At 40.6% G+C, this 120,252-nt stretch overlaps 2 protein-coding genes and 1 long non-coding RNA gene across 4 annotated transcripts; 1 reads left to right on the top strand and 2 right to left on the bottom strand.

The window, feature by feature from the left end:
- Positions 1-2,180: 2,180 nt before the first annotated feature.
- On the bottom strand, positions 2,181-47,838 carry LOC140739304 (mothers against decapentaplegic homolog 5). The gene is made up of 7 exons (XM_073067471.1): positions 47,711-47,838; positions 20,126-20,761; positions 16,553-16,804; positions 14,370-14,498; positions 10,900-11,121; positions 10,013-10,269; positions 2,181-4,790 (listed from the first exon to the last, which is right to left on the bottom strand). The coding sequence occupies exons 2-7, from the start codon at positions 20,523-20,525 to the stop codon at positions 4,647-4,649; spliced, it is 1,404 nt and encodes a 467-aa protein (XP_072923572.1). The 5' UTR covers positions 20,526-20,761; positions 47,711-47,838; the 3' UTR covers positions 2,181-4,646.
- Positions 47,839-49,810: 1,972 nt separating this feature from the next.
- On the top strand, positions 49,811-89,926 carry LOC140739306 (uncharacterized). The gene is made up of 4 exons (XR_012101598.1): positions 49,811-49,933; positions 50,338-50,495; positions 51,454-51,533; positions 89,488-89,926. It is a non-coding gene; the product is annotated as an uncharacterized lncRNA (long non-coding RNA).
- A 43-nt stretch (positions 89,927-89,969) lies between these two features.
- On the bottom strand, positions 89,970-109,619 carry LOC140739305 (CCR4-NOT transcription complex subunit 7-like). Of its 2 annotated transcripts, XM_073067472.1 has the most exons (7): positions 109,480-109,619; positions 104,636-104,782; positions 103,180-103,373; positions 101,947-102,108; positions 100,355-100,499; positions 98,481-98,591; positions 89,970-91,456 (listed from the first exon to the last, which is right to left on the bottom strand). In XM_073067472.1, exons 2-7 carry the CDS (start codon positions 104,747-104,749, stop codon positions 91,325-91,327), a joined length of 858 nt encoding a protein of 285 aa, XP_072923573.1. In that variant the 5' UTR covers positions 104,750-104,782; positions 109,480-109,619; the 3' UTR covers positions 89,970-91,324. The 2 variants fall into 2 exon arrangements, with proteins under 2 accessions (XP_072923573.1, XP_072923574.1); XM_073067473.1 differs by lacking the exon at positions 98,481-98,591.
- Between the last annotated feature and the right edge of the window lie 10,633 nt (positions 109,620-120,252).

The following is a 120,252-nucleotide window of genomic DNA, read 5'->3' as shown; positions in this document are numbered from 1 at the left end:
CGAACTTTCCTCGTGGTCCATTAGGAGCTAGCTAGCCAACTCAGGCACTTCCTCCCTGGAACCATTTGTCTGCACAAGGAATTACTTACAATAGTGTCTGTCCTTCAGGCAGGGTTCCATAAGCATCTTCCATTGTACTCCTCTCTGCACTTCAATTCTCCAACTCCGGGAAAGGGAGCCCAACAACCAACATTGTCCTAGAAATTGGATGCTGCCAATCTTACGACTGTTCCATGGCATCCCACCAGATAGAATGTTATCAAGACAAACCCGATTGGCTGATACAACATTCCTAAGAGAACCTAATGACTATTTTAACAGAAAATAAAATACCCAACAGTAACAAGTAAAACAATAAAACATGTTCTTAACCAAGGTATTACATTACAAACTCGCTCTTCACTCCACATTGACAAATACAGTACTGTGCAAAAGTTTTAGGCACATATAGCTATGGTGCCTAAAACTTTTGTATGACTGTATATTGTTAAATAGTAATTAGCTACTGTAAATTATCAAAGTAAACACTTCAATGTAAGTAAGACTACCTGCAGACTTTCAGCTTGGACATCGTGGTTAACTATGTTCATACCAATTTTGTGGGCAGTCCAGTTGGCAATTAAAAGCTTATTTATAGAAAATAAAATTATGATGCTGTAAAATAAATTCCAATTTCCACATCATTAGCTAACCAATGGCATTTCCACAAGAGGGCAAAAATGGATTTCTTGTACACAAATTGAAGACTATAACCTTAACTTGAATGTACTCTAACAGTGAATACATACAGTAATTAATTTGCAATTTGTCAATGAGATTCCATCACCAGATACCTTCTCCACCCCCTTCAGGGCTCTAAAAGGGCCATTCCATTCAACTTCTCGATTTGCTCCTCTACATTGACCAACAACTTCTCTGTCAAACAACCACAAAAGATGCAACTTGGACCGCAACTTTTTTTGTTTCCCCCCTACTGAGGGACACAAAACAATCCTTTAAGTTTATTCTGCAATTCACTTGCACTTCTTCCAGTATTATGCACTGTAATCGCAAGCCCAAACCTTCTGTTAATTCAACTGAACTTCGACCTCATGTACTGTTATAAAGAATACTTTTTTTTATATACTGTCTGCAGTTGCATTGGAAAGTATCATAAAGACAGAAGAGCAGAACAGGGAATCTCAAAGGAACAGGCCCTTAAAAAAATGTAGGAATGAGAGGAGGTGGAATGGGTGATGTAATCTTGTTAGAGCTGGCAGAAATTGCAAAGGATAATCTGTTGAATGCAGAAGCTGGAGAAATGGAAGATGAGGAAAACAGCAGTCTTTATCACGAGTTTGCTCAAGAGGAGAGTTGCAGGAATTAACGGGAGTAGTAGAAAGAAGCCATTCTTCAAGAAGACATTTCACAGGCACCTATTGAGAAAATATTGAGGCATTATCAGCCAAGCTAGAAGGATGGTGTCTTACGGAAGGCAGAGGGAGAGGACACAGATTTCAAAGAGACAGAAACCACGTGAAGAGTGTTTGATCGAAGCGTATGAGATCATGAGATGATGTTTCCTCTTGTGGGGGGGATGTAGAACTAGGGTTAGTATGTAAAAGGGGTTGATCTTATTAGCTAGAAATGAGATGTCAAACGATTAAGGTTTTTAGCTCTTCTTCCAAAAGAATGATAAAAGCAGAGTTTTTGTATCTTACTAGGACAGGCAACCCTTGTTTAGTGAGTGAAAGGCTATCAGAAGTAGGTGGAAATAAACTCTGAATTGCATTATAAGCTCAATGTGACATACTCCTGTTTTTACTTTGTTTGGTGGTATGCCAGCAGATCAATGTGAACATTAAGTATATCGTAAGTGTAACAATAATAAGAATACATTTAATTGAAACTAGGTGTAATGGGATCCAAGGACAATTTCCCAACTGCATGCATATTGTTTTTCTTAAGTGCTGATACCAGTAACATGCACATAAAAGCTTAATTTTATAAATATTCAAATACATGATTTAAATGCATCCTATGTATACATAGTAACATAATGCAACCATTCAAATCTGAGCCTTAAATCGTGTGGTTCAATCCATTCTCTACTGGCTGATTTTTATATTCAAACTGTTAGGAAATTAAATTATCCAACTTTAAACTACCAAATAACCCGTATTTCACAAAATAAAACACCATTAACAGGCAAATGCATTATCTTTATTAAAGGAATTCTGACAGTACACATATTTCTACGCTGTATGGACTCAAACATCTTCAAATTTTCCCAAGTTATGCAAAATAAAGCCTTGTAACAGGTTTGCATATTTAAAATTGCAAATGTTTATGAGCATGAAAGCAATATGTACTGCCAATTGAAATCAGAAGCAAAGTAAAAAGTCAGTCAAAAGTATCAGAAGGCAATGGCCAAATTATAATTAGGATATGGTCAGTCTCATTTATCAACCTTTGAACAAGTCCCAACTTTAAGGAAGTTTTATTATAGGGGAAAATGGTGCTGAAGAGCACAAGGTGCATTAGGAAAATAGCAGGTAATTGGCCATGTTTTCCAATGTTTCTTTTCTCTTTAAACAAAGGCTAACTTTAGCAGAGTAGAATATCTCATCCAGTTTATCATTCACCACTTTTACATTAACGCTGTTATATCCTATTCAGCATTTGTTTCATACATGTGGATCCCCAAGAGAAAGGGAGATTAAGATGCAGAAACAATTTCTCTATTTTAAAAGTTACTAACTCCCTATTGAAACTAAACTTTATCCAGGAGTTGGTAGTTTACAGAAGAAACTTTATAAATTCTGATCATAAACTAAACAAAATAGCAACAAAAATACAATTTGGACACATACATTGAATTCATTAACTCATTATGTAAAGATTTACCAATTTATACTATTGAAAAGTTTCACTGCCAATAATCGTGAGTTCAAGCACATCAAGCTACAATTACAGCAAATATTAATCATACAAATTAGAAAGAGCTATATGTAGCTTTATAAAGACCCAGCACCTGAAGGAAACACATTTTATGCCGAGTTCCTGCCTGCAGCATTCATCTACTGTGGGAAATATTACTTCTGACGGGAATACCCAGACTCCAAACTATCACCAGTAAGGGAAGCAGACACAGAAAAAAAAACACCACCTGCAATCCACCACCATATAATGTCGGCCTTTCACCACTGAAATCTTGGCACTCACTACTCGATAATGCTGTGGGAGTTCCTTCACCAGAAGGACAGCAGCAGTTCAAGACAACAGCTCACCAATAATAGATGGGAATAAATGCTGGCCTGCCAATGAAACACAGATCAACCCCCCCCCCCCTCCAAAAAAATAAATAAAATTACTTTACCTGTAATATGAAGGTTTTCTCTTTTTTGTTTATGCTGCTCTTTAATGAAATGTCAAAGTTATGAGCAGATGAAGTGTAGATTCAGATGAAATTAACAGAAGCATTATTGATAACAATCGACTTTCCTAAACTACAATTTGTGTAAATAGCTTGACATCAGATAGGCACTGCTGAAAGATAAATTCTAGCATATGTGATACATAAATTCCAAATCAGACTGTTGCTCATTTGACTTAAGCTACAGAGAAGAATCTGACAAAATGAATTTCAATGCTCTCTTACATTACCTATCATTAGGAATCGACAGACGAGAATGAATTAAAATATGAAAGGTTTTAATGCATGCAAATGTGACAGTAGTCTCCACCTCTACAGCAACAGAAATGCTTGTACTTATGGACAGTCCTGCTGCTATGACTACACACTGGACTATAAACTGTATCCTTGTGATCACCAGTAGTTTCCCTAGTTTTAAGGATCAGTAATGCCTATAGTAGCCCAACAAAGACCATCTGCATTAACTACATATAAGCTCACTACAACGTCTGTTGGACCAGAAGGTTCTACATACTATGATTCAACTCCAAGCTCATGAATATACAATACAAAATTTAAGACTCGTCCCAACACTGGATGCAATATACATCTATAAGATGACAAATGGAAATGCTTTTCTACAGGCAGCTCAATGTTTCAAATACAATGCTCAGAACAGGCTTGCGTTTTCTGAAAAAAAACTACCATATTCATTTTGGCAAATGCAAGAAAAAGTGTGCCACATGGAGAAACTTCTCAGCTCACCAGAATCTCAACTGATAGTTAGCTTCCCTGGAGTAGTATAACCATGATCTATTTTTTTTTTAAAAAAAAATCATTTTCATAAGATGCTAACATAATTGAAACATCTTGTTAGCATTATCAGGCTACAACTTAAGATGTCATTTTTACTGCCCATAATTAATCACCTAAAATGTATATACAGCTCAATACAGTTGGACTTCACAGCAAAGCAATATGTTGAAGCATTCAGATTTAAAGCATCACAAAGGTTCTAAGTAACATTCATCAACAGTATTTTAACATTAACAGCTGCATTTAGCAGATGGCAAAAAAACTATAAATACCACTCAATGTATTTGTATGGCAAAACAATGATTGGTCATAAAATCTTAAAGATTGCCATTTAAGTTTTCTTATTGTTCTTCCAGTATATCTTTCACAGTGTCCAGTTTAAATAAAATTTCCTCCCTCTGGTGTTTTCCACAACCCTACTGATCATAATTCACTGTTAAGATACAGAGGAGATTGGATTATGAGGAGAGCCCATCTGGGTAAGAACTTTGTCCAGCCACTGAAGTGGACCATGAAGATGAATTTCTATCCAACATGGTGTGCTGGTTACATCTTGGCGGTGGTATTCTGCACCCCAACCCTGTAGAAATGAGGAATAGTAACATAAACATTACTAGACTAAAAAGGAAATATTGGTCCAAGAGGACAAATTAGTTATAAAATAGTTACACTCAAGTCCCTGCATAGCACTGATTTGTTACAATGCAGTTATTTATTGAAATTTTTTTTAAATGACAAAAATTCATTCTAGACATCTAAAACTTTTCAAAAGCAGCCACCACTACAATAAACATTCAATCAGGCAATAAGAGCACTTTACATGTGCTCTGAAACACTCGCAGCCAATCACATATTAGCTCACCATCCACCTCCACCTCATGTGTAAACATTTCTGCCAGCTCACTAATTTACTCCATTTTTTTCCAACCATTTTTTGGAAAATGGCTTGCAATTTCCAGTGAGGGAAGTACATCTGTCTAGGAAAAGCATTAGAATGGATGTAGAATGGATGCATTTGGAAGCTCGTGAACATCAGGTTGATGTTGGCACTTCTTTGAAATTGACTACATTGACAACTAGAACAAATATTTTAAAATGCAGACAAGGTAAAGGTTTCTGCAACAACCACCTCAAAAGTTATCAAAGGTGACTCGTTCAAGGAGCCATTTGCATGAAAAAAAAAGGAAAATAGTCTGAATGTATGGGCGGATGACCAAAGACAACATGCCCCTAAGCCAGCTGATAATAATGGAAACAGCAAGAAGCATCTTCAATCATATTCAAGAAGATGATACATTGGTAACATTCACAGCCAGCGTAGGTTGGTTTGATAGATTTAAACAGCTCTGTAACCTCCATAGTATACAGGCAGTCCCCGGGTTACAAACGAGTTCTGTTCCTGAGTCCATCTTTAAATCAGATTTGTATGCAAGTTGGAAACAGGTACATCCGGTATTATTTAGCATCAGCTAGTCAACCATTTGTTTTAGTATATATTTTACCTTTTTATGCATATAAAACACTTAAGAAACATATGTATTTCAATAATTAAACCATTGCATTGCTTAGTAATAATTGTAGTTTTCATTGGGGCAGGGCCTTTCACATTCTCCATTATGCTCACTTCATCCTTTAAAATAGAGGATAACGTAGATGGAGCTCATCAGCCTGGGAAGACTGTCCATCTAAGAGAGGGAAAACTCTGATTTCAAACCTCCACTGCCTTGCGGTCATACCAACTTATGGGAAAGGCTTCAGGAGTAAACCCGGAGGACAAATCCGGAGCTGAAGTCCCTAATGCAGTCCAACGTTGTCTTCAACCTCGCTCTGGCAACTCCTGCAACTTCACTGGTACTAAGCTATATCGGCCCTTGCCTTTCCCTTGGACAACATCGGTAGTGTGAAGAGGGGAGACTTGCTGCTTGGGCAACTGCCAGTCTTCCATAAAACCCTGCCCAGGCCTGCGCCCTGGAGAGGACACTCCAGCGTCACCTCACCGCGATGGCGCAAGACTTTCCACGCGCAGATCCGTGATCTCCTGAGACTAACGGATGCCATCCATCCTTTAAAACTGTTCCAATCATTGACCAATTGTAGCCGACGCTTTTCCAATGACAGATGGCGTTTCACCTCTTTCCGATTGCTTTATTATTTTCACTTTATTTTCAATCGTGATCGTTTTCCATCAACGGAACAAACACTGGATTCAGTAGCTGCCGTGGGGGGCGGGTGCTGAGCTCCCCCAGGTCCTAAAGTCCACCCACACTGAAACAGGTTAAATGAGACAAGTGGGGGCTGTGCTGACTGGAAAGGGGACAGGGGTGTAGGGTGAATCTTGCTAAGAAAAATTTAAGCCAAATACAAAGTTACACACTCACATCGTTAACGGCAACTTGATCCGACTTAAAATGGCAGACAGCGTTCTCCTTCTTCGAGCCGATGAATTTTTAATATAATAGACTTTATGGCAGGCCATTCGCAAGTCGGGGACTGCCTGTATGCATCGCTGGTGAAGCAGCTACTGCAGACAGGAAGGCAGCTAGGATTTTCCTGCAACACTCTGACGGTCAAATCAAAAAGGACGAATTCCTCCCGAGCTTGTCTTCAATGTGGATGGATACTTACCTATTTTGGAAAAAGAATGCCTTCTTGCACTTTCATCTCCCGAGAAGAGAAACATGCATTTTGGTTCAGGATTGCAAAGGACCAGTTAACTCTCTTGCTAGGAGGCTATGCTAAAGGTGACCAAGTTAAAGCCTATGATTGTGTAAGACTCTGAAATACCATTCTGAATGTCCACTTACATAATGTTTTAATGAGCCTGCATAGCACTGGTTTACAGCACTCCACCTCAGTGGAACGCATCCTCACCATTAAGTGGGGTCTGAATGCATAAACACAACATAATGAGAACAATTCGAACAAGGCAACGAGAAAAAAAAATGACAATTTACTTCCACATGATTTAAATCAAGAGCATATTATGCCTTACTATACACCATAAACAGGATCTCTATCTTTAGTGGTAAATACTTTAGTCAAGTGGAGGAAGATCTAAAAAAAAATGGAGCTTTGTCTATATGCATGTCATTGTAGTGTACTCCAGGATCAGATGCATAGTACCTCAAAAAAACATGGGCTTTGATTCCTTCTAGTAGAAAGTCCTGTGAGTCAGTGCTGTAATACAGGGGCGTAAAAGATCAAATATAAATATTAATGTTCTAGCAGGAAAAGTTGAGTAAGTAACAGTATTTTTTCCTATGTAGAGAAGCATGAAAGGCAATAGAAAGGCAACACACACACAAAGATAGGCACATGAAAGAAAGAAAACTAGAATTGTTATAAGCTATCTAGTAGTGCAGGGTTAAATTTATCAGAGTAGGTTTGTACAAGGTGGCTCCTTTGTAAATGATTTGGGCCATGACAACAACTTTTGGTGAGAAAACATAACCATTAAGTTAGTGGACCAATGTGACAAGATAGCTAAGTGGATCCTGTGCCAATTGAGTAGAAAATCATCCAATGCACTCTAAGAACGTATTATCACACAGTAGCATTCCCACTGAAGAGTTTTCAGAACTCAGCCAGAAAAAGCAATGAAGGGATTCAAGCCTTCATTTTCCCAAGGTGAGAAAATTCAAGGAATGTTATGTTAGAATGTCTCAAATGGTAGAAGCATAGTGAATTGAGCATCTATACAAAAATAAGGTGACCCAGTTTCCAATTGGTTTCTGCCGTGTTCTCCAACTTACTGTGTCACACCTAAAGGTTTTAAGGAAGAGCCAAATGAAATTTGATGGTATGGCAGAGGACGGAGAGGAGGAGAGGGAGAGGAGGAGAGGGAGAGGAGGAGAGGGAGAGGAGGAGAGGGAGAGGAGGAGAGGGAGAGGAGGAGAGGGAGAGGAGGAGAGGGAGAGGAGGAGAGGGAGAGGAGGAGAGGGAGAGGAGGAGAGGGAGAGGAGGAGAGGGAGAGGAGGAGAGGGAGAGGAGGAGAGGGAGAGGAGGAGAGGGAGAGGAGGAGAGGGAGAGGAGGAGAGGGAGAGGAGGAGAGGGAGAGGAGGAGAGGGGAGAGGAGGAGAGGGAGAGGAGGAGAGGGAGAGGAGGAGAGGGAGAGGAGGAGAGGGAGAGGAGGAGAGGGAGAGGAGGAGAGGGAGAGGAGGAGAGGGAGAGGAGGAGAGGGAGAGGAGGAGAGGGAGAGGAGGAGAGGGAGAGGAGGAGAGGGAGAGGAGGAGAGGGAGAGGAGGAGAGGGAGAGGAGGAGAGGGAGAGGAGGAGAGGGAGAGGAGGAGAGGGAGAGGAGGAGAGGGAGAGGAGGAGAGGGAGAGGAGGAGAGGGAGAGGAGGAGAGGGAGAGGAGGAGAGGGAGAGGAGGAGAGGGAGAGGAGGAGAGGGAGAGGAGGAGAGGGAGAGGAGGAGAGGGAGAGGAGGAGAGGGAGAGGAGGAGAGGGAGAGGAGGAGAGGGAGAGGAGGAGAGGGAGAGGAGGAGAGGGAGAGGAGGAGAGGGAGAGGAGGAGAGGGAGAGGAGGAGAGGGAGAGGAGGAGAGGGAGAGGAGGAGAGGGAGAGGAGGAGAGGGAGAGGAGGAGAGGGAGAGGAGGAGAGGGAGAGGAGGAGAGGGAGAGGAGGAGAGGGAGAGGAGGAGAGGGAGAGGAGGAGAGGGAGAGGAGGAGAGGGAGAGGAGGAGAGGGAGAGGAGGAGAGGGAGAGGAGGAGAGGGAGAGGAGGAGAGGGAGAGGAGGAGAGGGAGAGGAGGAGAGGGAGAGGAGGAGAGGGAGAGGAGGAGAGGGAGAGGAGGAGAGGGAGAGGAGGAGAGGGAGAGGAGGAGAGGGAGAGGAGGAGAGGGAGAGGAGGAGAGGGAGAGGAGGAGAGGGAGAGGAGGAGAGGGAGAGGAGGAGAGGGAGAGGAGGAGAGGGAGAGGAGGAGAGGGGATGAGAAAATGGAGGAAGGGACTAAATGGAATAAAGACATGGATGCTTAATAGCCTGTGTGGACTTGGTAGATCTGTTTCTGTGGTGTAAGCATTTTCTGTTTTGTGTAGCTTTATATGATTCAGATTAGGAGCAACTAATTATTATTGCTTGTCAAAGGCATCCAGTCCATTTAAAAACTAAGTTTAAGATGTACCAATCTTTCTGCAAAAAGTGTCAAGCATTCAAAGATAAACCTATTTAATCCTACCATCCAACAACCAATGACCTAACAATACCTCAATTACGCTGCCAAAACTTATTCAAATATTTCTCTTTCCTCATTATTTCATTCCAAGTACTCATGTCCCACAAAAATATTCATAGCTTCTGTATTGTCTCCAAACTAATGGTGGGTAAAAGAAAATAAACCACAGTTTTCATTCTCAAAACCGAGTGCAAGTAAAGATGACTTCCTGATGTTTGAGTGGATAGGCTTGGAGTTGATTATGAGATCATTAAAGGACTTCTGACAAAGTTACTCTTCAACAGGAGAAATGGTTGGGAACAAAAGTAGCAGACCAAAGTTGACCAGATGATGAAGACAACTATACAAAGAGCTGAGAAAATGGTGAAAAGTCGAGCAGTTGGGGTGGGAGACTTTCAACAAACTGTTTTGGTGAGACACTGAGTATCAACTAATTTTGTATTAACTATAGAGAGCTTGAGATCCTTTACACAGAGTGAGGTGATAATCAGCCTTAAATTTTACCATTTGACAAAGTGCTCAGTGATTTAAACTGTACTCAGTAAATTATACTGTGATGAGTTTTGCTAAAATATTTTAAACAGTTAATTTAAGCAAAAAGCTTTTAAATTATATTTCATTTCTTTCCTCACCTTAACAAAACTCATGCGAATGGTACACATCTTGGTCAGTTCATAAACTGCTTCAAAGCCGTGATTTACAGATTGAGCTAAGAGCTGAGCAAACTCTTGATTGTTGAATATCTTCAGGCTGCAACCACTTGGTATCTTACAAACTGTGGTAGGATGAAAGCCATGGTGGTAGTTGCAATTTCTGCTCTGTACAAAAATGCTGCTGTCACTGAGACATTCAGCGTAGACTTCACCTCCCACATAGTACAAGTGGACACCTATTGAAACAAATACACTGATTATTACAATTACAGAATTACATTATCAGTTACTGAACATAAGATTCACCTTTCCATGAGAATGAGCAGCTTGAAAGTTTAGCTAGGGGGATGCAGGGCAAAAAGGAAAACAGAAAAGGCAAAGATGCAAAAAGAGGATATTCTTCAAGGGGTTGGTTGACCATTTGTTCCAAAAGAAGCCGAAATTCATTCAATAGTCAGCTGACCAATGATTTTACAGTGAAAAAAGACTAATAATGAAATCTGTGCACAAGGGCAGGGATCATCCTAAACTTCTGAAATAAACAATGTCACTTTGCTAAAGCACCTCAATTGTTCTGCAATAAAAAAAACTTGCTCGTCAAGAAGCCGCATACAATTTTTATGCCAAAACTGCCACGTGAGGAAACAACTCAAAAAAAATACACAATAACATTTTAAACATTTCTATTCACAAGCTACCTGAACTTAAAAAATATTTGTCACGAAACATTAAAGCTTATAATAGGTGATACATGGAAACGATTGCCAATTTTCAGCTCAGCCAGGAACTAATTCCATCCAATGACAACACAATCTAATCTTGTACTGTTTGACATTTCTAGTTATAAGTTTGAAATTTAAGCATACCTTTACCAATATGCCGCCTGGTGTTCTCAATGGTGGAGTTGCGGTTTACATTGGAAAGAAGACCAAGACAGAAACGATTTTTGTTGTTAGATGGATCAGTAAATCCATCCACTAAAACACTGGTAGAGGAAGCATGGAAAGCCTCTCCAACTCGATTATTTAGCTCATAGTAAACAATGGAACACCAGTGCTTTGGCTCCTCATAAGCAACAGGCTGAACATCTGAAATAAATCAAGCAGCAGCAGATTAAAATGAAGGGCTTAAAATTTTATTTATAGATGTAACACAGCAACAGGCCCTTCTGGCCCAATAACCCACACCACCCAATTATACTCAACTTGACTAACCACAGACCTATGAAATATGGGAAGTAAACCAGAGAACCTGAAGAAAACCCGCACGGTCACAGGGAGAAAGTACTACTCCTTACAGAGAGACAGCAGAATTAAAACTGATTCACTGGCACTGTAATAGCGTTATTCTATCATGCTGCCCTTCATGTGATGCAAAATGTTTGCTTTGTTCTTTCTTCTACTATTTCTGCCACACAAATACAAAGTTATTACATTTGGGAAGGTGGAAAGCCATCTTCTTGAATTGATAGTCTCTCGAGTGAAAATATATTCATATTATGCACCGCAGCTTTCACCATCTCCAATGGGATCCTACCACAAACAGTTTCACAAACCAAACTTGCATTCCACTTTTTCCATGTTATGATGCTCTCAGTTTATTGTAATTGTTTCCGATTGTTCCATTGGTCATTTCTACTTTGGAGTGACTTATCTTTTGAGAACATTTTTCAACCTTGTTGCAACGACTATGCTCCCAAATTCTTTCCCGATGATGCAGCAGTGATGAAAGTAGTTGAGCTACTGCCACACAGTTCTAGTGATCAGAGTTTAATCCTCACTGCCAGTACTATCCATGTGAAACTTACATGTTATTGGTGACTGAACAGTTTCCTATAGGTGCTCTGATTTTCTCCCACATTCTATGTGCACGTGGGTGGTTTGATAATCAGCCTCCAAATTCTCCCCCAGGGATGGCTAGCCTATGGTGCATGTGCCAAAAGTGCCACATTGGATGGTTAGAAGTGGCTCATTGCACCCCAGTGATAATAATAAAAAAGTAAGCCTACTCATGCAAAAAGTATTAACCAAAAGCCGATTTGTCGAAAAAAAAATCTAACAGGAATTCAAGTAGTTTAGAGCTAGAAATGGGTTTTACTGAGAATAAATCTAAAACTAGGCAATTATTTTTAGCGATTTTATTATTTTGTGCACATCTTTTGGCAAATGTTATCTTTTTTCACATTAATCTGTTTTCAATTTTTAAAATGTTCAATGAGTCAAACTAGGAAAGGAGGACTTTTGTTCTGCAGTCATTCCATAACTGTTCAACACACATTTGAAACTTGTTTGACTCTGAGACGCCAGACGTCTGTACCAGTGGTGCGTTGCAGGTTTTTGCCAGTCAGTTTACAATTGACACTCGTGTACTATGGAGTTGTGCTTTATTCGTCCTTTGTGAACATTTGCAGTTTTGTACTTTTTCAAAAATTAAGCCTTGTTTTTACATTCAGTTACTCATCACAGTGCAAAAGAAAATGAGCAAAAGAAAAGCAGAAAGTGATAGTAAGCGTGAATTCAATGAACAGTGGGAAAATGAGTTCTTATTTATAGCGGGCCCGTCAGGAAAACCATTGTGCATTGTTTGTGAAAACACTTTCTCACATAATAGAAGACATGATCTTAACAGACACTATAAAACACAACATCAGACTGAAATTGAAGGAAAACTGAAGCTAGTACTTGGGTCTGAGTTACGGAAAGAATGTGTGATTAAGAAAAAGGAAGAAATCAAAATACAAAATATATTTGTTAAAAGCTCAATAAGGTAAGTAAAGTTTATCTTGTTTTATATTAAATCAATATATCATGTAAAAATGATAAATATGTCTATATTAACATATTTTTACAAGAATTGAATGGGGGTACAAGAGTTGTATAGTGCATCTGAACTCATGCGTGAAAAAAATTGATGCATGGAATGTAAAAAGTTGGCCACCCCTGCCCTAGAGTATTGTTCAAAGTATAAAATCCTGAAGCCTGCAGAGTCCCTGCAGTTCACCAGTGCCATCTTCTAATAACAAAAGCTAAGTGGTAGAAGCTAATTGAGTGGTAAAAGCTGGGGGAAATAAGAGGGAAAAAATAGAATTAGCGAAGGATTAGCGTAAATGTATTCTCGATGGTCAGTGTGTAGTCTGCGGATCAAAAAGACCCATTTCCATCTGTATAACTGATACTTGCTCCACTTGACTTGCCGTATTTTCAAACCAAGTCCAGGGTGAGAAAGGTAGAGGAGAAACACCTCTGGAACAATTCAAATCTCTCTGCCCCTCAAATCATTATTAATCCAATATAGACCAAGATTTAAATCCCCAATAATCAGTTTATTGGCTTGGAATAACATGTCCCACCAAAACTGCTCTTAGTGCCTTAGTGATCTCAAACCTTCTCTCCTCATGTTCCATTTCACAACCTTTCATCCAAATACTCACTAAGTCTTGGCACCAGGAGTGATCTGGGATTACTACTGGTCTACTTTCTTAAACTCTTATAATCTGCCTGCTAGACCTCAAAGCTTTTAATACCTTCAGAATACTGGTACAGATATGAACCACAACTTGAGTGTTCATATTCACATTTCAGAACGCTTTGATGCCACTCAGTGACATTCTTTTTCCTGATGTAAAAACAGAAAATGCTGGAAACAGTTCCATCAGTGACTGTGGGATGAGAGAAAGAGCAGCCATTTAAGGCTGGTGACATTTCTTCAGAAAAGTCTGAGGAACTGTCTACAGAGAACATATCATTGCTCTGAAATAATTTTTTTTTTTTTTTTTTTTTTTAAATAAACTTTATTTCATGATACAGTACAAAACAGACCCTTCCGGCTCAACTAACCGCGCTGCCCAGCAACCGACTTATTTAATCCTAGTCTACTCACAAGGCAATTTACAATGTCCAATTAACCTACTAACAGACTTTTGGATAGGTACATAGAGCTTAGAAAATTAGAGGGCTATAGGTAAGCCTAGTAATTTCTAAGGTAGGGACATGTTTGGTACAACTTTGTGGGCTGAAGGGCCTGTATTGTGCTGTAGATTTTCTAAGTTTAACTGGGAGGTCTATGAAATGTGGGAGGAAACCAGAGCACAGGAGGAAACCCACCCATTCAAGGGGAGAACATTCAAATTCCTTTCAGACGGTGTTGAAATTGAACTCTTGAAACCTGAGCTGCAATAGCACCACCCTAACTGTTACGCTACTGAAGTGCCCTTTCTCCACAGATGATGCCCAACCTATACAATATATACATTAAAAATCTGCTCTTCCAGTTTAACTTTGAATACTTGGAAAAATGGTAAAACAGTATTACAAGTTTCTTAATTTTGAAATCTTACCTCTGGTGGAGATAATAGGGAGATTGGGAATGTTAGAGGTCATCATGACATTCCCTGTATCCATAGGTTGTGTACTGTCTTGATTTATCTGCTCTTCTGGTGGCATGTAAGCAGGCGGAGGGGTGTCAGCTGTGTAAAGAACATTCAAGGCTTAGGATCATACTAGAGCTCAAATCAAGCTTTAAAACCACTCAGAGCAACCAGTGCTGATCAAATTGACTTGCATATGAAGTCCTTCTTGTGAAGATCTGTCACACTCTAGACATCAGCATCATTGATGAAAAAAAGTCAAAGAAGAAAATATTACATCCAAAGCCTCAGAAGATTTACTTATGAATTTTTTTTTAAAAATTAACAAAAATTAAAAGCAAAGAATGCAGGAAGCACATTTGAGTCCAGATAAAGACCGAAATATAGGAGAAAAGTCAGCTTCATTCTGGAAACTACAATAAGAGGATACGATCTTGCAATTTTTTTTTGGACTGCAATTAATTAACATTATCTATATCCCTGTGGATGCTACACTAGAATCACATATAATATGGGAAATAATCTACTGTAAACCTGCAAGAGCAGATGGTTTGACCCTGAAAAATTCCAAATGGTTCTGAATCTATATAGACTTTACACAGGACTTTAAAATTTACAGCCAACTTTGGAAGTGTCATACATTACAGTACAGCAATTAAATCATTGATTTCAATTTCAAGATTCCCAAATTAATTAAAACTCACCTACAGATGTTGTACAACTAAACAAACATTCATTGCTTCCAATATTCGAATTTCTTTACCACATGGTCTGCAATGCAGATTTAGAGTTCAATATTTTTTTTACTACACTTTAGCTACTCGTGACTAAATGGGACCAAGGATTAAACTGAAAGCTGAAGGCACTGTACATTAAACATCTCCAGTATATAGAAATACAACTGATACACAAGACAGATGGTCTGATTTTGAAAGTTAATAAACCAAGAATATTAATTTTCCAGAACTGCCTAGGGAGCACATTCTTTTATCAACTATTTTCAGTTGTCTCATTAACTACACCATCATTAAGATTAGAAACAAGGTTTTTTCACCAATCCTTCTGTTCCAATGAAGCAAACCTGTGGTAAAATGGACAAAATCCAAACATGAAAGACTAGGCTGATAAGCAGCAAATAATATTTGCATTACAAGTGCTGAACTTGATTTCCAGCAGAAAATGCACCCAAAAGTTAGTTAAATTACTATCTTCAAATCTACTATCAACACCCCAGGGAGTCACTGTTAAACAAATTCAGATGCCATGATTACTACTCCAATTCCAATGCAATCTTAAACCAGCAGCTCAGCTCAACTCCAGTTCAAACATTATTGATACAAGACAGAAAAAAGATTAAGTTATCATAGAATGTTCCTAAACCCCCGAAGTTGCATCATTTTTTATATTTTGTGCCATGGTACAATATTTTCAGTTTAAGTTAGGTCTCTTCTATTGCTGTCACTAATTCTTTAAGTCTTGGTATGGAAACCTATAACCAACTAGGGAAAAAGCTGATAAAAATCATTAATTATTAATTCCAAAAAACAGCAAACAAGCACATTTTTAAAATGTGACAGGGCTGAATTTGAAAGTCTGATGTTGATTAAACAGTGGCAATGACTAGGAGTGTAGAGCTTAAATCTTGCAGATGCAGGAAAACTAGTAATTTTTCCACAAACATTCAGGCTTCATAGGCTGCAGGAACAGGTAACAGCATGCGCCACACATCACACCTTAAAACATATTTTCAATTCAGAAGCGTGCTTAAACTTATATATTTTTTGCTTTAACAACACTTATCATGGGAATATATCAAAATATCTTAAAATAGACATTTTTATACAAGTTTCACTATTTTAAAATACCTTGATGCCTGATCAAATGGAATTGCAAGACTTTCCTCAAAATAGTTTCATTCTTCAAAAACATTACAAATTTAACACTTAATTTTTAGCAGTTGCATTTAATCAAAAACTTGTACGATACAAGGTTATATTGGATTTTGCACACACTTAAAGACACTCTACAAAACTCGTTATGCACTTCTATCACTTCTATTTTATATTTTTTTAAAAATCAATGCAAAGTTTAAAAAGAACTGCTATTAAGAAATAACACCCATTTTTAAAAAAAAAATCATACAATCATATTACCTGGCAGCTGGAAAGGACTGCTTGGCCCAGAACTGGCAGGAGAGCTAGGATAGGTGCTGCTGGCTGGTGATGGAGGGTACGGACTATTTGGCGAAATTGGAAATGGATTACTATTTGGCTGTTGGAAGGAATCCGGAAATGTGGCATTATGCGGCATATGAGGTTCGTTATGACTCAAGTTACGAAACTGAACAAGAAGGCTGTGTTGTGGGTTAAACTCACTGTGCCTTGGAACCAAGACTGGAGGCAAAACTAGAATTTAAAAACAAAAGGAAGGTAAAATTAAGCGTTGACTGCAGCAAAAATTTTGCTATTTTGAGAAACATGATTACCTGATTACTGATCCAACTTAAATTTTAAGTATCCAAGTGCAAAATATTTACAATATAGGACCTTCCTTAAATTCTTCAGTCACATTAATGACAATATAAACTGGTGCCACAACCATATCAGATGGATGATTCTATTTAAACTACAACTGTAGTTCCATTCTACACTTCAGTACAAACATTGACACTTTTTTGTTAGCTGCTGTACCTTTCCTTTTCTGTAACTTCCCCAAGACCTCAGGCCTAACTTTGAGTGTGCAACAGAATGTCAATTATATAGTAATTTATAATTACGTATATCACTCAGAAAAGGCCAAGTCTTCAAATAAAGCACAAAAAAAGTATCACACTTGCTCTAAATCTAAAAGAAATAATCTCATGCGGGTCAGAGAACATGATAGGTATACCTCCATCCAGAATTTACGCAAGTCAGTTCTAATGTAAAGCCATCAATCTGACACTTTCACTCTTAACGGATGTAGACCTCACAGCATTTGAAGTCTCTAATTCAAACAGTGTACATTATTGATAGTGATAATTAAAATCTCCCTCCACAATTAAAAAATAAGAAAAACCAGTCACTACAAATGCAAACAGACACAAAATGCAGGAGGAACTCAGTAGGCCAGGCAGCATCTATGAAAAATAGTAGTTGATGTTTCAGGCCAAAACCTTTCATTAGAACTAGAGGAAAAGACAGACTACAAATGTGAAAATGTTTGAATGAACGAATATGGTTAAGACTAGCAAAGAAACAGCAAACAACTGCATTACATTTACAATACATTACACTATCCTTGTCAGCAATGCTCATTTAAAATATTATTCAAATCAGTATCTTCAAATACACAAGCTACGTGTTATTTAAAAAGCACTTCCCCCTTCCCTGTCAAACAATTTTCAGTTGTATTTAGACAATACATTCTATTTCCTTCCAAGAATTAACAGAATATTATCAATTTTAAATAAGTCCTTGCAAGTATTGAAATAATGATAATACCCCAGAATGCTGAGTGAACACAAAGGAATAGCTTTAAAAGCCTTTGTTGAAATATTGCAATACTTTGTTTTACATCAGCATAAAATTTCATGTGGCTATGTGCATTTGAACTACATAACCCGTATAGATTAGTTGACCTTGCAGAAAAAGCAGGATCTAATTTACAATAAAAATGGTTGTCAATAGTAATTTACCTCCAATCTAATGGAAATTACTATATACTAAATATGAAGATTTTTTTAAACCAAAACCTTTGTTAAATCAGACTACCGGTACTTACTATGCCAGTACTGAAACTTGACAATTAAAAAGTCACTGTACTTGAACTTAAGTGTTTCCATTTGCTCATTCTAACAATGCTGTACAACATTAAATAGTATACTTTACACAGCAATTTACAGGGGATGAACTTCAATATTAAAAATGAAACAATTTTACTTTCTTAACCACTCAATTTCATAAAATACAGCACATTAAAAAAAACTTCCTAAGCTCAGTTACTGACAATATTAAAATGTCAAGATAAATTCTTGAACTCCAGATCTAGGACAGATACATGACTGAAGACTGAAACATAACAGATTTTGCAATACAGGTATTAGCTGCTGACCTGGCAGTCCATCTAGATGTGACTGCCTGCAGTAATGCTTCTATATGCCAGAAAGAAATTAAGTATTTGGCCACAAGTGAACCAGACAAATCACTTTTTAAAAAGGCACTTTGCTAAATCCTTTGGCAAGGAGAAAATGGCCTAGATTTTGCCCTTTTCAATTATTTGCTGCAATTAGTAACCAGAACAACAGAATTAATGTTCTATATATCTTTAGTAGATCATTTAGCCCATCAAGTCTGTAATATTTTCCATTCCAAGTTTTCCTGTATTTTCTCCTACATCATGCCTGCTCTACTATTCACTAAAATAATGGCTAATCTTTTATCTCTGTGGTATATGTCCACACAATCGCTATACTCCTTGATCCCTCAGCAACTAAATTTTAGTAACCCTCTTGCATAGAGAATTCCCAAGATTCCCTGTCCATTGGGTGGTGATATTCCTTGCCTTGGTCTTGAAAAGACACCCATTTGACAGTTCCATACCTTGGCAAGGCACCACACATTTACCCTGTCAAGTTCTCTAAGGTATTGTCCTTCATTATTCTAATCTAGTCTGTTTAATTACTTCTTACAGAATAATTTGTTGCCCTGAATTCATAAACTATTCTTACAAATATGGACAGCAGAGTGGCACAGAGGTCCTGCCTCAGTTCCACCTCCAGAGATGTGATCAATGCCTTAGTGACAGTTTAATTCTGATAAATATGAGGTGATGCATTTCGTGACTATCAACGGGGCTAAGACATGGTACAGTCATGGGAAGTATTGAGGAACAGAAGGATCAGGCTGTACAAGCCCAAAGGTCCTTGAAGTTGGCAATGCAGGTAGATAATGTGATTAAGGAGGCCTTTATTACTGGGTACATCAACTATAAGAGCAGAGGCTACATTGGACCTCAGCTAGAGTAGTTAGAACATGCAAGAGAATGGATATTCACCAGGATATTGCCTGGGCTAGTCTGTTATGAGGACAGACTGGAGAACCTGGGTCAATCTTTTTGGAGCATAAGAGCTTAGGAATGGACATGATTGAACTACATAAAAATTGTGGCATATAGATATGGCAGACTGCAGAAAATGATTTCTCATATCAAGAGTAGATAAAACCAAAAGACAGTTCCAGAGTAAGGAGTTGTAGAGATATAGAAAGAATCTGAAAGGAATCTTTCTCACCAAAGGTGTAGGCAATACCTGGAATACGCTGCCTGAAAGAGCAGTGTCAGCAGAGTCACTGACACAATGTAAGAAATGTCCACACAAGCACATGAATTATCTAGCTATAGCAAACTATGAGCTAATGATGAAAGACAGGATTACTACAGATGGGTCGGCATGGATGTGGTGACATGATTGTCCTGTTTCCTAGAATATGACCTAGGTTCAATCCTGACACTCACCCCCCCCCCCCCCTTCTGTTGCTGTGCAGTCTGCGCATCCTATGGGATTGCATGGGTTTCCTCTGACACCCCTAAATAATGCAACCGAAATTAATTGGCCACCAGTGTGAGTGGTAAATCTACCCAGCTCTAACATGGTCTTCCAGATTATGGCTTAATTCCACTGCAAGTTACAGATTAACAACTACACAATAACAAAATACATACAACTTGTCATGCTTTCGAGTACATACCTGGACTTTCCACTCGCTTATAATGATAAGGATTGATGCAGACCTCCTTCTGTTTTGATCCAAATGGAAATTCACATATATCTAACGGCTTCAACTCATGATGACTTTGAAGATCCGGCCAGCGCCATACACGGCAATAAATAACGTGCGGCAACCCTTTCCTGTGAGATACCTGAAGACGCCCATCTAAAGATCGTGGGATGGTGACACATTTGCTGGGCTGACCAGGACTGCTTAATGCCTTTTCCAAATCTTCCATGGCTCCCTTTTTCTTCTTCAACTTCTTTACCAGAGCATCAACTGCTTTCTCTGCCCACTTCTCCTCTTCATCCCCTTGCTTCCAGCCCAAAAGACGTTTTACAGCTGGGCTGGTAAATGAGAATAGACTTGCCATCGTCATTGTGAAGAGATTAAATGGTATCAAATCACACTAGCTTCTAGGGCAAAGTCAGCAGCTGCAAGCAGTAAAAAACCTATTAAAAATAGCCACCGTTTTAGCAGAGGAAATTTCAACCAATACAAAGTGAAGAAGCAAGTATTCCTTCTTCAGCCTCGATAATTGTCTTTTCACTATTTTTACAAAATTGAGATCTGGATGTCGGAGTCTTGGCTTCCTGCTTCCTCAGACAACGGCATCTGGGAGGGAAAAGAAAATATGTAAGGATCTATGAAATAAAGATGAACTCCACTTTGAAACCACAGAACACTTTTAGCCACCATTTGCAAAGAAATTCTGCAAAATTCTGGCAAACTAGTAAATGCAGTGTCAAACTAAGGGGACGATCAGTCAGGACTAAATTGAGAGGGAAATTTGGGTGAAATGAGACAAACATACAAGGAAAGCAATTCTACTCCTCACTTATAAAAATATTTTACTGCAAATTTCCTGATGAGACTATCTGGAATATTCTGTACAGTTCTGATAACCTTATACAGCAGTGGTCCCCAACCTCCGGGCCGCGGACTGATACCGATCCGCGGAGCATGCAGGGGTGCAGCGGTAGCCAGAACGCACCCAGCACATCTTTAAGAAAAAAGCCGAAATAAACAAGCTAATTAATTACTTGCCATTAGGTGCCATCCGGCAAGTAATTAATTACCGGGTAGCTTGTTTATTTCGGCTTTTTTCTTAAAGATGTGCTGGGTGCGTCCCGGCTACCGCTGAACCCCTGCACACTTCACGGATCAGTATCGGTCCGCAGTCCGGAGGTTGGGGACCACTGCTATACAAGGAATATTATAATGGAGAACATGCAAGACTAAATTGCTTGTATTGTGTTGTGGGGGGGGGGGGGGGCAGGGAAAAAATGCTGTTACATTTAATTAAACCATCTGGGCTGATATTCTCTAGCATTTAGAAGAATGCGAAGTGATTTCATTGGAATTTTTAAGTGCTTGACGGTAGATCTCAAATTAAGTGGTTGATCATTCTGGACCTAGATCTTAATCCAGAGAATTCACTACCCAAAGGGGACGTGCTGGCTCAATTACCAAAAATATTTCATACCACAACCAGATTTTGGGTAAGGATATCAAATGGATATTTGGAGCAATGGAGACAAGACATTAGATGCTAGAACCTGGAGAAACAAATAATATTGGAGAAATTCAGCAGATCAGGCAGCATCCGAGGGAAATGGATAGTCAATGCTTCCTGTGAAAGATCCTTCATCTGGGCTGAATGTGGTTAATACAGGAAAGTAGCACTGACAGACACAGTTAACAGTAACTTTAATAAATGGTGGAGGAAGCACAAGGAGTACTCACATTTCTCCTGTTACTTCAGAAAAGCAGATGGCCATGAGAAACATTGTATAACCTCATGTTCAAAATGCAAACTGGCTTTTAAATTTGAGTCTGTCCAAATTTAAACTGCAAAAACACAATACTTTCTCTTTTCAATCTCAAACTATGAACCTGCATAAACTACTCCAAGACAAAAAAAGCAAACATTCTCTATAGCAGATTTCCCAAAGGACTTTGAAATTCCAATCTTAGGTAAAAGCAAAAACAGTATCTGGACCATTACTAGAATTCAAAGCAAAGCCCTTATATTTTGTAGAGCAATTCAAGTGCCTGAAAGTCTTTGGCTGTTTTATAATGCATGCTATTGCAGTGCTGTAAGACTATAACTACCAAGATCAACTTCTAGCTTATGCTGTAAGCATGCACTTGTGACTTTCATTAAAGTAATTTACAATAAAAATAAACTTGATCAGTGCACGGATTATGTTTGGCAAGTTGTGGACTTGCTATACCTGAGGTATGGTGACACGTGCGCTGCCCAGCACACTCCTCACTAATTTGATTTCACACAAACACATTTCACTGTATGTTTCAATATACATGAGAAATAAAACTAATCTTATAACTTCATCACCTCAAAATTCCATAACGCTCACAAAAACATTTGATTTAGAGAGAGGGATGTGATTGAAACTCATTTCTCACAATCACTCTTTCAGTGCGACATTCATATTTATGTTCAAATACAATTAAACAGACTAATAGCAACTGAATGCTACAAAATGAATTTAAAATGGCCTGATTACGAGTTATTAATTTTTTTAAATGAAAGTAAGAAAACCAAGTTAATTGGAAAGCTCTAAAATTAAATGAAACCAATTTGTTATTTGCTTAGTAATAGGATCCAAAATACAAGTTAAGGAACTTTACAATGGATGTACTTTTACCAACAGATTGTTAAAAAAAAAACACACCAGAATACACCCAAGCACCAATATTTTAAGTTAAAGGAGTCTCTATAGTGATAATACAGATGCAATGTACAGTGCTACTGTGCTGATAAGCAATGGGGAGATCTGATCCAAATCCCTTATGAATGATTGCATAAGTAAGAACAATTAAAACTGGCAGAAGGTACACAAGAAACTTGGCAAGAGGATGTGTAATATAAAGATGTTTCCTATGTGTTGCAGCGTTGATAGGCATTGTTTCAATTCTACAAATTAGTCATGAATTTACATCCTTGTTTTTTCCCCCCAAAACAAGTGAACTTTAAAAACATGTGATAATATTCTCACATCAGTTGTGCAACCTAATCAAGTACAAGTTTATTGTCAATTTTCAGGATTTCACTACTGAAAATACAAAATGTTCAATATATAACAATGTTAAGAAACATGAGAATCCTACTTCAAAACAGATATTAGAAAGTCACTCAAAACTGAAAATATAATCAGGAACGGCCTTCAAATTTAAAAATGTCACACAGATCAACTCAAGATTGGTTTGAATACGTAACTGTGATTTTTAAAAAAAAAAGATCATTCATAATGTGGATTCTGGTTAATTGGTCCATTGGTTAATCAGAGCATCCACTCTATTTGGGCAACTTTAAGAACAAAAACTAATCGACAAAATAGCCAATATTCCCTACATTTAAATCCTTAAGAGCAATCAGTTTTTAAATAGCACCAGTTGCGTGTGCTTGTGTTCAAAAAGCAGTGACTTTTGTCACCGATAGATGACAAGAAATAAGCAGCAAGACAATTCAGAAACAAGAGAAAATCTGCAGAAGCTGGAAATCCAAGCAACACACACAAAATGCTGGAGGAACTCAGCAGGCCAGGCAGCATCTATGGAAAGGTACAGTCAACGTTACAGGCCGAAACCCTTCAAGCAGGACTGGAGAAAAAAAAAGCTGAATAGATTTGAAAGGTGGGGGGACAATTCAGAACTGTTTTGTTCACCTGCTTCAAGCATTCTGGCTTCAAGATGCCAGAAATGGTCAGAAGTAAAAATGAAACAATTTCACTACTACAATGTTAGGAACTACAAAAAAAAAAATTGAAGGTACTGAGGATCATCTTGAATGTTACATTTGGGCCCCACCAGACACTCAACTCTCACCTATTGCTCCAACTAGCTGTTTGCAAATGACGGTAGCTACATCCCAGCAAGCCACTGAAGGCTAAATCAGGGGAGGGTAGCCAGTGGATATCCTACCCCAATGAGACAGGGACACACCTTGCCGAGCATGCAAAGTCAGCTCCGGTGGACTGGGCAGATGATATCTATATGCAAGATCCAATGGTCAGGAAGGTGAATCTGTAATGCTATCTGGAGAGTGAAGGGCATGATGAGATAGAGAAGTCATGGTCATCCACTGTAAACAGGGAAGACCCCACTCATACCACTGGACCTGAACTTTCGAGGTCGAGAAAGTGAAAGTGCAGCTTTCCCACTTTAAAACTGGTCTGCATAGATTTCCCGTCATTGTTGGATACAATGGACAACCACTAGTAGTATTAGTAGTGTTCCAATTTGTTCTGCATTTCATTTAACTACATAATTTGTTACTCAGTTAAATCGTAGTTTGTATATTTTTTATATACCTTTTTAACTACGTATTTCCATGAAAGTTTTGCTAATTGGGGCAGTGCTTAATTGGGTCAAAAACTTATTGGTTAACTGCAATCCACTATATTTTGGATTCTCAAAAGTTTTAATAACATGGAGTAACTGCAAAACAATAAGGTTAAAGATGTTACCCAGGATGTCAAACAAAAGTGAAGTGATGATGTAAAGGGGTGGAACATGATAAACATGTACCAGAGTCCCAAAGTACTGCCAGTGCCCTCACCTTCACGCATTTTTCCAGATTCACAAAACCCACTGATCATCACTACACATCCCACCAAACTGGCTTTCCTGAAATTGGAACTTACTCTGACCAGTGAGTGTGTTGCTGGTGTCATATCCTGAGGCTGCAACACCAGAACTTCATAACAGCTTGCCAGCTACCAGAAACTTAAAACTTCTTTAATAGAGATTTAAGTCAAAGTCTAATTTAATTTTTAAGGGAGCAAAGCTGAAAACTGTACAGTAACATAGCAGCTAATACGACACTCGGGCTCGATGCTCAGGCGTTCTGGAGTTGGGTGCTCAATTCCAATGCCATTCTGTAAGGAGTCTCTGTATCATCCCCATGGAACGTGTAGGTTTTCTCTGGATCCTCAGTTTCCTCTTACAATCCAAAGATGTATCATGTAGATTCACTGGTCACTGTAAACTGCCTGAGATTAGGTTGGGGTTAATCAGGGGTTGCTGGAGCAACATGGTTTGAAGGACCAGAAGGGCCTACTTTGCACTATATCACTAAGTAAATAAAAAACTTAGCTGTACCCAACATTGTATTGATTGTTGTGCACATTTCAACTCACTCTAGCATAAAAAAGAATGTATGTGAATGCATTCAAACATTTTCATCAAGTTACTGATGAAAATGTTCTAGTCACTTCTAGATATCAAGTACAGTGATTGAAGAGCCACCTGCACCAATATCTGAGCAGCAGTCAAATGTGTTTGCGTTAAAGACACTAAGGCACAGTTACAGGCAACAGTTTCCTTCACTGCTATTATTTGTCAACATAATTAACTCATAGTCTTCTAATAATGTATCCAAATGGGATACTAAACCAGAAGGGTGGGCAGGAGGTTGGTGGACAAGGAGGAAGGAGAAGAGTGTATAATTGACACTAAACACAGTAGTTATTCAGCTCCTGAAGTTGATGAAAGGATACAAGGCTGACCAGAAAATTTGCCAACTGCTTCAAAAAGGTTCTGCTAAGGGAATAATACTATTGGAGCCAAGCCAAATCTGCACATGCAGAAAGAGTAGATCTATGTACTAAACAGCACATTTATATAAATTTAGCATCTGTTCCAGTTCTGCATTAATGTCAAACCTGCTACTGTAATCTAGCAGGATTTCAAATTAGTAATCTTGTACAACAGGATTTTGAACAGCCTTCAAAAATGAGTTGACAGAACAATGTTGCATGCCGAGAGATTTGGGATACTACAAATACTCACAACCCTAATGTTATAGATATGTTTAAGTAAATTCAGAATTTTTTTTAAACTACTATTTAGAAAGTGATCAATTCTGTGGACAAAAATGTATTATAAATTTAGCTTCCATTTACAATGGGATTAATTTGACAAAGCATACCCAAATCAGGAACAGGAAATGAAATTAAAAATGCAAGGAGGGAATAACAAAAAGGATTTTAAAGCAAACACAGATGCTTGAGAGTAGAAACAGATTGACAGAACAACCACAAATTTATAATATTCATTTTAGAAAGTTCTATCAAAAACCAGTCCACCTGAAACTGGATTTCTTGAGTTATTGGTAAAATATGCATGCTACAGCACTTTCCCAGCTGCTGGGGTTAGGCTGGCTGGCCTGTGGTTTCTTTTCTTTTGCCTTCCTCCCTTGGGGAGTGGATATCTGCAATCCTCCAGTCCTCCTCCGAGACTATGCCAGAATCAAGAGAAGATCATGACTGATGCATCCGTTGTCACTTCAGCAACCTCTTTCAGGACTCTGGGATGCAGTCCATCTGATCTAGGTGACTTGTCCACCTTTAAGACATTTGGGTTTGAGGGAGTACCTTATGAGGATAGGTTGAGTGAACTTGGCCTTTTCTCCTTGGAATGACGGAGGATGAGAGGTGACCTGATAGAGGTGTGCAAGATGATGAGAGGCATTGATCGTGTGGATAGCCAGAAGCTTTTCTTCCAGGGCTGAAATGGCTAACACGAGGGGACATAGTTTTAAGGTGCTTGGAAAGAGGTACCAAGGGTGCGTGAAATGCACTGCCGTCAGCAGTGGTGGAGGCAGATGCACTAAGGTCTTTTAAAAGACTCTTAGATAGGTACATGCAGGAATAAAGGGCTATGCGCTAGGGAAATTCTAGGCAGCTTCTAGAGTAGGTTACATGGTCGGCACAGCATTATGGGCCGAAGGGCCTGTAATGTGCTGTAGACTTCTATGTTCTAATGGTACATTCTATAAACCTATCAATTAGATCTCTTTGCTCAGGAGGGCCAAATATACAATAAAATCTTGTCAATCCATAACCCAAATATCGCTTTATTAAACTAAGATGACTAAAGAACCTTATTATGATAATAAACATTTTGCCACAAATTCCAATGAGGCTATATACATAACTTGAAAACAGTAGGGATTATTAGGCAATTTCACTTTTAATCAAACCAGGAGGGCTAAGATTGTATTGAAGCACCCTAGTATCTTTTCTCCGCTCAGTGCATTCCTCTGGCAAAAATTACCTTTTTATAATATCTGGAAGCAGCATTATTTTTCTCAATTTCTGTTTCCTCTGCACTTTAAACAGACTACGCAAATTGCCAGAACACTTAACAGCTCAGACAATACCAGTACAAATTTCAGGTAAAACCATTCCATCATATGTTGGCTGGCCTATTGAGCATTTCTGACATTTGGTTTTTATCTCAAGATTTTAAGCATCTACTTTGTTCTGAAGTTTTCATTTTGTTGGTAAATTTACTGTTTGCTAAGAACAGAAACAAAACTTGCCTTAACACACTGGCTAACAGCATTGATAAAGATGGATGGGGGGGGAAAAAGGGGGGATATAGGAAGTTTGTTAAAACAAAGGGAGATTTTGAACATTTATAATCACAGTTAAAAAGATAAAAGATAATGGATCTAGTTTCAATCACTGAAGAGGTTGCCTTCCGAATATCCCTACTGATCTTCATCTGAACACAAGCAATACTCAAGTTGCTTACTCTAGCTCAGTAGAACATTGAGATGGCTACAGATATGTGGATATAAAACTTTAAACCTTATGCATGACTTTATGTATTAACATTATAAAACACAAGGAAAAGTTCATCCCAATTTTATGAAAATCAAAAAGGCAGTAATCTTACCAGGACTAAATCAGCAAACTAAGATGTAGTGCATTTTCAATATGGAAATTAAGATCTGCTACCTCAAACAATATGGATTGCCTACAATATTATTGTTCTTTCATTTAACATCCATTCATTTGTTAATAAATATTTAAATAAAGTTAGATTGCTATTAATTAACACAAACATAAATATCAATACCATGATCAAACAGAAAATGAAGAGGCAAATATACCTGCCACATAATCCATGGGTGGGAAGGGAGCTGTTATTATATGATTTAAGACTATGTTTCACAGAATTATTCCTCCTCTTAGATTTCATGTAATTAGGAACCTGTTACATTCCTTGCACAAGATTCCTTAATTACACATAGTGCCAATAGCTAGATCACACTGTTCATATGTCCACGCCAGATTCCCAAAACAGGCACCACTCTAAACTGTCACATCAAGAGATTACTAGGTAGTCAACTATGTTCTTAAACAATGGTTCCCAACCTGAGGTCTATGGACCCCTTGCTTAATGGTATTGATCCATGGCATAAAAATGGTTGAGAATCTGTGTTCTCAAAGCTTCCTTTTCAAAGTGCAACTCCCCTGCCCACAAGCAGCATTACAGAGGAGCATTCAGGGTAGTATTGGGAGTTAGTTCACTCCAAGAGTACCGATCAGCCCAATTTGGAAGGCACAAATACATCATCTCTTAAAATGATTACCCCTTCAAACACAGTCTTCACCACTTGTGACACAATCTGCTAAACCCTTTATCATTTTACAGCCACCTCCAAAATAATGGACTAGGAAAGAAATCACTGTCTTTATGGATGATTGGAATTCACAGCCCTAAGAACAAACAAGTTATCTGTTCATACTACAAATAGAAAAATGTTCTTTATGAATTCAGTTTCAAATTTCATTCAATGCACTTGGACAACTTAAAATTTTGGCAGTAATTTGCCAAAAAGCATGTGCTATTTAAATTAACAGGCAAGTATTAAGTAAAAATACATTTTAACATATCAAATAATATGTCAAAATATTCTACCTGGAAGCAGCAAGATCACTGGCTTAAAGAAAATTTATTCAAGTCATGACATTGGCATTACATTTAAGCTACCATATTGTCTAGACCAGCTATTTTGAAGAGAACAGCTGAAGTCAATGTTCACGTATCAGTTTCATTCTGGTAAATTACTTCTGAATGCATCCAAGTGCAATAAATATTTGAAAAGATGCTCCAGCAGTAAAATGGCACAAGATATTTCTATGAAATTTGGCAGCAAATCCACTGGTAAGATACAAAGATTTTTTTATGCAATAGAGTACTTTAAAATGTGTTATTAGTTCCTTCCTGATTCACCCTTTTACAAAAACACAAGTAGAACAGCTCTGCCCCTCTGCCATGTCACATGAATTATTCAGTCATCTTATGACAATATGATCAGACTTCCTGAATCATACTAACGGGAAACAAAGTTTTATTTTCCAACAGTCAAGTCCCTTGCTACAAAATCAATACACAATTTCCATAGGTCAGAAAATGTCATATTTTTGCTTTTACTTGACCTCCAGGGAGATTATATTCAGAGAATGTGTGCATTATTTATAAAGGTTAACTTATGCCTCCATTTGGGCCTTTTAGTATGTGCTAAATGTGCATCTAAAGATCTCTACTTCACCATTTTTGTCATGGTCTACTGGAAGGAAAGACAAATTTATCAGCATTTGTTATTCTGTTTACTTATAGTTAAAATTAAGCTGGCACACAAAATAAAAATCAATGCAACAATTACCTTCAAAATTATGCTTAACTGTGCACTAGTTTGAATTACGTGATTCCTGCTTATGAAGAAGCTAATTTCTGCCGCCTCGTCATATATTTCACTAAACTACAGAGGATGAACTTCACTCCTGCTGAATGCATAAATGGTCTAACAGATTTAACAATGCCATTTCCCAGACCAAAGCATTGTATTATTGGCAATAAAAGAGTAAAGAGTAACATGCAAATACTGCAGTGCATAGCTGTTATGCCGAATCTAAATAATGCAAAACAAAGTTTAAAGACGTCAAAAAAAGGCACACATGGAAAAGAATATATGACAGGAAGGAGGTGAAAGTGTCATAAACCCACAATTTTCTTTCATGTTAAGAGTAACAGAAGGAGGAATCAAAGTAGATTTACCTATATCTGTTACTATAAAAGTTACTACTTTTGAACTGTGCTGTAAAACAGAAAACTCTAATCTAATACTGTGTAACCATCAGTTATCAAAAGAATCTGTACCAAATTCTACTGCAAAGTATGAATGTACCTTTAGGTACTTTGGGCTGAGTTTATCAAGTCATGTAAGTGGTGCTTTGGAGAAGAGAAATTCATTTTATTAGTGCACACAAAATTAAAGTTAATTTAAGTAAGAGGCCAAGATGTATGCTAGTGTTGAAAATTTAGCAGAAACACAGTGTTTTTCAGAAAACAAAATCATGAATAGTTGGATCATTACACTGCTAGAAATTGATATTTTGAGTATTTTAAAAACTTAAATTCAATAATGTATATATAAGGTACATAGAACCAACCCAATACAGGCAGTCCCCGAGTTAATAACGTCTGACTTACGAACAACTCGTACTTAAGAACCGAGGAAGGAGAACGCTGTCCGCCATTTTAAGTCGGATCGCGATGCTGTCGTTGACACTGTGTTGAGTGCATAATTTTGTATTTGCCTTAAATTTTTCTTAGCAAGATTCACCCTGACCCCACCCCCCCCCCCCCCCCCCCCCATTTCTGGTCAGCTGGTGGCGCAGTGAGATCAGCGCCGGGCTTGAGAACAGAGGTTCACGAGTTCGATCCAGTGACAGACCGCTTCCGAGCTCGCTCTCCATCTGTGCCAGGTTGATGTCGAGTGCGAACTCGACCTCCTCGTGAGAAAAACACTGCCACCTCCAGTTTAAATTCCCATGCGGAATATTGTGGAGGATCAAATACCCAAACCCAGCACAGCCCCCACTTGTCCCATTTAACCTGTCTCAGTGTGGTGGACTTTAGGACCCAGGAATTCAGTGTGGTGGTCCTTGGGACCCGGCAGAGCTCAGGACCCGCCGCCCACAGTGTTTCTGTTCCGTTGACGGGGAACAATCACGATAGAAAATAAAATGGAAATAAAATGAAGCGTTTGGAAAGAGGTGAAACATCATCAGTCATTGGAAAAGTGTTAGGCTACAGTCGGTCAACGATTCGAACAATTTTAAAGGATAAAGTGAGAATAATGGAGCATGTGAAATACCCTACCCCGATGAAAGCTACAATTATTACTAAGCAACGCAGTGATTTAATTATTGGAATACATACGTTTCTTAAGTTTTTTTATGTGCATAAAAAGATAAAATATATACTATATACTAAAACAAACGTTTGACTAACTGACGCTAAATAATACTGGATGTACTTGTTCCGACTTACATCCAAATCCGACTTAAAGACGGACTCAGGAATGGAACTCGTTCATAACACGGGGACTGCCTGTATCTAAACTATCAGGGAAATTCTATGAAATGTCTTCTATTTCCTAAACACTTGAAGGAGTAACAATTTAGAGGCTGAAAATCTGAAACTATCCCAAAACATGTTGGGAATGCTAAGCAGGTCACATGGCATCTTTGGAAAATGAGAATTAGCATTTCACCTTGATGACCTGAGTTTTTTTTTCAAATTAATTTAAATATACCAATATGCATTAATAAGTGCAGCTGAAATAAAAGATGCTTTAGCTCGGTGCAGACAATGGATGATGCCTGAATGATTGAACACATAACCCACAGATGAGCTTGCTCTGAAGAACTCCAATCCAGTTAGACTGAAGTTGACATTCATTTTAGTTCTTTTGGTTAGATTACTGTTGGGTGTCATTTCAGCAACTGAGTATTATCAAAGGAAGGCTCTAGGTTTGCTTACATTTTACTGTATGAAGATAACACTCAGGAAGACCTTGAAAGAGTAAAAGTGGAGGAAATGTACAATGCTAATTAGTAAGTCAAGACCAGATTAGGGATTTAAATTGCAAAAAAACAGCATGACAGGAAGAAAATGTGAATGTAACTGTACACGTGCAATTAACATGGTCAAATTAGAAAAAATACTTAAGTAATAATGAAAAAAGGCTTTTAACTAAATGAAAGGATTTTACCTAATGACACATTAAATGGCACAAGCAGAGGCCATAAGACACAAGAGTAGAATTAGGCCATTCAGCCCAACAAGTCTCTTCTGCCACTCAGTCATGGCTGATCCTGGATCTCATTCAACCCCATACACCTGCCTTCTTACCATATCCTTTGATGCCCTGACTGATCAGGAAAATATCAACTTCCACCTTAAATACACCCACGAACTTGGCCATTACCTCAATCTGTGAGGGAGCATTCCACGGATTCACTACTTTCTGACTATAAAAAAAAATTCCTCATCTGTTCTAAAAGGTCGAAATTTTGAGGCTGTGCCCTCTAGTTCTGGATATCCCCACCATAGGAAACATCCTCTCCACATCCACCTTATCTAGTCCTTTCAACATTTGGTAGGGTTCAATGAGATCCCCCTCACTAAATTCCAGTGAATATAGACCAAAGCTGCCAATCATTCCCTGTATCATTCTCGTAAACCACCTCTGGACTTTCTGCAATGACAACACATCCCAAGATATGGGGCCCAAATCTGTTGACAATACTTCAAATGCGGCCTGACTAATGTCTTATAAAGCCTCAGCATCATCTCCTTGCTTTTATATTCCATTTCCCTTGAAATAAATGCCAACATTGTATTTGCCTTCACAGACTCAACCTGAAAATTAACCTTCTGGGAGTCTTGCACAAGGACTCCCAAGTCCCATTGTACTTCTGATGGAACCTTCTCCCCATTTAGATAATAGTCCACACAATTTTTCCTTGTACCAAAATGCATCATCATACATTTCCCAACACTGTATTCTATCTGCCACTTTCAGCCCATTCTTCCAAGCTTCACTACAGGAAGGATGTGGAAACTATAGAAAGGGTGCAGAGGAGATTTACAAGGATGTTACCTGATTGATGAGTATGCCTTACAAAAATAAGTTGAGTGCACTTGGCCTTTTCTCCTTGGAGCGACGGAGGATGAGAAGTGACCTGACAGAGGTGTACAAGATGATGAGAGCCATTAATCATGTGGAAGTCAGAGGCTTTTTCCCAGGGCTGAAATGGCTAACACGAGAGGGCACAGTTTTAAGGTGCATGGAATGGGCTGCCAGCGACTGTGGTGCAGGCAAATATGATAAGGGTCTTTTAGCAGACGCCTGGATAGGTACGTGGAGCTTAGAAAAATAGAGGGCTATGGGTAACCCTAGGTAATTTCTAAAATAAGTACATATTCAGCACAGCATTGTGGGCCGAAGGGCCTGTATTGTGCTGTAAGTTTTCTATGTTTCTAGATCTAAGTTCTGCTGCAATTGCATTGCTTCCTCAGCACTACCTACCCTTGCACCTACCTTCGTATCATCCGCACACTCTGCCACAAAACCATCAATTCCATTATCCAATTCACTGACAATGTGAAAGGTCATGGCCCCAATACTGACCCCTGAGAATCACCACTAGCAGTCACTGGCAGCCAACCAGAAAAGGCCCCCTTTATTCCTACTCACTGCTTTCTGCTTGTCAGCCATTCCTCTATCCACACTGGGGTATCTTTCCTGTAATGGCATGGGATTTTAACTTGTTAAGCAGCCTCATGTGTGGCACCTTATGAAATGCTTTCTGAAATCCAAGTAAATGTTAGTAGGGAAGTGGTGTTAGGTAAATTGAATGGATTAAAGGCAGATAAATTCCCAGGGCCAGATGGTCTGCATCCCAGAGTGCTTAAGGAAGTAGCCCAAGAAATAGTGGATGCATTAGTGATAATTTTTCAAAACTCCTTAGATTCTGGATTAGTTCCTGAGGATTGGAGGGTGGCTAATGTAACCCCACTTTTTAAAAAAGGGAAAGAAAAACTGGGGAATTATAGACCAGTTAGTCTGACATCGATGGTGGGGAAAATGCTAGGGTTGGTTATCAAAGATGTGATAACAGCACATTTGGAAAGAGGTGAAATCATCGGACAAAGTCAGCATGGATTTGTGAAAGGAAAATCATGTCTGACGAATCTTATAGAGTTTTTTTTGAAGATGTAACTAGTAGAGTGGATAGGGGAGAGCCAGTGGATGTGGTATATTTAGATTTTCAAAAGGCTTTTGACAAGGTCCCACTCAGGAGATTAGTGTGCAAACTTAAAGCACACGGTATTGGGGGTATGGTATTGATGTGGATAGAGAATTGGTTGGCAGACAGGAAGCAAAGAGTGGGAGTAAACTGGACCTTTTCAGAATGGCAGGCAGTGATTAGTGGGGTACCGCAAGGCTCAGTGCTGGGACCCCAGTTGTTTACAATATATTAATGATTTAGACGAGGGAATTAAATGCAGCATCTCCAAGTTTGCGGATGACACGAAACTGGGCGGCGGTGTTAGCTGTGAGGAGGATGCTAAGAGGATGCAGGGTGACTTGGATAGGTTAGGTGAGTGGGCAAATTCATGGCAGATACAATTTAATGTGGATAAATGTGAGGTTATCCACTTTGGTTGAGAGAACAGGAAAACAGATTATTATCTGAATGGTGGCCGTTTAGGAAAAGGGGAGGTGCAACGAGACCTGGGTGTCATTGTACACCAGTCATTGAAGGTGGGCATGCAGGTACAGCAGGCGGTGTAAAAGGCAAATGGTATGTTGGCATTCATAGCAAAAGGATTTGAGTACAGGAGCAGGGAGGTTCTACTGCAGTTGTACAAGGCCTTAGTGAGACCGTACCTAGAGTATTGTGTGCAGTTTTGGTCCCCTAATCTGAGGAAAGACATTCTTGCCTTAGAGGGAGTACAAAGAAGATTCACCAGATTGATTCCTGGGATGGCAGGACTTTCATATGAAGAAAGACTGGATCGACTAGGCTTATACTCACTGGAATTTAGAAGATTGAGGGGGGATCTTATTGAAACGTATAAAGTTCTAAAGGGATTGGACAGGCTAGATGCAGGAAGATTGTTTCCGATGTTGGGGAAGTCCAGAACAAGGGGTCACAGTTAAAGGATAAAGGGGAAGCCTTTTAGGACCGAGATGAGGAAAAACTTCACACAGAGAGTGGTGAATCTGTGGAATTCTCTGCCACAGGAAACAGTTGAGGCCGGTTCATTGGCTATATTTAAGAGGAAGTTAGATATGGCCCTTGTGACTAAAGGGATCAGGGGGAATTGAGAGAAAGCAGGTACAGGGTTCTGAGTTGGATGATCAGCCATGATCATACTGAATGGCGGTGCAGGCTCGAAAGGCCTACTCCTGCACCCATTTTCTATGTTTCTATAAATGACATACACTGCCTCTCCTTTGTCTGCCCTGTTTGTTACTTCCTCAAAGAACTTAACAGATTTGAGGCAAGATTTCCTTTACATAAACCATACTGACTTACTTGGTTGAGACTTGCCACTCCAGAGACATTACTGCAGAACAAAATGCATAGCCATTTGATTCACCTCATGTTGCATGAATAGAAGGGCTGAGCAAACTGGATGCAGCAACATGCCTAACAACATGTGTTCAGAACTAACCATACCTCCAGACAAGCTTTAACACTGATATTTAGCAAACAATATAACAGCCTAAACAGATCCTACCCGAGGCCAAATCCATTGCAGCTATTTACTAGTCTACTCACAATCAACCAAACAACAGAGGTAATTGACAATGATATAAAATAGAATTCAAATACCATAAAACATAAAAGCAGAATTTGGCCATTGAGTTTCCTCAACCATTCAATCATGGCTGATTTATTTTCCCCCTCAATCCCATTAGTCTCCTTTCTTCCCATAACCTTTGATGCCCTTACTAATTTAAGTACCTATCAACCTTCGCTTTAAAACGACCCAATGACTTGGCTTCCATAGCCATCTTGGGCAACGTATTCCAAATTCACCACACACAATCAAATTCCTCATTTCTTCTAAAGGGACACTCATCTATTATTCTGCAGCTGTGCCCTCTAGTCCTAGAGTCTCCCAGTTTGAAACATCCATTGCATGTCCATTCTATCTAGCCTTTTCATCAATATCTGGTAGGGTTCAGTTAGATTCTCCCATCATTCTTCTTAACTCCAGCAAGTAATGTCCAGAGACAAACACTCCTCTCATACATTAACCCTTTCATTCTCATAAAACCTCCTCTGAAATCCCTTTAATCCCAGCATATCCTTTCTTTGATATGAGCCTTAAAACTCATAATACTCCAAATGCGGTCTGACTTATAAAGCCTTGACTTTATATTCTAGTCCTCTCAAAATAAATGCTAACATTGCATTTGCTTTCTTTACTACCAACTCAACCTGCAAGCTTACTTTTAGGGAATCCTGCACAAAGACTTCCTAGTCTCTTTGCACTTCCAGTTTCTGAATTCACTCTATTTAGGAAATTATCTACGCCTTTATACTTCTACTAAAGTGCATGACCATATACTTCCCTACACTGGATTTTATCTGCTACTTATTTGCCCATTCTCCTAATCTGTCCAAATCCTTATGCAAACTTCCTGGTTCCTCAATACCACCTGTCTTTCCATCTATCTTTACATCATTAGCAAGCTTGGCTACAAAGTCACCAATTCGGTCACCTAGGCCATTAATATATGACGAATAATAGAAAACTCAACACCAATCCCTACAGAGTATCACTAGTCACCAGCAGCCAATCAGAAAAGGACCACTTTTATTGCCACTCTTTGCCTACTGTAAGTTAGCCAATCTTCTACCCATGCCAATATCTTTCCTGTAATACAACCTCTTATCTTGGTCCACAACTTCACACACAGCACCTGGTCAAAGGCCCACCTATGCGCACATCGAGACAGATTTGTTGCAGGAAGGCATTATCCATCATTAGAAATCCCCACCACTCAGGTCATGCTCTCTTCTCACTGCTGCCATCAGGAAGGTGGTAGAGCAGCCCCAGGATTCACCCCACCAGGTTCAGGAACAGTTATAACCCCTCAACCATCAGGCTCTTGAAATAAAGGGGATAGCTTCACTTGACCCATCATTTAAATGTTCCCACAACCTATAAACTCATTTTCAAGGATTCATTCTCATGTTCTCAATATTTATTAATTATCATTTCTATCTTTTCATATTTCCAGTTTGTTGTCTTTTGCACATTGATTTTATGCCCAGTTGGTGCAGTCTTTTCATCGATTCTATTATGGTTATTGGATTTATTGAGTACGCCTGCAAGAAAATAAGTCTCCGGACTATATATGGTGACATATGTACTTTGATAATAAACTTATTTTGAAACTTTAAACATCCAAACAAGCAGCATCTGACCCTCTTTTGTCTAAACTGCCTGTTATGTACTCAAAGAATTCCAACAGATCTGTCAGGCAAGATTTCCTCTTTAGAAAAAACAAGCTTCACTCCCAGATAAGCACAGCACTTTTTACGCACGCTTTGAGAGGGAGATTAAAACTACACCGGTGCAAATCCATGCACCATCTAATGAGGCTATGATCTAGGTCTCAGAGGCTGATGTCAGAACATCTTTCAAAAGGGTGAACCTTTGCAAGGTGTTAGGGCCTGACTGTGTAACTGGTAGGGCACCAAAAACTTGTGCTAACCAACTGGCAGATGTTCAAGGATATTTTCAAGCTCTCATTGTGGCAACCAGAGGTTCCCATCTCCTTCAAAAGTACAACAATCTTATTAATGCTCAAGAACAGGGTGAGCCTCCTTGTGACCATCACCCAGTTGTACTCATATCTGTGAAGTGTTCTGAGTAGTTAATCATAGCCAGGATCAACTCCTGCCTTAGCAAGGACCTGGACCCGCTGCAATTTGCCGATCTCCACAATAAGTCTACAGTGGATGCAGTCTCACTGGCTCTGCACTCCACAGTGAACCACCCAGACAAGAGCAATACTCAAGTTTAGCTGCTGTTTGCTGATTACAGCTCAACGTTCAACATACTTTCATTACTAATCAGCAAGCCTGAAAACCAGCAGTTCGGTCTGCAACTGGATCCCACTTCCTCACCAACAGACCACAGTCAGTGCAGATGAGAACATCTCCTCACTGACAATCAAGACTGGATCATCTCAAGAATGCATGCATAGCCCACTGCTCTCCTCTCTCTACACCCATGATTGTTTGGCTAGGCACAGCTCAAAAGCCATCTATAAGTTTGCTGATGACACAACTATTGTTAGCAGAATCTCAAATCATGAGGATGCATACCGGAGCGTACATTAGTTCAACTGGTTGATTGATGTTGCAATAACAACCTTGCAATCAATACCAGTAACATGAAGGAACTGATTGTGAACTTCAGGAAGGGGTAGTCGAAAGAATACACAACAGTCCTCATCAAGGGATCAGCAGTGAAAAGGGTAAGCAGTCTCATATTCATGTGTCAACATCTCTGAAGATATCTAGCCTGAACACAGCACATTAATGTTTTTACAAAGAAGGTATGACAATGGCCATCTTTCTTTAGGAGTTTGAGGAGACTTGATATGTCACCAAAGACTCGCCCTAATTTCTACAGATTATTGTGGAGAGCATTTTAACTGTCTTCATCACCTCTGGTCTGGAGGGTCACTGCACAGGATCAGAAAAAGCAGAGGAAGTTGTAAAACAATGTCAGCTCCAACATGGCACTAGACTCACCAGCATCCAGGACAACTTCAAAAGGCGATGTCTCAAAAAGGTGGCATGCATCATTAAGGACCACCATCACCCTTTACATGCCCTCTTATTGCTATCATCGAGGTGGTGGTACAGGAGCTCAAAGACACATACTTAATGTTTCAGGAACAGCTTCTTCCCTTCCATGATCAGATTCCTGAATGGACAATGAACCCATATACACTACCTCACTTTTTTTTCTCTTTTGTGCTCTTTTTGCACTACTTATTTAATTTCATTTTTATATATACAGTGGATTCTGGTTCATTGGGCCAGCCGCTTATTTGGGATAACTCTTCTAGAACAAAAATTAATCCAGAAAATAGCCAGGATTCCTTTCATTTAATTGGCACACTGTGCTGCTTAATTAGTACAGGAGACTGTTGCCTAACAGTTTCCAACTAACAGTCACTTGCAATTGGGTGGCCATTGGACACTTCGCCATGCCTAAACAGTTTTTAAATAACATTAGTTGGTTCTGTTGGTGTTCAAACAGCAGTGGTTTTTGTTACTGATAATTGTCAAGAAATATGCAGGAAGACAATTTGGAACTGTTTTGCTCACTGCAGTTTCAAACATTCAGGCTTGGAGATGCCAGAAATGACCAGAAGTGAAAATTAAATGATTTCACTACTTCAACAAGTTAGGAACTATGAACTTTTAAAGTATCAATCATCTTGAATGTTACCATGAAAAAGAAGATTTGGAGGATACAATTATTAAAAGAATTGTATGAAGACAATCCATTATCTGTATTGAATGTCAGAACTGATTTTGTTCATTTACAGTCAAAAGAATAATAATTTCTTCCCTCAATAAATTATCAGCAACTAATATGGCCTCCTATATTATGCATTCCTAGTTAACTAAAAATTTACTGCACTTTTTCTTTAACCATCAGTAATTATAGATTTATATGCCATTTCATCTGCACTATCACAAAGCTATTGTGGCTTTGTCACACAACGAGTTTAACTTGTATGAAATAACTGGAACTAGGCAAAACCACTGCAACTTTCTCAACCCATGAAAACAACTAGAACATAAACAGAATATGTCATTCAGTGTCCCATGTTTACTCTGCCATTAGCCAAGACCATGGCTAATTCTACATTTCACATTAACTATAGAACCATAGAACACTACAGCACAGTACAGGCCCTTCAGCCCTCCATGTTGTGCTGACCCATGTAATCCTTAAAAGTACTAAACCCACACTACCCCATAATCCTCCATTTTTCTTTCATGCATGTGCCTGTCCAAGAGGCTCTTAAATACCCCTAATGTTTTAGCCTCTACCACCATCCCTGTCAAGTCATTCCAGGCACTCACAACCCTCTGTGTAAAAAACTTACCCCTGATGTCTCCCCTAAACTTCCCTCCCTTAATTTTGTACATATGCCCTCTGGTGTTTGCTATTGGTGCCCTGGGAAACAGGTACTGACTATCCACCCTATCTATGCCTCTCAATCTTCTAGACCTCTATCAAGTCCCCTCTCATTCTTCTATGCTCCAAAGAGAAAAGTCCCAACTCTGCTAACCTTGCTTCATATGACTTGTTCTCCAATCCAGGCAACATCCTGGTAAATCTCTTCTGCACCACATCCACATAGCTTCCACATCCTTCCTATATTGAGGTGACCAGAATTGAACACATTCTCCTACACTAAACCCATATCACACAACTACCTTGCCAATAGCAAATGTATTTGATCACCATCTTGAATATGGTTAGCCTCCAGTCTTTTTGCAGTGAATTCTGAAGGTATTTCTTCTCAAAAAGGAGTGCTACAGTAGCATAGCAGCTCAATGTCATTACAGCACAGGGCACCGGAATTCAGCAAATAAATTCCTGCTCCATCTGTAAGAGGATTGCACATCCTTCCCGTAGTGCATGGGTTTCCTCCAGTTACTCCCCTTTCCTCCCACATTCCGGTGTACCGGATAGTAATGTCCTGTGACTAGGATAGAGTTAAATAGGTGGGTCGCTGAGCAGTGTGGCTCATTGGTTGGAAGGGACTGTTCTGCATTTTATCTCTAAATATTTTTCTTTTAAAATCCTCACATTTGCATGGCATACCCTCACTTGAGACTGTGACCCTGATTACAGATCTCACAGGCAGGGGAAAACACCATTTCTCATCGGGATGGAGATCAATAAAATTGATGACATCAAGGTAGTCAAGTGCTATCGGCTTAACGTAGGATTAATCGTGAACTTGGTTAATGGCAGAGCAGGTATGAGACACTGAATAACATTCTGTTTATGTTCTCAAACACGAGGAAATCTACAGATGCTGGAAATTCAAGCAACACAGCAGACCAGGCAGCATCTATAAGAAGCACAGTCGACGTCTCGGCCCGAAACATCTTCCTATAGATGCTGCCTGGCCTGCTGCATTCCACCAGCATTTTGTGTGTGTTGCTGTTTATGTTCTCATTATTTTCATGGGTTGAGAAATGTTGTGGCTTTGCCTAGTTATAGTGATCTCATACAAGTTAAACTATAGTGGTAGTCCTTCGGATTCTAAGAAGACACGCTGTTGTGCAGTTCATCTGTGAACATGAATTGGCTCTGCAGTCCCAGTCTGGAAGCACAGAGTCTAGCACAACGGGGGCACTGGAAGTCCATTGTTGTAATAATTGCGGCTGCTGTCCTGTGACGCCGCTCACGGTTTTCCATCAGTTTTTGGCAGCGCCTGTCTTCAAAACTGGCTTCATTGCACAGGGCTCGCCAGTGGGTTCTGTCAGCAGCTGCAGCTTCTAGCTCCCTTGGCTGGATGTCACAGTAGTGCAGGTTTTCCTTCACAGCGTTTTTGTAGCGCTTGCATGGATGACCTGGAGGTCTCGTTCCGATCTCCAGTTTGCCATAGAGCAGCTGGTGAGGCATACGGTGGTCACCCATTCTGATGACGTGTCCCACCCACTGCACCTGGGCTCTGATGATCAGGGACTCAATGCTGGTGGACTCCATGAGAAGAGTCCAGGTCTCACATCCATACAGGAGAGAAGGGATGACCACAGCTCTGTAGACTTTCAGCTTTGTGGAGATGCGGACGTTGTGTTGACTGAGCACTCTGGTATACAGCCTCCCTCCCGGAGCCTGGCTGGCCTTGCTGATCCTGGAGTCAATTTCTTTATCCAAAGACCCATCACTCGAGATGATGTTTCCCAAGCATTTGAAGCTGGTTACATTTGTCAGCTGGGTGTCGTCAAGTGATTTTTGGTTCTATGGGGCTGGTGAAGTACTTAAGTCTTGTTCAGGCTCATTGTCAAGCCAAAGGGCGTAACAGTGTCTGAGAATTTGTTCAGCATCAACTGTAGATCACTGTCTTTGTGCGCCAGGAGTGCAGTCATCAGCAAAAAGAGTTTTTGAATGACTGTATGGAGGCATTTTGTATGCATGTTCAAGCGGCAACGGTCAAAGACAAAGCCAAAATTGCATGGTGTTAGTGCGCAAATGAAATAGCATATGATCTATAATTAGCAATGTTTAAAAGAAACATTTGGAAAACTTTTAGTTAACTGGGAATGCATAATGTAAATTGAGGTCACACAAGGATGGAGTGAATTCTGTTAACCCCTGTAAGAATTTTAGATTTTTGCTAGATCATTTTTCATTTCACTTAACTCTACTGCTTAATCCCAATATGAAGAATTAACTCATGAAACTTTGCTACATTACCTCTAATGCACACCCTTCCTCCAGGACACAAAACACCTGTACACAATATTCCAAATTCAACCTCATTAGGGCTTCACATAATGGGACAAGCAATCCCCACTTTTGTTCTCAAATTGTCTTGAAAACAGATTAGCATGCAATTTGCCTTCTTAACTGTATGCTGAAGATACACATTAATTTTCAGTGATGCACAAGAACATCCAGGTCTACCATCAATCTTTCACCACTTACCCAATTTACAATTTTGTCTTCCAAAAAGTGGATGAGCTCACACATTATATTCTATCTGCAAAAACCTTAACCATTCACTTAACTTGCCTGTATATCCCCAAGTTTATCTGCATCCTCTTCACAACCCATCATGCCACCTAGCAAACACAGATCTATTATACTTGAGAAAATCTGCAGATGCTGGATACCCAGAGCAACACACTCAAAATGCTGTAAGAACTCAGCAGGCCAGGCAGCATCTATGGAAAAGAGTAAACAGCTGACATTTTGGGTCAAAACCCTTCATCAGGACTTCCTCCTACCCCACCTTCCCTGAATACCCCAATCCTCCTCTCTCCTCAGACACTATCAACCCTCTTCCCCACCCCCATCTAACCCCAGCTCTCATCCATGCCAAGTCTTCACAGTTCCCTCAGGTTTTCTCCTTTCTGAAGCAGAACATTCCATCCTCAGTAAAGGCCTCACCTTTGCCCCCATGCCCACACTTAACTGAGTTTAGTCTTTGCCCAAACATCAACTGTTTACTCTTTTGCATAGATGCTACCTGGCCTATTGAATTCCTCTAGCATTTTGAGTATATTATACTTAATCCCATGAGCCAAATCAATGATAAACTGCTTTAGCAGAGGCCTATATCCATTAATGAAATCACTAATGTACCACAAACCTTCCTGCATTGCTCACTCGATCACACACAAATTTGCTAGATTAGAAAGTAAATCAGAATTTAAAATGCGCATCTGCTACTCTAAATTACTTCTTTGCAATTTACAAAATACAACAAAATTGCAAACCATGCTTGCTATTAAGTTACTTTATTAGGAGTTCTGCTGTGCTATCCCATCACTAGAGTCAGAATGGAAACAGGCCCTTCAGCCCAACTATTCCATTCTGACCAAGATGCCTCAAGCTAGTCCCATTTGCGTGTTTGGCCCATAACCTTCTAAACCTTTCCAATCCACATATATGTGCACCTGTCTTTGAAAAGTTGTTATAATACGCATCTGAACTACTACCCTCTGACAGCTTATTCCATATGCTTAGTCCTTTGTTTAATAGAGTTGCCCTTCAAGTTCCTCTTCAATCTTTGCCCTATCATCTTAAACCTATGCCCTCTAGTTCTTTCTGTTTCCAACTGTGGAAAAAAGACTGAGTGTCTATGCCCTTCCTAATCTACAAATTCACCTCTCAGTCTCTTACATTCTTAAAAGTTCTTACTCAAAATTGTATACCAGTTCCTTAAGTCCTGGCTACATTCTTTTAAATCTTTTCTGGACACTTTCCAGTTGAACAACATCTTTTGAATAGCTGGGTACAACTGCAACATAACCTCCCAACTTTTATACTCAATGTCCTTAATTATAGAAGGCCAACATCCCTCTTCACCACCTTGTCTACCTGTGATTCCACTTTCAGGCGACATGTACTTATACGCCAGGTCCCTCTGTTCTGCAACACTTTGTTCACTGTGAAAATCCTTCCTGGATTTGGCTTTCCAAAAATGCAACACCTCGCACTTACCCTCACAATTCCTCAGTCCACTTCATCACCTGATCAAAATCCCTCTAATTTTTGATAACTTTCTTCAACGTCCATTGCATCACCTAATTTAGTGTCATTTGCTAACTAACCACACCCTTATCCAAATCACTGAAATAGATGACAAACAACACTTTCTCCTAATGTCTCTCATGGATATCCAACCAAAGAAATTACCTTCTACCATTATCTTCTGCTTGATTCCATGCAATCTAACCCACCATGTGAAACCTTAAAGACCTCACTCGAATCATGTAAACCACATCTACCACCCTGCCCTCATCAACCTTCTTGGTCACCTATCAATTAATTCAATGAAGTTGTTAACACATCATCTACTGAGCACACAACAATTACTGACTTCCATTAATCAACCCCTTTTACTAGATGTAGATACATCTTATCCCTCAGGATCCTCTCCAGTAAATTCCTTCCCATAGATGTTAAGACTTACTGACTTAAAAGATCCCAGGTTTTAATTTGCCACCCTTAAGTTTTTTAACTTCTAGACCATTGGCACTTCAGCCATGGTTAATGATGATGCAAGTAATCTCAGCTGGCTTCTGCAAATTTCTTCCCTAGCGTCACACTTACACAAGTTGAAAATATTTATATTCTGCAAAATATTCAGTTGGCTCAAATTTTGTTCCAGCTCCAAAATCTGAGTGTTTTAACATATGCATCAAATCTCATGTCTACAGCCGTTTATCAAGACAAGCAGAATATGCAGACTCCAGTGATTAGGTACGGAGAAGCTGAGCAACCAGCATTTCTAAAACAAACTACAGCAGACATTTAGAATTAGAATTAGCAAAGTAGAATTAGCAAAAAAACACCACAGCTGATGTAGAGAAAATACATAGCTGGATCCACGAACTCTATTTAGAAAATACTGTTAACGATGTGGAAGAAGGTCTTGTGGTTGACATAGACTAACGCTGAACTTTTTGGCATCAACATTAAGTGGTACGTGTGGCAGAATACTGTGCATCAGCCAGGTAACACCATCATCATTTGCCATGTCGTATGATGTGGGTGATCGTGGCCTTTCCATGACCATGATTGTTCTTGGTGAATTTATCTACAGAAACAGTTTGCCATTGCCTTCTTCTGGACAGTGTCTTTTCAAGATGGGCAACCCCAGCCATAATCAATACTCTTCGGAGATTGAGTGACTGCCTGGCATCAGCGGTTGCATAAGCAGGGCTTGTGATAAGCATCATCTGCCAGCTGCTCATACAACTATCCACCATCTGCTCCCAGTGCTTCACCAGACCCTGATTGGTGTTTGGGGGGGGGGGGGGGGGGTGTAAGAGTTTTAAGCAGGTGCTACACCTTGCCCTTGGATGACCTGCAGGCTAGCAGAGGGATGGACCTTTCACCTCCTTTGGTAGAGATGCGTCTCCACCCCACCACCCAAAGATAACCCTATCCCTACTGTAAAGTATGGCGGAGCCAAGAAGCATCATGCTAAGGGGATATTTTTTTCAGCAGCAAGGAATGGAAATCTGGTCAGGATTAATTGGAAGATGAAGGCTGCTAAACACAGACAGATCCTACTAGTCTCTGCCAGAGAGCTCGAACTGGGGAGGAAGTTTGTCTTTCAGTAGGACAAGCAGAGCAACCACAGAGTGGCTTCAAATTAATAAAATTGATGCCCTTGAGCAGCCCAGTCACAGTCCTGACATTAATCTGATCGAACATCTCTGGCAAGATCTCAAAATTGCTGTCCACTGCTGCTCTCCCACTAACCTAGCACAGCTTGAGCAAGTTTGCGAGTAGGAATGGGCAAACCTTTATCCATCACATTGTGCAATGCTAATCGAGACTCATCCAAAAAGACTACTGGCTATTATAACTGCCGGAAGTTGTTTCTAAGTACTGAGCAAAGGGGGATGAATACTTCTAAACTGCTCACATTTCAGTTTTTGAATTTTTAATTTTTCATGCTTTACAATTTTCCCTGTACTTGAAAAAAAATGTGATACACAAATAAAAATTCTCAGTTCTTAAATGAATCAAAATCCCTAGTTGTAATACTTGCGTGAGCAAGGACTTAGGGAATGCTTTCACAAGGCACTGTTATAAATACATTTGCAGCATTAAGTTACTAATAAAATTATTTAAGGGAGGAAAAAACAGAAAGAATATAATTAGGGCTAAAATACAAAGATTCAATTAAGCCAAAACATTTAGGATTGTCAAATGTCAGGAAACCACCAGAAGTTTATCCTTTGAATGCACAGGACATTTTCAGACATCAGCACCTCAAGCACCAATCACTGCTGATTACTTTAAAGCTGTAATCCAAAATTCATTCAAACCCAAATAACAAAATTTGCCTTTATTTTTGCATTTGTGCATCATAAGCACCTTACTTATCTGAAATGCACAAAACTCTAGTGCAATTAACTAAAATTAACACTATATAATCTGATGCACGTTAAATTAAATCATAATCTCTTAATTCTATGCTCTTCAAAAGTAATGTTTTAAAAATATGGGTCTGTTGGATTCATGCTTGATTCTTATGGAAAAGTAGCTCCAATGGTATTTCTAGAAAAGTTATGATTCCTTTTCTACAGTAAACAATATACAGCCAAACCTTTTTAGCTTTATGTTTTAACCCAAGGATAGGAGTCTCTAAAGTAGAAAATAATCATGAATATAGTGTTATAATGTGTAAAATACTGTTCATTTTAAGCATAAATAGTATTACATATTTAAAAAATAAACGAATGCAACAGGGCTTCCAGTTATACCACATTATAAACCTGCTCAGCGTATTTTGCAAGGTTGATATGCTACCCGCTTTATTATACCCTAGAAATGAATCAAACCACCATTTGCACTAGTTACATTTTAAAACTGCATTAACATCTGTGAGGTGGCCTGCCTTCAGTACGGCATAATCGAGTATCGCTCAATCCAAAATCAGCTGTTATTCTCCCGTTAAACAGAATTTGACATTCATCAGGTTCTCCAACCACTAGACCCCACACCAATATTCCCGCCCCCATTCTTCCCCTCCCCCAAAACAAAATCATCTCATCGGATTTCAGAGTGGGGGGAAAAAAATCATTGACAGTGTCTTCCTGTTTTCTCTGTGATTACATGGTCCACTTTTTGCTGACAGTTTCAAGACTGCACAGACGAGGCTCTGAAAAGACTTACTTGTATCAAAAAAAAATTAACAATCAATCGTCAAAGTACGAAATGCCCGCAAGCTGCGGGCGGGACACCGCAAGCGGTGGAGTCCCACATCCGAGTTTGGCACCAGATTTACCCCCTCTCCAGCAACCTCCCCCGCAGCCCCGCCCAGACTCCATTCCGCAGCCCCCGCCCACCGGAGGGGATCCCAGAACAGTGAACTCCGGGGGCACGGCGGAGAGCAGTGCCGCTGACCGGTTACCCGAAGGCGGATCGGCCACCCAAACAGCTTCCTTCCCCCCGCAGAGAATCAGCGGCCGGGAGGTGGGTGGGGAGGGGGGGGGGCGTGCTACCGGCGGCTGGACGCTGACGCCATGTCAGACACTGAAAAAACTTCTGGATCCACAAAGCGCCCGAGCCACCGCCGCAAAAACCACCCGACGCCTTCCAAACATCCCCCCCTACACTTCTTCACGTTACCTGTCTTTGTTTCAACTTTTTCTCCTTTCTTTTCTATCCTCCCCACCTAACTTTAAAACTCGTCTCCGCTGAGGCACTGGCGACGCTCAGACTGGAGGCGGAGCACCGGTCCGTGTATCCTTCCGCGGCCGGGGGGGGGAGGGGGTAGCGGGAGGACCGGGAATAAATGGCCGATTATCATTGGCCCGCCTTGTCAGTGACGGAGGCAAATCCCTGCCGACCGGGCAGCAACAAGTTCCCAGCCGCACTGTGCAAGTTCAGTGAAGTCGAGCTTTCTCTTCATAACCCGCTTAAACACTCCCTCGAGGTTTGAAGGCTGTTTCTTTGTTCGTAAGAAAAAGTTGTCTAAAGGGCTCGACTCACTGTGCCCTTCAGCTCCCGCACTCTCTCAAACCCCGGCCGGCTTGCAGTCCCTCCTTCACCGGCCAAAGTGACTTGGGTGTCAATCAGTGGCTGCTCGTGGAATGTCCAGAAGGGTTTCTGACATCACAATTAATTGGTAGCATCCACCATTGTACTGCTAAGATTGCCTGCTCACATCAGAATTACCGCATTACTATTTAATAGCAAGGACGACTCCTGATAACGTTGTGTCCGCTTGACCTTCGGCAGTGATTGCCATTTCCTATGCAGCATCCTAGACTCGGATCAAAACAGATTTCCAGAAAGTATGCAGCAGCGTCTTTGGAGAGCGAAATAAAATTAATGATTCAAGTCAATGATTTCTCCCCCCCCCCCCCCATCGGACAGCGATAAACCTTTATTCAGTTTCTTCCTCCCCGTTTGCTACCGAACCCGCTGAGAATCTGCAGCCCTTTTCAGATCTCCGTAGTGTTTTCCCTTGTATCATGCGGGAGGAACTTACATTAAATACGAAGATTCTTTAATTGCCAGTACATTAAAAGGGTGATTATGCAAATTGAAAGAAAGTGTTGATAGAAAACCAAAGCTGATTGGGAAAGTATAGATGCAGAATGTGTACCTATTACAGAGGAAAAGGAAATGATGCTGGAAGTGTGTAATAAAAATGCCAGAAATGCTGAATATCTGAAATGAAATAAGTTAATATTGAATACGGTAAACCATAACTTACCTGGGGAAGATGAGGTGTTTCTTGAACTTGCACTAAGCTTTGCTAGAGTGGTGCATAAGGCTCACATTTGAGGTCAGAGTGGAAAAACGTGGCAGACAACTGAAATTTCACCAGAATGTACAAATTAGTCATCCGATGTGTTTTGGACCTTAGATTTAAAGAAGAAAGCATCATGAGCAGCAAATACTTTTGAGTTAGGAGTGAACGATTGTGGCCAAGGAAAACCTAAAGCAACATCTGGATGTACTGAAAGATCTATGGGTAGTGATGGAGTTGGAAGGTGTATGTAGTGGAGACTGAAGGAGTTGTGCAGATTGCAAAGGATGATCCATTGAATGTGACAGAAAATTAAGAGGAGTCTTTGAAGGGAGAAAATGAATCAATGGATGCTGGACTGGAGGTTATGTGAAAGAATAAGAAATACTTAAATGACCATGTTACTGTTTTTGTAGGGGTTGCTGCAAGACTACTGAAATAAAACATCATGTCCTTTTTACAAGCTTAATATATTCAAAGTGATTTATAGCCAGTGGGTTGTCAGTGTGTTTGTACTGCTGTACACAGTGATGTCAGTATTATAATACAGAAATATGCATTCATATTAATCTGCCCATTGCTCCAGAATAAACAAGTATTTATCAATTTGCTTCTTTTTTGCAACAACTGATTTTATTGACATTTATATGGACATATGCCCGTTGGATGTGTGTTCGGAACTGATAATTTTCTGCGCGTTTATTAGTCAATTCAATGCCACTGAATATCGAAATTTAACCAAACCATCTCGATCTATATATTCCTGATTTAGTAGATTTCGGCAATAAAGATCTCTGCAAAAAAAAAGCTACAGACCGTATAGCTACGTTGCAATTGCGGGTTAAAATAATGCAATAAGTTAATCGGACAAAGATTTCAAATTATAAGCACATCAATCATAAGCAATGTCACGAGCTGTAGTTGTACGGAACGCTATAAATTACTGTTTTTCTCTAGGCCGGATGAGCATTGATCTAAACAGCACATTCTGAGGTAACTCATACCGGATTCCAGCATCCCCTAAAAAAATCGTTTTTGCTCGTTTCCGGGTTTCACATTTTTACTCTTGGAATGCACACATGCAGTTATTGAGCGTAAGTAAATGTCTTTTTAACTCCACGTCTGATAGATTCTGCAATCAAAACTCCGCGACAGTCAATCTGTACATTAAAGAAGCTCAGGAGGAAGGCGAGAGAATACCGTTGATATTTTTAATTGAAATTTGGATATTCCAAACTAAAGATACATGATAAACCGTCAAAAAAGTAGTCGTGTTGCCGGTGTTAAGTGGCTCTTTGTGAAAAAAAAACCGTTTTCCACTGAAACGTGCAAGTCCAAATTGAATGTAATTCAAACTCATGGATTGCAAGTGAATGCTCATTTAGAAAATGGAACAGTTCTTGGGAATGTATTGTACAATGCGAACTTGATTTTCTTTCTTTGTCTCCCTATTTTCTGTGGCGGATGAAGTTTCTTCTCTGTATTGGGTTTCCTGCAGATTCCAGGTCTGTGAGCAGGCTCTTTGCTTTTGGCCCAGTGGCTACATGACGTTGAGGAGATTGGCGACGCGAAGTCTGCGATTCAAAACCAAGCGAACTTCTTTCCACATCATCGCAAAACAATACAAAATCTGGTGTTTGAACAGGAAATGTCAAGGTAGTTCGGTAGTAGTTAAAGTCGCTCCAAAAAGTTAGGTTAAAGTCTTCATTTTTTTATATTGTTGCATAGTTTAGATACCAGGATACCCTCCTCAATTTGCGGGCGCAGTTCTTAATGAGCAAACTACAATGTATCATATACATATGGATTTTCAGAAATGGGATTTACGTTGAAAATCAATTTAGTTGACGCTTTAAATTCTTAGCGAGTTCCTTAATCTCCATCCCGTTAGGATTTTGTAAACCACAACCGTACTCATTTTCCGGCACAGTATTTTTCTAATTCCAGTGCAAATATTTCAATATTTATTTTAAAGAACGTACTTTTTGTAAATGTTGTTCGTTTTATAAAACACGGATAGTTTTGAACAATCAATATTCAATATGCTTTGTTATTAGCAGTTTTGCGCAGGTAGAAAGTTGAATTTTGTCACGGTGAAGTTATCTCGAGTTGCAAATCTCGAACGTGTGGTTTGATTTTAGATCAGTGATCATGGCGGTGTATTTGCTCGGTATTTTTCAGTCACAGTTTCGTTACTGGCGTTAATTCTGATGCTGTGGTCCTATCTGGCAGTGTCATAACAAAGAGGTTCCGAGGTCTCAGGCGAAGACCTTTAGTTGCAGGGTAAATAATACCCGTCGTGACTCTCCCATAATAACGGTAAAATATTAATTTTCCATCAGAAATTAAATAGCAATGAAGATGTTGGGCTCTTCGGGAGTGGGGGTGTTACATTAATAAATATTTTTTTAGGTGAAAATAAATCTATTTTTGAAAGGTAGTCTGTGCTGCTCAAGATTTCCAGCATCCGAAGAACTTCGTGCTTAAAATTAAGAAAGAAATTAATATCTGTAGATAACGGGAATTGGTTAAAAAAAAACTGGAATAGATGCTGGGGAGATAATCTCTTGAGATTTTCTATTATTTCACGGAAAATATTTTTTCTCTTTTTCAGTAACCGTAAATTTAATACGGCTTATCTCAGTAAACTCTGTACCGTTCTGGGGGAAGGTGTGAAGCTGACATTTGTAACCGGTATGTTCAGTCCATTTCTATACACCCTTCTTCTGCATCGTATATTGCAGGTATTTCTGTAAAGCACGTGTACACATGTTGGGACAAGAATCGTTCAGCACAATATAAATACTTGTATTCCGTGAAAAAGACGGCTTCGTTGAGGCCAGTTTACCGCCTACCACCTGACACCACGGGCAGCTTGTTTAAATTATATTTTCTCAAAAAAAATTGTGAATGTCGTACTTTGGTTACCTTATCTTTCTTGCTGAACAAAGGCTTTGTTCAGAGAAGGTTGTGGGAAGATTCGATGGGGCTGTTTACAACTACAAAGAGTTTAGAGGAATGAAATGCGACTTGTGGCTGGAGAGAGACTCCGTGGCCAGAGGGCACAGATACAGGGTGAGCGGCGTGAAAACAAAGGAATAAATGACTCTGCACCACCTTAGGAATTGGGATTGGAATTTACTGTCAAGTAATGTGATGGAAAATTAATTCAAGAGGGATTGGATTACCAACCCATGCTTAAAATTTTATAGTCATCTTCATGGCTAGAAATATAAATTAAATTACTCTTTGCAAAACTATAAGTTATTACATCCACACTTTCAAAAATGTATATAAAAATTACATTTCAGCATTACTTTACCAGGAAAGTCAAATCAGACCAATTACTTTTCATGTAGGGTTTAATAAATTGTGGCAAGCAATATAAAATAGATGGTAATATATTGGATTTTGGTGTGTATATGAAATAATTTCATGCAGCTGTGTCTTAATAGAACACTTTACAGTGAATGCCTCACCTGGTAAGTGTGTGGCAAGGCATACATACAGTGACTTTTCCTTGTCATTGTTTAAGATGGTTTGCTTTAAAAAGTGTTCCAAATGAAGATCTCTTGTTTAGGTTTATCTAAACTGTTGAATAAAATTATTGAAATTCTGTATAAACCACATTAATAGGAAACAATTAGATGCAGAATCTGAATTAAAATAAGAATATATATACCGCAGGAAGAACTTAGCCAGACAGGCAGCATTTGTGGAAATAGAAACCAGTCAATCTCCCAGGTTGAGGACCCTGAAATAAGGAAAGCACTTCAGTCTAAACAGCAGCGGGGGAGGGCTTTCTTTCTGCAGACGTTGTTTCACTGGCTGAGTTATCCAATGTTCTGTACTTGACCCACATTAATTGCCACTACCATTAAAAATATAGGTAGAAGTTAATAAAGCAGAAAATTGGGTATGTAACTGATACATTAACGTAGATAAGCATGAGATTTTGGTCATGAAATTTCCGTGTCTTTTGAAGTGTAAGAATAAAACAGAATGACAGACAGCTTTGGGAATCACTGCCTCACCTTTTCAGTGACCTAGGCTACATCCACACTACGCCGGATAAATCCATAACCTAAGTTTTTTCTCTTCGTTTTTACCCTCCGTCCACAGTAAAACGGTATTTTCGTCCCCCGAAACCGGAGCTTTTCAGAAACGCTTTCCAGGGTGGGTATTTTTGAAAATGCCGCTCAGGCAGATCAGTGTGGACGGGGTAACCGGAGAAATCTGAAAACGCTGTCAGACAGCAGCGCGCTATTTCATTGTTTTCTTGAACGCAGTCTAACAATTTCAGAACAGACGGCAACGAGACTGAAGCCAGAAGAGTTAGAAATGTACTCACCAAATACTTTGACCCATAACTTACTGAATAAATAAGTATACTGTACTCACTTTGCCCTGTTTTCTGGCCTTGCTCGTATGAAGGTGGTTTACCTATTCATGCAAGCACTTTTCTGACAATAGATGTGTAACAGCCTAATGTAACATTGTATGGAAATACAAGATAATACTGATGCAGACATGTTTTACACATTTAACAAGATGCTTTATTAACGCAACAGAGTTAGTCAGTTTTTCAATGTTCATCGTCAGCCGGGTCATACAGTCTGTGAACTCCCTGTCGGTTGCCTCCATATGCTTCAGTATTTGTTTTTTTTTTACTTTTAAATCTTCCTGCATGAGAGCCAACAGCTGCCCATTGTTTAAGTTTTTGTAGTCTGTAACTGAACAAACACGCACCATCTTTCACAGCGAGATTCAACACCAAACATGTCGTTTGTTTTCGGTAGATGAGTCCTGCGCATCCGCAGTAGGAGGAGATTCGACGAAATCTCCGTTTCAATGTGGACAGAGATATTTTTTTAAACGCATAATGTGAACGCCTATCATTTTATGCGAAACTGGTGTTTTCAAAATTATCCGGTCCAGTGTGGATGTAGCCCCAGTTTGAATCCTAACCTCCGGAGCTATTGTGAGGAATTTGCATATTTTCTCTGTGACTGCATGGGTTTCCTCAGACACTGTGAAGAAATCCCACATCCCAAAGTCATGTGGATTGGTAGGTAAATTGGTCATTGTATGTGCTCAATGATTCATCTGATGAAGGTAAGCATTCCATACGCCTTCTACTGTCTACTTGTGTGCTACCTTCAGGGAGCAATATCAATATCAATGCTGATAAAACACTATATCCTTTCCCATTATATTAACCACCCAAATTGCAGCTCCTCATATTTCAAAGTTCAAAGTAAATTTATTATCAATTTATATACCATATATGTCACAATATACTACCTTGAGATACATTTTCTTGCAGGCATTCACAGTAGAACAAAGAAATAAATAGAAAAACTACACACAAAGACTGACAAACAACCGATGTGCATAAGAAGTCAAACTGTGCCAATAAATATATTATATTGAGAACATGACTTGTAGAGTCCTTGAAAGCGAGTCCATAGGTTATGGAATCAGTTCCGTGTTGAAGTGAGTGAAGTTATCCATGCTGATTCAGAGGCCTGATGATGAGGGCTTTGATGATAGATGCTACTTTCTTGTAGCAGTGCTCCTTGTAGATGTGATTAATGGTGGGGAGCACTTCATCAGTGATGGACTGGGCTGTGTCCACCATTTTTTAAATAGGCTTTTCCATTCTTGGGCTTTGATGTTTCCATACCAGGCTGTGATGTGTAAGTTTTAGACAACATACTGAATTTGCACAAACCTCTAAGAGGCACTGTCATGTCCTCCTTGTGGTGACACTTATGCTGGTGCCAGGACAGATCCTCTGATATAATAACACCACTGAATTTAAAGTTACCAGTGTTACGAACCCTGTAACTGGGTCACTTACCAGCAAAGATAGAGAGGTCTGCTGAAATCTGATGGTACTATTTTTAAACGTTTTTATTTATAAAGGGGCATAAAAGTAAGGTTAATACAAACATTCAGATAATATACGTCGTCAATACTCAATCTAAAGCGCAGGTATAGTAATAATCAACAATAAGAAGTAGCTCTATCGTTTGTCTAGGGGTAAAACTATTGTCCGATGGAAATACCAAAGTCTCGGAAGTTCATACAGGCTTTTAGCCTTTCAGGGACCGCTGGGGTCTCACGTGTTGGAGAGAGAAAATAAACTTGCCAGCCTTTTGGACTCAACTCATTGAATCGGGAACGTGGGTTCCCCGTTGTCATTTCGAAGTCTTTTTCAGGGTTATCAGCCACTCGTTCCCCAAGCTAGGGGAACCGAATCACACATGGTTCCCGAACAGCTTCCCGTCCTCACGGGAGCGATGAGCGATGGTCTCTCCTTCTGGTGCGTCGCTGGGGTACTGCCTCCTGCAGTCTCCTTTTTATCATGACTGGCAGATGTGTAAATGTCAATCAAGGTAGGGTGATACAATCCCCACCCCACATTGCCCGAGGGTGTCCATGTCCCTGATAGCTGGCACGTACTATAGAGCTGCAATTCACACAGGTGTCTCTAAGAACAATGGTCAAATCCGTTACATTGTCTCTCATTTCCTGGGTCCAAGACCCGAATTAATAGCGATCTTGCGATTCTCCGGAAGGAGGGGGCTGGTCCCGCACCCTTCGGCCCCTCAGAGCTGTGGTACATTCATAACACCCCCTTTCTTCAAAGCATTTTCACCAGTGGTGAAAACGAAGTAGTACAGAGTCTTACAGGATTTTAGAATCTAACACAATACACAAGCTTTTCTTTTCACTACAGAGCTATACAGTTATACATTTAATTCATCATCTAAACAGGTAACGAGTACAGTGGCACTTCCTTTAATATTTTTTTTTCTCTTGTACCTGATTAAAGGCTGGTAGCATCAGATTTCAACTTAACAGGCAGGTTCCAAGGGGGTTGTCTTTGTTATTCACATGCTTTGTCAAAATCCCGTACAGCCAGTTTTCCTATTTAAAAATGGCGCCCCCCCCATTAACCATCACCTTTTTTCCGGTGAGTTTCTACGGGAGGAACTCGAGTAGTTTGGCGGGGTAAACTCCCGTCCGCCTTATTCATAGGAGTTATCTTATCAACACCGGATCCCAGACCTATTTCATTTCTACCCAATTCTTTAGTTTTAAGCAAGTTGCTATTTTTCTCTTCAGGACCCGTCATGCTATTAGTTTCCAATTTAAGATCTGCAAGCGATCCCGCTTTGTTCAGACAGCATGTCAAGTGCTGCCTGTTCACCCCACACCCTTGAATAACAATAGCGTGTGGGGCCCCGGCAGCTCCCGACTTACTCTGTAAGCGAGCTGCAGGGTTTAAAATTTTTTCATTCGATCTGGGAACTACAAACTTTCCATTCCCTTCAATAATAATATTTATCCCCCCATGGTCGAGTTCCACTTTAAGGTTCACCACCCCTTCGTGTACAAACACCTGGGAACCCTCACTTCCCCCAATTACCAGGGTTAACCCTGTCTTCACTGAACCCAGTCTATCTGACCCAAAAGGACGGCCGTCTCGTTCAGCTGAATCAGATACCTCAGAACTTTTCTGAGCTCCGTGACTAGGTTCGGAACCATGTGCATCCCCGTCTTGGACACTCTCAAACGGGACATTGACCTCTTCCAGGCTTTCAATACCCGTACCTTTTTCAAATTCCAAATTCCCTTGCTCCTCCCAGCTACTCTCTGGGCAACTCCCTTCCGGAGTAAACTCAACCCCGCGGGCTGAAACAACCTCATCTGCCAACCCAGCAGACCTCTCCAAGGTAGTGGCATCCTTTTCATCTAGGACTGCCCTCATCTCATTATCGGGAACACCTTTATAACTCTCAACTTCTTCAAACAGGGCTGCCACCCCAGACAGATCATCCATGTCCAACTCTGGACCTTTTAACAGCTTTATCTGTTTCTCATCTTTATTTCCTACCTCTAGGACCTTTCTCTTCGCTAAGGGCAGAGCTATCTCCTCTCCCTTACTCCCTTTCACTTTACTATTCCTCGTTTTACCACCCTCTAAACCCTCATGGCACAGGGTCGGTAAAGACGTCTCGGCCAAATCAAAACTGGCCAATTTTAAACTGCTCCCATTCTCAGCTGCCGATCTCGACAGGCTGCGAGTGACCGCGCATGCGGTATAGCTCGGGGACGCTATGGGCGGGGCCTCAACACGCACCGGTCGGCGGGTCATAGTCATGGCTGACCAAACCTTACTCCCTGCTAAATCGTTCCCAAGAAGGACGTCCACGTCGGTTCTCGGGAATTCTGATGGCACCCCTATTTCAACTGATCCATACACCAGCTCACAATCCAAAATGACCTTAAGTAAGGACACCATTTCTGTCCATTTTCCTATTCCTCTCAGGGCTACCTCTCCCGTCTGAGGTCTGAATTTTAACACGTTACCGCTAATTAATGATAGCTCCGCCCCCATGTCTCTCCAAATCCTTACGGGAATTGGTGGGTCCCCCTCCCTCACAGACACGGTTCCATGTGACAGATAAATCTCAGACCCCTCGCGCTCTCTGCTTACCCGGGACCCTCTTGCCGATTATCTGATTACCACGGCACACCCGATAGGGACCGCTGCTTTCCCTTTTTCCGGCTCCTTTCTCGGAGCAAAGCACCTAGAGGCAATATGTCCTCCCTTTCCACAATTAAAACAGGTCAAGCCCGGAAATCTCGGGCCGCCTGGCCTTTCCCCCTCAACCTTACCACTAGCTCCCGGCGGGACCTCTGCCTCAGCCGGCGGACTTTCTCGATCGTTCCCACGGTCTCTCGGGGTACTTTTATTCGAGGGAAACTTTGTCTTGTGGGTTAGGGCATATTCATCTGCGAACCTAGCAATTTCTGAGATGGACTTATTCGGCTTCTCATTCAAATACATCCGGATCTCCTCCGGAACACACCCTTTTAATTCCTCAATCAAAAATAACTCCCTGATACGCCCATAATCCTCGTCCACCTGTTCTGCGGTGCACCAACGGTCCAAGAGCACACCCTTCTCATGGGCTAGCTCGGTATACGTTTGATTCCACCCTTTCCGTAAATTTCTGAACCTTTGTCTATAGGCTTCAGGTACTAGCTCGTAACTCTGGAGAATGGCCTCCTTTACTTTGGCATAATTCTCCGCTTCCCCCTCCTCCATGGACAATGCCGCATATGCTCATTGTGCCTTCCCTTTTAACACACTTTGTAACAACGCCACCCACTGCTCTTTTGGCCATTCTGATTCACTGCCACCTTTTCAAAAAGCAAGAAATAACTAGCAACATCCGACTCTTCGAATGGAGGTACTACCCTTAACTCCCAACTAACATTAAACCTCTCCTCTCGGTCTAACCCTTGATCTCTTCGCTCTTTCCTTAATTTCTCCATCTCCAAGTCATGTTTCCTCTGTTTTTCTGCCTCCTCATACTCTCTCTCCTTCTCAGCTCTTTCTTTCTCTTTCTCAGCTCTTTCTTTCCCTTTCTCAGCTCTTTCTTTCTCTTTCTCAGCTCTTTCTTTCTCTTTCTCAGCTCTTTCTTTCTCTTTCTCAGCTCTTTCTTTCTCTTTTTCAGCTGCTTCCAGCCCCTTTAGCTGGAGCTCATAATCCTGTTTCACCTCTGATTCCTTTAGTTGGAACGCCTGCTCCCTTTCTTTCTCTTTCTCACTCTCAGCTGCTTCCAGCTGCTTTACTTTAAATTCATGTTCCAACCTTAATTTCTCCAACTCTAACTGATTCGTCCCATTCGCTAGTACCTTTTCAGGGATATTTTCCAAATCCTCAGCTGCAAACACCTTCCTCCCAATGTAATACTGAGTTAGACCCTTCGCACTTCCCGCTTTTTCATTGATGACCTCACCTCTGTGAGGCTTAACCCCTTCGCCAGATTTACCAAGTCTAATTTGGTAGCCGCCTCTAGCGCCCCCAGAGTCGGGTTTCCCATAAATTCATCTACGTCCATCTTTGCTGGTTTCCCATCTGGCTACCCGTGTACCAGATCCAAATTTTTGACTTACAAACCCAATTCACTGGCCTCCCAATTTGGTGTCAAATCCCGAGACGAGTACCCCAATGTTGTCACGAACCCCGTAACTGGGTCACTTACCAGCAAAGATAGAGAGGTCCGTTGAAGTCTGATGGTACTATTTTTAAAAGTTTTTATTTATAAAGGGGCACAAAAGTAAGGTTAATACAAACATTCAGATAATATACGTCGGCAATACTCAATCTAAAGCGTGGGTATAGTAATAATTATCAATAAGAAGTAGCTCTATTGTTTGTCTAGGGGATAAATATTGTCCGATGGAAATATAAAAGTCTCTCAAGTTCATGCAGGTTTTAGCCTTTGGGGACCGCTGGGTTTTCACTTGTTGGAGAGAGAGAGATTTGTGAGAAGAGAAACTTGCCCGGGTCTTTTGATGAGGCCGATCCGATGTGTCGGGGGAGTTGGTTCCCCGTTGTTAGTTCAAGAAAGTCGTTTCTGTGGTATCAGCCACCGGCTCCCAGGCAACGGGAACCGAACGCATGTTTCAAATGGCTGCCCGCCATTACGGGATCGCTAGCGTCTCTTCTGGTGCATCTGAGGGGCCGTCTCTACAGCCCCTCTTTTTATCTGGACTCACGGGGTCTCAGATGTCAATCAGGTTGGGATGATGCAATCTCTCTTCGTCGCCCAGCCCACGTTGCCCTGAGGGCTGGCACGTAGTATAGGATCGCAATCCACAAAGGTGTCTCCAAGAAACAATGGCCAAATCCGTGGCTTTGTCTTGCTGAGGGGCCAGGACACATTCCAAAACCTTGAGGATTCTTTCTCATTTCCTGGGTCCAAGACCCGAATTAATAGCGATCTTGCGATTCTCAAGAAGGAGGGGGCTGCGATCATAACACCTCCCCTCTTAAAAGCGTTTTTCACCAGCGGTTAAAAACAGAGTGGTACAGAGTCTTACAGGATTTTAGAATCTAACACAATACAAAAGCTTTTCTTTTCACTACAGAGCAATAGTTATACATTTAATTCAGCATCGAAACAGTTAACGATTACAGTGTCACTTCCTTTACTAGCATAACATCTTGTACCTTACTAAAGTCTTATAGCATCAGACTTCAACTTATAACCACCTATTTTTTTTCAGCAAACAAAACTAACAAGTTGTGATCCCGACGGAGAGCCAGGCAGGCTTCCAAGGGGTTTGTCTTTATTATTCACATGCTTTGCCGAAATCCCGGACAACTGGCTGGGCTATTTAAAAATGGCGCCCCTCATTAACCGTCGTCTCTTTTCCAGTGAGTTCCTACGGGAGGAACTCGGGTAGTTTGGCAAGGTAAACTCCCGCCCGCCTCGTTCATAGGGGTTATTTTATCACCACCGTGTCCCAAACTTAGACCATTTCCACCCAATACTTTAATTTTACACAGGTGGCTATCCCTCTCGTCAGGACCCTTCAGGCTATGGGTTTTGAATTCGAACTCTTTGTTCAAGCAGCATTTCAGATTCTGCCTCGTCACACCCCATTCTGGAATAACAATAGGGTGGGGGGCCCCGGCATCTCCCGGCTTAATCTGTAAGCGATCTGCAGGGTTTAAAATTTCTTCATTCGATTTGGGAACTACAAATTTTCTGTTTCCTTCAATAGTAATATTTATCTCCCCATTTTCGAGTTCCGCTTTAAGTTTCACCACACCTTCGAGCACAAACCCCGGGGAACTCTCACTTCCCCCTATTACCAAGGTTAACCTTTCCTTCACTGAACCCAGTCTATCTGACCCAAAAGGACGGCTGTCTCGTTCAGCTGAATCAGATACCTCAGACTTTTTCTGAGCTCCGTGACTAGGTTCAGGACCACGTGCATCCCCATCTTGGACACACTCAAACGGGACATTGACCTCTTCCAGGCTTTCTATACCCGTACCTTGTTCAAATTCTAAATTCCCCTGATCCTCCCAGGTACTCTCTGGGCGACTCCCTTCCGGAGTAAAATCAACCCCACGGGCTGAAGCAACCTCATCTGCCAACTCAGCAGACTTCTTCAAGGCAAGGGCACCTTTTTCATTGTCGGGAACACCTTTAGAATTTTCAACTTCGTCAAACAGTTCTGCCAAACCAGACAGATCATCCGTGTCCAACCCTGGACCTTTTAACAGCTTTATCTGTTTCTCATCTTTATTTCCTACCTCTAGGACCTTTCTCCTCGCTAAGGGCGGATCTACCTCCTCTCCCTTACCCCCTTTCACTTTACTACTCTTCATTTTACCACCCTCTAAACCCTCGTGGCACAGGGTCGGTAAAGACGTCTCGGCCAAATCAAAACTGGCCAGATTTAAACTGCTCTCGGTCTCAGCTGCCGCTCTCGACAGGCTGCGAGTGACCGTGCATGCGGGATAGCTCTTTGGAGCTATGGGCGGAGCCTCAACACGCACCGGTCGGCTGGTCATCGTCATGGCTGACCAAACCTTACCCCCAGCTAAATCGTTCCCAAGAAGGACGTCCACGTCAGTTCTCGGGAATTCTGATGGCACCCCTATTTCAACTGGTCCATACACCAGCTCACAACCCATAATGACCTTATGTAATGGCACCATTTCTATCCGTTTACTTATTCTCTGCACCGCTACCATGCCCGTTTTTCGACTACCCTCGAGTACCTTACGGCGGATCAACGACAGCTCAGCCCCCGTGTCTCTCCAGATCCGTACGGGAATTGGTGGGTCCCCCTTCCTCAAAGACACGGTCCCGTATGACAGACAAGTCTCAGACCCTTCTCGTACTCTGTCTACCCGGGGCTCTCTTGTCGATTTACTGATTACCACTGCACATCCGATAGGGACTGCTGCTTTCCCTTTTCCCGTCTCCCTCCTCGGAGCAAAGCATCGAGACGCAACATGCCCGCTCTTCCCACAATTAAAACAGGTAAACCCCGGAAATCTCTGGCCGCCTGGCCTTTCCCCCTCAACCTTACCACTAGCTCCCGGCGGGACCTCTGCCTCAGCCGGCGGACTTTCTCAATCGTTCCCACGGTCTCTCGGGGTACTTTTATTCGAGGAAAACTTTGTCTTGTGGGTTAGGGCATATTCATCTGCGAACCTAGCAAATTCTGAGATGGACTTATTCGGCTTCTCATTCAAATACATCCGGATCTCCTCCGGAACACAACCTTTAAATTCCTCAATCAAAAATAACTCCCTGAGACGCCCATGATCCTCGCCCACTGTTTCTGCGGTGCACCAACGGTCCAAGAGCACCCCCTTCTCATGGGCTAGCTCGGTATACGTCTGATTCCACCCTTTCCGTAAATTTCTAAACCTTTGTCTATATGCCTCAGGTACTAGCTCGTAACCCCGGAGAATGGCCGCCTTTACTTGGTCATAATTCTCTTCCCCTTCCTCCTCCATGGACAACGCCGCATATGCCCGCTGTACCTTCCCTCTTAACACACTTTGTAACAACACCATCCACTGTGCCCTGGGCCACTTCTGATTCACTGCCACCTTTTCAAAAAGCAAGAAATAACTATCAACATCCGTCTCCTCGAACGGGGGTACCAGCCTCAACGCCTGACTAACATCAAACCGCTCCTCTTTGTCCGACCCCTGACTTTGTGGCTCTTGCTTTAACTTCTCCATCTCCAAGGCATGTTTCCTCTGGCTCTCTGCCTCCCTCACCTCTAACTCCTTTAGCTGGCGCGCATGCTCCCTTTCTTTCTCTCTCTCGGCTGCTTCCAGCTGCTTTGACTTACTTTCATGTTCCCACCTTAATTTCTCCAACTCTAACTGAGCCGTCCCACTAGCTGGTACCTTTTCAGGGATATTTTCCAATACCTCAGCTGCAAACACCTTCTTCCCAATGTAATACTGAGTTATGGCCCTTCGCACCTCCCACTTTTTCATTGACGACCTCACCTCTGTAAGGCTTAACCCCTTCGCCAAATTTACCAAGTCTGATTTGGTGGCCGCCTCTAGCGCCCCCAGAGTCGGGTTTTCCATAAATTCCTCCACATCCATCTTTGCTGGTTTCCCGTCTGGCTACCCGCATACCAGGTCCAAGTTTGGACTTACAATCCCGATTCACTGGCCCTCCAATTTGGTTTAAAATCCCGGAGACGAGATCCCCAAGTTGTTACGTACCCCGTAACTGGGTCACTTACCAGCAAAGATAGAGAGGTCCGTTGAAGTCTGATGGTACTATTTTTAAAAGTTTTTATTTATAAAGGGGCACAAAAGTAAGGTCAATACAAACATTCAGATAATATACGTCAGCAATACTCAATCTAAAGCGCGGGTATAGTAATAATCATCAATAAGAAGTAGCTCTATCGTTTGTCTAGGGGATAAATATTGTCCGATGGAAATATAAAAGTCTCAAGTTCATGCAGGCTTTAGCCTTTGGGGACCGCTGGGTTTTCACTTGTTGGAGAGAGAGAGATTTGTGAGAAGAGAAATTTGCCCGGGTCTTTTGATGAGGCCGATCCGATGTGTCGGGGGAGTTGGTTCCCCGTTGTTAGTTCAAGAAAGTCATTTCTGTGGTATCAGCCACCGGCTCCCAGGCAACGGGAACCGAACGCACGTGGCTTTCTTCAAATGGCTGCCCGCTATTACGGGATCGCTAGCGTCTCTTCTGGTGCGTCTGAGGGGCCGTCTCTACAGCCCCTCTTTTTATCTGGACTCACGGGGTCTCAGATGTCAATCAGGTTGGGATGATGCAATCTCTCCCCGTCGCCCAGCCCACGTTGCCCTGAGGGCTGGCACGTAGTATAGGATCGCAATCCACAAAGGTGTCTCCAAGAAACAATGGCCAAATCTGTGGCTTTGTCTTGCTGAGGGGCCAGGACACTTGAGGATTCTCTCTCTCTCATTTCCTGGGTCCAAGACCCGAATTAATAGCGATCTTGCGATTCTCAAGAAGGAGGGGGCTGCGATCATAACAGAGTTCATTAAGGTTCCTCCATGTTCTGTTGGTCAAAGAAAGCATCTGGCAGTGATGTTGCTTGGTTTTGCTTCATAGGGGATGATGGCATTCAAGCCCTGCCATAGCTTTCAAGCATCTTTCTGTGATTCAAATTTGGTCCACAATTGCCACTTCATGTGAGATTTACGGAGGTCATACCTGGACGACTTGTACTTTTTTGGATCACCAGTGCCGAATGCTACTGATCTAGACCTCTTGGTTCATCCAGGGATTCTGGTTGGGGAAGGGTGACACACTCATCAAGTCCATGACAACTGTGGTGTGTTTCTTCAGGTCGCCTGATGAGCCCAGTCCACTTGTAGCTGTTCCTCTGCCTCTTGTAGCCTATATCAGATTAAACTCCATCCACGTCTGCAGCTGATCTACATCCTGCTTTGACACCCACTTCATTATTTTCATTTACATCCAAGTCATTTGTGTATTTTATTCATTCTTCAAAACCTACAGATTCCAGAGGGAGTGTCTCACAGTGCAGTTTTGCAAACAATAGGCTAGTCTGTGCAGAAATCTTGAAGCGTTCCTAACTTTCTGTAAACTTCTACAAATTTAACCAGCTTTAGAAAATATCAAACACTTGCAGAGTAAACTATCAGAAGAAATCAGTGACTAACCTGCATGTCACAATTAATCTATTTAAAGAGCATATGGGTGGCTCTTTCCTGTTGCTGAATGCTGTTCTTAGTCAAACGTTTTTAAGAGAAGATGAGTAATTTGAGTAATCTGCTGGTATTGAATCAATTTGCAAGCAATTACAATCCACTTATCCTGCAGGTATTAGCTGTACATTCACAAATGATGGGTACAATCAACTGGAATTTCACACTGCTTTCTTAAAACTAAAAATGCTGTAGAAATTCTGGAGAAGGTACAAAAGATATTTATTAGAATGGCCTATCAGAACAATGATTTACCAGGAAAGATTAAACATTTCCAAAGGAGTGAGACAAGAATTGATAAAGGATTAGATGTTTCAATTTGTGTTTAGAGAAGAGATGGGGTTTATGTTAGGAGTCAATAATACAACATAGTCATTAAAACCAACAGAAAGTTCAAGAGAATGTGAATGTTGCTACCTCAGGTAAAAGCTGTGACACATATAATAGCTGTATACATATACATATATATATATATATTTAGGAAAATGTTTTATATTTATTATTCATGCTTAATTGCTATTGAATATTAGAATATTGTTAAGAGTCAGATATATAGAGAGGACTGGGTAATAAGTAAGAAATGCAAACACAAATATGGAGATGGGTATCCATGAAGAACAGTTGGAAAAAGCACACGAGACTGGAACTTCTGGGCTGTGTGAGTACTAAGTAATGCTGTAACAATGATGGTAGGCAGAAAAAATGTATCTGACTAGACAGACCTAATATCAGATCAAATAGTAAGAGCCATGCCACAGTAATTACACTAAGTGGCACAGCATTCAGTTTCTTATTTACAGCCTTACTGATGCTCTTCATTTAATCAGCAGTGACGAACTTGAGTAGGCACGTGAATTCAAGTCCGAGGTCTGTCAGAGACACAGGACCTGAAAGATATCATTTTGAAATGCAAAAATGAATATTAAATTTTTATTATGAATGCTGTGACTTTGAATGAGTCACACAGAGACGGTGGATGTAAACACTGACAAGTAGGAATTCTGGACGGTTCTCTCTGACTCATACGATGAGGATTTATGGAGACACAAGGCACTGCGAATACAGGAATTTTGAGCATAAGATAAATACTAACAATGCGGCCAAGACCAAGTCCAGACTAAGCTTGTGTTTTATGGAGCAATCTGTCCACAGCAGCCATCTTGAGCTTCTGGTTACATGTTATTTCTCATCCCCATTCCCAAAATGACCTGTCTATCTTCAGTCTTCTCCACTGCCATGGCAAAGCCAAACGCAAACTAGAACAACAACAACTGTGTGGGTAGTTTACAGTTTAATGGTATAAACTGATCCTTTTCAGTTTCAGTTAGCCCACTCAGTCCTAAATCTACTTCCCTGAATCTTGAGGTTATGTCCTCTAGTTCTAGTCTCACCTACCAGTGGAAACAACTTTTTTGCCTCTATCTTATCTCTCCCTTTCATAATTTTGTATGTTTCTATAAAATCTCTCATTCTTATGAATTCCGGGGAGTACAGTCCCAGATGACTCAATCTCTCCTCATAGTCTAACCCCCTCATCTCTGGAATCAACCTGGTGAACCTCCTGTACTGCCTCTATCCTTCTCCACTCCATTCTCCCACTTTATTCTATTTGCCCATCAATCCTACCTCCAATTTCCTTCCAGACTCTGTCTCACCCATTCCTCACACTTCTATATATTGGCGATGAGAGGGCTTACAGGAGTGAAGTATATCGGTTGGTTGAGTGGTATCATAACAATACCGTCATACTCGGTGTCAACTTCAGGAAGGGGAAGTTGGGAGAAGGTGTACCAGTCCTCATTGAGAGGCCAGTACAGACCAGGTGAGCAGCTTCTACTTACTGAGCATCAGCCTCTTGGAGGATCTATCGTGAGCCCAGTGTATTGAAGCAAGCATGAAACGGGCACGCCAGCAGCTCCATTTCGTTAGGAGTTTGAGGAGATTTGGTATGTCATCGCAGACTCTTTTGGGGAGAATGTTCTGACTGGTTGCTTCACAGCCTAACACGCAGCCTCCAATGCACAGGATCACAAAAGGCTGTACAGGGTTGTGGACTCGGGCAGTTCCACCACAGACACAAGCCTCCCCACCATCAGACACCAGCAAAGGACTTTGCCTCAAGAAGGCAGTGTCCATCATTAAGGATCCTCATCATCTGGGATATGCCCTCTTCTCACTACTACCATCAGGAAGGAGGTACAGGAGCCTGGAGACCTACTTTCAACGATTCAGTAACTTGTTCCCCTTTGATACCAGGTTTCTGAACTTTACATGAGCACTATCTGGTTTATTTTTTGTACTATTTATTATTACTAATAAATTGTTATGTATTATAGATTTTTATGTCTTTGTACTGTACTACTGCCGTAAATGAGAAATTTCACATCATACGTCAGTGAGAAATCTGCTTCGGATACATTTTGGTGCTCAGAATCACAATCAGACCCGAAACTTTAACCATCCCTTTTCCTCCACAGATAATGCTCAACTCGATGTTCCTTCTGCAGATGAAGTTTTATACTCTTTAAGCAGGTGATTAGGTTCAGTTTAAATATTAGAATCAGATAGTTTACCTCAACATTTTGGGTGTACATAGGTAATACTGTTAAATTTATGTAGATCTTATGGTCTACTACATGTTTACACTGGGAGTACATTTTAACTGGCAAGATGCCTTTGCATACAGCTGTGGATAGTTCAACGGGCTCTGAGCACAAAACCTAGACACAAAAATAGATCTTCATCAAGGGGTAGTTCCTGATATATAAAGAGCCCAAATAATGACGGCCAGCACTGATATAGTTTTAACAATGGGTTAAATTACAGGATGACCATTTAATCCCTTCCCTGATCTCATCCTGGGAAGTTTCAATGTGGGCTGATTAACAAACATTCATCTATTGTTTCAACCTGCATAATTTACAATTGTGTAAAACCAGAATGTCCCACGCCCAATGGCAAGTTTCAATGTCCTGGATGTTACGTGTGAACAGTTTTGTTTTGAAGACTGGTCCTTATTTATATTAAAGGCAGCTTTCCACATTATCCCTGATTAAAATTGACATCAAGTCCCTAACAGAATATCAAATTCTTGCAATTCATCAATCAGAAAAGATTTTCAGCATGTATTTTTCTTTTTATTATTCATGGCTGCTCAATTTTATTGGTGGCCTTTGAGCTGCATTTCATCCTGGTTAACATTGATGGTTAAATTCTCAAAGGCACATTTCTAATCTTCACCGTGATGACTTATTGCTGTTCTGTAGGCATGATTTTTTCTGTCATGCAAGAAAAACATGCAACTGAAGTGTAAAATCTGAGATTTCACACAATTTGATATCTTCTGCTGCTTGTCATGGTTTGTATTATGGTTAGCATTTAAATTTGATTGACTGTAGTCAGTAGACTTTTCTTCCCTTGCTTTTTTATATTCAAGCTAATATAAAGAGCATACTATAGTTCATTTGAACAAGATTCTAGGTTCTGCTCACAGAGTGATTTAGCACAAGTAGATAAGTAACACACATAAAACGCTGGAGGTACTTAACAGGTCTGGCACCATCTACAGAGGGAAATAAACAGTGAATGTTTAAGACAGAGACCCTTCATCAGGATGTTTCAGTCTGATAAGTCAACTGCCTTTTCCCCTCCATAGATACAGTCTGACCTACTGTGTTCCTCCAGCATTTTGTGCATATTGTCCAGGGTTTCCAGCATCTGTAGAAACCTTGTCTCATAAGAATGCAAGGTTTCTTGCATTGATCAATTGCAGGAGAGATTGAAACTATTGCATGTGTTTCACAAATAAGCCCCTTTACAAAGAAACTGTTTACTTTTTAAAATTTTTAATGACAAATGCCATTTCAAAGTTCAGAGTAAATTCATATATGTCACAATATGCAAACCTGAGATAAAAAACCATAACAAAATCAATGAGAAACGCACTAACTTCAGCGTTCAACCAGTTTACAAAAGTCAACAAACTGTTTACTAAAAGGAATAATAAATAAATAAGGAATACATATAAAAGAAGCAATAATACAATAATGGGGACTCCACCCAATCGAGTAGGAATATGAGAAAAAGCAGCGATTTCATTTAGGTCCGCAGATGAAGTTTTAAAAAAGACACTACTTTGCGGCAGTTTTCAGAGTTAGACTGCGACCAATCACTGAACAGGATTCATTAGTAAGGGCAAATAAGATAAGGCAAGGGAAAGCAGAGCGGGCATTTTGTGAGTGGGCCAGTGTTGGAGTGGCTTTGGCTCATCAGGATTGGGCAAGGTCAGTGTCTGGTAAGTTTTTTTCCCTCTTTATTTTTCCTTCCTCGTCTGTTAGTGCACAGTGAATGCAGTGAGAATGGCTCCAGCTGTGCTTTGTTCCGTGTGTGAGATTTGGCAATCCTGGGAGACCTCTAGTCTCCCTCATGTGCACCATGTGCACTGGGCTGCTTCTCAGAATATGTTGAAGAACTGGAGCTGCAACTTGACTCATACAGGAGACTGAGAAAGTGATAAGATAGCAGCTATAGGTAGATAGTCACTCCTAGGTTGTAGAAGGTAGGGAACTGGGTGACTGTCGGGAAAAGGAAGGAATAGGGGCTGTCAGAGCAGAGTACCTCTGTGGCTGTTCCCCTTAATAATAAGTACACTACTTTGGATACTGTTGAGGGGGATGACCTACTGAAGGGAGCTGCAATGACTGGATCTCTGGTGCTGTGGCTCGGAAGAGGAGAGGTGAAGAGGACTACAATAGTGATAGGGGATTCCATAGAGGAATACAGACGAGATTCTGTGGATGCAATAGAGACACCCGCATGGTATGTTGCTTCCCAGGTGCCAGGGTTTGGGATGTCTCAGATCAGGTCCATGGCATCATAAAGGTGGAGGGTGAGCAGCCAGAAGTCTTGGTACATATTGGCACCAATGACAGTCAGCAAAGGTGAGGTGGTCCTGAAGAGAGATTTTTGGGAGCTAGGTAGAAAATCTGAAAAGCAGGACCCCAACGGTAGGAGTAATCTCTGGATTGCTGTTTGTGCCATGCACCAGTGAGGGTAAGAATAGAATGATTTGGCAGATGAATGTGTGGCTGAGGAACTTGTGAAGGGGTGGGCAAATTTCTAGATCATTGTGATCTCTTCTGGGGAAGATATGACTGGCACAAAAGTGACATTACACCTGAACCCAGTGGGGACAATATCCTTGCCCATTACTACTTGCAGGTTTACCAGAGCTGTTCAGTAGAGTTTAAACTAATTTGGCGGGGGGATGGGAACCAGAGTGATAGGGCAGAAGATAGGGGAGTCGGTTTACAAACAGAGGCAGAGTGTAGTGAGAGCTAGCAAGGACAGGCTAATGGTAGGAACAAGTTTCAGTCAACAGAACGAGTTGCAATGTAAGAGGCGGACAAAATCAAAAAGGCTGATGAATACAGGACTGAAGGTGTTATATTTGAATGCACGCAGTATACCAAATAAGGTAGATGAACTTGTACAACCGTTACAGACTGACATGTACTGCATGATGGGCATCAGTGAATCGTGGCTGAAAGATTATAGCTGGCAACTTAATCTCCAAGGATACACATTGTATCAAAAGGACAGGTAGGTAGACCGAAGGGGAGCAGTGGTTCTGTTAGTAAAAACTGAAATCATTCGAAAGAGGTGACATGGGATCAGAAGCTCTAGAACCTTTATGGGTAGAGCTAAAAAATACAAGGGTAAAAAGAGCCTGATGGGAATTAAATACAGACCTCAAAAGAGTAGTAAAGATGTGGTCTACAAATTACAACCAGAGCTAGAAAATGCATGTCAAAAGGGCAGTGTTACGATATTACCATCAATATGCAGGTAGATTGGGAAAAGCAGGTTGGTGAATGGGAATTTAGGAGAATGGACAAAGAAGTGGCAAATGGAATACAGTAGTGCTGGGAAGTGTATGGTCATGCACTTTGGTAGAAGAAACAAAAGTGTAGACTATTTTCTAAATAGAAAATTCAAAAAGTCTAGGTGCAAAGGGACTTGGGAGACACCGTGAATTCCCTAAAGGTCAGGTTGCAGGTTGAGTCAGTGGTGAGGAAGGCACTTGCAATATTAGCATTCATTTCAAGAGGACTAAAATATAAAAGCAGGGATGTAATGCCGAGGCCTCACTTGGAGTATTGTGAGCAGTTTTGGGCCCCTTAGGTAAGAAAGCATGCACTGACATTGGAGAGGGTTCAAATGATGTTTACGAATATGATTCTGGGATTGAAAGACTTTTCATATGAGGAGTGTTTGATGGCTTTGGCCCCATACTCACTGGAATTCAGAAGAATGGGGGGGGGGGGAATCACATTGAAATTTTTTGAATGTTGCAAGGCCTCGATAGAGTGGATATGGAAAAGATGTTTCCTCTGGTGACACTGCCACAGATAGAGGGACATCCATTTAGAACGGAGATGAGGAATTTTTTTAGCCAGAGAGTGGAGATTTCATAGAATCCATTACCTCAAGGTGCCCTGGAGGCCAAGTCATTAGGTATATTTAAGGCAGAGGTTGATTGATTCATGAAAAGATACAGGGAGAAGGCAGGAGATTGGGGCTGAGAGGGAAATAGATCAGCTATGGTGAAATGGCGGAGCAGACTCAATGGGCAAAATAGACTAATTCTGCTCCTGTATTTTATGGTCTTATAATGAGAACATGAGATGAAGAGTCCTTGAAAGAGAGTCCATAGGTTGTGGTTGTGGGAACATTTCAGCAAGGGAAGTTGACTGAAGTTATTCACTTTGGTTCAAGACCTTGATGATTGAGAGGTTAATAACTTCATGAACCTGGTGATGTGAGTCTGAGGCTCCTGTACCTTCTTCCTGATGGCAGCAGTGAGGAGAGCATACTGGGTGGTGAGCATAGAAGGCATTAAGCTCATCTGTAAGCAAAGCCCTGCTGTTGCCTCTGTCGCTTGAATTAACGTTCTAAGAGGAGATAGTATTCAATCCCTGCTGTAACTGTCAAGCATCCTTCATTAACTCAAGTTTAGTCCAGAAATGCCACTTAGCCCATGATGTGGCGTTCCCAATATCGTACCTGGACTTCTTGTAACTTTCTTGGTCACCAGACTTAAATGTCTCTGATCTGGTCCTCAGTAGATTACAGATCTCATGGTTCATCCAGGGCTTCTGATTGGAGAAGATTCTGAATGAATTTGTAAGCACACACTTGTCTAGAACTGTTTTGATAAGGTCCTATTTTAAAGTATCTACAGCCAAGTTCTTGAAAGAAGATACAAATTTCTCCAGCAAAATACATCCAATGATGTATACAGCAAATAAGCAAAATAACTCCAATTCCTTTCCAGCACCCAGAAGTAACGGGAAATTACCTGATCAATTCAATTCTGGCCTGAAACAGACATTCAACAGAAATCTGTTTTTTAAAAAAAGACCTTGGATAAGTGCCAGTGAGAATACCAAATCATGTTTCAGATTAAGTAATTTTTTTTCTCTATATTCAATAAGTTTTAAGTTATTTATGTTACATTATCAATTGTAAATATTGTCTCATAAAATGTTTGTAAATTAGAAGACAAATATTTAGTAGCAAAGTTCCATGCTTTCAAGGCTGCATCTAATAGATGTTCAAAACGCACGTGATTTAAAAATACTGCAAAATTGGACTGTTATTTAGAGCACCCTCTGGTGGAAGTACTGTACCTAATACAGTAATTTATTTGCAGTTCAAAAAAATCACAGCACTACATAACACTTAATCTGAAAAATTCATTTGGTGGCTGAAACAATTTTCTCCCCAAAGAACAAGACTTACAAATAAAGTATTTTCCAAAGTATAATGTACGCATATATCAAGATGTTACAAAATGTCAAATATAATTTTATTAAAATTTTGCCAGCAATTTGCTGATGATTGGCCAGTATTTGCCTATGAAACACCAGCTAAATAAAGGAAAGAACGTTTAAGTGTTAGGAATAAAAAGTGTGATGAATTACCTGTTCTTCTTCAATGTTGCTTTAAAAATTTACACTTTCCATTAAATAATTTTCACAAAAATTTGGGGATTAAATTGCTAACTTGGTTTACTATTGTCACATTTGCGGTGGCACACTAAAAAACTTGTATGTTGTTCATACAAATCAATTCATTACATTAGTGTATTGAGGTAGTACAAGGTTAAACAACAAGAGAATGCAGAATAAAATGTTACTGTTACATGGTTAAAATTGATTAGATATTCTTGAAAGATCATTACTAATGCCTCTTTCAGAATCCTGAGCGTAGTCCATCTCGTCCAAATGACTTATCCACCTTCCGACCTTTCACCTTCCCAAGCACCTTCTCCTTAGTAACAGTGACTACACTCACTTCTGCCCCGACTCTCTCAAACTTCTGGCATGTTGCTGGTGTCTTCAACCGTGAAGACTGATGCAAAATACTTACCGGTATTCAGTTTATTTGTCATTTCTTTGTTCCTTAATGCTCCATCTCCAGTGTCATTCTCCAGTAGTCTTGTCTAAAAAATCTTCAGCATCCTCCTTTATATTATTCAAAGCAAATTTACTATTTAAGTGTATATATATGTCACCATATACCACCCTGAGATTCAATATCTTGTGGGCATATTCAATAAATCCAAAATGGAATAATAACCACAAGGGTAAATAAAAGACCGCACCAACTGGCTGTTCAACCAGTGTGCAAAAGGCAACAAACTGTCCACATAACAAAAATAAAGGAATGATAATAAATAAATGAATTGATAGATAAGCAATGAATAACAAGAACATGAGATGAATGGTCCTTGAAAGTGAGGCGAAAGGTTGTAGCAACATTTCAATGAAGGAGCAAGTGCAAATGAGTGAAATTCAGAATCAGGTTTATTATCACCGGCTTGTGACATGAAATTTGTTAACTTAGCAGCAGCAGTTCAATGCAATACATAATCTAGAAGAAAAAATAATAAGTAAATCTTATTCAGTATATATATATTGAATAGATGAAAAATCATGCAAAAAACAGAAATACTATATGTTAAAAAAAGTGAGGCAGTTTCCAAGGGTTCAATGTCCATTTAGGAATCAGATGGCAGAGGGGAAGAAGCTGTTCCTGAATCACTGAGTGTGTACCTCCTATCTGATGGTAACAATGAGAAAAGGGCATGCCCTGGGTACTGGAGGTCCTTAATAATGGATGCTGCCTTTCTGAGACACCGCTCCTTGAAGATGTCCTGTGTACTTTGTAGGTTAGTACCCAAGATGGAACTGACTAAATTTACAAACCTCTGCAGCTTCTCCTTTGGTTCAAGAGCTTGATGGTTGAGGGGTAATAACTGTTTCTGAACCTGGTGGTGTGAATCCTGAGGCTTTTGTACTTTCTTCCTGATGGCAGCAGTGAGAAGAGATCATGTCCTGTGTGATGGATGCTGCTTTCCTGCAACAACTCATGTGCTCATTTGTGGAGAGGGCTTTACCAATGAAGCACTGGGTCATATCAACTATGTTTTATAGGATTTTCTATTTGTATTTGTATTTCCATACAGGCTGAGATGCAGCCAGTCAATATACTCTCCACTACACATCTATAGAAGTTTGTTGAAGATTTAGATGTCATGCCAAATCTCCACAGACTCCTAAGGAAGTCGAGGAGATGCCGTGCTTTCTTCATAATTGCACTTAGGTGCTGGGTCCAGGATGGGTCCTCAGAAATAATAACACTAAGAGATTTAAAGTTGCTGCCCCTCTCCACCTCTGTCTGATCTTCCGATGAGGACTAGCTCATGGACCTCTGGCCTCCTAGTCAATAGTCAGTCCTTCGGTCTTGCTGATGTTGCATAATATGTTATTGCTTGGGACCACTCAAGTCAGATTTTCAATCTCCCTTCTATATCCTGATTCATCACCACATTTTATTTGGCCTGCAACAGTGGTGTCATCAGCAAACTTGAATGTGGCACTGGAGCTGTGCTTAGTCAAACAGTCATAAGTTTAAAGTAAATAGAGTAGGGTGCTAAGCACACAGCCTTATGGTGCACATGTGCTGTTGGAGAATGTGAAGGAAGTGTTGCTCATCCAGACTGACTGTGGTCTGCAAGTGAGGAAATTGAGGATCCAATTAGACAAGGAGGTATTGAGCCCAAGGTCTTGAAGCTCACTGATTAGTTTTGAGGGGATGGTGGTATTGAATGCTGAGCTGAAGTCAGTAAAGAGCATCCTAATGTATGCTTCTTTGCTTTCCAGATGTTCCAAGGTTGAGGTGTCACCTACTGTGGACCTCTTGAGCCAGTTGGTAAATTGAAGCAAACCTAAGTTGCTTCTCAGGCAGGAGTTAATATGTTTAATCACCAACTTCTCAGAACACTTTAACACTGTGGACATAAGTACTACTGAACAATAGTCATTGAGGCAGGGTACCACATTCTTCTTAAACACTGGTATAATTGAAGTCTGCTTGAAGCAGGCAGATAACTCAGACTTCCGAAGCATGAGGTTAAAGATCTCAGTGAACTCTCCAGCTAGTTGATCAGCACAGGTATCATTAGTACTTGTCTGGGCCAGATGCTTTTCGTGGGTTCAGAATCCTGAAAGCTGCTTGCACATCAGCCTCAGAGACTGAAATCACACGATCATTAGGGCTGTGGGAGCTCATGATGCTATCTTCATGTTTTGACGGTCAAACAAGCATAGAAGGCATTGAGCTCATCTGGAAGCAAAGGCCTGTCGCATGAATTAACTTTATAAGATTATGAGGTGATAGTATTCAAACCCTGCCACAACTGTCAAGCATCTTTCATTGATTCAAGTTTAGATCGGAAATGCAGCTTCACCCGTGAGATGGCTTTCTGGAGATTTACCTAGACGTAACTTGCTTGATCAACAGACTTGAATACCTCTGCTCTGGCCCTCAGCAGATCGTAGATCTCATCCAGGTCTTCTGGTTGGGGAAGTCTGCGAATTATTTTGTTAAAGTGTAGTGCAGATAGAGAGTAATGTGCAAGGTCATAATGAGGTTGGTGGTGAGATCAAAGGTCCATTTTATCATTGTAGGGAACTGTTCAATAGTCTTTTAATAAGAGGATGGAAGCTATCCTGGAGTCTGGTAGTACAAGTTTTCAGGCTTTTGTAACTTCTGCCAATGAGGGAGGGGGAAAAGAATGTTTGGCGTGGGTAGAATATTTGATTTTTCTGGCTGATTAAACATAGCAGTGAGAGGTGTAGACATGGAGGGGAGGCTTGTTCCCCTGATGTCCCACAACTGTCTGCTGTTTCTTAAAGTTGCCATACCAAGCCATTATGCATCCAGGCAGGATACTTTCTATGGTGCATTAACAAAAATTGGTGAGGGTCAAAAGGAACATGCCAATTTTTTTTAGCCTCCTGAGGATATTGAGGCACCGATGACCTTTCTTGGCCATGGGTTAAACAGTTCAGTGTGTCCAGCGTAGATTATTGGAGACATCCACTCATAGGATCCTGAAGCTCTCAGCCCTCTCTACCTCAGCATCATTGATGGAAATGGGAACGTGTGCACCATCCTCTTCCTGAAGCCAATGACCAGCTCTTTTGCTTTGCTGACATTGAGGCAGTGTTGTTATCATGACACCATGTCACTAGATGCTCTATCTCCTTTCAGTACACTAACTCATCGTTATTTGAGATACGACCCACCATGGTGATATCATCTACAAACTGTAGATGGAGTGAGAGTAAGTGTCTAGTCTTGCAGTCTTGAATGTACAGAGATTACAAACTTAAAATTATACTTATGTTACTGCTATGTATTTATGCAATAAATAACAATAGATAAAGACCTTACTTCAGGTGATACCAAGAGTTGTTGGGTTTACTAAAAAGGGTATTTGACATACTATTTCTACTTAACGGTAGTGGCATTTGGAGACTGTATCATAGTTGGAGGAACAGCATATATGGCAAATAGCACAACATTGCAGCTAAAATGAAGGCTTCCTGCTGATTGACCACTTCAGTATAACAAAGGAAAAATGAGAACCAGAGTTTCAAAAAGGAGACAGCAACTGGAGTGTACCATGAACTACAATTAATTTTCTTTAATACAGTCAATGACTTTGCATAAAACCTCTATGCCAAGGAAGCACCATGCACATCTGTTATCCTTCTTACAGGGATATTATAAGATAGAAAATGTATGTAAAAAGGGCAATGTTACGATAGCCTTGGGAGATTTCAATATGCAAGTAGATTGGGAACATCAGGTTAATGTTGGGTCCCAAGAGAAGGAATTTGTAGAATGCCTATGAGATGGCTTTTCAGAGAATCTTATAGTTGAGCCCACCAGAGGAAAGGCAATTCTGAGTCGGACTTTGTTTAATGAACCAGATTTGATTAGGGAGCTTAAGGAAAAAGAATCTTTATGAGACAGTGATCAAAATATGATACAATTCACACTGCGGTTTGAGAAGGAGAAGATAAAGTCAGATGTATCAGTACTACAGTTGAGTAAAGGGAATTACAAAGGCCCAAGAGAGGAGCTGGCCAAAGCTGATTGTAAGAGGACGCTAGCAGAACAATATCAGCTGTAGTTACTGGTGGCAACTTAGAAGGCGCACAATAGATACCTCACAAAGATGAAGTATTCTAAAGGGGGATAAGACAACCAAGACAGACCAGGGAAGTCAAAGACAACATGAAAACAAAAGAGCATATAATAAAGCAAAAAATAGGTGGGAAGTTAGATGAGTGGGGATCTTTTAAACCCAACAGATGGCAACAAAAAAAGCCATAAGGAGAGAAAAGATGAAATACGAAGATAAGCTAGCCAAAAAATAAGAAGAAACCAAAAAGATTTTTTTCCAGATATATAAAGAGGTGAGAGTGAATATCAGACCACTGGAAAATGATGGACTGGTAGTAATGGAGGACAAATAAATAAATGGCCGACAAACTTAATTAATATTTTGCATCAGTCTTCACTGTGGAAGACACACACAGTATACCAGAAATTTGAGAGTTGGCGGATTTAGTGAGTATAGTTGTTATCAGTAAAGATAAGATTCTTGGGAAGCTGAAAGGTCTGAAGGGGTAGATAATTCACCTGGACCAGATGGACTACACCCCAGGGTTCTGAAACAGGTGGCTGAAGAAATTGTGCAGACATTAGTAATGATCTTTCAAGAATCACTAGATTCTGGAATGGTTCTGAAGGACTGGAAAATTGAAAATGTCACTCCACTCTAAGTAGGGAGGGAGGCAGAAGAAAGGAAATTATGGGCCAATTTGTTTGACCTCAGTAGTTGGGAGTCCATTATTAAGGATATGGTTTTGGGATACTTGCAGACATATGATAAAATGTGCCAAAGTCAGCATGGTGTCCTTGAGGGGAAATCTCACCTGACAAATCTGTTGGAATTCTTTGAGGAAACAACAGGCTGGATAGATAAAGGAGAGTCAGTACATTTTTTTAAACTTGGATTTTCAGAAGGCCTTTGACACGAGGCTGCTTAACAAGAGCCATGCTATTACAGGAAGGATACTGGTATGGAAAGAAGATTGGCTGACTGGCAGGGGGCAAAGACTGGGCATAAAGGGGTCTTTTTTTCTGGTTGGCTGCCAGTGACTCGCAGTGTTACACAAGGGTCGGTACTGGGATTCTTCCTTTCACATTATATGTCAACGATTTAGATGACAGAATTGATTGCTTAGTGGCCAAGTTTGTGGATGATATCAAGATAGGTGAAGGGGCAGGTACTGTTAAAGCAGGGAGACTGCAAAAGGATGTGGACAGATTGGGAGAATGGACAAAGAAGTGGCAGATGAAATTATAGTGCAGGAATTGTCAGGTGATGGACTTTACTAGAAGGAATAAAGGCATAGACTATTTTCTAAACAGAGAAAATTGAAAATTCAGAAGTGCAGAGGGACTTGGGATTCCTCGTGCAGGATTCTGTGCAGTATGTGGTAAGGAAGGCAAAACCAATTTTAGCATTCGTTTTGAGAGAACTAGAATACAAGAGCAAGGATGTAAAGTTGGCACTTTAGGAGGCATCAGTCAGACCACATTTGGAGTATTATGAGCAGTTTTGGGTTCCTTATCTAACAAAAGATGTTCTGGCATTGGGGAGGGTACAGAGGAAGTTCACGAGAAATATTCTGGGAATGAAAGGGTTAAAGTATGAGTGCATTTGATGGCTCTGGGACTGTAATTGTTGAAGAATGAGGGGGATCTCATTGAAACCCATGGAATATTGAAAGTCCTAGATCGAGTGAATGTGGAGAGGGTATTTCGTATTGTGGGTGAGTTTAGGATCAAAGGACACAGTCTCAGAATAGGGGGATGTCCATTTAGGACAGAGATGAGGAGGAATTTCTTTAGCCAGAGGGTGATGAATCTGTGGAGTTCATTGCAATGGACAGCTGTGGAGGCCAAGCCATTGAGTATATTCAGAGTGGAGGTAGATAGCTTCTTGATTAGTCAGGCCATCAAAGGATATGGGGAGCAGGCAAGAAAATAGGGTCGAGAGGGATAATAATTAGCCATGATGAAATGGTAGAACAGACACAATGGGTTGATTTGCCTAATTCTGTTCCTATGCATTATGATCTTATTGATATTCTTGGACTAGAACAGTGTTTTGTCATTAGAAATGTACAAGTTCCTGAACATACTCATTATGAAGAGGAATCGGACTCTATAAATAAATGTTCAAAGCAGAAATTAAGGACGGAGTAGTGTTGAACCTGCAGTTCAAATAATGATACAAAACTCCTTGAAAGATGCACTAGCTTAGGCACGATGCATCAAATAAACTCTTGTTCTGCTGTATGTATTTACAGTTCTAAATAATATTGTTACAAAGTCTAAATAAATTTAAAAGATTAACATGACCAATTATGTATTTTAGGCAATGCCATCAATTTATATACAGTATTGTCCCATGAGCAGCAGTGAATTAAATAACCATTCTTTTCTGGTATTATTCATTAAACTCATTTATGGTGTCTAGAACATCACAATTCCCCCATTAGCTTTATAAATTACCACAGTGATTCATTGTTCTTTAATTAATAAAAAAAGACATTGAACTGAGACCTATAGACAGGGTGTCCAGCTCTTGAAACACTCCAGTGCAATTCTTAACCTATATAAAATGCTTAATCCCCACCTTCTTAAATCACAGACCAAACAATTTATCATGTCTGTGCCAGTTGACAAAGTGTTAAGTAGTATCATTCATCTTAGTGCAGGGGTTCCCAACACTTTTTATGCCATTGACCAATACCATTAGGCCAGGGGACCCCTGGTTGGGAATGCCTGGCTTAGAGCACTTGTTTATTATCCCTGCATGACACACATTCAAGTACTGTACAGTAATGTAGCCTTCGGATACTGGCTCTCTACTTGCTTTTGAACCACCAGGACAATAGCAGTGCTAAGTCAGGATGCTGTTTATAAAGTCAGTCCTGCCAAAGGGTTTCAGCCTGAAACGTCAACTGTACTCTGTTCCATAGATGCTGCCTGGCCTGCTGAGTTCCTCCAGCATTTTCTGTGTGTTGTTCAGATTTCCAGCATCTGCAGATTTTCTCTCATTTGCCACTTATTTATTGATTACAGTTCAGTGTTTGACAATCAAACCCTCACTTCTAATGATTTATTTCCAAAACACGGACCTCTGTACCTCCCTCTGCAACTGGATCCTTGATGTCCTCACTGAGAGACACAGTCAGTGTGGAAATAACATCTCCTCGCTGACAGTCAACAGCGGCACACCGCAAGGATGATGCATGCTTAGCTCACTGCTCTACTCTATCCACACCACGACTGTGTGGCTAGGCACAGCTCAAACACCATCTAAAAATGGCACAACCATGTTGGCAGAATAATTATAGAGGCACGAAAAGAAGCTGGCCAAAGTTGATTGCAGGGATGCTGGTAGAGCAGCAATGGCTGAAGTTTCTAAAAGCAATTCAGGTCAGATATATCTCAAAGGAGAAGTAATATTCTAAAGGCAGGATGATGCAAGCGTGGAGACAAGGGTCGTCAAAGCCAATATAAAAGCCAAAGAGAGAATAGAGCGAAAGTTACTGGGAATTTACAGAATTGGGAAGCTTTTAAATACCAACAGAAGGCCAACTAAAAATGTCATTTTTAGCACCACTTAACCAGCTGATCTATCACACTCTTGTATGCCTCCTAATCACAGACTGAAATTAAGACCATAAGATATATGGGAGCTGACATAGGCAATTTAGCCCATTGTGTCTGCTCCTCCATTTCATTAAACCTGATCCATTTTCCCCTCAGTCTCAATCTCCTGTCTTCAGCCCATGACCCTGCATGCCCTGACTAAACAAGAACCTATCAATCTCTTATTTAACTATACCTAATGACCTGGCCTCCACAGCCACCTGTGGCAACAATATCCACAGATTCACCACTTTCCAGCTAAAGAAATACCTCATCACTTCTGTTCTAATTGGATGTCACTTTATTCTGAGACTGTCCCCTCTGGTCCCAGACTCCTCCACCATTGGAAACATCATCTCCATAGCCACTCTATTGAGGCATTTCAACATTTGATAATTTTCAATAAGATTTCCCTCATCTTCTGAATTCCAGTGAGTAAAGACACAGAGCCATAAATCGCTCCTCATACAATAAGCCTTTCAATCCCAGAATCATTCTTGAGAAACTCCCCTGAACCGTTTACAATATCAGCACACCCTTTGATAAGGGGCCCAAAACTGCTCACGATACTCCAAGTGAGTGTATAAGGCCTCAACATTACATCCCTGCTTTTATATTCTAGTCCTCTCAAAATGAATGCCAACATTGTATTTGCCTTCATTTCTGACAAAACCTGCAAATCAACCTTTAGTGAATCCTGCAGGAGGACTCCCAAGTCCCTTTGCACCTCAGATTTTGAATTTTCTCTCCATTTAGAAAATGGTCTACACTTTTATTTCTTTTAACAAAATACATGACCATACGCTTCCTGACACTATTCCATCTACCGACCAATTCTTCTAATCTGTCTAAGTCCTTCCACAGACTCCCCGCTTCCTCAACACTACCTGCCCCTCCACCTATCTTCATATTGTCTGCAAACTTGGCCACAGAGTCATGAATTCCATCATCTAAATCACTGACATATAATGTGGAAACAAGGAGTCCTAACAACACTGGTCATTGGCAGCCAACAAGAAGAGGCTCCTTTTAGTTCCACTCTTTGCCTCCTGTCAGTCAGCCAATGCTCCATGGAAGTATAGGGTAAGTACTTGGTGGAAATGTACATAATTCACAACCACCAACATTGAGTTGAAGTTTCACTTTAAGAGGCTGGTCTGACATGATGTTGTAATAATCATATAACAATTACAGCACGGAAACAGGCCATCTCGGCCCTTCTAGGCCGTGCCGAACACTTACACTCACCTAGTCCCACTGGCCTGCACTCAGCCCATAACCCTCCATTCCTTTCCTGTCCATATATACATAAATAATGCATAATATGTAATACATAAAGGGTTTTTAGTGCGGTTTGAGGTTAGATTTTCTGGTGCTCAATAAAATGAATTTCTAAGGCTTTTCTGAAACATAAAATGCCTCATTTCATTTTATTAGCAAAATCCTACATTAGTGACCCCAATTCTGTAGGATGATTCCAGAGTTACTGAACATGTCAGCCAACGCAGTCGCATTGAAACTGCCGGAGTTTTGGGAGCAAAATGCCATTACTCGGTTTGTACAAGTGGAGGCTCAACTCGCACTTCAAGGAATCTCCACCGACAACACCAGATATTTCTATGTAGTGGTGTTACTCAGCAACTCCACAGCTGTGAGAATGGTGAGTCACAATGGGTGACACTGCTTCATTGGGCGATGATACACATGGGAGTTTGTCCTGGCTAAAGCAGCTAGACCTCTGCTCAGTGCTGATTTTCTGTGTGCCCAAGGACTGTTGGTTGGTCTTAAGAACTGTGGGTTGTGGATGTCAAGGACTTTGGGTTGTTACCCAGCTCCCACAGTGAATTCCCCACATTAACTCTGTCAAGTGAGTTTACTCAACTGCTGGACAAATTCCCAAACCTCAGCAAGCTCACATTCTCCACGACTGTCACAAAACGTGGTGTCGGACACCACATTCCCACAACTGGCCCGCCAGTCCATGCCTGCGCACGTAGATTGGACCCAGAAAAGCTGGCAACTGTGAAGGCCGACTTTGTCAATATGGAAACACTTGGCATTGTACGCCAGCTGAATAGCCCTGGGCTTTACCCCTCCATATGGCCCCCAGGTCTGATGGTGGTTGCCACCCATGTGTTTTCTGTGCCTTAACGAGGTTTCTCCCCCACCGCAGGATCGCTACCCAGTCCCAACCATCCAAGACGTTCCAGCATATTTAGCCAGAACATCATTTTTTTCTAAATTGATTTAGTTGGGGGCTATAATCAGGTGCCCATGTGCTTGGAAGACATCACCAAAACAGCCATGATAATCCCATTTAGTCTCTGAGTTTCTGCACATGCTGTTTGGGCTAAAAAAATGTAGCACAAACTATCCAATGTCTGATGGACTCTATTTTTAAAAAAGACTTAGATTTTCCTTTTGTTTACCTAGATGACATACTTGTCACCAGTGCATCCAAATCCAAACATCTCCACACACGTTCCTTGCGTTTAAGCCAACATGAGTTGATTATTAACCCTGCTAAATGCCAGTTTGGATTGTCAACCATTGACTCTCTCAGCTGTTGCATCTCCTCGGAAAGTGCGAACACTTACCATCAAAGTAGCCGCTATTATGGATTTCCCACTGCCCTACACGACTAAAAAAAACGACAGGAGTTTTTGGGCATGGTGAATTTCTATCACCACTTAATTCTGTGAGCTGCAGAACTTGCACTTCCCCTTTATAGTGTGCTTAAAGGCAATACCCCTAATTAAGTGCTTGACTGGTCAGTGGGCATGACCAGGGCATTTGATGATACCAAATGAGCTCTTTCTAATGCAACCCTACTGTAGCATCTGCTCCCAAAAACACCTATAGCCATTACTATGGAGCTTCAGACCATGCACGAACAGTTAATAGAAACATAGAAAACCTACAGTACAATACAGGCCCGTCGGCCCACAGTTGTGCCGAACATGTCCCCACCTCAGAAATTACTTGGCTTACCTATAGCCCTAAGCTCATGCACCTATCCAAAAGTCTCTTAAAAGACCCTATCGTATCCACCTCTACCATCTTTGCCATCAGGCACATCACACTTATCTGGGTTGAAATCCATCTACCACTTCTCAGCCCAGTTTTGCATCCTATCAATGTCCCACTGTAACCTCTGACAGCCCTCCACACTATCCACAACACCCCCAACCTTTGTGTCTTCAGCAAACTTACTAACCTATCCCTCCACTTCCTCATCCAGGTCATTTATAAAAATCACAAAGAGGTTCCAGAACAGATCCCTGAGGCACCCCATTGGTGACAGACCTCCATGCCGAATATGACCCATCTACAACCACTCTTTGCCTTCTGTAGGCCAGTTCTGGACCCACAAAGCAATGTCCCCTTGGATCCCATGCCTCCTTACTTTCTCAATAAGCCTTGCATGGGGTACCTTATCAAATTCCTTGCTGAAATCCATATACACTACATATACTGCTCTTCCTTCATCAGTGTATTTAGTCGCATCCTCAAAAATTTCAATCAGGCTCGTAAGGCACGACCTGCCCTTGACAAAGCCATGCTGACTACTCCTTAATCATATTATACTTCTCCAAATGTTCATAAATCCTGCCTCTCAGGATCTTCTCCATCAACTTACCAACCACTGAGGTAAGACTCACTGGTCTATAATTTTCTGTGTTATCTCTACTCCCTTTCCTGAATAAAGGAACAACATCCGCAACCCTCCAATCCTCCAGAACCTCTCCCGTCCCCATTGATGATGCAAAGATCATTGCCAGAGACTCAGCAATCTCCTCCCTCGCCTCCCACAGTAGCCTGGGGTATATCTCATCCGGTCCCAGCGACTTATCCAACTTGATGCTTTCCAAAAGCTCCAGCACATCCTCTTTCTTAATATCTACATGCTCAAGCTTTTCAGTCTGCTGTAAGTCATCACTACAATCACCAAGATCTTTTCCATAGTGAATACTGAGGTAAGGCATTCATTAAGCACCTCTGCTATTTCCTCCAGTTCCATACACACTTTCCCACTGTCACACTTGATTGGTCCTATTCTTTCATGTCTTATCCTCTTGCTCTTCACATACTTGTAGAATGCCTTAGGGTTTTCCTTAATCCTGCCCGCCAAGGCCTTCTCATGGCCCCTTCTGGCTCTCCTAATTTCCTTCTTACACTCCTTCCTATTTGCCCTGTAATCTTCCAGATCTCTAACATTACCTAGCTCTCTTAACCTTTTGTAAGCTTTTCTTTTCTTCTGGACTAGATTCATTACAGCCTTTGTACACCACGGTTCCTGTACCCTACCATAACTTCCCTGTCTCATTGGAACGTACCTATACAGAACTCTACACAAATATCCCCTGAATATTTGCCACATTTCTTCCGTACTTTTCCCCGAGAACATCTGTTTCCAATTTCCTGCCTGATAACCTCATAATTCCCCTTACTCCACTTAAACGCTTTTCTATCTTGTCTGTTCCTACCCGTCTCCAATACTATTGTAAAGGAGACAGAATTATGATCACTATCTCCAAAATGCTTTCCCACTGAGAGATCTGACACCTGACCAGGTTCATTTCCCAATACCAAATCAAGTACAGCCTCTCCTCTTGTAGGCCTATCTACATATTGTGTCAAGAAACCTTCCTGAACACACCTAACAAACTCCACCCCATCTAAACCCCTCACTCTAGGGAGATGCCAATTGATATTTGGGAAATTAAAATCTCCATCATGACAACTCCTATTATTACACCTTTCCAGGATCTGTTTCCCTATCTGCTCCTCGATATCCCTGTTACTATTGGGCGGCCTATAAAAAAACCCCAGTAGAGTTATTGACCCCTGTTCCTAACCTCCATCCACAGAAGCTCTGTAGACAATCCCTCCATGGTGTCCACCTTTTCTGCAGCCATGACTCTATCTCTGATCAACACCCCACCTCTTTTGCCTCCCTCCCTGTCCTTTCTGAAACATCTAAAACCCGGCACTTGAAGTAACCAATCCTGTCCTTGAGCCATCCAAGTCTCTATAATGGCCACCACATCATAACTCCAAGTACTGACCCACACTCTAAGCTCATCTACTTTGTTCACAACTCCTTGCATTAAAATAGACACATCTCAAACCTTCAGTCTGAGCGCATCCCTTCTCTCCACCTGCCTATCCTCCTATTCTTGCACTGTCTACAAGCTTTCTCTATTTGTAAGCCAACCTCCTCTGCACTGGAACGAGATAGGTTACCTCATTCTTCCTTGGTATAAATTTCAAACAACATTTTTATGCCCAACTGACCAGGAAATCTATTCCTTCATGCAACATAAAGCTTTCCTCTGCCCCATCAATCACTTGCCCAATTTTGTATCATTTGCAAACTTTTATCATGCCCCTTGGATAAAATCTCAGTAATATATATGAAAAAGCAAGGCTGGGAGAACTAATAACCACAAGAGATTCTATAGATGCTGTTAATCTTGAGGAACATGCATAAAATACTAGATGGGGTCAGTTGTGCTGTGAGGATTACATTCCTTGACTTCTCTAGTGCCTTTAACACCATCCAGCCCAAGATCTTAAAGCACAAACTAACGGAGATGGGAGTAGACTCTCACATGGTGGATTGGATAGTGGACTACTTGACAGATAGACCTCAGTATGTGTGGTTGGGAGACTGTAGGTCTGACACGGTGGTCAGCAGCACAGGAGCGCCACAGGGAACCGTACTCTCTCCGGTCCTGTTCACCCTGTACACATCAGACTTCCAATATAACTCGGAGTCCTGCCATGTGCAGAAGTTCGCTGATGACACGGCCATAGTGGGGTGTGTCAGGAATGGACAGGAGGAGGAGTATAGGAAACTGATACAGGACTTTGTGATATGGTGCAACTCAAACTACCTGCGTCTCAATGTCACCAAGACCAAGGAGATGGTGGTGGACTTTAGGAGATCTAGGCCTCATATGGAGCCAGTGATCATTAATGGAGAATGTGTGGAGCAGGTTAAGACCTACAAGTATCTGGGAGTACAGTTAGACGAGAAGCTAGACTGGACTGCCAACACAGATGCCTTGTGCAGGAAGGCACAGAGTCGACTGTACTTCCTTAGAAGGTTGGCGTCATTCAATGTCTGCAGTGAGATGCTGAAGATGTTCTATAGGTCAGTTGTTGAGAGCGCCCTCTTCTTTGTGGTGGCGTGTTGGGGAGGAAGCATTAAGAAGAAGGACGCCTCACGTCTTAATAAGCTGGTAAGGAAGGCGGGCTCTGTAGTGGGCAAAGTACTGGAGAGTTTAACATCGGTAGCTGAGCAAAGGGCGCTGAGTAGGCTACGGTCAATTATGGAAAACCCTGAACATCCTCTACATAGCACCATCCAGAGACAGAGAAGCAGTTTCAGCGACAGGTTACTGTCGATGCAATGCTCCTCAGACAGGATGAAGAGGTCAATACTCCCCAATGCCATTAGGCTTTACAATTCAACTGCCAGGACTTAAGAACTTTTTTGAAAGCTATTATTAATGCTTTTTGAGTTAGTGATTTAGATGCATATCATATTATTACTGAGTTAAGTATTGTATGTAATGAGTTTTTGCTACAACAAGTGTATGGGACATTGGAAAAAAAATGTTGAATTTCCCCATGGGGATGAATAAAGTATCTATCTATCTATCTATACTGGGGGAGTCTAGGACCCGAGGACACCGATAGAGTGGATGTGGAGAGGATGTCTAATATAGTGGGGGAGTTTAGGATCAGAGGACACAGATAGAGTGGATGTGGAGAGGATGTCTCCTATACTGGGGGAGTCTTGGGCCAGAGGGCACAGATAGAGTTTATGTGGAGAGAATGCTTCCTATAGTGGGCGAGTCTAGGGCCAGAGGGAACAGATGGAGTAGATGTGGAGAGGATGTCTCCTATACTGGGGGAGTCTTGGACCCGAGGACACCGATAGAGTGGATGTGGAGAGGATGTATCCTATAGTGGGGGAGTCTAGGGCCAGAGGGCACAGTTAGAGTGTATGTGGAGAGGATGCTTCCTATAGTGGGGGAGTCTTGGGCCAGAGGGCACAGATACCTGGACTGCCAACACAGATGCCTTGTGCAGGAAGGCACAGAGTCGACTGTACTTCCTTAGAAGGTTGGCATCATTCAATGTCTGCAGTGAGATGCTGAAGATGTTCTATAGGTCAGTTGTTGAGAGCGCCCTCTTCTTTGTGGTGGCGTGTTGGGGAGGAAGCATTAAGAAGAGGGACGCCTCACGTCTTAATAAGCTGGTAAGGAAGGCGGGCTCTGTCGTGGGCAAAGTACTGGAGAGTTTAACATCGGTAGCTGAGCGAAGGGCGCTGAGTAGGCTACGGTCAATTATGGAAAACCCTGAACATCCTCTACATAGCACCATCCAGAGACAGAGAAGCAGTTTCAGCGACAGGTTACTGTCGATGCAATGCTCCTCAGACAGGATGAAGAGGTCAATACTCCCAAATGCCATTAGGCTTTACAATTCAACTGCCAGGACTTAAGAACTTTTTTAAAGCTATTATTAATGCTTTTTGAGTTAGTGATTTAGATGCATATCATATTATTACTGAGTTAAGTATTGTATGTAATGAGTTTTTGCTATAAGTGTATGGGACATTGGAAAAAAAAAATGTTGAATTTCCCCATGGGGATGAATAAAGTATCTATCTATCAAGTCAGGTAGTATCTATGAGGGAATAAACTTTTTTTCATTCATTAGTGGTTACCCCTCCCTTCTCTTCAATTGCCCATCACCTCCCTCTTGTTCCCCTCTTTTTTCCCTTTCTTCCCTCTCCTCACCTTATTATTCTAGCTTTTCCCTCTTCCTTTCCAATCCTGATGAAGGGTCTTGGCCCAAAATGCCATCAGCTTATTTCCCCTCCATAGTTGCTGTCTGACTTGTTGGTACTGAGCCCTTTGGCATTCTAATGGAACTAGTTTTCCTGTCAGAAAGAGGGAGGGAAAAATAAAATCACCTACCAACTATTACAAACACAAGAGATGCTGCAAATCTTGAACAACACAGAAGATGCGGGAGGAATTCAGCAAGTCAGGCAGCATCTGTGGAGGGGAATAAACAGTCAATGTTTCAAAGTGGAAAAGGGGTGGAAGCCAGAATCTATTACAAAAAGCATTTTTTTCAACTCAATTTGCCACTCGCTTGAATCCCATGGGCTTGAACGTTTTTATTAGCTTGCAATCTGATACCTTATCAATGAGCATTATGGTTAATTGAACTTCCTTCAACTTTCCTTTTTGGCCCCTCAAAAGAATTTAGTTTAAATGAGGGGTCTTGACCCAAAACAGACTGTCCATTTCCCTCTCTAGATGCTGCCTGTCCTGCTGAATTCTTCCAGCACTTTGTGTTTGTTTTTTTTAAAAAATCTGCATCTCACCAGAATGCCCTGTATAATATTGAGAATCTAGACTCATCCTTCTCAGTCACATTTTTATCATGTATCAATACACTCACCCCACCTATATTTTTTTTAAAAAAGAGATGAGCTTTATTTGTCTCATGAAGATTAAAAACATGGAAACATATACTGAATGTCACGCATCAGATCAAAACAGCGAGGATTGTACTGGGTAGCCCAGAAGAGTTGCCACACATTTGGTGCCAACATAGCATACCCACACCTAATCGTATGTGTTTGGAATGATGGAGGAAATCAGAGAAACTGAAGGGAACCTGCATCATCTTTCAAAACCTGAAAAAAAAAAATCTCATTTACTATAGACATTCAAGGAAAGTGGGTTCCCTCCTCATGTGATTAAATCTTGTGCCAACATGATCATTGAACAATGCCTTCTGTTGCAGCAAAATGTTACAGTCACTTTAATGCATGTGCTTCAAGACATTTAAGTCAATCTTTCATGTCATGTTATGTATTCCTAGATCACAAAGAACCAAGCCTAGCAAAACCTCTTGGAATTGCTAAGAATAATTGATAAAAGACCTGCCTAATTGCAATACTGTGGAAAATTGTAGGTTCTATTCCACTGCAATGGGACACATAATCTGACTCTCCTATCCTTGAGCCTCATCACAGATGATCGTCCACTTCCAGACTTCAGCCACAGGTGGATCCACAGCAGATCCTGCAAACAAAAATCAGACATATCGCTGGACAGCAGCAATGAACTGCAGTAATCCAAGGGCTGTATATTGAAAAAATAAATAATGAGGGCATGATTAAATGGCATAATTTAACTCCAACATAAAATTTTAGTAGTATTAATATACTTTAAGCTGTTTCTATTTTGTCTCCAGAATGAGTTTATATACTAACATTTGCAAATTAATTGTAATTAAAAGTATTTTAACATTTTTGTAATATACCATTCTTTCTTATTAATATATCACGTTTACACATCAAGTCCATGAAAGAACAAATATTTAATTTACAAACTTATTTAAAATACATAGGTTCTGGATTTTTTTGTTGAAAAAGATGGATAGCTTGGCTTGCAGTATTAAAATAATTACAAATTAGTTACAAGGTAGATCAGTGGAGGAAGGTTCACAAAACCAATTGACTCCAATCTCATATCAAGCACCGAGTCTTAAAACAACATTTTACAGGAAGATTCGTTTTATGAGCCAAAGTAAATTAAGCATTTATAATTAAAAATACTTAAGAGACTTCTCTCAACTATTAAAATCTACAAGCATATTCGTCACACAGTAAAATTAACATTATTAAATTTTGACCTATGACAAGCTGTGATATTTCATTAATTTATGATGGATCAATTTAAGATTCGTGATATTATTAATGGAGCAATTAACCAACACAAAACAGATCATTTATCTTGCCACCTAATTCATGTCATAATGGAAGATCGGGCTCAACCTAGTGTTATCTATCACTTTCAGATTTAGGATATAAACAGTCTGAATGATAATGCACATTTGCAGTGTTATTTGTATTTGATGAAAACAAGAACTACAGTTTTGTTAAGTACTGACACAAAAATGCTCATTATTTTCTTTTGAGTGTATTAGCATCTATAACAGGTTTCTAATAAAAAAATGGAATACCTACTTTCAAATAAACCCGTTCATGTTGAAGATCAGTAACCATCCAAGACACGTTAAATTCACAGTTGATTTTCTTGCATTTTACTTTTTAAACCAATTGAATAGAACAACGACAATTTCAGATTTCTATATTGCTGCTGGTCTGCAGTTTCTCTTTCAAGACACATAAATGTCACCCTCAATGCCACTGAATAATTTTGTGAATACTGTATTGCAAGATAAACATTAATCCAATGAAAATTCTAGTGCTGAGGCCATTTTTCACCCTTAACAGTTTACCACTCAAGACAATGAATGTGTTTAGGCATGGATAGGCAAACAATTCTCATAAATGCCCAATTTTGCAAACGTTAATGGTGTTAAGACTCAGTACACCATAAAAACTAATCTGGTCAAGGGGAAAAATGAGTTGGTAAGAGAAGTAAAACAGAAAATAAGCATTTCAGCAAAAAACTGAAAGATCTCCACCAATTCTTGGCAGATTAACATCAACCTTGGCTTCCCTTCTATGACTTCAATTTATCTAAAAAAAAGACTGCAGGATAACATTTATAAATGTTTTATACATTGAATGTCCAGTCTTATTAAAATATTCAGCCAAATATTTCCAAAAATTGTGCAAAGAGAATAACATTCATTCTGTATTAAAATGTCTGTTAAAAACAAAGTTGGTAAAATATCTCAGCGAAGGTCAGTGTTGTTTGATGTTGGTTTCTTCTTCCGATATACCAGCTGTCCCATTATGGTTGTTAGTTAAACCCGACCCAAGGCCATATAAATGTCCACAGTACTTTGTATCATCAATGTTGTCTTCAAAAAATAACTGAAAAATAAAAGCACAAATATTAAGGATGGGCTTGTAGTCGCCACCAATACCAGGAATTCAAAATCTGTATGGCACAGTTCAGGAACAATCACATTTATATATATATATATAAAAAAAGAATGAGATCTCAAAATGGCTACAAACAGGTGGTGGCAATTTGTCCCATCAAATCTAGAAGTATAGAAGTTTTTCCTAATGTAACTCTAATTTCTTTTGCAAAACTTCATTGTGTTCCTTGGTTCTTCACTTTTCTGCCCTTTTATTCTGCATGCATCCTTCACAATTTTAAAACAGCTCTTTCAGAAGCCCTTTTCATTACTGTTATTGATAACAACCATGGCTTCTCCCATTTGTCTATATAACAAAACTCCATTGCCTTGGACTCATTCAGTGAATGTTAAATACCCTCTACAAAGCTTTCCACCTTTTCTAAAGTGTCCATCTAGAACTAGTCAGAATGTTTCAGTTGTGGCCAAATCAATGTTTTGTAGTTCATCATGACTCCCTTACTCTTGGCACATAAATAAGCTCAGAATTGTTTCTTTTTAATCTCTTTCTCAACTTCCTTGCACTTTTCAATACTCGGGCACATATCCCCAGATGTCTGTTCGAATAATGTGCCCTTTAGTTTATTTTGCCTCTTCTCATTTCCCTATTATAATATAAAACTTCGCATTGTTCAGCGTTAAATTTCATCTGCCATCTATCTCATATTATCCTCATAGTTCACAAATAAACTTCACCTTATGTATCATCTAAAAATCTAGAAACTGTGCACTTAAATCCAAGTCATGTATATAAATAAATCAATGGTCTCTTTACCAACCTCTGGGCAACTGCACATTGCACGCTCCACTCTAATCCAAAGGCTCAAATATACTAATACAAGGTTTAAATCAAACAAGGATCATTTCCTGATTTATGATGCTAATAAACCCCCAGCTCTTTAGACATCTGTACAATTATGGTGTTTCTGTACAATAAAATCCAAAGGTTTAACAAAATGACACTTTCCTGAAGTGATAATGAACTTGGTCAATGACCTTGGAGGACAAGTATAATAACCAGTCACCACTTCTTGCAGTAAATTAACCACTTGTACAGAGTTATATACACATCCCGTTAGATGTGACTTATAAATAGGAAAATAATTTTTCCTTAATTTCATGAGAAAGGACTGAAAGTATAGGTATGCTTCAGCTGATTATTATTTGCTAGTGTCAATTCAGTTATTTATATTCTGTTCAATCTGTCCAGAAGCAATTTCACAGAACTAAATAAAGTACATGAAAAGTACTAATTTGGATACGTTGCTTTGCTAGTTGTTCCATTTGAGCATCGCACAGCAACAGTTTAAACTAAAGTTGTCTACAGACAGCAGAGCTCATAAAATCGTGTTGGCTCTCCATGGAGTAATATTATTGTTTCTATGCATGGAACAAAGAAGCTAGAATCTACTTAAGGCAAGAGAAAAGTGCCATAAAGCACAAAATTCTCTTCTTTACTGGGTCTCCATCTAAGAGATTAAAATTATATCTAATGCAATACTCAGGAACTCCAGGCATAAAATTGGAAAGCTAGGGAAAAAAAACATAACAGCAAAACATGTCTCTCAAGTCTCCAATATTTGGACACAGTTAACAGTATTGTTCTGGTCTCTAGAGGTGCAGTACATTTTGTATGAACATTACCTCTTGTACATAAACTTTTTTTTTTTTTTTTTTTTTTTAAATACCCTTTCCTGCACAAGTTACTTGGGATTAGATTTAAAGTACATGACAGAAAGACAATTTGCCCTTGAGACAGCAATATCTTTTCACGAGTAAGATCTCATTTTGTACACACGCACTGCGAGGGCAGCAGAGTGAAAAGATAACTGGTCTTCAAAGGCATCACCTGCAAACTGGATAAGTGTCTGAATGCCACTGCTGACAATGTCAAGCAACATTGATCGCCAAATCCACATTAGCAGCACGAACCTAAAGCAGCAAGAATGACAGTGACTTATGCCAAGCGCAAAGTTGAGAGGCAAATAGAAAAAGCTCAGACAGACATGGAGAGAGGCTGTATTAAGTGCACTCAAGGAAGAGCGTGAAGCTGACTGCCTCAGCAGGGGCAAAGGTGAATGAAGCAGTAGCTGACTTAGATAGTGGCGAGTCTACAAACGGAATCAGTCATACTTTGCTGTCACAACAGCCACAGCATCTTACTAAATACATCAAAATGTATTTTTGGCTATAAATTCCATAAACCCAAATGCAGAGCAAAAATAGGTTACAATTTTGTAGCACTATATTTACTGTTAAAAAAATCTTGATTTATTTCAGTCAAGACTGGTCAACTGTGTTAGGAAAATATACAATGTAGCACTTTTTATTTGTCTGTAAAGAAAAAATGCCAAAAGATGTAAAGTTTTTTTTTTGCTTTGAACCAAAATCCTCCAGTTCAAAATTCCTAGACTAGAACATCAGATCATCAAGGCTAGATTAAGAAAATACTTTGCCTCAAATTGAGCTGGAACAAAAATTTCAAACCCACAAGTTAAAGGACAACCCACCTATTAAATAATCATCTAGTATGTCCATCAAAATGAGGCTCCTTTGTCAAAATTTCTACCAACATTTGCAAATGTAAATATATTTGTAGGGACACATAAATCTAGATGGTATGGTATAAATATGTAACAAACTTTCACCATTGTGCAAGTGTCTTACTAGGCTCATTCCCGCAGACTATTTCACAGACAAGATTAGATTCTAATAAACTCACGTTAAATTACTGAGGTCACAATCAGGTCAAAGAGTTACCCAACTGAAATATTTTTATTGTGCCACTAAGGAGATCATTCAAATGCATGATTTCTGTGTGCTTTGATGGTGTGGCATTCAACTTGTAAGATTTATAACTGGGCAACAGTAATCTTAACATTAGTACAAATGGTCCCAGAAGATCTTCTTTCCAATAAAGTCTCAACAGTCCACTGAAATTGGTATTTCTTTGAGCAGTGCAGATTAAACCAATAGTTGAGGCCTGCTATTGGTTGGGGTCGACCATGGATGTTGCGTCTTAGCCGTCTATGTGATGCTCAAGTCAAGCCAGTATGCTACGGAGAGCAAGCTGTCCAGCATGCAGCAGGCACCCCCCCGTCCACACAGATGATAAATCAAAAGGAACAGCTGTTTAGCACCAGCAGCATTACAGGTCTCCCCCCCCTCCCCCACCCCACAGGGTTTACTCAAAAAGCCTTCCCCATGAGTGGGTATAGCCACAGAGAGCAGTGGTTTTCAGATCAGAGTCCTCCTTTCCCCAGATAAGCTGCCAACTACTGTTCTTTTATTAACTTGAAACGTGTGGACAAGTTCAAGTTTAATTATTGTTCAACCATACACTAATATCCATGCATAGAGCCAAACAAAACAGTGTTCCTCAGGGGCCAAGGTGCAAAGCACAGTCCCTGTATACTGCAAAGAGTCATCTCTGCAATCCCACTATAGCAAACACCTGAGTCAGGAATTGCTACTGATGCCAATCCCATCTGCACAGACATGGGCAGACTGAATATCCATCTATCCCAGGACACACATTTACCAAACCAGTCTCCACGACGTTCTCATTCAGAAGCCCCAGGTGCATTAGATTTGATTTGGTAGCTGGCTTATCGAGACCTAGTCACAGTGGGACTAAAAGTGGCCAACAACTAGTCTGCTAGTTATCAGTCTTGGAAGTCAAGTTGTTGCAAACCCATGCAAGGACTAAATGTCAAACCTAGCGAAGAGCTAGACCTTCTCTGCAAGTGGCTTGGCAGGAAGTCACGACAACATGCAAGGGTTGTGGCAGTTCACATTAGTAATCCAGCTACGGGTTTACAAGTGCTGTGGCAAGAGGATGGACCAATTCTGTGACTCTCCAGAGACAATCAAACAATCTCCCTTCAGCAGACTCAATAATTTTCAAAACCTCTCACAAAGAACTGTGGAAGCTACCGGAGTTTGTAGATCTGTTGTCAGAACTGCAAGCTGCAAAAAAACAAAAAGGGTTGCCTACTGGGGCCCAGTGAGAGGAATAAACCCTATATAGTGGAGAAACTACTGAACAACATTAAAGAACAGTGGATAACCGGAGGGTTTAAGTTTAAAATGAAGCATCATGCCACCTATCTGCCATTTTCGTTCTACCACCACGCAGAAATGCGAAATGACCCTAGTATTGCACTTTCAGGTGTCTGCTTTCTGACAATAACCTCATTCTCCATCAAAAGCATGTGGCTGCCTGTAAGCAGACAAATCTCAAGGTGTATAATTTAAATATTCTTTGATAGTAAATGTACTCTAAATCTTTGAAAACCAAAAACCCCAATCACTGTAACCCCAATAGAAATTCCTTGTCCAAAAGAAACCTCACTCCTTAAGGAAATACAGAGGATTCAGAGAAAAAACACTTGCAGACTGGAGCACTTTCTACAGGAGCACTCAATATGTTTCAAGTATCGTGTTTCAACAGCACACTAAGCAAAAGAATTGTAAAGTTATCATACACTATACTGAGTGCAACAATGACCAGCACCTGGGTCTACTACTGGTTCCAGCACATCCCAGCAGAGCACAGCGGGGAGCCAGCTCAGCATGCATCAGACGTAGCTACCTCCTCATGCACAGAGGTATATGGGATAGGGGTCCAAGGCAAATTCTGTTCTAAAATATGTCCAGCCAACATCCTCAGCAAAAAAAAAGGCATATGTGACATTAGATGATCAGAGAAATGTGTTTTTAGCAAAAATCAACATTCTTCGACATATTTAGTATTCAAAGTTCTGTTTCCCCATACGCTCTTAAGATATGTCTGAAACATCAGAAGTTGTCAGAGAAAGAGCCAGTGGATTTGTTGTGGATTCAGTAGGAGGGGAGTCTGCTTAACCTTGCCAACCCTCACTGAGTGTAACCATATCCCAGTAACAGGGCTGAAATTCCAACTCCTAAAGTTACAAGCAGTCATTCACATCTTAACACCATGGCTGACAAGACCCCCCCCCTCCCCCCACATTTAACTCTTCTGCTGAGATTCTCCTGTTGCTTGGCAGACACCATCCGTGTACGTAACGTATTATGTGAACCGTGCAATGGTCAGCACAATGCACCTCATGCCTGACGACTGGACCTGGGTTGGGTCACAACAGGTGAAGTCTGCCTTGATGGTGCTCATCTGCCCACTGTTACAGCATTAAAGACTCATGTCCTGGTTTCAGACCCTGTGAAAGTGGAATCTGTATGAAAGAAGGAGGTGCAGCGTCCAACGGACTGGTGCAAAGCCAACAACGTGTCTCTGAATGTGAACAAAAGAGATGGTTGACGACTTCAGGAGGACACAGAGCAACCACTCCCTGCTGAACATCGATGGCTCCTTGGAAGAGATTGTTAAGAGCACCAAATTTCTTGGTGTTCACCTGGCGGAGAATCTCACCTGGTCCCTCAACACCAGCTCCGTAGCAAAGAAAGCCTAGCAGCGTCTCTACCTTCTTCAAAGGCTGAGGAAAGTCCATCTCTCACCCCCCATCCTCATCACATTCTACAGGGGTTGTATTGAGAGCATCCTGAGCAGCTGCATCACTGCCTGGTTCAGAAATTGCACCATCTCGGATCGCAAGACCCTTCAGCAGATAGTGAGGTCAGCTGAGATCATCGGGGTCTCTTCCCGCCATCACAGACATTTACACTACACGCTGCATCCGCAAAGCAAACAGCATTATGAAGACCCCATGCACCGCTCATACAAACTCTTCTCCCTCCTGCCGTCTGGGAAAAGGCATCGGAACATTTGGGCTCTCACGACCAGACTATGTAACAGTTTCTTCCCCCAAGCTATCAGACTCCTCAATACCCAGAGCCTGGACTAACACCAACTTACTGCCCTCTACTGTGCCTATTGTCTTGTTTATCATTTATTGTAATGCCTGCACTGTTTTGTGCACTTTATGCAGTCCTGGGTAGGTCTGTAGTCTAGTTTTTTTCTATGTTGTTTTTACGTAGTTCAGTCTAGTTTCTGTACTGTTTCATGTAGCACCATGGTCCTGAAAAACATCTCTTTTTACTGTGTACTGTACCAGCAGTTATGGTCGAAATGACAATAAAAAAGTGACTTGACTTGACTGCAGGTAAGCAAACCAAGCACCCTGATATACTTGCCTCTGCTTAACCAGATTTAGGCAAGCTGGTCTTCTGTCACTCAGATGATGATCATAAGCCAGCACCCTCCTTCGATTCATGAACAAAGGCGAGTCAAGCAATTGGGTAGCTCCCTTTCCTTTTCACTCGCCACAAAAACTTCTACCAAGCAACAGAGCGGGCCCTCAGAGACATGGACAAGGAAATGCATTTCAAACATTTTCGCATGTCGGCAGGTAGATTTGACGACTTGGTTCATCTATTTCGCATCAGTGTACAGACATGGTGGAGAAGCAGCAACCGACCGGAAATGCGTAGGAGGAAATGCGATGCTACCAAGTGGACCAATCACAGTTGTTGCAGTCTGCGTGACGCGCAAGTTACATTTTGGGGAGGTGCACGTCACCCTACAGCGTAGATGCAACACAGAAGTATAAATCAGGCTTAAAACTGTTTCCAAGCCCAATCTCTGAGTCTATCCTTCTTTCGTCAAACACTTAGATCATTTGATTTTTTGTTTCAGTCATTAAGTTTGACATCCCACAGATATCATGTGGGGAGTGTTCTGGCCTCTAGAGATGCAATACATTTTGAATGAACATCATTTCCTGTATGCAAGCTGTTTTTTAAAAAAAAAATCATTTCCAGTGCGGGTTAATTTGGATTTCAATTTTAAGCACGTGGTGGAAAGACATCCATCTCCATCCTCTCTTTATTTGCCTTTGAAAAGGCACTATCTTTTCACAAATAATATCTTGTGTTTAATTCCTTGCATAGCTTTGTACATATGCACTGTGAGGGCAGTAGAAGTATGATCAATTTATTTTTTGCTTTAATTCTCATGACAGGAGTAATTTTCATACCTCCCTCATTCGGAAAAAAGCCATGCCTGTCAGAAGTGAGTCTGAGCCTGCCTGGTGCTGTCTCCCAATTCGCTCCAACTCAAGCTGTTCAGCAACTTCTTGAAGACCGCCCTGTGGAGAAATCCATTAACTCTTAAAATTGGCTGCTAATTTTCAGTCTGAATGGCTTAAGCAGTTCAATCACTGACCGAGAAAACAGACCTACAAATCGTTTTGCCAGCCTGCTGCTGCAAATTGAGAATCAGACTACCTTTTGTAGACTCTTCCGTTTAAGGATATTGGTGTTTACATACTAGGCTAGTGGTCACCAACCTTTTTAAGCCCAAGATCCCCTACCTCAGCCTTAGTGAAAGGCAAGATCAACCCCCAAATCGATTAGTTACACACATGTGCACCGGGGCAGAAAAGACTGGAAGTAAAACCCCGCAACCCGGAAGTAGAAATAATGTATGAACACCAGGGGTACCCACCCTTTTGCACCGTGGACCGGTTTAATATTGACAATATTCTTGCGGACCAGCTGATAGGTGGCGGGGGGGGGGGGGATTGTTAAATACAATTGGAATACAGTGATACTTGAAGCAGGTTCCTTATGTCCAGTCTATTCCACTATTTAGTTTTCTCGACTCTCGGCACTTAGCTTCCGTCACACTTGCTCATGTTTTTTCCACTCACAAAACTCAGCGGGCTTGTCTTTAAGTGCAGGGTGCTTGGACTCAAAGTGCCGAAGCAGTTTTGAGGGCTTCATTGCCTCATTAGACAGCCTCCCAGCCTGAACTCCAGCCTCCAAGCCCACCCACTGCCAGACACCTTGGCCAGGTGCAGCTGGTCATGGGTGGGGTGAGAGGACAAGGTCAGGGCCGGAGATTCCCGTACCAGGGCCGCAGTGATTCCAGTCCAGAGAAAGCGACCGACCGAACGAGGAGTGCAACACGGCGTGCACCCGCCCCCCTTGTAGGATCTATCGGCCAACAAAAGTTTGTTTCAGTAGATCGCAGCGCAGTAGCTGCTCTGCTACTTACGAAACCCTGAGCCCGAATTAGGTCATCTGCGAATATTTTAGCACCGGGTTCCCCACAAACATTCAGTGTGGTAAACAGGTTTAGAGGCGGCGCCCATCTGTCCACACTCCAGGCCAGTATCAACGGCACTTCCCGCTGGCCGCAAGAGGCCACCCAGTGATCCCTGGCGCGAGGGTGTCACTGCGTTTAGGCGACTGATGACCTCACGTGCGTTCAAGTTCAAAAGTGGGCGTGACAGGGAATGAGGAAAGGTGCAGCGTTCCCTTGCGGCCCGGTAGTTAGGGACCACTGAAGTACACTGTGTAGTGCGGGGGAGCTACACACATGCACCCTGGGCAGAAAGAACGGAACTATAACCCTGCAACCCAGAAACAATCTCTCAACAGTATTTGTGTATTTATTTTTCTTTCGGGATCTACTGGGAAAGTCTCAAAGATCAACCAATCAATCGCGATTGAAGGGTTGGCGACCACTATACTAGGCCATACCAAAACCAGTCCACCATCAGATTCCTGAACAGTCCATAAACACTATTTCATTATTCCTCTTTTGCACTATTTAATTTTGCGACTTAATTTTTTTATGTCTTGCATCATGCTATTGCTGCAAAGCAACAAATTTTACGTCAGTGATAATAAACCTGATTCTGATCCTTCCCCTCGTGTTAAAATGCCGACTTGCAAATATATACAAACACTAATCTTATTTTGTGAATCTACATGATTTCAGCAAGATTAAAAGTGAACTTGCTAATTTAACATCTCTTAATGATTATGTCCCTTAACATTGTTTAATTTCATAACCAGCACAGCAAGAAAACATGCAACTTATGTTCAGCTTTAAAATAAGTACCTTTAGGTTTTTGCAGCTTTTCATCAGATATTTCACATCATAGATTGCTGGAAAGAACAAATGTAGGATGTCAAAGAATTCTTGCTCTTCTTCAGGCAGTCGTGAGTGGGTTAGAAGTTTAATCAAGTAGCCAAAGTCATAACCACTGCAATAAAAACAATATTCATTCTTAATGAAATGTTCAGGATATAATTCAAATTTTAAAGACATTTTCCTCAGAACAGGATGAAAATTTTCAAAACTTAAATATTCAAAAACAAACCTATCAGTGATATTTATTTTCAATGTGATTTTTGATGCAAAGTTCACTCAGAACTTTGACTCTCTCAGAAAGTTGCCTCAGAAAGGCAGCGTCCATCATTAAGGATCTCCACCACCCAGGACGTGCCCTCTCCTCAGTTCTACCATCAGGAAGGAGGTACAGAAGGCTGAAGGCACACACTCAATGATTCAGGAACAGCTTCTTCCCCTCTGTAATCCGATTTCTGAATGGACATGGAACCCATGAACACTACCTCACTACTTTTTTTTTTTAAATTTCCTTTTTTTTGCACTACTTATTTAACTATTTAACATACTATAATTCATAATTTTCTTTTTCTCTCTATTATCATGTATTGCATTGTACTGCTGCCGCAAAGTTAACAAATTTCGCAGCGTATGCCAGTGTTACTAAACCAAGATTCCGTCTTTCCTGGCTCCCCAATACTTTCCCCAAAGGGTGCAGAAATCCATAGTTGATGGGAGAAATCCATCAGCTATTGCTTTTCTTCAACTATTAAATTACATTGCATAAATGCAACTCTTTCATCCCTTGTACCATTCTAGTAATGATCAACCCAGGAAAATGATCAATATCAGTGATTTAGCATCCACTGGCTCACTATACTGGCTTCCAATTAAGCAACATACTGACCCTTAAACTCTTCCAGCCCTATCAACCTTGTATCCGGTTCTGTTCGTTAACTTCTCTAACTTATTGCTGCATTAACGGAGGCTGTTCCTTCAGTTATGTGAATCTTAAAATCTTGAATTCCCTCCTACTCTTCTTTTTTTAAATTTTGTTATAAAACTTGCACCTTTGTTATTTCAATGACAAGGTATATTGGGGCAGATGTTATTTTTTCCTTTTTTAAGGCTCCTGTAAAAAAGCTTTGGCATCTTTTATTAAATGAAAAGGAATTCACAGCTTAATGAAAACACTTCATACAGAATACTTCCTCAGTATAATTCCTGAAATTGTAAACTATTCCTTTCTTGAGGGATCCTCTCTTTTATAATGAAGCAGAACAATACGAGAGTGACTGATGATTCAAGTAGAGGCAGTTCCAGGGAATGGTAATTTGGGTTAGTTCTGAATAAGGTAAGCTACCAAAAAAGAAACACTATTCAAATTTTGAAAGCGTTTTAATTTCAGACATGAGGGGAAATTCACTGCATTGAAAAACTGCAGACCTGTTTGGAAAGGGACTTTGGAAAATTTACTATCACAAAAATAGAGCTTTACCTTTAACTGGAAGTGAATTTACTTAAACTTGGTTCAAAATACTAAACTGAATTTCCAAATACGTATTAACTTTGTAAGCACCAACCTGTGAAATGAAAGCCACTTAACATTATCACAAAGGACAACCCCAGACGTCATGAGCAGCTCTGCAAAGTAAGAGGTTTCAATCCCTTCTTCTTCATGTTTTTTGAACTGCAGCCCTGAAGTCCTCAGCAGATCTATTGATTCTTGAGAGTACATATCCTCCCTATAAAACAAAAGGATCTTGAAAAGGATTCTTTTCCTCCAGTTGTAAGCTATACAGTTATCAATGACCAAACCATAGAAATCAAAGCTCATAAGACACAGGAGCAGAATTTGGCCCTTCAGTCCATTGAATCTGTTCCACATTCCACCATGGTTGACTTATCCCTCTCAACCCCATTCGCCTACTTCCTTCTCCCCAAAAGTCAACGTATCTCTTCTAATTTTAAAAATAAAATTACCTAACCCTTTAAGGTTACAACAGTGGGGAAAATTTTACTGTTGCAAAATCCCACAAGAACCGCTTGTTTTAAAATAAGATTTAAAGCTGGATCACTTTAAGAGAAATAAAATACAAGTCAAAGTCCACTTGGGCACTCTCAATATTTCCAAAGTTTAGCTTTTCTATTATTAATCACATAAATCAACATGGGACTGTGTACAAGTCAAATATGTAACATATTTATCAAGCTCAAACAAAGCAGTAATTAGCTACCACAATTCACAGCTGTCCAGGGAAGGGGAGGGGAGAAATGAGGTATTCCTTCTGACCATTATCCAGGGATTGCAAGAATTTTGGGATAGGACGAAAGGAGTCATAAACGGATAGTCAAATGGCTTGTCGAATAATAGTCAAAGTTCAAGGTACATTTATTACCAAAGTATGTATGCAATATACAACTCTGAGATTAGTCTTCTCCAGACAACCACAAAACAAAGAAAAACATCAACCTCCTCCCAACACACAAAAAAACAGATTGCACAAATGGCATCAAGATGAAACCCCACATGCGAAAAGAAAATAGATCGTGCAAATGGTAACAAGAACATCAAACCCCTCCACGTGCAAAAAAAAAAATCACACAAATGGCAACAAGAAAGAACGGGCAAAAACACAGAATATAAAACCATAAATTTATAAAGCCCGAGTGAACTACAGTTCAATTCATAAATCTTAGGCAGGTAAGAGTATAATAAAATTAAGACCAGCAAAATACCAAGTTTATATGAGAGATGGGTGTACATTATAAAAGGCCAAAAAAGAAGTGGATTTGGCAGAATTTATGATACATACGTGAGGTTGAATTTGAAGTTGAACTGCCAAGTTGAGATTCCTGGAGGATACTGGTTTTTTTCATTCATGAATGTCAGGCCTAGCTGGATGATTTTCAACAAGTCCACATTACATCGTAGGAGTTGGTACTGGTAATCTACAGTGCTTCGAAATTCTCCAATAGGTCTTACCACAACACCAGGAAACTCTGTATCCTAGAAAAACAAAACAAAAAGAAACACTGATGATCTACAAAAATAAAAATAAACACTGCATGTGCTGGAGATCTGAAATAGAAACAGAATGTCATAAACCCTCAAGAGGCCAGGTAGCGCTTGTCATCATTTCATGTCAATGACTCCTCTATGTTTTGATGGCACCTCTGCAGAACTGACGACTGAGGAATGAGTAGCCAGCAATGGACAATGTGATAATGGAGAACCATGTACAGAGAATGCCTGAACGACAAAAAAAAACAAAACATTGGAGATAGTCAGATACTTAACAATACCTGAAAAGTTAACAACTTGAAAAATCAATTCTCTTCAGATGCTGTTATGAAACTTTGCTAATACTTGTGGGTTGCCCCCAGCACATTTCAGATTGTATTGTTTGTTATTACAATCAAAGCAGCTCACTATGTTTTGATGTACTGTATGTGTGATTAATAAACAAATCTAATCTACTCAGCAGTTCCAGTAATTTTTATTTAAATTCCAGCATCCACATGCTATGTATTTTGGACCCATTACTCCAGGCATAAAGAGATCTTCAATTCCACTTTAATTCTTCTACCAGTTACTTAAATATATGGTTCCAAGTAGTTATATTTTTAGTTGAGCCTCTGTCAGCGATCATATCAACTTAAACCCCAGCACAGAACTTTGCATAAATAATTCAGTTCTTTACAGTCAGTGATGCCATCTTTCAGGTGAAATAGCACTTCATGGACTGTGAAGTCAATTTATGGTTGTGAAAAAACACCAAATTTTTTGATTAATTGTTGCATTAAACCGAATATGTAAAAATCAATAAAACATTCTTCCTTCTCAACTTCAAAGTGAAGTTTTCTTGTTTGTGCTTTATTTCTACATTACATATTTTCAATAAGATATCCTCAAACATTTTTCCTAACTAATTAGGAATTTGCAGGACCCTACTCATTACTTTAACACAAAACAGTGCCTGCAACTTGTACCTCATTGCTCCTTAAATTGAATCAGCAATAAAGGCTATCAGAACATTCATATGTATCTCACCATTCAACATCATGCCACTTTCTTGCACAATAATTCTTGATTTTTATAGTGTCCAAATATCCCCAAAATTCAAATTATCAGAGGCCACCTTATACTTGTACGTCAAACTGCAATACTTTCTTCTATTCATTCTCAGCTTTTTCTCCTCCACTCCATTTACAGTAAGATATCAGGCAGTCAGAAGTAAAACACTTCCACATGGTTCAAAAATAACTTACCATGGCAATATAGTTGTACTTCTGAATAATTAGACGAATTTGTCCCATTTCTTCTTCCAGATTATTTGCCCATACCTCACGGATTACCTGACTGTGGTCTTCTGCAGCTGGCATTTTGAATAGATTGCTATAGTGGGCTAATGTGGTCTGGAAAATAAAAATATGCATTTTTAAACTAAATACAAGATTTTTCTATTCCATTTCTAAGATGTTTAGGAACAGAACTTCTTTGAAAAAAATGTACGTGCGCATTGCAGTCTGCAAAAATAAATATCAAACAATATCTTTAGGTGAATCCCCATTTCTTTCTGACTTCATCAGGACTGGTCATTCTTGCTCACTGTTGATTTTCTTCCCAGTACGGCAGACAATACATTATAATATTAGCAACATATTACACAGACAATAAAAGCTTAATTGACCCATCAGAGAAATTCCTTTTGATCCATTCACTGACTTCCCCCACCTTCTCAGCTATCTACACTAATTGGTTTCTCTCATTCGATGAAAGGGTTCAGGTGTGAAACATTTACTATTTCTCTTAGCACTGATGTGGCCGAGCTGCTTACTTTCTCCAGCACTTTTTCTCGATTTCAGATCTCCATTGTCTTTAGTATTTTTTGTTATGATTTGTGCGTAGAAAGACCTCTCATGAATTTGATTCAGTATTCCTCACCCCCCTGGCCCCACCCCCCACAAGAGCTGACCAAGATATTTGACGAGGGCAGAGTAGTAAACATTGCCTACAAGGCCCTGGGAAGATTAAATCACATGGGATCCAGGGTGAGCTTGCCAACCGGATGCAAAGTAGATTTAGCAGTAGGAGTCAGAAGGTGCCAGCAGAGAGGTTTTCCCTCATACTGGTGTGCTGCAAGGATCAGTGCTAGACCCTCTGTTGTTTGTCATTTATATTAACGATTTGGATAACAATGTTGTCATGATTGGTAAATTTGCAAATGACACAAAACCAGCTGGAAAAGTGGATAGTGAAAAAGTTATCCAAGGTTACAACAAGATCTTGAATAATTGGGAAACTGGGTGAAGGAATGGTAAATTAAATTTTTTACTTGGGTAGTTGTTAAGCGTTGCATTTTGTTAAATTAAGCCGGGGCAGCACTTGCACTTTAAATGACAGTGCCCTGGAGAATGTTGTAGAAAAGACCAAGTTCGGCATGGTTTCCTTCAGGGGAAACCTTGATTCACAAGGTTTTCTTTGTCTATGATGCCTGTTATTTCCTCAAAGGATAGTGGATGTTGTTAGTCATAGAAAAGTAGACTAAAGAAACAGGTCCCTTGGCCATCTAGTCCAAAGCATTTAAACTGCCTACTCCCATTGAAATCACCTGGCCTTTTCTAACGATGACCATGAACAAGCCATAGCCCTGACAGGCTGATTAAGGTCTCAGACCTTGGTAAAAGTTATCTGAGAGGGACCATAGCCCTCCATACTTCAACCATCCATGTACCTATCCAAACTTTACTTAAACATTGAAATTGAGCTCACATGCACCACTTGCGTAGGCAGCTTACTCCACACTCCCACTGACCTCCAAGTGAAAAGTTTCCCCCTCATGTTCCCCCTTAAACATTTCAATTCTCACCTTAGCCCACAACCTCTGATGTAGTTCCACCCAATCTCAGTGAAAAAATCCTGCTTGCATTTACCCTACGTATACCCATCAATTCTGTATACCTCTATCAAACTCCTCTGAAACTTCTACGTTCCAAGGAACAGAGTCCGAACCTATTCGATCTTTCCTTAACTCAGGTCTTCCAGACCCAGCAACATCCTTGCAAATTTTCTCGGTACTCTTTCAACCTTACAGTGGCATGCAAAAGTTTGGGCACCCTGATCAAATTTTCCGTTACTGTGAATAGTTAAGTGAGTAGAAGATGAACTGATCTCCAAGTCATTAAGTTAAAGATGAAACGCTTTTCAACATTTTAAGATTAGTGTATTATTTTTGTTTTGCACAATTTTAGAGTTTTAAAAAAAAGGAAAGGAGCAGCATGCAAAAGTTTGGGCACCTCAAGAGATTTGAGCTCTCAGATAACTTTTACCAAGGTCTCAGACCTTAATCAGCTTGTCAGGGCTATGGCTTGTCATCGTTAGAAAAGGCCAGGTGATTTCAAAGCTTTAAAAATACCCTGACTCTTCAAACCTTGTCCTAACAATCAGCAGCCATGGGCTCCTCTAAGCAGCTGCCTAGCACTCTGAAAATTAAAATAAATGATGCCCACAAAGCAGGAAAAGCCTATAAGAAGATAGCAAAGTGTTTTCAGATAGCCATTTCCTCAGTTCGTATTGTAATTAAGAACTAGCAGTTAACAGGAACAGTGGAGGTCTGGAAGACCAAGAAAACTTTCTGAGAGAAGTGTTCACAGGATTGTTAGAAAGGCAAATCAAAACCCCCATTTGACTACAAAAGACCTTCAGGAAGATATAGCAGACTCTGGAGTGGTGGTGCACTGTTCTACTGTGCAGAGACACCCACACAAATATGACCTTCATGGAAGAGTCATCAGAAGAAAATCTTTCCTGCATCCTCACCACAAAATTCAGCGTCAGAAGTTTGTAAAGGAACATCTAAACAAGCCTGACGTATTTTGGAAACAAGTCTTGTGGACTGATGAAGTTAAAACAGAACTTTTTGGCCACAATGAGCAAAGGTATGTTTGGAGTAAAATGGGTGCAGAATCTCACGAAAAGAACACCTCTCCAATGGTTAGGCACGGGGGTGGATTGATCGATCATGCTTTGGGCCTCTGTTGCAGCCAGTGGCACGGGGAACATCTCACTGGTAGAGGGAAGAATGAATTCAATTAAATACCAGCAAATTCTGGAAGCAAACATCACACTGTCTGTTTAAAAAAAAAAGCTGACGATGAAAAGAGGATGGCTTCTACAACAGGATAATGATCCTAAACATACCTCAAAATCCACAAACGACTACCTCAAGAGGCACAAGCTGAAGGTTTTGCCATGGCCCTCACAGTCCCCCAACCTAAACATCATCGAAAATCTGTGGATAGACCTCAAAAGAGCAGTGTATGCAAGATGGCCCAAGAATCTCACAGAACTAGAAGCTTTTTGCAAGGAAGAGAGGGCGAAAATCCCCCAAACAAGAATTGAAAGACTCTTAGCTGGCTACTGAAAGCATTTATAAGCTGTGATACTTTCCAAAGAGGGTGTTACTAAGTACTGACCATGCAGGGTGCCCAAACTTTTGCTTTGGCCCTTTTCCTTTTTAGCTATTTTGAAACTGTAAAAGATGGAAATAAAAAAGTAATAAAAACACAAAATGCTGGCAGAACTCAGCAGGCCAGACAACCCTGATGAAGGGTTTCGGCCCGAAACGTCGTCACTACCTCCTCCCATAGATGCTGTCTGGCCTGCTGAGTTCTGCCAGCATTTTGTGTTTTTATTTATTTCCAGCATCTGCAGATTCACTCGTGTTGCAAATAAAAAAGTAATCTCGTTTAAAATATTAAAGAAATGTGTCATATCTTTAACCTTATGCCTTTTGGAAATCAGAATCTTTTACTTGCTTAGCTATTCACAGTAACAAATTTTGACCGGGGTGCTCAAACTTTTGCATGCCACTGTATATACCTCTTTCCTGTAGGTAGGTGACCAAAACTGCACTCAATATCCAAATTAGGCCTCATAATGTCTTATAGTACCCTATTTCTTGTACTCAATATGAAGGCGAATGTGTCAAAGGCTTTCTTTCCAAATCTATCTACCTGTGATGCCACTTTCAACGAATTATGGACCTGCATTCCCAGCTCCCTTCGTTCTACCACACTCCTCAGTACCCAAAAACAATCAAATTTACCAGACTGAACTTCAAATCTGAAAAACTGTAGAAAATTTGCATCGTAGGAGGCAGCCATTCAGGCCATCAGGTCTTTATTATTTGAAAAAAATCGATCAAATCCATTCCTAATTCTCAGCACTAGATTCACAGCCCAGCATTTCCTGTAGAAATTCAGGTACTATACTGTACTGTAAGTGCTTTTGCTATCCTTTCCAGGACACCATTATACTCGTTTCATCACTTACTTTCATCCAACGTTAATTGAAAAAATATTAGCCATGCACCCAGAATTAACATTTCTTCCGTTCACTCTTGTTTGAAATTGTCCGTTGGCATTTCAAGCAGATTTTAAAACCTCGTCCAAAAGACGTCACTTCTGCCGATGCAAATAATTCATGCACGAAACGCCAGCCTTGTTTTTAAAACTCGTCTTCAGCGGGGCAAATAACCAATTTTCCAACTCAAATGAAAAAAGCCGCCCTTGCACCCACAGCTGATACAAACTATACAAGAAATGACCTTACACGTGCGCGGCCAAAAAGACTTTCAACGGTATATAAAATAGTAACTAATTCAAGCAAGAAGTTACGTGCAGATCTGATCATGTCCAGCATTTATTATTCTGGTTCCAATAGTGCATTTTACAAAATAGATTCCACGATGGATCAGAATACGTATACCGATATGGCAGAGGCTTTCCATAAAACGTAACTGTTAAAGCACACCATTCTTTTTCTGAGCAATCTGGGATAAGTTCATACACATGTAACACATTTAGAGGAGGATATGTATCAGCAACGTTAGGCCCAAAAGAAGAGCAGTTATTTAAAATGCTAAGTAAAACACGTTAGATGTTGGCGCAGCCGACTCATCTGCGTTGCTCTCGGGAACCGGTGGGAGTGTTTCCAAAAGCGGGCCGGAGCCAGTCCGGATCGCTCCTTCGGGAGTAATGTGACCATTCCCGCTTCTCCCAGGGCTCTCAAACCAGCCTCCAGCAACAATGCAACCTCCGCATGCACTTACCTGCCAGCCGTAAACCCTGTGTGCAATTAACCCACTGATTCTCAAAGCACGTAGAATGGCTACCAACAAATTCCTTTCATCATCTCCCCAATTTCGACAATATCCCAGACGCCCGGAACAAATTATTAAACCCAACAAAAAGCGCGTGCGCAGTCAGAAGAAGGCGGGGCCACAAACCAAGCGACACGTCAATCATTCATTAATCGCTTAGTGTACAGCAAGACGTAGGAGCTGAGTTAGGCTATTCGGCTTAACGAGTCAAAGTACTAAATGTCGCTCACCTTGTTAATTAGATTATAATTAAACAAATAAATTAGCAGGTTTTCCAACGTAGCTTCTTTGTTGTCAAGCTCAATGAGACTGTTCAGTGGATTCCAGTTCCACACCTGTTTGAGTTCTGTTGGGAGGGGGACCTACCTGGGGGAAGCAACAGTGGCACAGAGTCTGGCCCTGTGGAGGGGAGGGAAGAGGAAGGTAGTAGTGATACGGGACTCTATAGTCAGGGGGTCAGACAGGCGATTCTGTGGACGCAGGAAAGAAACGCGGATGGTTGTTTGCCTCCCAGGGTCCGGGGTGTTTCAGATCGCGTCCACAATATCCTGAAGTGGGAAGGTGAACAGCCAGAGGTCATGGTACATACTGGTACCAACGACATAGGTAGGAAAAGGGAGGAGGTCCTGAAAACAGATTACAACGAGTTAGGAAGGAAGTTGAGAAACATTCGGATAAAAACTGGACAGCTTCTGTTTAGAAATGTAAACTCTATGAACCACTTTAAATTGTAGAAGAGAATGACGAGCACAGAAAGATGATTTATTAACCCGTTTAAGAATTTTATTCCATCTATCATCAGAAATTCATCCTCCCAAGCTTTTTTTATTTTATCTAAAAAGTCTTGTCTAGATTCAATCAACAAGTTATAGATACCGGTAATAGAACCATTAACAAAAGGTTTCAAATTTAAAAGATCGTCCAGTAAATTTTTATCAGGACCTATAGGAAAAATAGTTAATTGGAAACGTAGGAAATCTCTAATTTGAAGGTATCTGTAAAAATGTGATTTTGTGGGTGCAAATTTAGTTGACAATTGGTCAAATGAAGCAAGAGATCCTGAAATAAACAGGTCCCAAAAACACTTAATACCTAGTTCATCCCAATCCCTAAAGACTTTGTCAGTCATGGAAGGGATAAAAAAAAGAATTAAGGAGAATGGGAGATGATAATGAAAAAATCGCTAAACCAAAAAATTTCCTAAATTGAGACCAAATCCTTAAAGTTTGCTTAACAATTATGTTATCTGTTATGTTATTTGCTGAAAAAGAAGAATATGATCCAAGAAGAGAGACAATAGAGGAATTTTTTACAGAATTAACTTCTAAGGAGACCCATGATGGGCAATCTTTACGATAAATATAATAAGACCAGAAAGTAATATTCCTTATAGTGGCAGCCCAATAGTAAAACCTAAAATTGGGTAGGGCTAATCCACCCATCTCTTTATTTCTTTGTAGGTAAACTTTACTTAAACGAGCTTGCTTATTATTCCAAATATAAGATGTTAAAATTGAATCTAAAGAATCAAAGTAGGTTTCTCCACTTTGTAATAAATGCAACTCTGCTGATGCCTCTTTAATTCATATGTTTTGGTTTTGCCCTAAAATTGAAAAGTTTTGGCGGGAAGAATTCCATGCCTTCTCACAACTTTTTAGCGTCCAATTTGACCCAAATCCCCTTAATGCCTTGTTTGGTATTATTGCAGATGAAGATATAACTTTAAATACTTCTAACCTACAGGTTTTAGTTTTTACCTCTCTTTTAGCAAGGAGAGCAATCTTGCTTAAATGGAAGGAGTTTACCCCTCCTACACATCTTCAATGGCTACGTGATATTATGTCTAATTTAAATTTAGAAAAGATCCGCTGCTCAGTCTTAAATTTGAAACAATCTTTTTATGATATCCGGGGACCTTTCCTAAATTACTTTTCCAATTTATAAAGTTTAACAGTGCACAGACTTTTATGTATATTTTTATCTTCTCTTCTTAAGCGAGTATGTTTTCTTTTCTAATTTATCCATTATCATCCATCAGCTTTTTTCTTTGGTAATTGGTATGGGGTTGACTTTTTTTATATAAAAAATTTCTTTTATAATGTATGACCTATCTTTAAATTTTTGATTACAGAGTGGTATACCTTTATGTGTTATGCTATAACATTTTGATCAATTTTATCACAATATATGAATGTACACAAGTTATGTTGAGATGTATCTATGTGTTGCACTCTGTAAATCTTTTTTTCTTCTTCTGAATAAAAATATTGTAAAAAGAAAAAGGAAGGAAGTTGAGAAGCAGGACCTCAAAGGTAGCAATGTCGGGATTACTGCCTGTGCCACGTGACAGTGAGTATAGGAATAGAATGAGGTGGAGGATAAATGTCTGGCTGAGGGATTGGCGCAGAGGGCAGTGATTCCGATTTCTGGATCATTGGGGCAGGTATGACCTGTACAAAAAGGATGGTCTGCATTGGAATCCCAGGGGCACCAATATCCTGGTGGGGAGGTTTGCTAAGGCTATCCGAGAGAGTTTAAACTAGAATTGCAGGGGGCTGGGAACCGAACTGAAGAGACGAAGGAAGATGCGGTTGGCTCACAAATAGAGAAAGCTTGTAGACAGTGCGAGAGGGAAGATAAGCAGGTAATCAAGAACGGACGCGCTCAGACCGATGGTTTCAGATGTACCTATTTTAATGCAAGGAGTACTGTATTATGAACACAGCGCGGATGAGTTCAGAGCATAGACCAGTAGTGGTCAATACAGAGACTTGGATGGCTCGGGGCAGGAATGGTTACTTACAGTGTCAGGCTTTAGATGTTTCAGAAAGGACAAGGAGGGAGGCAAAAGAGGTGGGGGTGTGGCACTGTTGATCAGAGATAGTATCACGGCTGCAGAAAAGGAGAAAGTCATGGAGGAATTGTCTACAGAGACTCTGTGGGTGGATTAGAAGTAGGAAGGGGTCAACAACTCTACTGGGTGTATTTTATAGACCGCCCAGTAGTAACAGGGACATCGAGGAGCAGATAGGGAGACAGATTCTGGAAAGGTGTAATAACAGGGTGGTTGTGGTGGGAGATTTTAATTTGACAAATATTAATTGGCATCTCCCTAGAGCAAGGGGTTTAGATGGGGTGGGGTTTGTTAGGTGAGTTCAGGAAGATTTCTTGACACAATATGTAGATAAGCCTACAAGAGGAGAGGCTGTACATATTGGGAAATGAACCTGGTCAAGTGTCAGATCTCTCAGTGGGAGAGCATTTTGGAGATAGTGATCACAATTCTATCTCCTTTACCATAGCATTGGGGAGGGATAGGAGCAGACAAGTTAGGAAAGTGTTTAATTGGAGTAAGGGGTAATATGAGGCTATTGGGTAGGAACTTGAAAGCATAAATTGGGAACAGATGTTCTCAGGGAAACATATGGAAGAAATGTGGCAAATGTTCAGGGGATATTTGCGTGGAGTTCTGCATAGATACATTCCAATGAGACGGAAGGATGGTAGGGTACAGGAACTGTGGTGTACAAAGGCTGTTGTAAATCTAGTCAAGATGTAAAGAAAAACTTACAAAAGGTTCAAAAAACTAGGTAATGATAGAGATCTAGAAGATTATAAGGCTAGCAGGAAGGTGCTTAATTAGGAGAGCCAGAAGGGGCCATGAGAAGGCCTTAGCGGACAGGATTCAGGAAAACCTCAAGGCATTCTACAAGTATGTGAAGAGCAAGAAGATAAGGCATGAGAGAATAGGACCAATCAAGTGTGACAGTGGAAAAGTGTGTATGGAACTGGAGGAGATAGCAGAGGTACTTAATGAATGCTTTGCTTCAGTATTCACTATGGAAAAAGATTTTGGCAATTTACAGCGGACAGAAAAGCTTGAGCACGTAGATATTAAGAAAGAGGATGTGCTGGAGCTTTTGGAAAGCATCAAGTTGGTTAAGTCACTGGGACCAGATGAGAAGTACCCAGGCTACTGTGGGAGGTGGGGAGGAGATTTCTGAGCTTCTGGTGATGATCTTTGCATCATCAATGGGGATGGGTGATGTTCCAGAGGATTGAAGGGTTGCAGATGTTGTTCCCTTATTCAAGAAAAGGAGTAGAGATAGCCCAGGAAATTATAGGCCAGTGAGTCTTACTTCAGTGGTTGGTAAGTTGATGGAGAAGATCCTGAGAGGCAGGATTTATGAACATTTGGAGAGGCATAATATGAAGAGGAATAGTCAGCATGGCTTTGTCAAAGGCAGGTCATGCCTTACGAGCCTGATTGAATTTTTTGCTAATGTGACTAAACACATTGATGAAGGTAGAGCAGTAGATGTAGTGTATATGGATTTCAGCAAGGCATTTGATAAGGTTCCCCATGCAAGGCTTATTGAGAAAGTAAGGAGGCATGGGATCCAAGGGGACATTGCTTTGTGGATCCAGAACTGGCTTGCCTACAGAAGGCAAAGAGTGGTTGTAGACGGGTCATATTAGTTGGGTGCTTCAGGGATCTGTTCTGGGGCCCCTACTCTTTGTGATTTTTTTAATATATAAATGACTTGGATGAGGAAGTTGAGGGATGGGTTAATAAATTCGCTGATGACACAAAGGCTGGGTATGTTGTGGATAGTGTGGAGGGCTGTCAGAGGTTACAGTGGGACATTGATAGGGTGCAAAACTGAGAAGCTGAGAAGTGGCAGATGGAGTTCAACCCAGACAAATGTGAAGTGACACACACAAGATGCTGGTGGAATGCAGCAGGCCAGGCAGCATCTATAGGAATTCGTTTTGGGCCGAGACCCTTCGTCTGATGTGATGTGGTTCGTTTTGGATGTCAAGTATAATGGCAGAATATAGTATTAATGGCAAGACTCTTGGCAGTGTGGAGGATCAGAGGGATCTATCCTCTCTACATTCTGCCACAAAATTCCCTTTACTCAGCACCACAACTATCCCTCCTTTCATAGCTCCAGCTCTAGCATGCTGGGATGTTCAGCTGCCAGCCCTGCCCATCCCTTGATCGCGTTTGAGTAATAGCTACAATATCAAGCTCTCAAGAGCTCATCCATGTCCTGAGTTCACCTGCTTTACCGGTAAGGGATCCCATATTACAATAAACACATGTTTAGCACATCCATCCTTCCTCACTCCCTGTCCTGCCCCGGCACCTCATGCCTCCTGGTGTCACTCACTATATCCTTGATATTTACTGTTAATTTCTTTAATTTTTGTGTCCTCAGTATTACTTTAATTTGTAGCTTGGCCAGATTTCCAGTAAGACAGCAGCGTGTTAGGTTGCAGTGGCCTCTTGAGATCCAAAAAAAGTTTCAAATGCTTGTCTTAATTGTTTTTTTTGTGATCACAAGATCCTGATAGACATTGGTAATAGAAAGAAATGCAAGTCTGGTTCAGTGGTGAGACCAATGGCAGGGGAGCTATGAGGCCTCGGTTGTTGTGTGGCCCAGCCCCTCATGCTGTGGCTTTGCCTAGTACAGCTACCCAGGGGAGAAGGCACCAGAGGCGGTATGGAGGATAACAGAGGCATGGCAGGAGTGCTGGAATTTGCGCTAGGTTAGGGGCTGGCCCCTGCTTGCCAGCTCTCCTGTCAGGGCTGCCCTCCAGTGCTCGCTGCTTGGAAGACAAGTTGGATTGCTTACATCTGCAGCTGCGGGAAGCGAGGAACCGCTGCATTTCTGTGTTTGCAGGAACGTGGCTCGAGGACAACATCCCATGCACCATCGGTCTTCAAGCCATGCCACTCAGGGTATGCTAATATTATTTTGTGACTATATGGGCTATCATACCTGCATGTACTGCTCTGTGTGTGATTGCATAGTGTGGACTGTGTTCTGCATCTTGGCACTGGAGTGACACTATTTTGTGGAGCTGTATATTTCTGTGTGATTGAACGACAATTGAACTTGACTAAACTTGAACTTTTACACATGAGTGTTTGTCAGTCTTTGTCTTTTTATGTTTAGTTTTTCATAAAATTATATTTTATTTTTTGCCTGCAAGGAAATGAATTTCAAGGTAGTATATGGTAACATATACTGTATATACTTTAATAATTAATTTACTTTGTACTTTGAGTAACTGCTTCTCTTAAAAAAAATCTTCGCTATCCCAGTTTGTGATCTCTCGTTGGAAGCACACCTGGAATTTGGATCACATGATGACCCATGCATATATATTCTCCAAATATGACTGCATTTATTTTGTAACAATTAGGTCACTGGGAGTAGAGTCAATGCTTGTGATTTACTAGCATAATTTCATAATAAGTATGAAAAAACAGGTGACCATTCAAGCATTTAATTAAGAGAAAGCAGGGACAACCTGAAGTTGGGTTTGATTTGCAAATGAGAAGTCAAAGTTAGGACGATCTTTTTATATCACTAATAAATAATGCAACTCATTGAAACTGTGTAGTTCATTAAGGATTTCCCTCAGAACCAATAGCAATATAATAATCCAAGCTAAATGTAACTGCTGATAATAGATTGAAAACCCTGATAATCCACCAGTGATTAGTAATAATCCTTCAATCTGCTAATATTCACCCCGAGACAGTTAGAATTTGCCATAAAAGTACATAGATCTATAATTTTTACCACTTTTAGTAATACCAATCTTTCTCTTTCGTTGCTTTGTTCATGGTGTGGGCTATAACAGTAAAAATTCTGAATTCAATCAGAGTCGATTTGTATCAACTCAGTAGGTCAAAAATTGTAGAAACAGCATTGATATGTGGGCAGAACTACAGCGACTTCTTCAAGCTCATCTGTGGGAACAGCTTAATTTCTACTGTTCTTTTTAAGTTTCAAGGTGGATGTGGTTCCGTTAAAGATGTGGACCTAAAGCTACACTCAAACTTTAGCTCTTTGCCGTGATGGACTCACTGACTGGACGTTCTTCGATATCCCAAGGTCACGGCCTGGAAAACGAGTGCACCTTTGGGGTTCTGAGGCTTTGCAGACCTGTGACAAACCAGTTCTATGCCAATTCCAACTGAAGAATTGCAGGAGAAAACGGAACATCGGGAACAGCGGATCAGCTGTTAGAGGCCCTGTACTCGGCAAATCATGCTCTCTCCCTTTCTCTCGTTGGTGGGGGAGAGTTTCTTGCTGATTCTCGAGTAGGAGAACTCAGAAAAAAGTGACGCGGCAGACCTTAACACTGTAAATCAGTGAGTTGTCTGTCTTTGTTGGTCTGCCTTCTCACTGTGAAAGGGTGACACATTTCTGTCCCTTTGTTTGGGAGAGAGAGAGAGCCTGTGGTATGTTAAATTGTTGGGTGAACAATTAGTTTTGGTTGTACTGCAGATCATGGTCTTTCTTGGGGGCTTTGCTATTGCTTGGTGAGTGGAGGGTGCTGATGCTTTTTTTGCTGAAGTAAGTGGGGGAGGGTTGATGCTTTGCTGTGCTTGTGCATGCGAGGGGAAGAAGGGGGGGGCTTTGGGGTCCTGACGAAGGGTCTCAGCCCAAAACGTCGACTGTACTTTTTCCTATAGATGCTGCCTGGCCTGTTGTGTTCTACCAGCATTTTGCGTGTAGGGCTTTGGGGTTCTAACATTTTTACTGTCATTCATTCTTTGGGACTCTTCTGTTTTCATGGATGTCTGCGAAGAGTAAGAATTTCAGGATTTGATCTGAATAAAGTATTGCACAAAGTGCAGTGAATTCATTGTCAGGGATCCTGTCCAGAAATTTGACTATTTCCAAACCATCGTGTGCTTAGACTGATGTTTCTTTCTTCCTCAGTTGGTCACCTCTACCTTCTCCCTGTCCAGTTACCCAATAACCTCCACCAAACCCACCAGTAACTACAACCCTCCAGGCTGCCTCCAACCTATATAACCCTTTCTCTACTCATTCTCATTTCTTTCACAACTCCCTCCTCAACAACCACAGAATTAAATTCTTTTCAACCCATCTTGTCAATAATCCTCTTTCCAAATCCTCTAGAAAATATACACTTTTCAGCTAAGGCATATTCAACTGCTGCTGGTACTCATTTATCAGAACAAAGTCTTTAATCTGAAATGTTACCTCTGTTTTTCTTCCCACTGATATGGCCTAACCTGCTGGGTATTGCCAGCATTTTCAGATTATATTTTAGATTTCCAGCATTTGCAGTTTTGTTTGCAGAAGAATAAAGGACTATGTGGGAGGAAAGTGTTGGAATGATCTTTCAGTAGATTAAAAGGTAGGCACAACATTGTGGGCTGAAGGGCCTGTACTGTGCTGTATTGTTTGACATTCTATGTTTTTATTTTCATATTTCAGATACTGTCCAGACAAGTAATTTTCAATATCTTGTTGATGAAGGTCAACATTGATTATGTACCACTTATCATCCTTGAAAAGGAATTGATGAGCTGCAAACCATAAACACGGTAGGTTCTGAGTCCTGCCGAAGGGTTTTGGCCTGAAAGGCCAACTGTATTTCTATCCATAGATGCTGCCTGGCCTGTGAGTTCTTCCAGCATTTTGTGTGTCTTGCTAGGGTTTCCAGCGTCTGCAAATTTTCTCATTTGAGATTCTGGAGATGCTGGAAATCCAGAGTAACAGACAAAAAATGCTGAAGAAACTCATCAGGCCAGATAGTATCCATGGAGAGGAATAAACAGGCGACATTTTGTGCCAAGACCCTTCATCAAGACATCTTGGCCTAACTACTGAACTGATAACTCCTATCCATCGATTACTGAAATTATTATTTGGCTACACACCAGAAATGAACCTACATACCTACCATTGATGGGAATGTTAAAAAAAAATGCTTCTGAATAAAGCAAAACCACTCCATTGTGAAAGATAATTGTGTCTTCCTGGTGGTCCAGTTTCCTCCAACATTTCAAAAGACAGAAGTTGTGGACAAGCTATATTGGCACTGGAAGCACGGCAATTCTTGTGGGCTGCCATGCCCCTAGCACACCCTCAGCCTGTGTTGGTCATTAAAGCAAAGGACACATTTCCCCATATGTTTTGATATACATGTGAAAAATAAAGCTCATCTTTAATCCTTATCATTCCTTTTCCTACCTATGTCATTGTTACTAATATGTATCATATCTTCTGGATGTTTACCATTCCCCTTAAGAATGCTCTGGACCCATTCTGTGTCCTGGGAGGCAACATATCATCTGGAAATCTCTTTCATATCCACAGATTCGTCTGTCTATTGTCTAACTATTGAATCCCCTGTCACTGCTGCTTCCCTTCTCAGCCACAGAGCCCGACTCAGTAACAAGAGAAGATCTGCAGATGCTGGAAATCAGAGCAGTACACACAAGATGCTGGAGGAACTCAGCAGGGCAGGCAGCATCGATGGAAATGAGTAAACAGTTGAAATTTTGGGCCAATACCCTTCACTGAACCAGACTCCGTGCCGGTCACTGCAGCTTCCCCGGCAACAGTATCCAAAGTGTTATTGAAGGGAACAGCCACAGGGATACTTTGCACTATCTGCCTATTTCCTTTTCCTCTCAATAGTCACCCAGCTACATGCCTCCTTCAACTTAGGTCTAACTACTTCTTATCTATCACTCATTCATTCTCCAAAATGAACCTTAGATGCACCATGCAGATGTAGCAATCAGGGAGACAGATTGTCTCCAAAACTCCCCATGTCTTGCCTGTGGAGCACACATTTGACCTAGTATCCATTCTCACTACTCTAGCTAGACAATAAAGAAAGAAAAACTTGACAGAATCCTCACCTTAGCCTCAGCCTCTCCTCGCCAGTCTATTGAGCCAAAGCTTCAGTTCCCCCCTCTAACTCTGCCCACTCTGCCAAAGTCTACTCCACTTAAACCGAACTTCCTTTATTGGCCCTGGGCAAGTGGCTACTAAGCCAATCAATCTCAATCTTCACAGAAAGTCCTTTCCTCAACATTGAGTGCCTATTATGTTTAGTTTCAAGCTCTCCTTGAAAGATATCACTTATTCAATATGTATTTCTGTAATTTTTATTTGATCTCAATCTTCTGCAGTATTTTGTATGTTTTATTTAAATATAAAAATAACTTGTCCATCTTTGCCCTCCTGCTCTACAACTTGAAAAAAAAACCTCAATTTCTAACTTCAATCCAAAGCATCAACTTAGTTTTATCTTTCCACAGACACCTGACTTGTTAAGTTTGGTGATGGTTTTGCTTACTGACTTCTTGCAGCCAATATCAGGTGACTTTTAAATTTGTTTTCTTACACTTCCAAACCATTATACAGAAGCAAATTTATCTTGAAAGGGGAAAAGAGAACATTTGTTTAATCTGCATTTCTCAAAGAAATACCAATTTCAGTGGACTGTTGAGATTTTATTAGAAAGATCATCTGGAACCATTTGTACTAATCGTTGTAGATTACTGTTCCCCAGTTATAAATCTTACAAGTTGAATGCCACACCATTAAAGCACACAGAAATCATGCATTTGAATGATCTCCTTAGTGGCACAATAGAAATATTTCAGTTGGGTAAACTCAGTAATTTAACGTGGGTCAATTAGAATTTAATCTTGTCTGTGAAATAGTCTTTGGGAATGAACCTAGTAAGACATTTACACAATGGTGGAAGTTTGTAAATTTACATTTGTAAATGCTGGTATAAATTTTAACAAAGGAGCCTCATTTTGATGGACATACTAGATGATTATTTAATAGGTAGCGTATTGTCCTTCAACTTATGGGTTTGAAATTTTTGACAGACAGACAGACGGAGTGGTTGTAACAGCTT

Source organism: Hemitrygon akajei, chromosome 15, assembly GCF_048418815.1.
Source record: "Hemitrygon akajei chromosome 15, sHemAka1.3, whole genome shotgun sequence".
NCBI lineage: Eukaryota > Metazoa > Chordata > Chondrichthyes > Myliobatiformes > Dasyatidae > Hemitrygon > Hemitrygon akajei.
The sequence above is the reverse complement of the archived record's forward strand: the minus strand, read 5'-3'. Positions and strand labels throughout refer to the sequence as shown.

What these genes read in the sequence shown, in the direction of transcription:
- LOC140739304 (XM_073067471.1), bottom strand. Translation starts at nt 20,525, where the DNA reads ATGACGATGGCAAGTCTATTCTCATTTACCAGCCCAGCTGTAAAACGT. An exon ending in CCCTATTATCTCCACCAGAG is followed by an intron (nt 11,122 to 14,369) that starts GTAAGATTTCAA and finishes GATTTATTTCAG; the next exon opens with ATGTTCAGCCTGTTGCTTAT. An exon ending in CAGGCGGCATATTGGTAAAG is followed by an intron (nt 10,270 to 10,899) that starts GTATGCTTAAAT and finishes TTGTTTCAATAG; the next exon opens with GTGTCCACTTGTACTATGTG.
- LOC140739305 (XM_073067472.1), bottom strand. Translation starts at nt 104,749, where the DNA reads ATGCCAGCTGCAGAAGACCACAGTCAGGTAATCCGTGAGGTATGGGCA. An exon ending in AACTTCAAATTCAACCTCAC is followed by an intron (nt 102,109 to 103,179) that starts GTATGTATCATA and finishes TTTGTTTTATAG; the next exon opens with GGAGGATATGTACTCTCAAG. An exon ending in CTTTTTTCCGAATGAGGGAG is followed by an intron (nt 91,457 to 98,480) that starts GTATGAAAATTA and finishes TTTATTTTTCAG; the next exon opens with TTATTTTTTGAAGACAACAT.